The sequence below is a fragment of the Sturnus vulgaris genome, chromosome 8, assembly GCF_052056855.1.
Source record: "Sturnus vulgaris isolate bStuVul1 chromosome 8, bStuVul1.hap1, whole genome shotgun sequence".
NCBI lineage: Eukaryota > Metazoa > Chordata > Aves > Passeriformes > Sturnidae > Sturnus > Sturnus vulgaris.
Genome location: NC_142250.1, coordinates 33,759,493 through 33,897,319, shown reverse-complemented (window position 1 = coordinate 33,897,319; position 137,827 = coordinate 33,759,493). Strand labels below are relative to the sequence as shown.

General features: G+C 39.7%; 2 protein-coding genes and 2 long non-coding RNA genes across 8 annotated transcripts; 3 read left to right on the top strand and 1 right to left on the bottom strand.

Moving 5' to 3' along the window:
• Positions 1 to 20,192: 20,192 nt before the first annotated feature.
• LOC148223056 (uncharacterized) lies at positions 20,193 to 34,160 on the bottom strand. The gene is made up of 3 exons (XR_015805208.1): positions 34,046 to 34,160; positions 31,338 to 31,415; positions 20,193 to 20,313 (listed from the first exon to the last, which is right to left on the bottom strand). It is a non-coding gene; the product is annotated as an uncharacterized LOC148223056 (long non-coding RNA).
• A 2,767-nt stretch (positions 34,161 to 36,927) lies between these two features.
• LOC148223055 (uncharacterized) lies at positions 36,928 to 49,117 on the top strand. Its single transcript, XR_015805034.1, has 3 exons — positions 36,928 to 37,402; positions 43,955 to 44,079; positions 48,763 to 49,117. It is a non-coding gene; the product is annotated as an uncharacterized LOC148223055 (long non-coding RNA).
• An 880-nt stretch (positions 49,118 to 49,997) lies between these two features.
• On the top strand, positions 49,998 to 58,839 carry NSMCE4A (NSE4A component of SMC5/6 complex). Its single transcript, XM_014886822.2, has 11 exons — positions 49,998 to 50,628; positions 51,800 to 51,880; positions 52,459 to 52,589; positions 53,594 to 53,742; positions 54,062 to 54,161; positions 55,415 to 55,505; positions 55,958 to 56,052; positions 56,815 to 56,863; positions 57,526 to 57,614; positions 58,163 to 58,254; positions 58,745 to 58,839. The coding sequence occupies exons 1-10, from the start codon at positions 50,433 to 50,435 to the stop codon at positions 58,244 to 58,246; spliced, it is 1,065 nt and encodes a 354-aa protein (XP_014742308.2). The 5' UTR covers positions 49,998 to 50,432; the 3' UTR covers positions 58,247 to 58,254; positions 58,745 to 58,839.
• An 830-nt stretch (positions 58,840 to 59,669) lies between these two features.
• ATE1 (arginyltransferase 1) lies at positions 59,670 to 128,856 on the top strand. 5 transcript variants are annotated; one of them, XM_088169405.1, is made up of 13 exons: positions 59,930 to 60,088; positions 60,946 to 61,009; positions 61,339 to 61,401; positions 61,891 to 61,994; positions 62,538 to 62,810; positions 65,323 to 65,552; positions 67,141 to 67,269; positions 68,191 to 68,319; positions 77,549 to 77,581; positions 82,824 to 83,005; positions 85,845 to 85,944; positions 109,990 to 110,110; positions 125,449 to 128,583. In XM_088169405.1, the coding sequence occupies exons 1-13, from the start codon at positions 59,986 to 59,988 to the stop codon at positions 125,625 to 125,627; spliced, it is 1,710 nt and encodes a 569-aa protein (XP_088025531.1). In that variant the 5' UTR covers positions 59,930 to 59,985; the 3' UTR covers positions 125,628 to 128,583. The 5 variants fall into 5 exon arrangements, with proteins under 5 accessions (XP_014742280.2, XP_014742279.2, XP_088025531.1 ...); XM_014886794.2 differs by lacking the exons at positions 59,930 to 60,088; positions 67,141 to 67,269 and adding an exon at positions 59,670 to 59,781 and having other exon boundaries at positions 125,449 to 128,856; XM_014886793.2 differs by lacking the exons at positions 59,930 to 60,088; positions 68,191 to 68,319 and adding an exon at positions 59,678 to 59,781 and having other exon boundaries at positions 125,449 to 128,856.
• The last annotated feature ends 8,971 nt before the right edge of the window (positions 128,857 to 137,827 follow it).

The window sequence follows — 137,827 nt, the reverse complement described above, 5'->3', positions numbered from 1 at the left end:
TCTACAACAAATCCACATAAACGTACCTCAGTTGGTTTAGAATGAAAGAGGAGTTTCTTGTTTGCATTTCCTAACCAGAGGCTCACAAAATTCACTCTGCAAAACCACAGACCCAATTAACTGCAGAGCAGCCTGGCTGGGATACCAAGCCACGTCTGTAACAAACACCTGAACTTTGTATTTCCACTACTTTCCACACACAAATTGCCCACAACCATCATTTGTGGTGGCTGAAAATTAGGTTGTGCATTTCCCAGCAATTTTATTGGAGAGGCTTTAGGATGGCTGCCTCTTTAAATTCCCAGACTTTCACTTTAATCTAAAGGGAAATTTAGTGTCAACACCTTACTTCTTGGAGGATGAAAGTGATGGGAAACTGACATTTTGCAAATTTCCAATTAAGTAAGACTGGTTTTTAGAAAACCCTAGGTTAGACTCAAAGCCTCCCAACTTCTAATGATAACTTCTTTAGCAAACCAAGTTTATTTGGAGTTTCTACCTTTCTACCTGAAGAATAAGATTTGGAGAATGGTAGATGTAAGTTTCATGTACCATCACAACATTAAAAAAAAAAAAAAAAAGAAAAAAAAAGAGAAGATGTGGAAAGTCTTGGAGACTTAAATACTCAACAAAACTAACTCTATACTTTGAGTCATTTAATGATATTGTTAGGAAGGGGAAATGGAATTTTTAAGTGTCTATTTATTTTTTTCCTTAGTTGTTAGTAACTGAGCAATGTATTCATGCTTTTTGCTTCCATTCCAGGAAACAAATCCAATCTTCTCTGTCTGCTGCAGAGTTATTCTTAGCTGGCTTTGATATTTCTATCAGCTAGGAGAGCATAACAATGTTATCATGGTTACAAATTCCAAAGATTTTACATAAGCTCTTGAGTGCCCTTGAAAAAAAAAAAGGGCTTTATTGATTACACTGTTTGTGTTTCATTAGCCAAAGCAGCTAGGAAGAACAGTCTGGAGAAGAATTTTTAAAGAGCAGTTTGATGAGTTTTATGGAGCACATGCTCCATGTTTTTCAGAGCACCATGGACAAAGAGAACCCAAGACTGACAAGTTGGAGGCTGGGAAACACCAGGCCAATGAATCACTTAAATCCTACTTGTCTACATACAGCTTGTCTTCCTAATTTGATTTTTTTTATCTGTTGAAACAACTAGACACCCCTCTTATTTAAGCAGAGCAGGACAGCTGTGGGTACGGTGCTTGTAGGATGGTCTGGGTGGAAAAGGATGACAGGACAGGGCAGAATTCTCCCTGGCTGACCTGCCAGAGGCTCAGGGCCAAGTCCTTTGCTGGGATCTCTCCAGTGGAGCAGAGATTTTGGGCCAGCATTCACCCACTCTAAGGGCAGGCTGCAGCCTCTCACAGCTGTCTGGAAAGGAATGTACCAAGAGGGAAAGCCAGTCAATTAGTGAAATTAAATTGGAAACAACCTTGTGGAGTCCTGGGGCATTTTTGGACAGCTGGTTATTTTGCTGAGGATGGTAGATACCAAACAGGGACAGTGGGGAAGAGGAAGGACTGAGCCTGGCTGGACAAAGAGGAGGTGGAGAACCAGATTACCATGATATTCTAGGGCTGGTCCTTCCCCACAGCACAGAATGGTGGCAATCAGCATTTCACAGAGACCTTAGAATGCACAACAATTACACCTTTGATTGCAACAATTAAAATTTCTGCATTTACTACTGCAATTTGAGAGGGAGAACTGATTTTTGGCCAAAGAGACTCCACTGTAAGAATTAACCTGTGAGTGTAGATGAACAAGCCCAAACAGACCCATATAACATTTTTTTATTTTTCCACAGTACCCAGGTGCTAAGGAATTGCAATAACTAAGAAATCCCCTCTTGTTTTTAGCAATGCATCTGTGGATTTCCATACACCTGGAGCAGTATAGATAAGATAGGCTCCAAAGAATGAACATAAAAGATAGGAGGAAAGATAGAAAGAAAAATGTAATGCAAGAACTATGGAGTTCTAACTCTTCAGACACATCCCTGAATCTGTAATTGCTGTTTTCAGAGATGCCCTGCATGGGGTTCAAAGCTGGGGCTAATCCTACTTTGGATATTCTATTAGACACAGGGACCATGGAAGCAGCTCCATGGTATATCCAGTTTTCCAAGAAGCCAGAAGATACTGTGTTAAAACAGAGAAAACAGGGGATCTGTAAGATGCAGAAATTATTTTGAGAAAACAGGCAGATTACTTGGAAGAAGCAAGTTTGAAAAATGCATCTGGGGAAATCTAATCTTAAAAAAGAAAAGCAATCTGAAAGTATTATTTTATATAATGAGGAAAGAAGACAAAAAATGATGTTAAACTTCCTGTCCAGACATTGGACAAAGTATGACAGTGTCCATGCTGGATTTCCTCAGCAAATGCCTGTATTTGATTAAATAAATTTAATGTCTTGAGAAAGACATGGATGTGTGAGAACAGCAGCTTGTGTATCACCCATCCATGCCAATACCTATCTTATGAATGTGTGGCATGGTCTCACATACCTGGTTTTTCACTGGAATGTGTTTTGAATACAACTGGGCATACTATTCAATCAGCATTTTATAAATACTTTACACATTTCATAAATACTTAGGTGCTGCCTAAACCAGAGGTCAGCTGGGTCAATGGAATTCATGAGAGTAGTTGACAAAACTCCCTTTCACTTCCTAGCAAGCAATGGGAGATGTCTGTTGGGTAAGAGCAAAGTTACCTTAATTTTTACTCTTCTGTGAATAGAAAAATACCAAATTTAAATATCTCAGACTTCACACAGATGAAATTCCCACAGAACTGCCCATCCTGTTAATTTAGTTCAGGACTGCAGGCATCTCCAAAGGCACAACTGTACTGACAGCTGCACCTGCTAAGGATAACAGTGACAACAAGAAGGGAGGAAAATAAAGAGAAAGAATTCAGATACAAAGGAAGAAGGGTAGGAGAGATAAAAAACCTGATTCATTTTGTGCATTTCATTTATGTGTAAGTCACCTCCAGCTACTTTTCCCTTTGCTTTGTGAGCCTGAGATGCTACACGCTTGGATCGATTTTGAAGTTAAAAAACAGGGAAATAAAGAGCTGCATAATCAGTGTTTTGACAAGTTTCCTTTTAACTGCAAACTCTTGTTTTCAGATGCTAACAAAACAAAGTCTTAATGCTCAAAACTCACTTGCCTGATCTGAAAAGCAGTTCTACATTCCCCACCTCATCCAGCAAGACTGTTAAAGTATTTAATACTGTATTTTTCATGCAGACAAGAAAAAAGACCAAGTCATATTTATTAAGAAGTGAACATTCTTTTTGGAGTTACTGAACTTGCCAATTTTTGATGGCAAGAACAAAGAATGAAGCAAATCCAAAAGTATGTCTGGACCAACTTTAGACATCTTGTCTGACCTATGCAGAGGACATAAGGAATGTTTCTCAAGTAGTTTTGCTGACTCCAACTGCTGCCATATAAAAAATATTGTTTTGATGGGTAAGTGATGGGAGTCAGTGCAGCAGAACTCTGCCTTCTCTAAGAGCACGGGTGTCACTGCTTGCAGTGTGTTCACAGCTCCCTGTGCCCTCCCCTTACTGCACTCCCAGCCCAGCTGAGCCCCTGAGCATCTCTGTGAGCCTGGAACACCCAGAGCCTTGTGAGCAAAGCCAGCCTTCTGCCAAACCAACAGATCAGCCACCACCTGCCATGTGCTCTCTGTACCTGCACATCTGGGAATGACTTCACAAAAACTCCCTCAGCACTTTTTCCAGGAGACAGTGGCAGCTTGTATGTGCCAGCCAGTTGAATTACAGCAGCTTATCAAAAAATCCACCCCACCTCTAAACATCCCTAAAATTTTGCCATCATTTCCAATTTTATTCCATGCTCTGCTCAACATCTGCCATAGCCCATGGTGCAAACAGAAGCATTTCAGGGACTTAAGGACTCCCTGTGTATACAGGAACCTCCATTCTCCCTCCATAAAAAAAAATATTACAGATTGTAATGTGGGTTACATTACACATATGTGGGTATCCATTGCAAAAGGAGAAAAAAACCAAAAACCACCAACTCAAGTGCTTATCTTCCTCTGAGTAAACCTCAGACAGAAAAGTGAAGCAAATGGATGCCCAATAATAGTGGGAATAATGACATTTTGACTCCCAAATGTAGCCATTATGAATACAGGTTTTCTGTTATTGACTTGGTAAAGAGAGTTAAAAACATCAAAACAAGTTGAGTTGTTTGGTGGTTTCTTTGTTTTTTTTTCTTTTTAGTCTTTTTCAGTGCTGACAGACAGGTTTGCTAAAATCCAACTCTTCCCTGCTTCTGCTGTGAGCACAGCTGTAGTTCCACAAGGAAGTGTGGCTTCAGCCCCAGTCTCCTTTCCAAAAATGAATGTTCTTTTAACTGAAGATTTGAAGGGGAGTGATTGGTGCTGTTCTGTTACCTGCAGACATAAAGGGCTCTCCTCATCATCTGACCAGAGCTGCCTCCCTAAAGGAGCTGGGGGCAGGAATCACTGCAGGCAGTGCCTGGAATCACTGCTCATCTCAAGACCAGCCTCCTCCCAGGGCATAGCCACAGAGGGAAGAAATTCCTCTATTTCCTCTCCAGGAGGAAATCCCAACAAGAATTTAGGAGTCAGATCACACAACTTTATCCCCTCATGCACAATTCAGTGGGGCTTGAATATAAGGGATCTTGTAAGAAAGGGAGTTATACAGAAGAGGTGGAAGGGGAAGAAAACAAAGCTGAAATAATTCAGAACCTTCTCCTTCTCAGTAAGATTCTGAATGGTGCTCAGGACCATTTCCTTCTCCTAAACATAATTTACTTCTTATTGATATTTACTTTGAGAACTGGGGAGGAATCTTTCTCCCTGGAGTTCTTTATATCAGGTCCTGATATTTATATCCTCAGAGTCAGCTCTTAGAAATATGCACCTCATTTTGCATGGCTGTAGTATTTTATCCTCTGTAAGGATGACAGGGCAAGAAACCACTGCAAAGCACTCAAAGCTTTGTGGCTGACATACACGGCATATGGAATACACCTTGAAATTTAATGGTACAAACAAATCCCGTTTTAATCTCAGAGGAAAACTGGATTAGTCAGTGTATTGGACCTGATGAAGACAGACCAGCCAGCTCAGCTAATGCTCTCTGCTCTTTTTTTTTTTGTGATATAAATGCATATTGCTCTAAAAACGAGCCTGACCAGAGCAGGGCTCCTCTGGACCTCTGAGAGTGCCCAGTGTTCCAGCCTTTTGGACAGCCACAGACCAAAATGAGCAGCTGCCTGTTGGTGCAAACCCTCACGCTGGAAAAACAGGTGATAATGAATTCTTGAAGCATATGCAAGCATGAAGCAACTACTCCATGAATTGTCAGCAGCTGTTTCAAGAGCCCTGCCCTGCTTGCCACAGGTATTTATTTAAAGTATGATACCCGCCCTGATATGAAACACATGCACAGACTTAGCACTGCCCAGAGTCCCTTATGGCTCCTGAGCCAGCCCATGCCAGCAATTTGTTTGGGAATTTCAAACCTGTGAAGCTTCCCACCATATAAAGGGAAGCAAACAAAAAGAAAGTACCTCAAGAGAAATAACAGGATCTAATTTCCTTGTCATTTATAGACAGATCCTTCGAGAGAAAGTCTTGAAACTCTCCTGGTTTCCAACACTTATATTTTTCTAATATACATTCTGCTCACACAATTAGGTGACATTCAGCCTCCATCCCAGCCTCACATACAGCAGGCAGAACTCCCCCTCATGCTCACCACAGCTGAACCACTTCAGGTATTTTCACTTACAGTGTGGTTTTATCACCTCAGCCTTGAAGGAATGTGGCACTGGAACATTTTCCCTCTTTGGCCAGTTAGTGCCATCTATGTTTTTGGGATTACTTAGAAAGATTCCACTTCAGCAGACTATTAATTGGCATTGTCTGATATAATTTAGCTTTTCCCTGTAGCTCTGTGCTCTGCTGTTGTCTCAGCCATTGCTGCCTCCTCTGATACAGAAAAGAGAGGGACAGTGAGCAAGGAAGTTCTGAGGTTACAGAGGCAGCAGTGACATGACTAGATAAAGGGAAAACACCTGTTCAAAGATCATAATTATCCTGAATTAACTGCACATCAAACTAGGAATTCAAACAGCAAAGTAGAAGCTCATTAAAAAAGTAAAAAAAAAAAAAAGTCTTAACTTTATTAAAGCAGTTACTGCTAGGTTTGGAAAATAAAAATAAATAAAACCAAGAAAGCAATTCTGAGGCTCCACAAGTCCCAGCTCAGAAGAATTCACATCTGAAACAACTCCATGTCATTAGAAACACTGAATAACAGGGTGATCAAAGGCACTGTCAGTTCAATTATATTGTATGGGAGGATAAGAGGGAGGCCCAGACAACTAACTGTGAGTAATTGGGTTACTCTGTAGGCTTGTTTTTAAACACTGCACTACACTATGTGAATGCTGCAGGTCTCATTTAACTGGGTCACCAAAACTGAGGCAAAAGTCTCCTAACTTAAGGCTAGGAAGTGCAATTTGTATGCCTAACTTCAGGCTACGAGGTGAGAACACTGGGAAGCAAATCCACACAGGTAAGGGCAGGAATCTGGCCCAGCTGATGGAACAGCTCAGAACTCTGCTCCTTGGCTTTCAGGGCCTCTCTGTCCTTACAAATATTATTTTTTTCTCACGTAATCCACATTTAGAAGCAACACATAGTTAAGATAAAGTTAAGAACAGAGTGAGTGCCATGCCCTCCCAAACCACCCAGACAACGGGCACCTGCCTGGAAAATTGCAGCCCTCTCCAGCCCTGGGCTCCTGGCAACCATTTCACATAGTAATTCAAAGTAAATACCTTTCAGTGGGTAATCCTGCCACAGCCATGTCCTGAAGTTCACTGAGGTCAAGGTTCTTAGGCTCAGTTAATGCAAGTGGTGATAGCTTTCCTTTGGCATCCTGGAGGGAGATTTCGTGCTCTGAATTCATCTTGCTTGGCTGATTTTCAGCAACGGCGAGACCTGCACGTGCAGAATGCTCACCCTGCTCCATCACAGGGAGGGCTGGAGAGTGATTTTTGTACAGGTCTGCCTCCTGCTCTTCAGTGCTCGTGTTTATAGCTAAGTCTCCCTCAGCAGTGACTAACATCCTTGCAGTACCAGTTTCAGGGATGTCTCCACTTTTTTCATTACCTGTCCTTGCCGTGCCTAACACTGTGTCACTGCTCTCTTTCACGTCTCCCTCAGTCAGACTGCCAGATTCTAGTTTACAGTCACTTTGCAAGCAATCATCCTGGCTTACTTCATTTTTTAAGTAATCTATTAACCCATGCATGGTCACTTTCTTTTCTTGCTGTGCATCTTGAGAATTTCCCGTTGCTTCCAAACATTCCCTATTTACTGCTTCATCCTGTATCATCTGCATGCCACTCTGAGACCTAATGTCTTGCACGAAATCACTGTGAATCTTTGCCTCCTGATTTTCCTCAGGTGACACACTGAAATTATCTGGCAATTTTTCATGACTGTAAGATCCTCCTGGGATGAGCGTTGAAGATGCCATGTCAGAGACGCTCTTGGCGACATCTGCATCACTGTACTCGCTTTTCTCCTGTTCATTTGGCTTTGGATCCTGGCACTGTGCAGTAGGAAGACTTACATCCTCTTCAGAGGAAACTAGTTCTGCATTGCACTCTGTAATTAAGTTATTTCCCTCTGTGGCAGCAGCATCTTCTACGTCCCTGCCCTGTACACCGCCTGCAGAGATAACAGCTCTGCTGGGTTGCTGCTGGCTGTCGGAATACACAGGGAAGTTCTCAGCTGCTGCCCCATCAAATGAAGCTGGTCCTTGCCTCTTTATCTCTAAGCCTATTAGCGATTCAGGATCCACGCCACCAGCACACACGCCTTCCTCTCTTTCCATCTCACCGCTCTCAGTGGGCTTGCCTGGCTTTTGCAGATTTTCCGGAGCTTGTTCAGCAGATGGAGCGCCATCCAAGCTGGGGACCAGTTCTAAACAGCCAGCAGGCTGCCTGCTTTCCTCAGTGTCCAGGAGACTTGCTGGTGGCAGCTCTGCCACTGTGTTTTCTTGTTGCAGAGATTTGCCTTCGGCAGCTTTGCAGGAAATCTCAGTAGCTAAAGGCAACTCTGTCCCCTCTGCTTCTGAGGTGCCCTCGGGAGCTCCTTTGCCCGCCTTGTTTGGTTCTGAAAAGTTCTCAGCACCACAGAGTTCTGCCATGTCCTTGGCCACTGGACTCTGCTTGAAGCCTGCATGGTTTTCAGTCAAAACTTGGGGTAATTCAGCACTCAGTGTGCTGTGAACAGTTTTTTTAAAAATCTGGCTGATGTGCTCCCTGAAGTCTGGGATGCTGGAGCCAATGTCCAGAGAGCTGCAAGTCAGAGCCTCATGCTCCCTTCCAGAGTTCTCTGCAGACTGCTCAGAAACACTGATGTCTGCCCTGGTTATGTTATTATTCTGTTTTGAAAGCTCTTCCATTTTTTCTGAATTCCCAGGTTTCTCTAAGATCTTACCGTACTTGTCATCTACACAGATATTGGTTGCAATTTCCTCATTACAGCCTTCTTGTGATGATGAAAGGCTCAGCAGCTTCCCTTCTGGAGTAGGGAGTGCTAACAGAGACTCTGCTGAACTGTCACTTTGCTGTTCTTTGAAGTTTAGTTCACTTTTTGTTTTTTTGGATTTAATTGCAGAGATTTCTTTCTTCAGCTTCTCAGAATTGAAGTGTGATAAGTTTCCAGTTCTCTGCCCTACATTCAAAGTCTCTGACAGGGCAAAAATTCTTTCTCCATCGTCCTGAAAACTTTGGTCTGGACAGTCTTTTTCACTCACACATATATTCCCTGCAGAGCTGTTTTCTGAATTTGCAGCTTTACCTGTGCATACCCTGGGTGAGGGACCTAAGGGTGCTGACACCTGAGGACCTGGTGGACCCTGCAAATTAGAGTCACCTTTCAAGGTGTTTTGGGATGCTACAACTTCCAGCCCATTATTTAGTGATTCCCCCTCAGTACCCTTGTCCATGTTGTTTCCAAGTTGCTGGCTGGGATGGCTGAGTGCAGAAATTGTAAAATCTGCTTGACAATAGCCAGGCTGCTCTGGTGCATTTTGAATGCAGCTGGATTCATGTGAGTTATCAGTGGGAATTACTTCCCTGTGTGCCTGTAGTGGTGAAGGAGATCCTTGTGCCCCTGGACTTGTATCAGGCTTTATATTGCTTGTTTCTGGGACAGAAGCACTGTCCTCCCAACTCATCTCTATGTTTCCATCTTTCAGGATGATTCCCCCATCAGCAGTCAGAATATTTTCTGAGTTTTTTGCCATTAATGGCATTTTCTTTTGCATTTCTGGACGAGATATTTGGGGATCATTTTTCTCAGAATTATCAGAAGTATGTGCTATTTCTGTATGGCTTGGCAAAGCCTGTGATATGTTAGTGGCACTTGCTGAATCCTGTGTCCCTGGAAGAGTGTTTATAGCAGCAGCAGAGCTTTCACCAGTATTATCCCCTCTCCTGCACACGCTGCCTGCCTGCTCATTCTTTTCAAGTTCTTTACAAAACGTGTCTCTCTGACATGCTGCTTCATGCTGCCTCACTGAGATCAAAGAATTATCACCCTGCTCGGGCTTGCTTGAGTTTTGCTTACTGCAGCACTTCCCTTCTGCCTTGAGATGGGTTTTGTTTTGCTCGTTGCAATCTCGCAAATTAAGCTCAGTCGCACCAGATGTGTTTTGCTCATGTTTGTTCACATCCTCAGCACTGCTGCCATCCTTGTCCTGCTCTTCTGGCCCGTCAGAGCCACATTTGGGCACAGAAGATTGTTTGCCAGGGTTGTTTGAAATGTCCAGAGGTATTTGTGGTAAGTTGCTGTGATTGTCTGGGTCCAAGCTCTCAGGTTGTGGTGCCTTTCCTTTGGGCTGCTGACCATCTGCTCTCCTGACAGCTGCCAGGCTGCTCTGCTGCTCCTGCTGGTCAAGTTCTGTGTTTGAGCTCCAGCCACTGTCACCAGCAGCAGACACAGACTGCTCTGCTTGCTGTGCTTGGGGAGGAGCTGTTGGAACATTTGGAGCACCTTCATTTTCCTGCCCCTCTCGGACACTGCACCCCAGGAGCTCTGAAGAGCTGCATGTGTCCCTCTCCCAGGGGAAGCTGTTTGCAGTGATGTGGCTGTCACCCCTTTCCTCCATGTGACCTTGGTGATCAGTGAGTCCTGAAGTGCTGGCTGCAGTTTTTGGAGGTTCTGAAGGAGCCATCTGTGTATTTCTGTGACTTTCTGCAGCCACTTGCTCCAGCTGAGCTTGTACATCCGATTTACATTTACTTTTCTGAGCCAAATCTTCATCCTCCACAGAACTTCTCACTGCAGTTTGGTGCTTCTCTTGTTGAACACCCTCATTTTGGTTTCCATCCCCAGCACTGCTGTGTGCAGCTGCAGGTTCCTGCTCTGGATCTCTCGGAGGTGCTTTGGTGATGTGACTGTTCTGTTCTTTGGTGTCCAGAGCCTGTGAAACCTCCTTGGTTTGTTCCATAGTCCCTGCCAACTCATTTAATGCCTGGACATCGAGTTTTAATTCGGGCATTTTTGCACTTTCTCCTGACTTGCTGGAGCTCTCAGGCTTGTCTTGACTCTCAGCTTTGCCTTCAGATTCCCACACAGCTTCTCTAGCAGAAGCCTTTTCCCAGGACTCATCCTGCTTACTCTGCTTGATATGATTGTTCCCAGGGTGGAGGAGCAGTGAACTGTGTGCACCATCTAAACAAACCTTTTCAGTGCTCTTACAGCCTGACTGGTCCCAAGTTTTGCCTTCTGCCTCAGCGTTAAAACAATCAAAACTCCGTGGGCATTCCTCCCCTGCCAACAGTGGTGAAGCCATGAGATTGTTCTCCAGCCCATCTGGGGCAGCTGCTTTCTCTTTGCTCATTTGTTGTTCAGGTTCACAACCACGAGTCTGGGAATTACCTTCAGGCAATTGAAAGTTACTGTCTAAATTCGGAGCCTTTCCCCCACCTTCTTGCCCCAGGTCACCTGTTGAAGTGTTTTCACAAGGAGTGAATTTTTCAGGATCGTGTTCCAAGTGGGTATTTTCCTGGTGGTGGCTACTAACAGAGCTCAAAATTTTTCTTCCTGCCCCACTCAAGCCCTCAGGTAATTCACTGGTTTCTGACACTTGTGCATCCTCTGTTCTGTTTTTTCTTCCTGTTACATCCGCCCCCATTTCTTTTTGATACAGCTCTGTGGATGTGCTCAAAGAAGTACTTAATGCATATTCTTCCAGTAATAATCTTTTATCTATCAGTGACTTTTCCTTAGTGGGACTAATAATGCTTTCTGTTTCAGAAAGTGTGGTGCTTTCTCTAGACACATCATCAGCTTTTATAATTTCATTGCTATTGGCTTCTTTTGGGCTTTCAGTTGTGACAGCTGATTTTTCTTCTGCCTCTCTCTCAGATGATAAAGGCACACTGAAATGCTCGGCACTAACAAGCTCATCCTGCTTTTGAAGCTCTCTTTGAAAAAGGGGTTTGTTTTTTTCAGAGGCTGTTTTCACTGCTTCGCTCCTTGCTGGATCTTGAGAGTCATTTCCAGGCACATATTCCCTCGAAGGCTCTTCAGGCTTTGGTACCAGGAAGAGATTTGGAGGGCTAGAAGGCAACTCTGACATTAAAGTACAGGGTTCTGATTGCTTCCTTTTGCCTCCAGATCGAGCTGGATTTGCCTCACTCCCTTTAGCTGTCGTTTCAGCCCCCATCTGTAGATTACAGATCTCAGCGCAGCCCTGAGCATTCACAATTGCTCCAAATTTTTCACTGTCTGAGCCTCCTGTTGCTGGATAATTTGGGATTAAGGTTTCCTTTTTCATTAGCAGACCCTCTCCACCATCTGTGTTCTGTCTACCTTGCTGCATTACTGCCTGCAGCTGACCTACTTCCAAAACTCCTCTCTCCTGCTCGGCATCCTGAGCAGTAAAATAATCTCCTGCTGCTTCACCCTGGGGAACCGAGCTGACATGTGGCTCCCTGATGCCACCCAGCTGCTCATCCTGCTGGAGAGATCCTAATTCACCCAAACCCATTTGTGTGGCTCCTTGCGTTTCTGTGAGTGCTGCTGCAGGGCTGGGCTGCAGGGCTGGGATTCTGGGCTCATTCTCAGTGGTTCTGGTAGAGGAGGCAGCAGTGCTGTCCATAGATCCGGCATGTGCTGATCCCTCCTCTTTGTCATTCCCTGGTGGTGGCTGTGCTCTGTCGCAGTCTGGGGTGTGGAATTTGTCACTGCTGCCTGTGGCAGGTTCTTTGGCACAGTCTGTGACAGGCAGCCTTCTCTCCCTTGCTTCAGCTGAGCGCTTTAAGAAATCAGAGTCTGTTTGTCCCCCTTGCTCTTGCAAGGCAATGTTCTGTCCCGTCCCCTCTGGAGACACCGTGCTGGAATTTGGGTTGGAATTTGGGCTGGGTAGCTCTTCAGCACTGTGGCTACTGATGCCTTCCTTACCGATGCTGCCAACAATGGAAACGTTTATTTGTTTCATGTCAACAAAGAAGCAAAGAATAAGAAGCAAAGAATAAAACCGTTTTGTGCCCCTGATGTTTCAAAGCCATGCAGTGCATGCACTGAGAAGCTGATAATCTGCTTTCAGGAGTTAAACCATCAGACACAGTGATTTAAATGCTTATTACTCTGTGAGGTATATTCCCAGCCTTACCTGAGAGCCACTGTGCTTATGGGCATGCATTTTAACCACTCCAAAATCCAAGACAAGTGTGGGGAGAGGGGACACGCATCTGACAGGCTAAAGGAGCAACAGGGGAAAAACGGGGAAAAAAGAATAATACTGGGAAAACCCACAGCACCTCAAAGAAAGGCTTTTTGTTTCTGCTTCTAAGACTTTGCCAAAGCTTCACAGTAAGTGCTGTTATCTGGCTGTACTCGAGTGTGTAGCAGAAGATTAAGAAGGGCCCATCTGCTGAATGTTTTCTCCAACTAATCAGCACAGTTGATTCTCACCAAAAGGTCAAAGGGCTCACCCTGCCCAGTGTGGGATGCTGCTGTGCCACGATCCACACCCGATGAGCTCATTTAATTGCAGTGTTTGATTTCAGTGCATCTAACCCATAAACCTTGGTGTGATCTCTTTTCCCACCCAATAAAGATAAGATAGAAAAAGTTGAATCAGAGATGACGAACTGCGAGAAGGAGAAGTTACTTTAAGTATTTTTCGCTGTGTGAAAAATTCCACACTGAGGTTTGTAGGTGATGAAATGGGTTAACCTTGTTCTCTCACTCACCTTCCATGCCTGGGCATGGCAATATGGAGAGAAACATCTCTCATATATTTCAAACTGGATGTAGAACTGTACAGAGGAGCACGGAGCAGTGTGTACTTGACATGAAATAACGAATCCCAAGCAAAGCAGGACACAGAAAACACTGCCAGGTGCTGGGTGGTCAGTGCAGGGCTGCACAAGGAGAGATGGCTCAGAGCTTTGCCACAGCTTAGCAGTGACAGGTTACATTTCAGAAATTCCAAGGCCCCTTAACATTGGAGCTAGAAAAGGTGCTTAAAACACCTCCCGTATGGCCAAGCATAGATTGGATTTTAAGTAATCTGCAGAGATCTGGGAAGCCTCTCTCTGCTTCTCTGCCCAAGTTTTACACACAAAATACTTGATGGAGAAGTGAGTCAGTGACAGCACTGGGGTTCCTGCAGATTAGGTTTGTGTTTATGCAAACACAGCATCATGGGCTGTGCTACATGCACAAAATGCACTTCCAGATGGGGCCAAGCCCCTCCTTATTCTGAGAACTGCCCATAAAACCATTTCTTTAGGGACAGCTGCACCTAAAGCTGAATAGGAGTCTGTCTTAGGTCCTAAAACCTTCTTCAGAGTCATTGCTGTGAGAAACAAACTAGTCCTTGAAGAGCCACTGAAATTTGTCTATAGTAAGGCTAAGCCTCAAATCTAGGGTAAAATATAACTTACAATTCATACAGAGTTTATACAAGTTTCAGCAATGTTTGGCATGGGTTTGAACATTTAATTCATAACACCAATACATTTTATTTAAACGTTCAGAAAATGGTTTTGCCCAGAGGAAGCTTTCTTTCCCTAGCACACTGAAAACACTTATCCCTATGAAACTTCCTGACCCAGGGAATAGCAGAGATGGCAATGCAGTATTTGGTGTCTGCTGGATCACTGACAGCCTGGGGCATGACAGGACATGAGCAAACAGCAGGGAGACGCCAGGAGGTTTTTCCCTAAGCAAGGAATACATTTTGTTATTGACGTTAATTTTGCACTCAGGGAAGCTTAATTAGAACAGGAGGGACAGAAACCACAACACGGAACCGGGGAGGGGGTGGAGAAGTGGGAGTCAATTGTTATTCCAGCTTTTCGCTGTGTTGCAGGTCTGTCTTCTGCTGGCTGGATTGCTCATTAGCAGTTTTGTGCCCAGGGTGCTTCACCCTGGAATTGAGCTCGTGTCAGAGATAAGGTGATCAGGAGGAGAACAAAACTGGGTAGAGGGTGAGGGGGAAAAGTCTCTCTAACCTCCATGAAACTGAGCACTGGAAGAAGTAGAAAACACCTACCCTTATAATTGCTCCTTATAATTTACTTTTAATCGTTGATTGTTTACTTATCATTAATCCCATCTGTCAACAGAGCTGGTAAATGCACAGTAATAAATCTGAGATGGAAATGTTGGTAATGTTCACTAGATAGAACATTCATCATCATGTATTTGCATTTTTCAGATATCATATGACTGAATTATCTCTAAGACTTTTGCACACGACTTCTTTGTTACATTAGACTTCTGTTTGCAGCTACTAAATATGAAACAGTTCCAGACATGTCTGAAGTGGTTAAATATTCTCAATATCCAAACTCATGAACTATATACTGCCATGCTGGTAGCAACTTTGTCAAGAGCCATAGTAATAAACTTGTGACTTAGCAGGTTCAAGAGAGATGACAATCCTGTGGACTAAGTTCAGCATTATGAATCAATCAAACCAATTTTCTGCTATTCAATAAGGCTGAAAAGTTGTTCATTTTACTGAGGAGCAGATGAAGCAATTGGGACAAGTTTGTAATTAATGTATACTGAACAGAATTAAAATGACAGTGCTGGCACAGGCTGTGACAGTGAGTTAAATATCACTGTTGAAGTGGAGTAGCACAGATTCATTATTTGTGCTGCTGCAGCTCACTCAATGTTTTATTTATAACACAACTGAAAGGTTTGAGTTCTCATTCGGTAGGATGGACCCAGACTGACCTGTCTGGATATCTCTATTTATGTTTCTCCCTCTGATGGAGCTAACAAGGAAAACCATTCAGGGAACATATCCTACATCTTCCTTTTCATTATTTGCAATCTTGCTTTTCTGTCTGCAAGACATGCTGGGGTTAGACAAACATCTGTTGGGAATGCCTTAAGCACAGCTGATCCTGCTTTAGGGCAGAAGGATGGACTGGATGACCCCTTAAGGTCACACCTAGTCCCATTATCTTCCACTCTTTTTAAAGGGAATAACACTACTGGGAAATTACACCACATGCTGAGGATAATTCCCCTGAGTAAAACCCAATCTACATTAAATCAATAATTACTTTCAGGGAACTTGGATTTTTAGACAACCCATTTAATACAATCAACATGAAGCTATGGCTCTGAAAGTTGCTATTTTTAAACGCAGGAAAATAAAGTATGTTCTCTTTTGTGGGTAATCTGACCTATCTCAATATTATTGAGGGGAAAATTCATTCCTATTTAAAACAAAACATGCAAATGACAAAGCATGGAAGAACATTCGAGTTCTTCATAGTTCATGTAGAGTTTAGGGCAGGAAAAGTCATTTTGCTGTGAATAATTGCTGCATGTGACTGATGATTTAAAAACAAGAAAATACAGTCGTGCCAAAGATATAGGTGCATCTGTAGCTTGAAATATTTGTGTGTGTCCCACTGGATTCAAGAGTTACCAAAAGGAACTTTTCCCTCATCTTAGAAGTTAAGCACACAGGTAAGAATTTGCAATTTCAAGGCCCTAACATACTGAGCATAACTTACTATTTTACTTCCAGTTACAACATTAAATAGCAACGAGTTAAATCTTTACATGCCTAAAATGTTTGTTTTGCATAAACAATTACTGACAATTTTCATGTTTGGAAGTGCATTGCCAAGTTAGCAATTAATTTTTAATACCTGCAGTTAACCTCTTCCACCATCAGAAGATATTGTGGCAAGTCTGAATTTTTCTGGAAAAATTTAGGAGTCCTGCTCAGTTACTAAGCTGTTTATTAGGAGAGCACTGCCTGCTCTGTGTTTAGGGTGTGAAGCTAGAAAGGATGTTAAGAAATCGATGACTTTTGCTGCACATGATCCCATAAATACTTCCAGATTAAGAGCCATACCCAATCTATCAGCCATTAACACTTGAAGTCACAACTCCCATTCGTCTGTTTTGGCATCCACAGCAAAGACAAAGGGCCAGGAGATAAAACCAGCAGCAGCCAGACAAAATCTCTGACATTTAGCATTTACTATTTGAGTGGGAGTGTGTGTAGAGAGGGGGAGTTATAGATGCCCAAATAGGATAAATGTACTGGATAATCAACAAGAAATGAAGGTACCACAGCAGAAAATTGTAGATAATTTAAAATTTCCATTTCTAATTCCTTTTCTCCTATTCTAAATCATGCAGTAGCTGTTGGAAGGACAGGCAGCCCTCCCAACCCAGTCCCACTTGTGAGAGAAAATCATCAAGTGCCAAAGCCTCTGGATCCCAGAGGTCACATACGGTTGCCATCCACTGATGTAACTCTGAGCCTGAGTGATTATATTCCCAGGAGCAGGAGCCTGAAATCTGAGCATGAATTTAGAAAGCACCAAGGGGAACAAATGCACAGCCAGCTCTGCAACCACAGCACATGTAGAGCTGCCTCTCAAATGTTTCTGTTCTCTTTCCACTGACACATGAGAGATCAGTGCCCACATTTTGAGTTTACCATTTGGACACAGTGTGCTGGAGGACTTGAGTTAAGGAATCCTGCATTTTAATCTGTCAGTGAGGAAAATGGAATTCATTTCCATGTTCCCTTTCAAAAACAAAACAAAACCAAACCAAACAAGTGACAGTTTTAGAGACAGAACAATTCACTTTTTGAACTTTTCAGTGTAAACAAACACATGAGAAATCCATCATGGCTAAAGGGCTGCTAACAGCAGCCAGACTCCCCCACCCTCCCTGTGCATCTAAGCTTTCAGGAAAGAGTGAAGCAGGAATAATGATCTATACCAGCCTCTGGGGAGCCTTCCTCCCCTTCTCCCCCACCCCCGGTCATTTTTCACCTCCTTGTTCCACACGCAGAATAAAACACAAGCTCTGCACTATTTGAAGCATGACCAAATGAAATTATTCTAACATTAAAGGGGTAAACTGTACTAGTGCTGCAGCAAGCAGGCACAGCCAGGTCTCCTGTCCCAGTTCCAGCTGTGGCTCCTGCTGGTCTCCAGCTGAGATTTTGGAGTGCCAGCAGGAAGCAGGGCACTGACACCCTGCCCCACAGGATGTGTGACAGCTTTGTCACCCCACAGTGGCTCTGTGGGTCCCACAGGATCTGGGTGGGACAGCAGCCAGGGTCATCCACAAAGAGTGCTTCATCCCCTGAACTGTTTCTGGGTGTGTAATCTTTTAAATTGATGCTTCTTCCCAAACCTGCTGGAAGAAGTGCCCCTGTCCAGCTGAGATTCCCCGGGCTGTGCACCAGGGGAAGGGCACGGTTACACCTCACATGGACACAAAGCCCAAAACTTCCTAACTCTCCTGGCTCTTCTGCATTTCTATTCCACGTGAAAAGTTCACAATTAACTACTGATAATCTTATTTTCAGTACACAGGACCAGCGAGTAACAGGTAAGAAAAAATTGGGCTGAAACAGACAATAATAAACTTAGAGCCACAGACATTCTGAGTTCCAAAAGACAAGAATTTAAAAGCGACTTGTGAGGATTTGTGGAGGATAGAAGAAAGCCACCCAGAGGAAAAGCAAACGTGGTAATTTTCCACCCAGAGATCCTCCATCCAAGGGTCACACGCTCTCAAGGCTCTCAGAGTTCACCTCGGGGTGGAAAAGATGCGTTCAAAGCAGCACAGGGGAGCGAGTTAAAAATAAACAGCTGGAATGTGGAGCTTCAAAGACTTTCCGTTTATTGTCTATGTTTCTATTTTGGCAGGATGTAACTTAAAAGACACCCAAACCAGGCATGTGCCAGCAGCTCAGGAGTAAGGCTGAATAACAAGTAATTGCCTGAGCTCCCGCCCATCAGTAAGTTTCCTGAAACAAGAATCCTATGAATCCTTTCAAGCTGACTCATCCATGTAACATTCATCTCCCACGAGTCAGAATTTTGCATGCTGCAGTGCAAAGCTGTTTTAGCCAGCTTGAATACAAATCTAAGTGTTCTAGGTACTCACATTTTAAAAAGGATCTCCTATAGAACTGCTCTTTATGTCATTTTTGAACAGTACGTTTTTAAAAATTAAAATTAGTTACAGAATAGGATAAAGTTACTATGCTAATGTTAAAAAAAAAAAAAAAAAAAAAGGCAAGTCTGCACTTGCTGCAGGCAAGCCACAAATATTCCAAGCCCAAGGTAAGAGTCTCCACTGTACCAGGTGGATGCTGGTACAAATTCTGTCTGTTATTGTGAAATTCCACAAACAACTCCAGTTTGCAGGAATGTTACTCATGATAGGTCTGCTGCACTTAGCTGATATTATTAGCTCATTATTTCCTCTCTTTTTCCCCCTTTTCATAACCTGCATACTGATTAGAATAGCAGAAAATTACTGTTTTGCTGTCACAAATCAGAATGCATAATTTTTTTAAGTAGCTTCCTAATTTATAAAAAAATTATGTTTCCTTCAGTAGGACAGCATGGTTACACAGAAACAATACAATGATTGTGGACAATACCATCAAGAGAAACTAAAACTAGAGGATACATGTGGTGTTTGTTAATTGAAATAACAAACAAACAAAATGCACATTAAAAATCTCACCCCATCCAATTTTACATCATTGCTCCAAAATCTGATTTTTTTTCTAGCTACTGAGAATGACATCTATGGCTTCCCTCCTTAGAGGCACTCAAAGACAGGAGAAATCCATCCAGGAAAAAGATGTTTCATGTATAGGCCTGGTGCTCAACAGTAGAGTGATGCTGGATTACACAAGCCATGCATCTCTAGGGAAGAACTGCAACCCTTCATCACTTTAAACTTCATGCCTAAATACCTTTATCAATCTAAATTGACTTAGCAGTCTTAGTCCTGCTCAGACTCTATTATTTTCAGTAGATAATTAAGATGTGCTAGTACTAATCAGAAGAAATAGAATTAATAGCAAATATCCTCCTTGTAAGAGCTCCACAGCACAGCCAAACTGTCCCTTCCAGAAAACAAGCTGCTCTTTTTTCATAAATCCTTTTAGATTATGTCATGTGTCTGAATTTCCCTGCAATGTCCCCAGTGTGGTCAGTGATGATCTTATTTAATACCTAAATTAGGACTTCAACTGCCACATATCAATAATTTTAAAACAGACTGGGCTACACTGGAATAGAATAGAATAGAATAGAATAGAATAGAATAGAATAGAATAGAATAGAATAGAATAGAATAGAATAGAATAGAATAGAATAGAAAGGATTTTGGAAGGGACCCACTGTGATCCAACTGCCTGAGCACTCCAGGGCTGACCAAAGGTTAGAACAAAGACTCTTCAATGTTGCTCTGTCTCAGATGAGAGTTTATTAGTGCAAGCAAAAAGCACAGAAAGGTTGGGTCAGGGGTTACTACCACAGCTGGAGCCTGGTTTACAGTTATGCAGTGAAGTCAGAAAGTCAGTTTGGTGATCAGTGAGTAGTCTGGCAGTGTGAGGTTATTTTGAGGAATGCATCATCATCATCATCATCATCATCATCATCATCATCCATCAGGATGACAGATCTTGGCCCCACTACCAACAGCATCATGGCTTCAATTCTTTAATTCTTTTCACAAGAAGAAACTTCATGTCTTACCTTGTAGTTGTGGGTCCTGGAATGGAGGGGGATGAGCTCTCAGCAAGTGGCACAGCAGCAGCAAGAGGATCTGAGATGTCCTGACCTCCAGACTTTTCTGTGCTCTTTTGTTGAGGGCTCCTTTTTAAATTGTGGCCATTACCAGGGGGTTGGCCTAATTCTGAGTCTTGTGGAGTGTTCTAGAATGAAAAAAGAGAACAATTTAAATAGCTGCTGCTATTTTGGAGAATGCATAAGCTTAAGGAGTTTTGTTCTGCCCACAGACAGACAACCTCTGTGGTGGATTTCACTGCTTTGATGGAACTTGCAGGTTCTAAAGCCAAGCCATTTTTTTCTCAACAGTAGAAAAAACAGAAGGAAGTGGTTGGGCCAAAAATAAATACTAGGAAAAGAAGAGGGAGAGAAGAATGCAACAATTGTTCTAAAGCAGCCAGGCCCAAGGAAGTTATCTTCTTCTCTTCTTCCAAGCCTGGCAAAAGCTTCCTTGCTAAGCAAGTTTAAAATGAGAAAGGATGGAAACAGGCTCTAAATTTGGACACTCATAATATTAGCAGCATATTTGGAGTTAAGTTAGAGATAAAGCAAATGTCATTCAAGACCCAGGACTTGAATTCAAGTCCAGATTCCTTCCCTCCCACTTCAACAAAGCTCAGAATGCCTCTGAATTTAAACAGAGGGCTTGATTCTTCACCAGGCTGCCCATCTCTGATAACAGCTACAGCAAATGCTGTAGTCTCTGCAGTGACTGCTAGAAATGCTATTCCACAACTGTGGCCATGCTGCATCACCTCTTCTCAAAGGGAAATAATTACCCACGATCTTCATCCATGCAGATATGCCTTGTTTGGTTTTTTGGTTTGTTGTTGTTGTGTGTGGGGTTTTTTGTTTGTTTGTTTTATTGTTTTGTTTTGTTTTTGTTTTTTTTTTTTTTTGCAAATTATTGCTGCAGGGAGGAAGGGAGTCCTGTGCAAGCACCAGGGTTACATCAGGTAGTGAGTGGCACCTTCCTACTGAATATTTTTGGAGGCAGTATCTTCAGAACATGAAGAAGAGCTGGAAAAGGCTGTCCTGAACAGTAGCTGAGGATGTTCTTTGAGAATAGCAAAAGAACTGGAGTAATAGGGAGAAACAATCAAGGGAAAAGCAAGAAAGTCTGAATGAAGGCCTTTTTCAAATCCTCTGGCACATCAAGCAATAGTTAAAAAGAAGGAAAGCTGCTTCATCAAATCACCCTTAACATAAAGTCACTGTTGTTTCAGTTCTTAATTGTAGTTGTGAAAAACCTAAGGCACACTTAACCTAAAGACATATAAATGTATTTACTGATGGCAGAACCACTGCAGGGTGACACCAGAGATTAAAAGCACAGTAACAATTCCAACTCATCTCTTGGGGGTTTTTGCACTCATTTCAATGTTTATTTTGTTCTAGCAGTAGTCAGTAAATTGCAGAGGGCTGTTCAGAGAATTACACTGCTCTGTGTGAACATGGTGTGCTCCCACACAGCCAAAATCTCCTGGAGCTCAGAGCCAGAATGAGACACCCAGTGGACAAGCAAAGCCCGTGTAATGAGCAACTGGAAAGGTCAGGGCATACTCAAAATACAAAAATACTTCCTTTGTACTTAAGACAAATTTGATTAACTCTCATATCCTGTGCCTTTCCCTGGAGGAGCCCCTTCACTACAGCTTTGTTTGCAGGAGTTTCCTTTATCTCACCACTTTCCACTGGGAGACACCAAGGGCTCTTGGTTCCATGACTGTAAAGCACTTACCCAGCATGTGCTGACATCTGGCATTTAGAATATTTATCTAAGTATATATGTTGGCTGCAAACCCAGAGTATATGGCAAAAAAAATATACTAGAACATCAAGAATTATATAAGGAAATTTGTTTCTTTCAGTCAGGGGAAAAAAAATTGAGCTGAGTGAGCTTACAGGGCTCTGTTTTGATTTTTCTGCAGTTTTGGTCAGCCTTGCTTTTGTCTGCATGAGAAATCTGCATGGAGAGTTTATTTCAGTATGCAGAGAGAAAGAACTATAAAAAATGAGTTATTAAATGAATTACCAGGAAAAAGCCCTAATCAGTGAGTAGGTAAATGCCAACTAAGTTAGGTGAGGCAGTGCCATGTTCTTATTTAGTCCCTGTATCATGTCTTATCTTCAGAGGTACAGGTGGGTCAGAGGTAGAGCTGGGCCACAAACAAATGCCTCACAGTAGCAGCCAAATTAAAAAACTATTTTCAGGCCCCTTGCAGACAGAAATGACCTCCTTTCCTTTCCCAGCAGGGCAGGCAGGGTCAGGAGAACCACAGAGAGAACTCCAAGAAATTAATTTAATTTATAAAATTGTCCAGATGCCTCCAGCAGCTTGCAAGAGCACTGAGAACTATTATTCATTTTTCCCTCCTTTCTACTACAACCACATCCAATTTTCTTTAGTTGCTTTGGGTGCCAGGCAGGAAGAACACCTCCCATCTCTCCTGAGATGAAAAGCTGAATATTTTGTCTTCTTCTCCTAAAGCCTCTGTCAATGTTCCAAAGCAGAAAATGCACAGCAATCAAGTCATTAACTAATTTACACAGTGCAGTCTCAGTAGCCACACACTGCTTCTCATTAGCCTCTCCTTCACAGGACCAGCCACTGAGCCCCAAAGGCTCCTTTAGGTTGCAACGCTCTGTCCTGCAGCCACAGCCTGATGGGGATGCCCACAAATCTCTAAAGCAAAACTCCCTGAGAACCAGGATCCTTTGGATTGTCATCCAGAGTGACAAATCCCACGACAGGAGCTAATCAGCCACATGGGCTCCTTGGTGGCACAGGAGGAAACTCCTCAGCAGCCTCACAGCACAAACCCAGGAGCTCATTGCTACCAGGCTGAAAGAGCCCCACAAATATGAGAAGATCTCCAGCAGCAGTGCAGGTATTTGGGGAAACTTTGGAATGTTAGCATGGATAATTTGTCATTGACTCCCTGAGTCACAGAACACTCTGGGGCAGGATAATTTGATAGAAGTTTGCTGTTGCCATTCATCTCCAGAATTCACAAGTGAGCTGCAGAATATGGACATTCATGTGTCTGCAATTCCTGAACAACCCAACTCATCAAAATTAGGATGTTTCCATACTAGACACAGAGAAGGGCCCATGTCCAGTGATTTTATCAGCTGTTACACCAAAATTTGGATTTAATATCCAAACAAAAACACTGGGAGGGGCAGAATCAGCAGAAGAGAGAAAGATCACAACAAACTAGATCAGATATGTACATGCATTTGAAGATTAAATTTAACATTTTTCATAGATTTTTTTGGGGACTGGTGGTTTTTTTTGTTGGGTTGATTGGTTTTCACCTTTTGTTTTGGTTTTAAAGTTTTGTTTTTTCAGGGAAATAATGCTTAAGAAGTTATAGTTCATGTGAAACCATCCCCTAAGTGACTGACTTTGGGCAGAAAAATCCGACTCTTGTTCTTCCAGTCCATTACCAAATTTAACATGTTTTAAAACAATCTTAGCAGCACTCCTGTTGGAGCAGAGAGGAGTTTGAACTGTGGACTGTCTTTATTTCTTTCTTTCCAGGCTGCCAGATGTTTGAGTGATCAAAAAGTTGCTCTAACACCTATTAAGGCAAAAGCACACACGTATGTTCAAAAGAAGCTTAAAAGAGTATTTTGGCAATAATCTAAAATAAATCTTAATGTAGATATTTACATGTAAAATGAACTCCTAATATACCAACATATAGAAAATCTTTGTGTACTGGTTTTCCTCATTTAATGTATTCATGTAATCATCACAAAAGAACATGCTTTGTGAATCTAAGCCAGACAGCAGAAAAACATAATTCAATTTTTCGATTAATTTTTTTCAGTTTAGGCTAGTTATGCAAATCAGGTGCTGAACTAGCTTTGCAAAGCATGCTTTTTAAATTTTTAATTAACATGTGTGAACACAATTATAAAGACTATGTTTTGTTCACAAGTACCATCAGAAAGCTGCAGTTAAATAAATTGCTTTTGAGTTTCAATACATACAGCCTCTGAAGTGATTGACTACAGAAGCTTGCAGCTAAATTTGTTCTATATTTGTTTCAAGTGTAGTGAACTCCTATTTGAAAAGGATTCTCATTATAAAGAGTTTGTTAACAGGAAGACTTAAATAATTATAATAAAAACCAGAACACAGAGGTTCTCAGCATTTTTAAGTCTAGGATAATTAAAAAAACTCAACAACAAACCAACCAGCTTTGTCACAGAGAGCATACAAACAACAGGAGGAAAACTAAACAGTTCATACTTTTTTCCCCACAATATTTAAATGAATACAATTGATTCTCCTGCAATATGCAATGTAATTTGCATTAAACCCTTCCAGAAGCACTGGAGTCTGCAAGAACACAAAGTAAATCTACAGGATCCCTTTATTTTCCCAATGACTTTGAACAGGATGCTTAAAAAAAAAAAAAAAAGAAAGAGAACTCCATTAACACTGCAGCCAAAAGGATTATGTGCACTGCTGCACTGGAGTTATCACAGCAGAAAGAAATGCCTTTAATGCTGCCTGGGAGCCTGTGGAGATCCCAGCTCCCAAAACCCCAGTTCAGGCACAGCCACAAAATTCCCAGCCCAAAGCTGGAGTTTGAGCACAGCACCAGCTCACAGAGCTCAGCACAGCTCTGCTTCCAGCACCTGGCATTCCCACCCAGCTCCCCCAGAAAGGTGAACTTGGCTTCACTCCCCTTCCTATTTATCCCACTAAAAGTTTCTTCCTCTCCCATCTGCCCTCTGCCACATTTCCCCACTGAACACATCCTTTTACAGCAGTTTCTGGAACATGTCACAGCTCTGGGTAGCTCAGGGTAATCTTTGAGGGGTTACATTAAGTTTCCATTCCCACTAACTCCCTCTGGTTTAGTGGAGAGGAAGCTGCAGCAAGCCTTTACAAATCTCAATCAAAAAACCAGAAATTGCTTTTCTTTTTTCTCCATCTCTTCCATTACAAGTTAAGGAAGAGAGGGGTTTGAATAGGTTTTTTTAAAACAAACTCCTCCTGCTAGAGGTTGTTCACATGGTTGGGAATTCAGGGTTTTTAAATTACTCTTAAAATTTTTAAAGACAGAATAGGGTTTTTTTGAAGCCATCTTTTCTCTCTGCTGGCTTTTGTTGTTCTGCAGGAACAGTAGCCAAGTAGTAAGTTAGAGTTTTAAAACTTCCTATCTTTGGAGAGTCGTTGTCTCTCCCTTGTTTGGAGAAGTGGTACCAAAATAAATAAGTAGATAGTGAGTGGATATTGCTTTAACAACTGGAACTTTGCATTAAAATCAATGAAAACTGGTCAGTAAAACCACGGAGCCATCACACAAAAGTAACAAATTACTACTGAGTATATTGAATCAAGCTTGGACCCCATGTGACACTCTAGAGCTGAAGGATTACACTAAAACTCAGTTTTATCACCTTGCAAGGGGCTTAAATGTGATTTTAGCAGGCAACTTTGTGCATTGCTACCCCTTTTTGAGAGTGGCTGGGGTAGAGCAGTTTGGAGGGGATGCCTGTCATGACCATTTCTTGTTTTTCTTCCCAAACATCGTGACTACTTAATCAGTTGGGTGTAATTATGACATGATCAGATAGGAAGAGCAGATTCTATCCTTAAGGGAGTGTCTGTGTAGAATTTTGCAATTACAGTAGATTTTTTTCTTTAATCAGTAATGGTGTAATTTGCTGTTGCTTCTGGCGTGGTTTATTTGTCTCTCAGGGGAGAAAAATTTTAAGTTCATACCTATTCTAATTAAAACCTTAAAGAGGCAGGGATGCAAAAATTGGCATTCACTTCTCATTTAATTTAATTTGCTTCTAAGAAATACGAGAAGCAAAGTAAATTGTGATATGGAAACAATGGTATTTGAAAAATTCTTACAGCTTTTGATTGCAAGTACCTATGACCTTCTCTTAGAGATTAAGGGCTGCTTTTGCTCCTGAGAAACGCCTACTGAAATGACTCTGGCTGTGAACACAAAAATAAACACTGCTGTGTGGAGGGGTGTGTGTGTGTATTTATATCTTTATAGTCACCACCTTGTCCTTGATTTAGCTTTTTTCCCAGAATACACAGTCTCAGCCACAGCAGGAACAATTCAAACCTTCAGGCTTCACTGTTTGTGTTTATGACACTTCCAGTCCACTGAGGGCACCAAATTGTTTCTCCTTAGATTCTTGTAATGTCAGCATGGGTGTCTTCTCAGCAACCTGGGAAGCCTTGCTATGTTTGAGGAGTATGCACTGAGTTAATGAAGCATGGCTTCATTAACTCCTTCATGGCTCTCATTAACTTCACCTTTCCACCTGTTTAATGTGATGTGTGGTCAGCAAGCCCAGGAAAATTCAGAGTTATCTTTGTATCTTCACTAGTCTGGCTGCAGTTGTGTTCCTCTGTCCCTTTCCTGATGTTTGCTGGTGAGTGCCTGTATTATTTTCTAAAGGATGGCAGGTGTATGACACACAGCAGGAGAGACAGAGGATAAAGTTGATGAACTTGGGAAGAAAATTTTCAGTCAGTATAGTTTTAGCTAAAGCAGCTTTCTGTTGAGTGGTCCTTAGCAGCCTGACAATAAATGACTTGAGAAGATGCTGTCAGATTCAAATAAAGCACCATTAGGAAAATAATCTCCAAGGTGAGTCCCAAACTCTGTTGTGCTTCCCAGCCAATAGTGTTTGCCAGCCTGGCAATTTCATAGCTGTGGAAAATGCAGGTCCAACATTTTCACACTGTTTTTTAAATGGAGAATTGTAGTAAATAATTACAGAGGAACTTTATAAATATGATATATTTTTCCTTTCATCTCTACCCATAAATTCACATGTCCCATGAGAAATGAGGATGGCTTTACAGTTGTGAAGGAAGCTTTAACCATTAATTCAGAAGACAAGGACCAGTCTCCCAACTTCCTTTTCACTATACTTTCAAATTAAGAACTCTGCCAGAACTTTGAATCTTCTTCTTTCATCCCCTCTCCTTCACTCACAGGAAAGATGTAGATAATAATGTGAATAATAATTATTCATTGCAGTGAGAAGTATCCCAGAATTTGCTACTTTTGCATAAAAGGACATATAATTCTCTGAAAACCTACAATGTTCTTTTTGAGTAAATTCAAAGAACTGCTGGACATTATTTACCATAGAATATTGGACCAACAATAATTACCACTGGAAGTAAGAATTAATTAATGTGGTGGCTGAAGGTGTGTTAGGACTATGTAAGGATCAGGAACAGCCTGTAGCCAACTGACTGCAACATCCTGATATACATTGGATGGAGTGGAAGGAAGATTGAAAGAGAATCATAATTCAGAGAGTAAGAGCTGTGAATCCCAGTGGACACAACAAACCCAGAGCAGTGTAGGGTAACAGCAAATCACATTAAAATGCTACAGGCAAAATTACTGCACAGAAAATTGGGAATGCGTTTTTGTTCCCAGTTGACCATGAACAATGGAATGTATACAGATGTTACTGCACTATTCAAAAAGTATGTAAACACTGAGTGAGAGCCCCAGAGCTCAGAGGGATCTGCCCAGTTCCCATCTGTGGGAATGGAGCTGAATGCTGGGACAGGATTTGAGAGGAGAATCACAGCAATTAACAGCAGCCATCAGTTCAGAGAGACTGAAATCAGCTGAAAGATGGGAAAAGTGATTGTGCAGAATATTAGCTGCAGGATGCTCAGCAGTCAGATTTTTTCATAGGAAATAAGTGGAGAAGTCTGAGCAGGACCACAGCACGACACTTCAGACAACCACCAGACTCCTGAGAAGTTTGGCCCCTCTGGCAAGTGTTGCCTGTCTTACACATTTCACTGCAGAAAACAGGAACAAAAAGATAACCACACATAAAGATGTTTGAAGAGAAGTGAACAATAGCAGAGATGTGGAATAACCAGCTTTGTTTTGCTTTTTGCTTGCTCATAAAACCAAGAGGAAGAAAGGATAAAGCAAAATATGTAGAAATAATTTGTGTAACTGACTTTGAAATTCCCTCTTCAATTCTGGAGCAAAAGATGCATTAGTAGAACTTCAATTCAGCAGCAGTTTTAATCTTCAAAGAGCTTTACAATTACTTTGTGACTTTTACTTTTTCTGTATGTGGAATATGACCGTGCTCCTCTTCAGAACTCTGAGTGGCAAGAGTGAAAATCCTGAGTTAAAAGTTTTCCATATTAGAAAGTCCAGCCTATAAATATAAAGAACCCATTCTGTTTTTAACATGCTCCACTCACCCCTTTAAAGTGAGAGCAAAGATGCCCTGGTAATGGCATCATTCAAGTTAAAATAAAGATAAAACACAGTCAGGGAAGTCAATAATAATCCTGTAACGTGCAGTCACTTTGGGAGCTGTCCCTGAGCTCTCTGCACAACACCTGGAGCAGCATGGATGAGGCTGAGATACATCTGGGATCACTCTGCATCCCACAGACCATGTGCCTCACTCTGTCTGACATTTTTAGGGAGCAGATTTGTTGGTCCAGCTCAGCTTGGTCTCATTTCTAAGTGTGGCTTTGTGAGCTGGCACCTGAGTTCAGACTGCCCAGAGGTGCAGGGCTGAGGAAGTGCAGTCACATCAGCCTCTGTCAAAGTCAGTGTTTGCCTTTTATTAAGGCCATGTAGATGATTTTGGATATTTGGCCATCCAGAAAAGTCAAGGAAAAGAAGACAAGGTCATTGCTCCATGATACCCAGATCTTGTGGGTGGATTAAGAAAGATCTGTTTAATGGGCAGCACAACAGCTGAGTCCTTCTACAGTTCCACAAACTGCAGTACTTTCCACAGCTTCCCATTAAAGAACACCTCCATTACTTCACCTGTATCTTGCCTGCTAAAGGCTGGATCTCAAGCATCAAAATATCTGTTCTTCCAAAAAGTTTCTTTTTCAATGTAAAGACCTTTCTCTTCAGGTGGAAATTTCTCTTCGAGGAAATTGCATCATAAAAATAGCTTATATTTAATTCAGCATAAGCCCAACAAGCTGTGCCACTGTAATAGGGCAGGGCACAATCCTAAAATCTCTCAGCAGTTTGGACTTTGTGTGCTTTACAGCAAAACAGAACATGGTTCTGTTATATGGTATATGTGAAATCACTTTGTTCAATATACTGCTGGCCTCAGCCTTGTTTTATCCAAGCATTATCTTTGTTCATTGCCACTAAATTTAGATGATATTCTCCTCAGAGGCTGGTCTTTACAAGACAGATTGGGTATTTACTTTTTCTCCAAGTGTCTACTACATTCTTCCTAGTAGCACATTTATTCCACAGATCTTCCCACTCATTAAATGAGTTCTAAACTTAGCACAGGCTCTCCCAGCTTTAATGCAAACCATGTGTGAGGCTTCCAAATGACTCACTGAGAGCATGAGCCGTGCAATGGTGCTCTCTGATAAACAAACAAACAAAAACAACTCAGACCAACTGGTTCTGAGCACGAGAACAACACCAACTGAGCTATTTCAATGGAGATGGGGTTAGGAGGAAAGGCAGCCAGCAAAGGGGGTCGAGCAAAGGCTGCTTCTCTAAAGCATAGATTGCTAGTAAAGAAAAAAAGTTAAAAGAAACCAGATTTTTTTTTTTTTTTTTTTTTTTTTTTTTACAACGTGCTGAAAACTTAAATGGATCTGCCTTGCAAATGTGCAGTCAGTGTCACAAAACCCAAAAGCCAGAAGCAGATGCAGAGGAAAAAGAGCAGCCAAGCCTGGTGCTAACATTTTGAATGCAAACCATGCAAAGCAGTTTCATCATCCACTACCTGCTGTGCTCCTTGGCTTGGTGGTGTAAGGATGGCTTTATTGACACTGGGGAATTTCTGACTGAAAATCAAAATATTTCAGTTTTGTTGCTACTGCTTGTTATCTCTCTGTTTTTTAAAATAATTTGGATTTTTAGCGTATTCTGTTTTGCTTTGGGTTTGGAGGGGGTTGAGTTGTGTTTTGTTTTGGATTTTACAGTCTGAAAAGGAGACCAGAAGCTTCCTGCCCTTTTAGAAGAGTTTTTTTACTACATTTCTTGATAAATTCAGTCATTTTCAAGTAAACTCTTCTCAGGGTCAGGATGATTCCTGAACAAATATGTTTGACTTCCAAAAACTTCCTGAGTGGAAGCTGTACACTACGGAGAAGAAATTATCATTTATTAGTTATAGAAATTAACACATTCCCATCTTCCCAAACCTTGAGAAAAGTTGGGACCAAATCTTGGGCTAACAGTAAAATTTGGTAAGAATAACCAAGAACTATGGAAGATTTTTCTTCTAAAAATTATTTGTGAAAAAATCTGTAAGAGTTGTAATACTGATTGCCTTGAGAGGGTCCACTTTGCAATGCAGAAGGTGCAGCAGATCTGCTGAGACCTGAAGTGGAAGCAAAATGAATCCTAATGCATTTTAGCAGCTATCACAACATATAGAAGAGGAGAGAAGAAAATATATACTGGCGTTTTAATGGTTGAAATTAATGAATTACAGCTTTTATTCAAACTTGTATCAGCATAGTAACTTCTAATGCAATTGTACACCAGCAGCCAGAGCATTTCACTGCCTTCCTTACAAAAATCTAAAAATAAACCACCAGGCACCACGGTGCATTAACAGCACACCCTGGGAACGTGGCTGTGAAGTCCTGGATGGGGACACAGACAGTGCAAGGTCATTTCTGAGCAAGGAGGAGCTGCTGTGTGCTGGGGCTCTGGGGCCACCACAGGCACTGCCCATGGCCCAGGGCTCCATTCCAGCTGCCCAGGGATGTCATTCCCTGTGATGCCATAGGGTTCTGGTCCTGCCCTGCCAGGCTGACCCTGACTGCCACCCTGTGCCCTTCCCTGTCCCCAGGGATGCTCCTGATGCCTGGAACTGCCCCAGCTGCCCGTGGCTGCCCTGCTCCCAGGCTGGGGTGCTGGGATGAGCTCATCCCATGGGGATCCCCCATGGATTCTGTTCCCCAGGGAACAATCGTGCCCCGGTGCTTTGGAGGGCTGTCACTGCCAAGGGAAAAAAACACACCAAATTGCTTTCAATTACCATTAATGACACTTAAATATGAGTGTAACGGGGAGCAGAAGATAAATATGGGGTGAGTGGCAATAGTGGAAGCAGTTTCTGGAAGGTTTGCTCTAGGCTAGGAGGGGAGGAAAAACAATTGTCCTGTCACACTCACCTCATTCTCTGCACTGCTGCTCTCATTGCCCATCTCGACTCTGATGTCCAGGATCACACAGCAATTAAAGAAAGATCACTGGAAGAAAAAAAAAAGCTCTTAATGTGCTGTAAAAAATAAACCAAGCCAAAATAAAACAGCAAAAACCCCTGGAAATTTTGGAGGGCTCTCCTCTGAGCCACCCAGTCAGCTGCCCCTCCTGACATCCAGTCTTACATAAGTCATAAATTGGGGGAAAAGAACTCTTAATGCTTTTATTCCCTAATGTCTCTCTGCTGTCTTCCTGAAAGACAGGCCTTGAAACACTCAGCTTTGTTACTCTGTTTCTGGATTTTCCCATTACACTTGAACAGAAAGACATTTTCCTTGCCAAAGTCACTTTAGACGGACAGCCCATAGGAAAACCTCGCAGTTTTAACTGTATTTAAACCACTTTTATTTCTGGAAATTCCTGGACCAAGCTGCCTGCTCACATTGTCAGAACCATGGTGTTAAACCCAACTATCACTGTAACAACCGATTTTCGATTAATGCACTCAGAGAAAGAGTAAATAGATTTTTTATCCTGATCGCTGGCATTGCTCTCTGATTTTCTTAGGCATTATTCTGTTACAATGTTGTGTTCTAAACATCTTTAGGCTTAAGAGGATCTGTCTACCATAATTACTACTGGTTTTGTACTAGTTCAGCTCTAATTATTTAATTTCAGAAAAATCTCTGAGCATTTCTAGAGTTAATTGTCTCCCCAGGCATTCTGTATTTTTTTAAAAGGATACTCAATAATAAAAGTCCACACCAGAGATTTACTTCTAAACATTCTTGTTCTAGACATTTTTTGGGGGGGGCTCATGCGTTGAAATTCACTGGATTTATTGTAGTACTGAATAGGTGAAAATTACACAGTCTCTTCAGTTTTGTTTTTTTTTCCAAAGAATTTGGGATTGGTCTGCTTCATGTGTCAAGAAAAACTCCATTAAAGTTAGGCTGGAAAAAGGAGATTGCACTTTGAACGCCAAGGAAACCATACAAACTTTTAAGGAATGTTGTTACTTATTACTACAGTACATTTTTTTTTTAAACTTGAAATATTATTTTTCTTCACAGGAGGCTTGGGGAGAGAGAAGTTTGGTGCTGTGCTCTTAATCTGTGCTCTGTTTAAACTTGATTGTCTTCAGGGGATACAGCAGTGCTTGAACTTGCTCCTGTGGAAAGCACTGGGGCCAGGATTGCACTCTCAGTGATTAATTAGCATCGTGAGGTTTTATCTGCTGAGATTGCTGCCAAATCCTCTCCTGTTTTAAACAGTTTTAAAACTGTTTTAAAACAGGTCTAAGCTACGCTGAAGACTGGATATAACATTTTCAAAATCACTGTTCCCCAAGTATGAAGTACTCCATCATGGAGTAATGTACACACACAAATCTTCCCAGGCTCAGCCCAGTGAAATGTTCCAAGACAACACATTAAGATTATAATATTTTAAGTATATATTGATGTAATAAAACATTCTCACACTGATAGAGCTTCTGACTGAGGTTTAAATGCTCAGGAGGGACAGAGTAACTCCACCATAGCAATGTGCTTCCCTCAACAGCCAGCAAAATTCTTTAAGATTGAATATTGTGGCATTTCTGTTCCCCTGACCTGCCGAGCTTTTCTCTTCCCATATCTTCTTCAGTCCCTACAGACATCATGTGAAAACACCTGAGAATTCAGAGCTCTCTAAATTGTCCCCTCAGAAGCACTTGCAGTAATAACATAAACTAGGGAATGAATGAATGAAACTCTCCCAAATCCCCATGGAGTTGTTTAATTGGGGTGGGATCTTGTATATCAATTGTGTAAAATACAGATTCTGCTCATCCAGTTCTTCAATAGATTAGCCAATGTATCCCATAATGTTGTTGCATTTATTTTAGAGTAAATTAACTCCAGTGTGTAACGTACTGTCAATGTTTCTGCACCAGCTCAGCCACACTGACTGTTAAGGACAGCAACTCCTAATAGAGGCCAAAGTTCTAATATTGAGTTGAGAAGTAACAATACTTTATTTACAGTTTTTAAATTAAAATGCATAGGAATCAAAGTAGAAAATGACAAGAGCACAGCAGAAGTGCCAGCTGTCAAAATCTCCACTGACACATCATATGATATTGTCTACCCACTCTTTTCTTTCCCTAGAGCATGACATTTCATAATTTTCACACAATTCTCACATTACCATCTGCTTAATAATGAAGACAAATGTCATAAATAGGAAATAAAGACATTACAGATTCTCCAAAAATGAAACAAACGACAATAATATTAAAGTGTGAATTACACTGCAGAGTGCTAAGATGATGTTTTAGATTACAGTGTTATTATAGTCCTTTTTACATACATTATTTCTAAATCATTCAATGCACAAGCATTATTTAGGCTGCAAACTACAAGCCCTTTATCATGTATATAGACTTTCAAATAAACATTACAAACATGCTAAAAATCCATCCATTAAATAAACATAGGTTAAACAAAAGATAATATTCATCATCTTTCTATAGTATCTTTCACAATTTACATGTCATTATTGAAATTATTTGAACACTGCATATCTCAAAAACAGCTGACTGGTACCAAATTGGTCTGTTCAGCCTGCAGAGACTTTTGAGCTGAACAACTTCTGTCCTGGAAGCAAACAAGAGGATGTTCAAGGTTGCACTTACATTCCAAGATCTATCTGGCACCTTTGGCTTCACTGACTCTTTTAGAGCGTGTCTTCAAACCTTTCCTTCCATCTTCACCTCAGCATTTTCACCTGATTTTCCTCCTACTTCTGCTTAGACTCATGAAATGTAAGCTTTGTCTGTGGGACCCACCTTTATAACCTGCTCAACAACCAACTTGCCTCCACCCCAGGCGAGAAAGAAAACAAGTCACACCTCCCCAGCCCAGCCTCCCCCTGCTCCTGCCAGGCTGCCAAGGCTCTCTCTGCGTGCCATAAATCCAGTACTAATGTTTTTCACAAAAGCAACCCCAGAGAACATCAATTTGGGGTCAAGCATATTTCACTTCTACCGTTTCTTGGCTTGTGGTCTGAGCAGTGCTTCTCGCAAAAATTGTGCAGTGAAATTGTGTCAATAACACACTGGAGTTATGCATGTGTTGTTTCCAAGGGAAAATTAATATTGGGGGGAATATCTATTCTTCATTTTGTGTCCAGGTTTGTTCATGTGTTTAAGCTCATCTTTCATTTTCTCGTATTGTCCTTGAAAGCTGTCAGAAATACCTGCTAGAAATGTTGATGTGCCTGTTCAGGTTATGGTGAAATCATTTCCCATTTAATCATCCTGAAGGGTGGAGACGTGACAAAAACCCTTTGAAATGCGATGTTGCAAGAAGTACTGGTTTATGGGCGAGCTAATTGTTATTATTAACTCTGATTGTCCATTCCAGCAATGCTTCCACAAAGGGAAGAAAACTCAGAAAAGCAGCTGGTAACCAAAGACAGAGTATTTATCATTAGTGGCAACTCCAAGGGATTAATGAGTTTCTGTAAACACCAGTGGTGCTTTTTGGGGCCACAAACCAAAGGAATGGTCCCGTGTGGGTTTATTGCACCTTGAAGAGTGTGAGGCAGCATTGCTGAATCCAGCATGGAAAAGTCATATCTGACATGGCTGAAAGACAGGATTTCACAGGGCAGCAATACGTTGTCTGCTGAGTTTTGTTTCACAAAATCTTGGTCTATAAACTCCTGACTTGGAAATTTAAAGCCTGTGATGAGCTGGAATGCACAGTTACAAGATCAAGAGCTACATGAATAGCCCTGCCTTTTAAATCTTGTTTTTTTTAAAAAATGAAGTCGGTGATCCAGCATTCTCTGGTCTGCCCAGCCCAGTTCAGAATCCAGTACATCTGAAGTTCATCAATTCAAAATTTTAGTGTCTTCTTCCTTAAAACCAAAATGAGGGCATTGCACAATTGATTGTCTTACAGACAACAAATTAGGCAAGGTTTTGTGTTTAGGCTCTCTGCCATGAATTTAAGAGCTGGGATCCTGTGGGAGCTCAGGAAAACACAAGCCTGGTAATACATCCTCACTTCTGCTAGCTGCATCATTTCCTCATCAAAACAAACTGAACTCACATTTGGGGCTATTCCATTTCTAAGCTAAGGCCAGAAAATGCCACAAAGTGAAAGTGAAGAAGCTGCCTTGCAAAACAATTGTCTGGCAGAATCTTTGGGGGAAACGACCTTCAGTTAATCAGTGGATGATGATTTCTGATCGTGCATTTTTATCAATGTGCATGCAAAGCAGAATCCCTCTGTTTGGCTGAGTTGTGTAAGGTTTGCAAAGCCACACAGGCAGCTCCTGCACTGGTGCCAGAACCATGAGCCCTGTGAAATGAGGGCAGTGACACCAACACAGCCACCCTGTGCTCTGATCTCTGGGCATGGAACAACCCTGACTGACAGCACTGCCACTGCACTTTTGGGTCATTTTTCTGGCTCACTCTTGTGTCTAAATTAGGATTCACTAATTCACTTCTATCCCAGCTAGCCCAAGCAGCCCTTCTTCACTGCAAGCTGTTCCCCTGATCTTCTGCTCTGCTCCTGTATGAAGTGTAAACCACCAGCTCTGAGAGAATTCCACATGCTCTCATGTGTCTATTTATTCTCTTTGATTCTCTATGATAGAACTGGTAGGGGAAGAAGTACTTACATCAGGTTGCTTTACTCTTGTTTGCTGGAATTTCCCCTGTGGCTCCTTATCCACACTTCATGCTCATCCAGAGAGAGATTGTCTTTTCTTGATCAAAAGAAGATTTAACCCAGGAGGACTGGAAGCCTCAAACTAGGGGAAAATACAGCTCAGACTTAAAGGTAAGTTATGTAGTGGGTTAAATAGTTAGGTATTTCAGTAAGATCCAAATAATTTGTCATGAATGATCAAATTTAATCCCAGTATATACAGTATTGGGTAGACTTACCAACCACACACTACACAGATATATTAGTTTGTTGTATATTGAAGACATGCTACCTTAGGTATTTGTAGAAGACAATTTAGTTTGACGTTATTTTATTTTATGGCACAAATAATGACAATTTAAGACAAAATGTTTTATATTCCTTACTTTCACATGATTGATATTGCACATAAAGCATTGCAAACCTCTGCTGAAGCACTGAGCATACTATCACACACCAGCTATTCCCATAGGAAAGAGAAGAAAGGGGAATTGTTCAGAATTTTACTTTTCGCTGATCTTGATGTAACAGTGCAAACCATTCCCAATTTCTGCATATTCCAACAATATCACAGAGATCTGCAAGAATGACTAACCTATGACAGTCCTTTGGCTTTTGCTTTCTCACGAATTCCAGAAGAGCAAATGCCAAGATCTGGGGGCCAAACCATAACCCATGATGAGAATTAATAAACAAGTAATGATTTTCAAGTGCCCAACTTGATGGGAAGGACGTTGCTTGGTAACATCAGCAGCTGGATCTGCTGTAACTCCGTGATGTCGCTTGGCAACGGAAAGCTGAGCTGGATTTTTGTGAGAGTTGTGAAATAGTATTTTCGTGCCCTTCCCCCAAGAAAACCAGAAACTGCCTGTGGAGATCACATCACTGAGCCCATGTAGGACTGAGATTCAGAGGGCAGCAGAGGATGCAGCCCAGCCTTGGCTGGTGTGCCCCACTTCATGTACGAGTGTGAAAGAAAAGAAAGGAGACGCTGAGTACCTGTCACTGAGACATGAAAGCATGTTTTAAAAAACAAGTTATGAAAGTTAAAAATTATTCTTCCCATTTTTGGCTAATTTTCAGTAAGGATGACAACCTGGCCTGGAAAAATCCAGTTGATTTCCATTTACTTCCATTGATTCTAATCAGCCCCGTGTGGAACTTCAAGGCACTCCTGCATCCTTCAGATGTTTAAGTTTTGTTTTGTGGCACAAAAGTGCAGAAGAAGGCACATATTGCTTTGGAGATTAATGGATTCACCCAGGACTAAAAAACTCACCAAGTGGCAGAACTAGGATGTCAGCACTGGCTTCCTCAGCATGCTCCAGGTACCAGACTCTGCTGGGATTTGAGTTAATGTTATTGGAACCTGCATCAGGAGGTGCCCTTCCCAAGGAAAGGATCCAAAGGATGGGGGTGCTACATAATTCTGGTTTACTTTCTATCTACTAATATTTTACCAGCTGAAAAAAGAAAGTTTAAAATTTCAGCTCTTAACAGAACTTTCCTAATACTATATTATTTCAAGCAATAATAAGTAAAAGTGATTATGGGGATCTTAAGTTTGATTCTGTTGTATTCTACTTATCCCTTAACTGCCTCTCTGGAAGACATGGGTGTCAGTTTTGTGTTTCATCTGCTGGTCCCAAGAGGATGTCATGGCCATCTCAGGGTGCCTAAAATGGTGCTCAATGCCTACATCTGTGGATCTCAATAATCTTTCCCTTGTGCATTGAGCATTAAATGTTTTCAGGTCACGTACATTCTCTTCTGCTGCACTGGTTGCAGATGTCAAAGTACTGCATTGGACTTAGTCCTTAAAAGTGATGCCAAAAGTATTTCATAAAATATATATGATCCAAATAAGAATATCCAAGTATTGGAATGTTTCTCTTTCCAAACCACATTTATACCAGCAGCTTTTCACCAGATTCCATATGCAGCACTTCAGCCAGTGGGGAGGCTGTGGATTCAGACAAAACACAGAGCTCTGTGCACTGGCTCTCTCTCCACCTCCACATGCACATTCCAGCTATGGAAAGCTGGACACTGATTCCTATTTCAGTTCTAAACACCACCACCAGCTAACAGGGCTCAGGAACTATAGGGGAGGCTGACCTACATAGCACCTGGTCAATGTGTGCCTATCATTGTGCAGGACTGCAAAATATTTCCTTATTATTACTGCTGGCCTTTTATAAACAGCTAATTATGATTTATGAACAATATCTCCCCAACACTTTTATTATGAGACATATATGACTGTACAAGTCAGGCCCATAGCCAACCTGACAAAGTTTACATGTGTTTTCACACTCTGAATGCAAACAGTCATTCAGTCAAAGTGGGGAATTTCTGTTCCTAAATCTCACAGCTGAGGCAGGAAGAACATGCCCTCTGACTTGAGGCAATATTCTGGAAGTAGCAGTGGGAGGTCTGATGTGAGGGGAGGATTTTTAGAACCTCTGCTTTCTGCTGGTCTGCCTGCTCTGGTGTCCAGTCTCAGCACTGGGAATGGTGGGACATGGCTCAGAGAGACAAAAATCAAGGTTATGTGAGGCACAGGAGGAAACAAAGTGGGGATCTGTTGGCTTGACATGTCTAGAGGCACATGTAGGGGCTGGGAAGAATGCATCACAGCATGAATTATTTCTTGCCTCTTTTCAGGTCCTTCCTCCTTCAAATTCTTTTTCTTGCTTTCCCTTCTGAGTTTACCTGTTTCTCTGTTCATGCATTCCCTTTTTTTCTCCAAGAGACTCAGTGGAAATACAAGGGAGAGCAGAGCTGCCACAGGGATGGTTTTCTGAGAGCTGTTGGGAGGGCAGGGAAGAGGCAGATCTAAAGCTGCTCAGGGGGAAGGGGTCCCTTCCTGCTTGTTCTGCTTTAGCTGTAGGGTCTGAAGCAGCTGTCAGCAGCAGTCTCTCCCTCTCTGTGGATGGCAGCAGTATTTAATCTCCCACTTTCCTGGCTGGAGGTGTGTGTTGACATGGCAGGGTTGGCAGGTTGCAGCTGCTTTCTGGGCTTTGTGCTCACACACCCTCCCTGCCCACACAAACATCCCAGGAGAGGAGGACTCGTTCTCAGGCTCCTGGAAAGCGTCCAGCACTCAGAGATTCTCCTTGGGCTGAGGGGAGGATGTTTATTGGTTTTCTTTCTGCTGACACAACACAGGTACATAACCATGTATGTACCACACAGTCACACATATATACACATGCATATATTACATATTACATATATTTAAATGCAGAGATCTTATGCAGGTTATATCCTTCATCAGAGGCCATTTAGCCTGAGGCTGTTTTTAATAATTTCATGATAGCTGTTAGACCACTAAGTGAGAATAAATGAGATAAAAACTCAGCTATTAAATATTTCGCAGTTGTCAATACTCTTACTCCAGAAATGCTGCCTTTTATCAGTAAGGAGAGCAGACTATGAAAATAAATATCTCAGGAGAGCTGCACATCAAGACAACTAGTTAATAGCCAGACAGGGGTTAGATTTCATATTCTAGTCCAAGCAACTGTATTAGGTTTTTGCAGGATTAACTCTGGGAACTGAGTCACTGACCTCTGAAACTGTAGTCAAGATAGTGCTCAGAAGTTGTTTACAAGGATTCCCGAGTTTGTATAAAAAAATATTTACTTTGAAACTAAATTTGTTGAGTTTCTTCAGTCTTCTGCACCTTGAAAATAGTTAGACTAAGTAAGCACAACACTTAGATGTACTGTAAGCATTTAGCTGCATTACTTGTGCAAGTTCCTCACCGATTCACAAAGCAGGAGAATGCTGCTGACATTTTAGAAAAGCAGAAATTGAAGCACAGGAGAGTTGAGTGATCAGGCCATTAATATGTTGTGTAATCCTGGACTTTGCAGGAAAGTACAGCTGGTGTTCAGCCCTCAGAATAATAATACAGAATGAAGATAATTACTGTTTTGATTTGGCATTACTGTTCTAAAAGAAGAGATTATAGTTTACATGGAATATTCCCTGGATAATGGACTTTTCTAAGTATGATCTAACCCTGCACAAAAAGACTCCATCACATTTCAAGGCTAATCAGGACCAAAATGCTTCCTCAGGCTTATTTGTACAGTCAGCCAAGACCAGTTTTGTGGAGAGTAACATCATCCTCAGAGATATTATAAATTTAAAAAAAAACGAAAAAAACCCAACTCTACAGTAAGACTAAAATAATTTTATGTGCTTTTTTCTAAAGGATAATAATTGCATACTAATAAGAGTGCTTCCTTACAGACATTACCATAGCTTCATATCTGTTACCATGTTAAAACTAATGTAATGAATTCATGTTTAAGTTGAATGTAAATTATAAACCTATTTTCCCCCTGATTCCTTTGATTCAACTGAGTAGAACTGCACAACAAGATTGAGAGAAGTCAATTACAGCCAGTCTTCCATGTATTTATGATGACCTGGTAACAACAAATGGTGCCTGAACTGCATTATCCCCTCTAGACTGTTTGATGTTTGCCTTTGTGGCAGTGGCTTTTTTAGAAGATGATCTAATGCTGTGCTGGTGGGAAGTGGTCCTGGTGATCCCTGGTGGTTGGTGGAGATCAGGTTACCTAAGCTGCTCACTGTTGTTACAGATGGCACAACTCTTCATCCTTCTGACAGACCTAAACCTAATCAGCTTCACCTAATGACAGATTTAAACTCTTAGAACTTACTGCCTTCTCCAGCTGGGTCTCCATTATTTATATTCATGTTCTCATTTTCCACTCTTATGAACTATATCCAGTTTCAGAAGTTCACTTTTAATTTACAGGTGTATTTTTTCATTGGCATTTCATCATCAATAAGGCATATGCTGGTTGCAGGTTTTACAGTACCTTAACTCAATCTCAGTTTTGGTTTGGGGAGGGTTTCCTGGAGACCAGGCTCACAAAATAGTTGTTATACATAATTATGCATTGGCCCTTTGAGGCAGGGATTGTAACATTGAATATATAAAATTTCTATTTTAAATAGGAAATCACGACAGCATGCAGGCAGCTAATACCAGTCACTAGGACCAAAATGTGGATATTAAATATTTCAATTCGGTGGAATGAGCACAAAATAATGCTTACAATTGTTTGTCCAGTTTAAAGTTCATGTGAATAAAGATTTAGGTTTTTCCTTGTATCCAAATGTGAGCCTTTTCCTCTTGTTTGAGTAAACCCTTAAAGATTACTTGGTGAACTCCTGTGCATCTAGAAAGGAGTAATATTCTCCTCTGAAAAGTATGATAGCCCATGGATTGACTCAAACCTCTTTAAACTTCATATGTATGAACAGAACTTGACACAAAATGATGAGACTGTACAATATATTAATGCAGAAGGCTCATGCATAACTTCTGAAACTCTTGAAATCTTTTTACCAGTAGAAATGGTTTAATAGTGCCATGACTTAAATACTTGTTTTGGGCTGATGAATCCTCATGCAGGAACTAAATATTGCATGTAGGACAATTAAGAAATATTAAGGCTCATTTATTAGAACATAAGAATATTTCCATGGTCAGTGCTCCTGACACATTTCACACCTTGGTGTGAGCACTGTGTGATTTAAGAGTCTACCAAAGAAACTGAAAAAAACCCCCACTTTATACAGACCACGAATTTAAACCTCCTGCCCCTTGTATCATGCAGAGATTTTCATATGGGTTCAATAAAACTGTGCAATGCTCCAAAAGTGTGGCTAAAATCAGGTCTTTCTCATCAAGAAAGTGGTTAAGTATAATTTTCAGTTTATAGTTGCAAGTGGCATGGAAACTGTGAGTAACAGGCAATGTAAAAAGTAGGCATGCAACTTATCACCACAGATACTAATAATTACAGTAATTTCAATAGTATCAATATACTGCAGATATAAAACACAGACACAGCAATAAAGGTGACAGATCACACTGCTGTTAGAACTGGCAGCTTTGCATAATGGAGCACACACATCCCCCTGAAGTGCTGGAGAATTCATGCTAAAAGCACACACTAAAATCTAGGCAGATAAGGTCAAAACCTGCGGATTTCTGAAGCTGTGCTGTAAAAACTGGGATTTTGATACTCAGGAACAGCTTCTTTGTACTTTCCCCACTCTCCCCTTCCCTTACTGCAGCAATTGTGTTTCTGGCTTCAACCAGGAGTTGCTCACAATGTCAGTTTGTCAACATCAAAAATTGTTTGTGCTTCAGAAGATCTAGAAGGATCCTCTCTGCCTTTTTTGGAGGGTTTGTGAGAATCTGACAGTGAACCTTCAGTGCACAGAAATGGTGCTGTTTGGCTGACACTTCACAGAATCACAGAAAACAGAGCTGAGGAACAAATCCTTCCCTATTTTAGTATCTCCCCAAAAGAGGTATTTTTTAACAGGTCTGCTGGAAGAAACACATTTTGGGAATGGGACAAAATGTTCTGAAATAATATTTACCAAATAATTCCTTTATCTCAGTTGGTCAATTCCTCACATCTACTCTACAGAAATGTCTATAGTGTTGGTTCACTGATAAAGTTTTCTGGTTTATTTCATTGTTTCTAGGGAGATTATCTCATCATTCTGCTGTCTTACAATTCTACTGGTCCCGTTCCCTTCTAAAATATTCCTCTAGAAAATATGGCAGCTGTTCATATCAAAACAAAAATACTAGCACTATATTAATCACATTATGTTTTGGTAGCAAGAAAAAACTGTTTTCACACAGTCAGGTTTCCATGAACCAGCAAATCTTTTCTGATTACTTATACTCAGAAAAGCAGATTTCATCTAGGTAATAAAATAAATCATTCTTACCTTTTATTTATGCACAGACCCATTAAAGTCCTACAAAACTCCCCGCAGCACACTACTGTTTACACATGAAGCAAATAAATATAAATATCTGAATCCATTTGCAAGAACTCAGAGCTGGCTGAAGCTTGGGTTTGACCAAGAATAAAGAGTGCTGCTTGGAGCTTATGCTTGCTGGGAAACCAGGGAAGTAAATGAGTCTGTCAAGTCCTAACTAGCATTTAATGACAAATTTAATTTGGCAAGAATATATAGTTCAGTATTTTGTCAAGCTTGCTGAGGCTTGTATATTCTGTATATGGATCTTGACCAACTGCTGTATTTTCATAGGATCCTGCATTAAAGAGCTTCTAAAGAAAACATACACAACTTAAATCAAACTTTGTTTCACCATGTGATTTTGAGAACACAGCACTTAAAAAGGATTATGTCTTGAAAAATAAAAACTATAATCTCTGATGGCTCAACTCTTATCCTGGCTGTCAGCAGTGCAGCTCTTCAAACCATTAGTTTCTGCAATTAAATGTGGAATCAATTAAATATACTTAAGCCTTTCACTTAGCATTAAGCCTAGATCATAGAAATAGGGTAAAATGTTCCTCTTTCCAGACTTGTTATGGACTTTACTGATAAAACCCCAACTGTAATGTAACTTAGATCAGCTTAGATTGGCTTTTGCCCAGACTAGGTTGCTTCCCACAGATAGTTAAAATGCTTGATGAAAACACTGACTAGGTAATTCCTGCATGTGCAAAGTGATCTCCTCAGGCCACGATGCCCAAGCCTGTCATTGTCACAGGACTCTGCCTTAGAGATGGAAAAATGACTGGATGTGATGCAGATGCAGATGGAGATGCAGATGTCAGGTTATTTAAAACTAAGCCAGTGAGGATTAGATCATCCACCCATAGGCACACTTGACTTTTCTGGTCAACTACCAGCACGTTTTCCTGTCCAAAATCCTTATAAAATAAGATTTATAGATTTTATGTATTAGCATGGAATTAAACTTTGAATCTGTAATGAAAACATTTTGACATGAAGGGACGGTATTTTTTTTAACTCCTGTATGTATATTGTAGGTTTCTAATCCATCTTTTGGGCTGTGTAAAGGGAAGAAAAATCTACTCCTAGGTAGTTAAGAGTTTGATCCTGAATAGTTGAATCACAAGGACAAAATTCAAGCTATAAACACCCCGTTTTCAAGGTAAGATCAGATTTTGTGGGAAAGATCTGCTTTACAATACAGATAGATGCATGCCTGCCATTGTCATCCTGTGCCTGTCAATAAGATCATTAGTTTTGCCTGAAGATAAAACCATTTTTTTAAACTTGCAGTTTCCAAAACATTATGATAATAGAAACCCTGTTCAATAATAAATTCCAGAAATAACTGAAGTGGCCATGGACTTACATGTTGACAATGGATTTCAATATCATGTCATCAATGTTAAAAACAATCAAATTTTTGTTAACCTTATTTTGATTTAATTGGTTCTTCTAGTGTGTAAGACTGGAAGTGAGTTCAACTACCTGAAGATCTGTAAGTTTTGGGTCACCAGAGGCAATATTGTACCTACAGCTGCTCAGTGTTGTGTTTTACAGCCTGAAACAAACTTAACTCTGCATGAAAGACAAAACATAGTAGACAGTTCCCACTCAGGAACATCATCAAACATCTGCATAATCTGTCTAGTGAGCAGCCAGCTCATTTCATCCCTGCAATTCTGCATGAGAAACACACATTCTTGTTGTTACATGGCAACTTCAAAACAAAAAGCATTCCTTTCTGACACAAACCCTTAGAACTGTTTCTGCAAAAAAAAAGAAAAGAACAAGTGGAAGACAGCCACATTTAACAACTCCAGCATTTGCAAATAGTTATGACAGTCTGTAATGTTGTAACTTGTTTTTGAAACAGCTATTTTAGGACATGCACATTTAATGATCAGTCTCTTGGTCTTAGAGAGATACTGACTAAACAAGACATCATCCTGTAGACACACTATATAGGGTATGGGATTGTAAAACAAGTTATACAGGAGATCATGAAACTACAGAACCTCAAAGGAGACACTCTTTTTCTGGTACAGAGAAAAAAAAATCTTTTATTTGTCAGACACTCCCTTCACCTTTTTGTAATGTCTAAAGCATAATTAGTAAACTGTTTGGAGTCTAGACATTTTTAAATTTAAAGAACTAATAAAAAATTACTTACCCAATTTTCCTCTAGACCAAAAATGAAAATGCACCACTCTGTCCCTGAGTTTTATAACCTTCTGCACTCCTTCCCTCCTAGCTGGTGTGTGGATCCCCTTTCTCCCTGGATCACATGAAAGTGTTCTATTAATGTGAATTGGCTGATGTTTGAGAACACTATGCTGGAGAGCTATGAAGTGTAAGGAATCTGACCCAGGGAGTTGTGGGGCTATGACACATCAGTTCTTCACAGGAATTCTCAGTTGCTGGATGGGAATGACACAGGACAGGTCCTGTACATTGGGGGCAGCACGTTGGCACTGTATTTGTTGTTGTTGGGATATGGATTCCCTAAGGCAGGGAGACAAGTTCCACGTTAAACCAATGGAACTGGAATTTTACCCTCTGGCTTTTTACTCCAGGACTGTAACTCCCATGTATCAGGCTGTCCCTTTCACCTGACCTCACAAGCAAAGGTTGGGAAAATGGATCCATTTCACACGTGACAAATGTAAATAACAACAGCACTGCTGAAAGTGACAGCTGCCTTAAGAAAAGCCCTGCAAGTCAGCACTGCTCTGCATATTTCCTAAGGAACGCCTTGCTGGAGCTCAGGATAAACATTCAAAGCCTAGGAATGCTAACAGATTACCTGGCAGGATGGAGGGAAGGAAAAAGAAATCTTCTGCCTCTGTTGCATTCTTCATCCCTTTGCCCGTGCTCAGTTTTCTCTTGCCCACGTGGGCAGAAAAGAGGGAATGCAGCTTTGTCCCTTCCCACATGGGATGAGCTGGAGCTTTCAGCCACTGCTTTGGATGGAGTGGCTGGAGTTGGAGTGTCACATGTGTGAGTCTTTCAGGGAACCGAGCTGTGCCACTTGAGCAGAGCTGTGTCAGCCATCAACCCCCAAAGCACATGGCACTGCAACAGGAAACCCGCACCAGTCACAGAAATGTCTTCTAAGTAGAGCATGTTTTCACTTCTTTGGTACTTTTGGAAAATCCTCCCTTGGAATACACTGTTCCAGAAAGAGAAAAAACATTGCTTTCCTAATTGGTTGTTGTTACAGGCCTGTAAACACATAAATATAAGTATAAAGTGTAAGTATAAATATAAGTATATCCACATCAGCAGAAGACATGAAGAAATGATTGCTGGGATAGGATTAAACCTATCACAGAAGTGCTTAGGCTTAAGTCAGTTGTTTGCATGGTATTGGCAAAGTTTTAGAGGTGATAATTTCTGGAGACTGCTATAAGATATAATTTATGAATTTTCTGTGCATACAGAAATTATTAGCATATTAAAATTTTTATGTCCAAAAGATTGCTATGCAGTTATGCAAAATATGTGCACAAATCTTTAGAACACTAATTGCCTTTCTGATTCTGCAAAAATCTGACATTGTTCTGCATTTGCTTTTAATTTGTTTGTTCCTCCATTCAAAACATGCTGGATGGACCACCAAGGCTGCAGCTGTTCTGGCTATTCTCTACTCTGAGGCACCATTGATATATGAATATATATTTCTTACCCCTTCTTGCAAAGATTTTATTTTATTTTATATTATTTTATTTTATTTTATTTTATTTTATTTTATTTTATTTTATTTTATTTTATTTTATTTTTTAAAATTTTTATTTTATTTTTCTACACTGCTCTTTGATTGTAGGGAAAAAGTGGAAGGTTTTCAGCATTTTGGCCTCCAGCAACATGACTTCCATATGTTGTTGTTGTAGCAGCCTGGTGTCAGTCTTTCACTTAATGAAACCTTCCAAGTCTTTAAAAAGAAAGTTTCTGGTGCCAGTGAGGGTTTGATTCTACCAGGATTCCTTCCTTGACATCCCACCAAAATGGGCCCTGGTTTTTTTCATAGTTCTAATAATAATTGTTCTTTCATATTTCTCTGAAATACCTTCTTAGACTGGCACAATGTACATGGTGATGTGATGGGCTGTAACCTAATCCACACTGCTGAGGGAATATCTGGTGCCAGATTTTCATCTCCCACAGGATTATTTGTAAATACAGAAATAAAAGCTGCTGCAAGAACCAAGTATACTAATTCACACTTCTGCATTACTAAAACAATTTTTTTAATTAGCTGCACTCATTAAAAGAGTTTCCTCTCATCTGTGTTTGCATGCAGAGCTGGCAGCTGAATGCCAAATATCTCAGATATTTTATTTCTGATGTTTTCAATTAGTCCAGGCTCCATTTCAGATACCAGGATTAACTTTATATCAGGAACAGCCATCACTGGGCAACAGATCCTTTGTTGCCATGTTTTTAGACAACTAATTTCTAGCTTTATCTCTTCATCATGGACAAGAGCATTTATTTTGGTGTAATCAAGGGAAATGCAAAAAGATTTATGCTTTAAAATCATAAGCAACACTCTTGGGCAGTGACTAAAAGGTCTAATTTAAACACAAATCTTTTTCCATTAATGCCTGGGAACATCTGCTAGCAAATCAGGGACATTCACATCAGGAGGCCAATTTCCAGAACTGGACAAGTGATTAGATTTGATGGTAAATGAAACAGAGGTAAATCAACATTTGAAGGGCTCTAGATAAGAGCACTGGCATGCTGGGCAATTCCCAAGCTGAGATGCACTGAATCCCTCTTGTACTCTCTGCTCAACACCATTAAAAAACCACATTATTGCTCTGTACTTGGTGGCAATGGAAACTGACTTTTGCTTGCTGAAATACAGTACCTGTATGATCATGGTATATATAAATTGTACAACATTAGGAGTTAGAATTCAGTTGGAGATCTGGTGCTAAATGCCAGAAACTCTACATTAATTTCTGCACCCTGGGAGGAGCAAAAGAGGGAATGGTGAAATCTGCACACACTGAAACTCTCCTATTAGATCTGAAATGTTTATTTTAGGATTCCTCTATGTGAGTCTTCTCACTTCAATGAGAACAAGGTTTTATGTATATGCATAGATGAGAACTGAATGAACATGATAAATGGAAAATCACAGTCAACTGCATGTAGGAGATTTTCTTCATTTACCACTGTCACTGTTGACAGTAACAACTGACATAGACACACAATAATAGCTAGGAAAACAGAGATCTGATCATCTGGACAAACAGAATCAAAACAAAAATGCAGGGCAATATCTTGTAGTATTGTGGAATGCTGAGTTTCTATTAAGCATAGTGAGATGACAGTAAAAAATTGTAACTCACATTTGCTAAGTCTATATTTGCATCCTGAATATTTTTTGCCATGTGTTTGTGTACTGCAGTGTACAATGGCCCCAATCTCGTTTGGATCCTCTCTTGAGCCTTTCTGTGTCACCATCTGAAGGTGAATTACTCATATTGCATTTGCAACGCAAATTTGACAGCACTCCTCAAGTCCCACAAAGAATAGAAAATTGTTCAAGAGTTCAAATATAATTTATTAATGTTCAACTGAAGTATTACATATTTTAAACATATATTTTGAAAGATAATCTGTGCATAGTTTCAGGATGTAGTCCAGCTGAAGTACTGGTTTGGGGAAACTGAAGTAGATCCATGTCTATATAATGAGTCAAGCTGATCTATGAAGATGTTTAAGACAATACTCCCAAAAATACCTTAAAACCCCCACCACGATAATTAGGAACAATATAATAGTATTAATCAACAATGAAGGGCTAAGTGCTATGATTTTTATTTTGCAGGGACCAGCAGGACCAGGAAAGTTATCATCCTCCTGTTCTCAGCATCGGTGAGGCCACACCTCAAGTGGTACATTCAGTGTTGGGCCCTTCACTATCAAAAGGACATTGAGGTGCTGGAGAATTTCCAGAGAGCTCTTTTGAGGGAGCTGGGGGTTTTTAGTCCCAAGGAAAGGATGCTCAGGGGGTCTCCATCACTGTCCACATCACTGACTGGGGAGGGTGCAGTGAGGTGGGACCGGTCCCTGCTGTGCCTGCAGTGAGACCATCACAGGAAATGGCCTTAAGATGAGACAGGCGACATTCAGATTAGATATCAGAATATTTTATTTTTTCACTGTTTAGATACTTAGGCAATAGGAATAGGCTCCCAGGGAGGTGATGGAGTCGCCATCCCTGGATGCAGGAGCTGGGTGATGTGGTTTAGGGGTTACAGTGACAGTGACGGGCAGACAGTTGGACTGGATGATCTTTGAAGGTCGCTTCCAACCTTGATAATTCCACGATTCTGAGAGGAATGTCGGATTTGTCTTTACAGGCTGTGGATCTACTGGTAGATAAGACTAGCACCGAGAGATAAAAGACAGAATGGGATGGATCCCACTGATTGATGAATGGAAAAAGGTATTTGCCTTTACAAACAAACTGTGGGCTGGTGATAAATGAAATTGGATATTGAAAGATGAAAGAAGCAACGGGGAAAAACTATGAATTCTATAAGAATTAAAAATTAAAAGGGAGAGTTATACATTAGAGGGGAATCTTAGGTGCTCTGGGAAGTCTGGACCTCTCAAGGACTTCAGCCCATGGGGAAAGAGAGAGGGAAATGCAGATGGGAAATTAGGATAGAAAGGAGGTGCGTCCTCCAAGAATCTGAGAGATCCCAGGGGAATGCCCTATGGCCTCTCTCTTTATTCAAATAAAGCAAAAAGGACTCCTCTGTCTCCTTTTTGGACATAAACCTCTGGTGTTTGTGGATTAATTCTCCTGATAATTCTAACTAGACGGTCTTTAAAGTCCCTTCCGACCCAAACCATTCTATGGCCCTATAATTTACTTCATTCACGAGAGCACAGCTCGATCAGTAACTAAGGAACGCACGCATTAGAGGCGCAGGGACAAGAGCATCGCCGCTTTCTCTCCCATTTTCCCCCGCTCCCCTCAGATGCCGGCGCTCCCCGTTCCCCCCTCACGGCCCGCGGCTCTCCGCGCCCGCAGCGCCCTCCGGAGGCGGCGCCGGAGCCGCGCCCACAGCGGAGCGGCCTGGGCGGCTCCTCCTCTGCCGGGCTCCCCGCACCGCCCGCCGCCGCCAACGGCGCTCGGCCCGCGGCTCGGCTGCCAACGAGGAAGGAAATAAAAGCGAAAGGAACGCTGAGAGATCGGTAAGCACCTCTGCGGCGGCTCAGCAAGGCCCAGCCCTGCTCGCTGCGGAACACACGGCGCAGCCGGCAGAACCGCGGCGAAAGCAGCGCTAATATGGAGGATCACGGTCAGAGCGCAGCGGCTCCACGACCACCGGCGGTGCCCGCAGAGCCCTCGGCGATCTTCTGAGGCGGAGAGCGTAGGCTCGGCTCGGTGCGTGCATCCCGGGAAGGCAGCACGGAGGTGAGGCGGGGTCATCCCGGCCGCGTCCAGCGGGTCTGGGTGACAACGGCCGCGGCCGCGCGCCCGCCATGTCACACACCGGCAGCAGCGGCGAATCCTCGCCGGGCTCGCGGGGCCGCCGTTCGCGCCCGCCACACGCCCAGGAGGAGACGGCGGAGGCGGCGGGCGAGAGGCTCCGGCAGCTGAACATCGACGAGGGCGACGACAGGGAGCATAACAGGATGATCCGCAGCCAGTATCGGGAGCTGATCTCCACCGTGCAGCGTAAGGAGGCAGCGGGGGGCAGCGCCGGGGCTGCGGGTGGAGGGTTGGGGCTGGCGGCCGGGGGGGACTCCGGGGCTGGCGGTCGGTCCTGGGCGTGTGGACTGTGAGCGCCCAGGAACTGTGGAACTCGGGATGCCGATGCTTTAGGTTTGTACTTCGATCGGAATTCGACTCGCAGGAAGCATGGGATTGCAAAGTCATGGACGGGTTGGGAGGGACCTGACCGGTATTGCTATTCCAACCGTGGCAGGGACACCTTCCCTTGTCCCAGGTTGCTCCTAGTTCTGTCCAACCTGGCCTTGGACACTTCCAAGGATGGCGCAGCCACAGCTTCTCTGGGCAACCTGTGCCTCACCACCTTTACAGGGAAGGATTTCTTCCTGATATCTAAACGTATTCTCCTTCAGTGTGAGGCCATTCCTCTTGTCCTGTGGGAAGTCCTTTTCCTGCATCCTCTGGGATAGTGAGGTTAAGAGGGATTTAGCTGCACTAACACACATGTAGTACCTGCATTGGTGCAGGGGAACAATTGGCTTTAGACCTGGAGATGCAGCGAAATTTTTAAATTTTGCTTTCATGATGTCTGAGCTTTAGTTTGAAACTGCAGGTATCATGTGCCTGGACCACAAAGTAATTCTTTGGCCTTCCAAAAAATGCTATGTAATTTTTAGCATCTCTCCAGACAGGTGTGTGAGGCCTTCTCCTATGTGCATTTGAGTGAGTTGTGCTGTTTTCCTCACAAAAATGTGGCTGTGATTGTGTGAGTAGCAGTGCCAAGTTCAGCAACAGGTGGGATTAGTTATTTTGTCAATACTTGATAAATTTGTGCAGTTGTTTTACAAGAAGCTACAGTGCAGTTTATGGGTAATCCAGCCTGTTTATAGAAGTGCCCAAGCATACAGTGTTAGGGGTTGGTTTATTTCTTTCATGGAAATTCTACTAATTTCCCCAAGTCGAGCTTGTTTTACCTGTGAGGTAACTGGTGAATGATCTCTCCCTTATCTAGACCCATGAGCTTTTTGTTCTATTTTCTCTCCTTGGCCCAGTTGAGGAGAGGAGTGATGGAGCTTTGGTGGGCACCTGGCCTCCAGTCAGCATCAAACGAGCACAGTGTTTCTCAGTGCTTCTATGTTTTAGTAATGCAGGATTTCCTTTGTGTCTTTTCCCACAGAAAATCGAGAGGCTATGCTGAATTCAAGAAGCAACAAACTGACAGAAGCTTTGGAAGAAGCCAATAGACTTTTTGATGGAGGTAAAACAAATTCTGTGGTCTTTAACTGATGTTTGGCCAAGTGTGAGGTGATGATGCCTTACAAACAAAAGAGGGCAAGAATAAAGTTGAGGTCCAAGTACTTAATCAGAATTTTTATATAACTTAAAATAGATATATTAAGTTGAAGGTATATAACTTAAAATAGATATGTTAAGTTGAAGGTTGGTTGAGTAAGTTGCTGTGAGAAAATAAATGTCATTACAGTTTATTTGCCCTTAGAAATAACTCCTTGCTTTATTTTGATTCACTGGAACAATATATCTCAGTAATACACATAAAATGTATCACTGTAGAAGGGTTCATTTCACTTGGAAGGGTGGAAAACGTCAATAATAAATGCATTTGTTGTTCAAGATCATGTGTTGCTTTTCCATGGTTTGTCACTCTTTCCTTTTTTAAAATGCAACTATTATTATAAAGATTATGTAAGTGTGTTAGAGGTCATTGCAATAAAAGCATTTCCAAAGCACTATAGCCAGGATAGTCCCTATACTGAATCTGATAATTACATTTGTGACAATTTCATATTAATCACCATAAAATCTTTTCTGTAACAGTTTGCCGTGCACGTGAGGCCGCACTGGATGCCCAGTTTCTTGTTATAGCATCCAATATAGGAAAGGAGAAGGCCAATGAGTTACACTCAGAAATGTCAGCATTTGACTCAACAGCATTTGCAGAAGACTTGGTAAGTTCCAGGCTCTGAATTTGCCAACATTTCTGCTGGAGGTTTGCCCTGTTTGTTACAGAACCATAAAGCCTCAGATTGTCAGGCAGTACATGGCAGTTCTGGTGGAATTTAATGTTATTCCTATTAATTTATCTGATAAACTTTCTGGTTACTGTTGTTAATTGCCTTAAGCTACATACTAAGCACTTGCAATAGGGGAAAATCTGATTTAAAATGCAGACACCTCTCCCATTATTGCGCTGCTGCTGCTTTATCATGGTTCAGTCAGTTTGTGCTCTTAAGGTCTTCTGCTCTTTTTTCAGTCACTCTTCTGTGGTTTCTCCGTAGCTAAGTAGTTTCTTTATCCTGTCTATTGGTTTCTATGCTCTTGGATGGAATTCTCGAGGCCCCATGTCACTGACATGAAATGGGACTTTGGGACACTTGAATGCTTTCAGACTGGATGGTTTGTCTCTTTGTACTGAGACTGGGGGGAAGAGTCAGGTCAGAACAACTTCTAAGCAGGCTGTTGGCTTTTTTGTTCCTTGAAAATGATCCCTTATGTTACAGCAGATCAGCAAGGAATCTTGAGTGTTTGCTCAAGTCTATAAGAACCAAAAAGTTAAATTGAAAATTTTTCCTGGGTTGGTGTGGACTGGTGGATGCAGGGATAGGCCAGATAAGTGATATTTGAGGGGCTGGGCTTCCTGAGAGTGTGTGATGCTCAAAAAATGTGAGACATCTGAGCTCTGAAGTGCAATATAAGTAATGTTTTGCTACTTCATACATCACTGAAAATGTGTTGGAATCTAAGCAGTTTTGTTTACCTATGGCTTTCATTGGTTGCTGAACACAAGGGTGAATTTCAGTGTATCTGTTTTCATGGTATCCTCAGGAAAGTCAAAGCTCTTAGGCAGTGATATTAAATACTAATTTATCAGGCAAACACCACAATACAGTGTTTTGCCATGAATGTATCTACCTCTGAGTGGTTTTTTATTGCAGCTTTTTTTCTTTTGTAGCTGACCTTTATGGGTATAAATCGCACAGAAATAGAAGAAAATGATGACTCTGAGGATGCCTCAGGTGTTTTTTTACCTAGTGATGCCTGGAAGACAATGGGAGAAGAAGCACCCAAGTACTTCAGAAGAGCACCTACTTTTCACTACATGTAAGTTTCTTCAAGGAAATAGTATGTACTGCAGCTCAAGGTAATGACCTTAACTGATTCTAGTCTTTGATGCCCTGGCTTGAATTGAGTTTAATCTGAAGTCACAGCAGAATGTTGACAAGGTGTGAGGCTGTCAACATACTGGAGCAACTTTTGGGGCTGGTTCTTTTCAGAAATGTCTAAATGTGACGAAGGTTTATCATTAGGTATCAGTCATCACTTTGCACTTTCTTGAGGAGATCCACTGCTCAGAATAAAGATTCCTAAGCATACAGTATAAACCACATTTGCATGTATGTGCTCTTTGTGTTTTGGTTAGGATGGGATCTTTCAAGTCTGAGCCTCCTGTACCAAAGCAGCGGATTGAGAGGCAGAAGAAAGCTAACAGAGGAAAAGCAGAACGGGCAATGCCTGCTCAGGTTTGTAAAGTGTTACCTTTATTAAACATTTGTTCTGGCATAGTTATTACAAATGACTTCTAAATGTTTTAGTTAGTTTTGGGTTTTGTAATTATAAACTGTGTAGCATTTGTGACATCCCACCCTTAAGGGGATGGAGCATCCAAGATCCACAGATGCTTGTGCTGTGCTTATCTCCAGGAGCCAGAACAAGGACGTTTGTCCCAGAAAGTGTTGCCCTACCTTCATATGGCTCTTTCTGCAAGAATATCCTGTTGTTTCTCACAGTGTGTGATTACCAGCACTCCTTGCTTGTTATTGTCTGCAATCCTTGGTTGTCTCCACAGCCATCCAACTGGAGTTGGAGACACACACAGCAGCCCCTTTCCTTCTGAGTTTCTACTAAAGGATTCAGACTCCATTATTTGCCTTCTTGATTTGTTTTGTGTGCACTGCAGTATTTCACTGAGTGGAAGGAAATAGGATTTACAGACCAATCTCATGTTCAGAAATAGGGTTTACAAGCTGAGTTTTCAAGTTATGAGCTTACTTGTTCTGTTGCCTGTTGCTTTGAAAGGAAACAAAAAAGAAACTTCTTTACATTAGCATGGTTTCCTTTTTTTTTTTAAAGTGTCTAATATGGTGTGGCATTTACACTGAAATGTGGTTAATGGCCCCCAGCTAATTAGCTCACATAACCTCTGTTTTTTGTGCTTTCTGTTTCCTTATTCTTTGTGTCATTTACTGGCAGAAAAGCAAAAGGCTGGGAATACTGCAAGAGGCTTACATCTGAAACTGCAAATATAACCCCTGTTGTTACAGGGAAGCTGAGGCTGTGATAATGCCAGGATATAGAGGCAAATGGTTGATTATTGCCTTTTTAAAGGCAGACTACTCAATCCAAATAGTGATAGAAAGGATTTGTTATAGTTTGTACCGGGAATAAGAGGAACTCAGGGTTTGTGGGTTGCTTATAAATGATCATCTTTATTAAACTCACAGATTGTAGCAATGTGTAGCCCAGCTCCTCAGAGCTATTGAAAAGTAAGTGTACACCTGTACATACAAGCCATGGCCTTTCAGATTGATATTGTAAGATGGGAATTAAAACCTAAAGCTCTTCAAAGTTGTCTCATGTTTGCATAAGTATGTTTGTTATGTTGCATGTAGGGAGAAAAATTCAACTTTTATTTACACATTCAAAAGAGGCCCTTTGCATATTCTGGTAATTCAACAACAGTTATTTGAGGTGAATCTCTGTTTGTTTCTCCCAGTTAAAAAAAATGGAGGAGTCTCATCAAGAAGCTACAGAAAAAGAAGTAGAGAGGATCTTGGGAATACTGCAGACTCATTTTGAAAATGATCGTAAGTATGATTAAATTAAGCATTAACTGGAGAAAATGTGTATTCTCTGTCTTCTACAGTTGGGAGTGCTAAAACTACAGAGACAAAATGAGGTGAAGTCTGCAAGTAGAAATCTTGGTGAAGCACATATCCCAACTATGTATTTTTTATGAACACTAATCAGCTGCTGTTTGACTGCAAAGTAAATGTAAATCCTCTCTCCTGATAAAAGCCTGCCATTTTTAGATGGCAGTCAAACAGTGGATCTGTGTGGGAGAAAAGATGGAAGAAAATAATATACTTCATAGAACATTTGTTTTTGCAGGCAACTGGGAATTCAGCACTGTAACTCAATTGACAAATATCCCTTTAGCTTTGGAAAGGTGTACTGGCTCTCTTAAGTTTGTGTTTCTGTTGGCTCTGTGTATACCACCTGTTTGTTTGTTTTAACAAAGCCATTTTTGTATCCCCAGCTAATACACCCATTTCCTTCTTTGATTTTGTGATTGATCCGAACTCGTTTGCACGCACTGTGGAAAACATGTTTCATGTGTCCTTCCTTATCAGGGTAAGGCATGACATCTTGAAATATCACTTGAGATACTAGAATTACCTAGAAATACTGACCTGTTGTTTTTCCAGTTTCAATATTGAAGAATTAGGATTTAAATATGAGGAATACTAATTTATTTTCTGCAAACATTGTGATATTTTGGTAATTGAATAAAAAACGAAAAGAGTTGACTGACTTAATTTTTTTTGAACTGCAGTCAATTTACCAATGAAACAGTAGTGATATTTTTGCAGTCAATATGTTTTTCAAAATAGATTCTGGCTCACATTGTAGATGTAGAAAAGTTCTCAGAAAGTATAGAAGAGTTACTGAGGCTGTAGAAAATTACGTTCGTGAAAGGTTTTCTTTTTGAATCCCTGGATTTGCACGTCAAAACTATACTTAGTTCATTTAATAAGTAAAATTAATTCTGGATAAGACAAAAACTGACAAGGATATTTTGACTAATTCAGGTTTCACATTGAAGAGAAATGTTATTATGAACGGTTAGCTCAAATGTATTTAGAGAATAATAATGATTTTAATAAAGAAAACTTTTATAATCCAAGAGTTAGACATTGTGCTATATGGGCTGGCTTTTTTATGCATAAGTGCTGTATTAAATTAGTTTTTTCTTATGTAGTATTCCAATGAAGATTCTTTATCAGTATATGTACCTGTTCATGATTATGTAATAAGTAAAAATATGAAATTTCAGCACATTCTCCTAACTGGAAAGCTCTGAGTAATGAAACTTTAAATCCCACTGTTTTTTAGGATGGTCTTGCAAAAATAAAGATGGATGAAGATGAATTGCCAATAATAGGTAAAATATAGCTTTAAAATACTCTTAATTGGTTTTTGTAGCAACATTACATATTATGTATTCATAAAGATCTAGGTATATTTTTAACTGGGGATATGCAGTGAATGTAACTGAAGGCATGAAGAGATTTATGAGCAGCTGAAAGGATTGAGTCTTTTCAAATATCAGTGTATGGAAAAAGACGATTTTGCTGATTTATACAAATTAATTCTATTAATAGAAATCAAAGGTTATTACTTCTCAAGTTATATTGTTACTAATAAGTACATGAACATTGTTACACTTGGCTGAAAAAGGTATTTTTGGGTGTAAGAGCTTTCTTGTCTCAGAGTTGGGAACTGCTGCAGCTTCAAAACAGTTAGAAGGGAAATGCCATTCTTCCTATGAGGTTGGCTTTCATTCCCATAGGATCTGAGTGGAGTTAGGATTTTGGTGGGATTTTGTAAGGAATGAAGCACTTAGGTCCTTCTGAAAAAAGTTAGTTCCTCAATTTCTAAGATGTGAGACTAAGGAAGTATCTCAAGCAGTACATGGTACAGGCTGCTGATAGAGACTAGCTGGGTGGAATGTGTAAGATGGAGCTGATTTTTGTGGAGCTTTTGTGTTCTCTGGTGGAAACTGATTTACAAGTGTAAATCCTGAAAATGCTGTGTTTTGATCAGAGCCTCTAAAACCCAGTGGAGGAGAGGAGGACAGCAGAGCTGGAGCACGGAACCAGGTGGTCTTAAGTCTGGACCAGAAAGAATGGCAGGTACCACGGAGAGCACTTCATACTTTGGATTAATTCTTTTTTATTTAAACCTCTGAGAGCTGTGCTGTTGCCTGCTCTGGGGAAGGGCACATGTTCTGTGCACAGTAACTGCATTGACATTGTGGATGCCAGAACAATCACACATCTAAGGGATGTTTGTAGCTGCAAGAAAGCTGAGAACTGGGATGGCAATTCCATCTCTGATTCCTGAAGCCGGGTCAGTTTAAGTGCTTTTAAGCTGTGCACTGACTTCACTGTTTTATACAAGGCCTAGGTAAATATGGAATCTGTTTCTTGCCTTATGTATAATATTTGTCTCTGGAGAAGTTGTCCATGCAATTTCCTCACTCTTTATAATAAATCTTAAGACAAAAAGTAGTTTTGAGCACACATAAGGCTCTTCTTCGTCCCTCACTCAGAATGTGCAGGAGAAATGTAGTAATTTAAAATAGTGCTTTAGTGTCAGAAACTTTATTACTTGCTTGGTGGTAATTAAATAGAAATAGTTCAGCTCTTTTGACTGACATGCTGCTGTCATCTCTAACCAGGAGATCATAGAAACGTTTCAGATAAGAGAAGCCATGATTACCCCTCTCTCTCAGGGCACTGAAGAGGACATGGAAACAGAGTAACTACTCAAGTAAGTTCTTTTAACAACTCAAACTCAGTAAGCTCCTTATGCAAGTGGAAGAACTTCAGGGAAACTATGTATGACTTAAAAATAGAGAAGAACTGTAAACAGGGTGACTAACATCTCGAATTGCTGTGTTCTTGCCCTCTTCATGAAACAAAATGTAATCTAGTCTTGTATACAATGATTAACTGGGGGAAAAAAACCCTTTATTTTTGAGTTTGATGGTCAGTAAAGTGATGAGTTATTTTTTGAGACTTTTTATACTTGGAATGCAGTGTTGGAAAGAATCATAGCTTAGTTTATCTGTTTGGTTTCTTGACTTCCTGACAGCTGATGTTGTTAATAAAGTAGTCTGAAGAAGGACTTAGAGGGAACCAGGCTGTCTTCCCTTCTGCTTCCATAAAATTCTTCCAGTGATAGGATTGGTGTCCTTACTGTCACAGTTGTTTGGTCAGTTCCAGATCTTACTGTCTTTTTTCTTTTTCTTTCCCCTTAGGTGCCTTAAAGAAAATACTTCAAAACATTTGTTTCAACAATTGTTATATATGTATATATTGTAAAATTAAATTTATTTTTTCTTGAACATCACAACACTTTTTGTGAGATGCTTTGTTTAGAGCCATGGAATGGGTGGGATCAGAAGGAACCTTAAATCCCATCCAGATCCACCCCCTGCCATGGGCAGGGACACTTTCCACTATCTCAGGCTGCTCTAAGCCCTGTCCAGCCTGGCCTTGGACACTTCCAGGGACCCAGGGGCAGCCACAACTTTTCTGGACAACATAAGGAAGTTCAGACTTGTCACAGAGTTATTTATATATTATGGCTCAGTTTGCTACTTCATGTAAAGTTTACTGGCACTCATGAAAAAGGTAAAAAGGAAACCCTGTGTCCCTTCTTTCCTCCCTTGTCTCTCCCCAGCAGCAGCAAGTGGAATTCATGTGGTTAAACATCCCTGCTGGGATAACCTTGCTATCCTACATTATTTTGGGTACTGCAGAAGAATTGATATTGCCCTGCTGTTTTTACTGTTCTGGAAATAAAGGTTTGCGTTTGGAAATTCTCTCTCAATTACAGATAGCAGTTCCCCCTTCCTTTAATCCAGCCTCCTCCTGTATTTGTTTGGTAACTTGGGCACAACATTATTTTTATTAAAAGTACATGAAGTCTTGTTCCATTGCCAGAAGACGCTCTGTGGAAGAGCTCAGGCTTTCTTCCATTTTTATCCTGCTGTAGCAGCCGGGGGGGTACACAGGGATCCGTCCCCCCGAAAGGTCTGTTCCAGCCTGTTAGTGGGGTGAGCAGCTGCTCGGGGTGTGCGGGGACGCGGAGCGAGGAGCGGCCGAACCGGCAGCGCTGTTTCATCGCCGATCCGCCCGCGGGGGAGGCTGGGCCGGGCCGGGCCGGGCCAGGCCGGGCGGGGGCGCTGCGGGGCTGCCGGCGCCATGCCCGCCGCCGTGGTGGAGTACAAGGGATGGAAGGAAGGTTACAGATGTGGCTACTGCGGGGCGGCGCGGGGCAAGGTGTCCGCAGGTGAGCGGGGCCGGGGGCTGGCGGGCACACCGGGCCGGGCCGGGCCGGGTTAGGGTGAGGGGGCTCCTCCGGCCCGACCGCGCTGCCCGCGCGAAACATGGCGGCACCGCCGCTTCCTGTGCGCGCCGCCCGCGCGCCGCCCGCAGCCAAGATGGCTTCCGGGCGGCCCGGGGCGCTGACCTGAGGCGGGCGGGCACCGCGGGGATGGCGGCGGGCGGCGGCTCCCCGAGCATCGTCGAGTTCTTCGGCGGGGAGGATGGCTACCGCTGCGGCTACTGCAGGAGCGACACCGGCAACCTGTCGCACGGTGCGGGCGGGGCGGGCTGCGAACGGGGCCGGCCGAGGAGCGGCGGCTGCGGGAGCGGGGCCGGGGAGGGCGGCGGGGACAGGCTCGGATCGGCACCGCCGGGAGCTCGGAACGGCTCCTATGGCCCCATGCTCCCCAATGAGTGTGACAGAACTCAGCAGCAGTTTTGCGTTGTTTTCCTTGTATATTTCTGGGGAGGTGGGAGGTGCAGAGGGGAACTTAGCGCTGGTATGGTCGGAGAAATAATGTTGGTTGCGTCCTAAGATTTGTGTTGGGCTTAGGGTTTTTACATTTAATGTGGTTATTGAAATTAGTAATTACGATATTTAAGAACATATCAAATCCTTGAGAAACATTTATGCATAAGTGGCCGTTAGCTACTCAGATTTGCAGTAACCACAGAATCCCAGGGTGGTTTGGGTTGGGAGGGACCTTAAATCCCATCCAGTTCCACCCTGCCATGGCAGGGACACCTCCCACTGTCCCAGGAGCTCCAACCCCAATGTCCAACCTGGCCTTGGGCACTGCCAGGGATCCAGGGGCAGCCACAGCTGCTCTGGGCACCCTGTGCCAGGTCTGCCCACCCTCCAGGGAACAATTCCTGCCCAATATCCCATCCAGCCCTGCCCTCTGGCAGCGGAAGCCATTCCCTGTGTCCTGTCCCCAGTCCCTTGTCCCCAGTCCCTCTCCAGCTCTCCTGGAGCCCCTTTAGGCTCTGAGCTCTCCCTGGAGCCTTGTCCAGGTGAGCACCCCCAGCTCTCCCAGCCTGTCCCAGAGCATAGGAGCTCCTGGCAGTTCTTGTTATATTTTAAAGCCAAACCATGGTCAGTCAAGTGTTGCTGTGTTCTTTATTTCAGGTATGTGGGCACATTCGATGACAGTTCAAGATTACCAAGATCTCATAGACAGAGGATGGCGAAGGTACATTGAAAAAGAAAATACAAAGCCACGTTGTCAGTTGAGATAAAAGTTATACTCCACATTTAAAATTTAGATCTGTAGAAGCACTTATATATCCATGAGTAGTTGAACTATTTGTCCAGTGCTCTGTGACCTTTTGTAACATGACACTGTCAAACAGGAAAATACTCAGTGATTTTTGAAGGATAATATGGTCAGCAAAGAACTGAAGAACTTGCTCTTTTGTTACTCATCCTGAAATGCTTTGATGTGATTTTAATAAAAAAGCTTCTTTTTTTTATTTTGGAGTGTAAACAAGAAAAAATCAATGCATATTTATTACTTTTCAGAAGTGGAAAATACGTCTACAAACCTATCATGAATCAAACATGTTGTCCTCAATACACAATAAGGTAAGAAACTCAAAATACATTTTTTAAGGGATTTTACCACTTCAAATATGTTCCACCATTTGTGTTTACTGCTTGAAATGCATCATGCTTGAGAAGTTTATCTACTCTTAATGACACTTGAACAGTAAATATATGCTGTTGGGTTTGTGCAAAGGGAAATCAGCAGCTCTGAGATATTTCCTGTAAGGAACCTTGTCTGTAACCCACAAACATTGCTTTGGCAGCCCAAATAAGAGAGGCTTATACTTGTATTTTAGTAATTCTAGAGATAGACGTAAAAAAACATGCCATAAGAACAGATATTATTCAGTAGAAGAGGACATAATTGCATTATCTCAAAAGCAGTGATAAAAAGTTTGACCACTCAATACAGGGAAACTTAAGAAATAAATAGAAATTACAGTGTAATTTTTATAAGTGGTTCCTTAACTTTTTTTTCCTGAAAAAATCTTTCACAAAATAAATGTTCTTTTTTTTCGTCTTTTTTAGATGCCGAGCTTTGTGTTTTCAGGCCTCCAAGTCCCACAAGAAGGTTCTGAAGAAAATGCTGAAATTTCTTTCCAAGGGAGATGTTTCAAAAGTAGCAAGTGAAGGTAAAAAACTCTGAGTATTTGAAAACCAGTACTGGTGTCTGGAAGGAGTGTTTAAATATCTGCTTGAGTGGTTAAATGGCAAAAGGGCTTTGAATTCTGTGTGTAGACTCCTGGCTGGGCTGTGTCTTGAGCACTTCAGTTGCCCAGAGGCCAAATTGTTCAGGTGGCTTGGGTTATTGAAGAAAATATTTCCTTTTTCCATAGACCAGCTTATTTTCCTGGGTATGTCCTCACTTTCTAGCTGGGTGCTGTAGAGAATTAGGTGCTGTTTTTACTTCTATCATGAAACTGATAATCTGGAGAAGACTAACTAGAGCAGCTGGTGGCAGAGAAAAGGAAGAGCAAACAAAGAGAGTTTTTCCAGGTGATTGAACATTCACCTTCCATTTATCCAGCACCAAACACAGAAATTCTTCATGATGGTGAAACTTGCATTGGTTCTGAATCATTATAATTTGTCTCTTTTTTGTATGTGGTATGCTAGGTTTGTTTACTGTTACTTGTTTGAAGAGAGACACTCATGCAGTTTGTAATTATTGACAGAGGAGCCGATGGATTCCCATATAGAGGATGTGGGCACGTGTGATTTTCCATACAAAAGTGAGTCTCAGGTTAGTCAGTCTGAACTGACTCCCTTGGCAGTGGATCAAGCTGAGAGGGTGGAGAATGAAGATAAGGAGTCAGGAGAGACAAAAGAAGAGGGGAACGTGCAGAAGGTGGAAGCGGATTCTGTTCAGATCTGTACAGACAAAGACACCCCAGTCCCTGCAGAACCATCACATTCAGCTAAAGCTGCTCATGCACCACCTAAGCCAGGTAATTTCTGGTAATAATTGGAATATGCTGTCATCATTTTACATCTTCTTGAAATCCCTTCTTTTTATCTTGCTTCATAAATTAATTATTGTTTTGTTTTATTCCCTATGTTCCTCCCAATTTATGGAATTACAGTGGAAAAATTAAGAGGTGCTGGGTGTTACTTGTAATATTGTAGTTTATATTTTAATATATTAAAAAGTAATATTAATCTTCTTATCCTTACCTTAAGTAAGACTGAATCTCTAGCATCTGACTCTAAAGAGGGGAGATTCAGATTAGAAATTTTTTATGATGAGGGTGGGGAGGCCCTGGCACAGAGTGTCCAGAGAAGCTGGGGCTGTCCAATCCCTGAAGTGTCCAAGGGCCACATTGGATGGGGCTTGGAGCAGTCTGGGACAGGGAAAGGTGTGCTTTTAAAGGTCTCTCCCAGCCCAAACCATTCTGTGATTCAATGGCTGCCTTCTCTTGGGATGTGGGTGATTTCTGGAAGGAAGATGGTAAGGGGTGGGTGAATTATTGCCAGAATAATTTATTTAAGGTAGAATTGGTGACAGACACTTGGTGGCTCAGAGGTTACAGGTAAGGCAGCCTTATCTTACAGATCATGTTTCCCATTTTGTGTAGCCTGTTCTGGCAAATAAAGGGAATTTCCTTAATTGTGGTTTACTGGTACATGGTAGGGAAAGTCCTAGTGGAAACTCGTGGCTTTAGAGTTTCTGTCTATGTTGGGACATCCTACTAATTCCTGATTTCACTCACCTGTTGCATGCTGGGCCAGTACTTAGGAGAGTAAAGTACTTCTGTCTCTTTCTATAGCATGGCTGATTTCAAATGAAATAATGTTTTTTCCTTAATGACCACTCATCCCTATTGGATCTGATTTTCACCAGCTTAATAAGCAATTTTTGCATCTATATGAAAGGAAAATTTTCATGAATGCTTGATCAGAGAATTAGAAATATTACATAGAAATATTATAGAATTTTAAAGACTGTATTTTATATTTTGATCTTATACAAACCTTTACAGCCCTTATATACTTATATACTGTTTATGTGACTTTCATTGTGCAAATTTTCAAAGCTCTCTTGTTTTAAATAAGACATTAAACCTTCGTCCTATGTAAACTTAGTATTAGAAAGAAATGAAGTGGCTGTTGACAGCAGATGGCAGACTTGGGTAAAGAATAGGAGTGTAAAAACCTGCCAGTGCTTTGGAAAAGGTGAGGTAAGGTCTTCAGTTAGGTTAAGAATAGCTTTGGGTCAGACTTAAAGCACTGGAAATGCAGATAAGTAACATTGTAATGCAGTTCAGAAAAAAAGAGGTTTAATTTTACAGAGCAGAAATATTCATTAATGTGCTTCTTTCTGGTATTTTTAAAGATAGAAGTGAATAAAAAATGCATCAGAAAGCTAATTTAATTTTTTTTTAATGCTAGCTGGTGTCACAGGTCAAATTTAGTTTAAAATTTTCCAGATAGAAAGATGTTTAGTTTTCATTTTGGAAAATGTAGACTTAGTCAGTAATAAGATTGTTTAATTGCATTTTTATTCCTTTATAAACAAAACAGGTCATTGTCCTCTAGGAATAATGGTTTGTTTCTGCACAGTTTCAGATAGAAAAGAAGGTTTGCTTATATCTGTGTAGGCACAGTCACTGCTTTAAGAAGTTTTTCTTGCTAATTTACAGCTTACAGAAGATAGGAGACATGAAACAGATCCCCATACAGATGAAATACTCATTCTTCAAATATATCATGAGACTTTTAAATAAACTCTTCCTCTGACTTGTTTGTCTGAGGACAGGTCACATAATGTCTGTAATTCTCTCATGTCTTTGGATTTGTGTTGGTTTACAACTTGCAGTTCTTGTATTAGTAAGAAACGAATGGATCAAGATGGGGAATAGTGCATAGGCTTGACTTCTCTTTTTAGCAAATGCCATTTCACAAATAGAATTCTATAAATGGCTGATCTATTAAAGATAGAATAAACTGCAAAAATTGATTTATTAGTTAAAACAGACAAGATCATTTTAAGCAAAGATGCAAACTTCTGTGGCCTTTTACTTTTCTATTACATGAACATAGTAGCATTGGCAGCATTTCTACATCTTGTCTGTGGATTCCAGGTGAGAAAAGACAAATGCTTTATTTTGGGGTGTGTCTCTTTACAGGAGCCTGTGGTGTAGCCACGTGGGCTTTGAATGCAGAAGAACAATTCTCTGTGATTTTGTGGTGGTATTTTGTCCTTCAGTATTTGAGGTTTTTAAATACACCCTTGGCTTTGGGGTGAGAAGGTCAAGGAGATTGCAGATTAGAGTGCTGCAGGAAATAGCTGTGCAAGAATCCCTGCATTAGCTGCCATCAGGTGAAAGGCCATGCTGAGTTCAGACCAGTCTGCAGCAAATGGTGATCTCAGCCATTTCTTTGCAGTGCTGAGGTGAGAGCTGCTGGTTTGTTTGTTTGTTGTCAGATGTGGTGTTTAACTCTCTGCCTGTGCCCTTGTAGGGAAAGGGGCTGATCTGAGCAAGCCCCTGTGTCGGAAAGCAAAGGACATAAGGAAAGAGAGAAAACTACAGAAGCTCCTGCAGAACCAGATGGGCACAGTAGAAGGCTCCCAGCTTCAAGGAGATCAAGCTTTCCTCTTGCAAAACTCAAAACCTAAAACAAACCAGCCTAAAAACATTGAAGACTTTGTTTTTGTCCCTCTGCCTGATGATGCACGACACAAATTAGAGGTAACGTTTTGTTCACTGTTGGAGGCAGATGAAGGAAAGGTCTAGTTAAGGAGTTTTTCCAAAAGCTTAGGTCTGTATTTATGGCTTTATGGAGTAGGTGTGGCTTAAATCTTGAAATATATGTGGTACTGAATGATGTATATTTATATATACATATAGATATGCATCACAGGGGTGTGTATATATAGATATATATATATAATATTTATATAAATTACACACCTGTGTGCAGCTGTGCTCTTTTTAACCACAGGAGGGTACTCTTGCACTGCAATCAGTCCTAGCAGAGGCCAGTTCAGTTACTAAAATAACCTGCAAATTAATTTCACACCGTGTGACTTGAAAATGAAAAACTTTGAATTAACCGAGTGTTAAATAAAGAGAGAAATTCATATTTAGGTCTGCAGTATATAAATACTTAAACCATCTAAGCTAATGAAACTTGACAAGGAAGCAGTAATTTCATGAAATTAATTAGATTACAGGATAGTTGCTCTTTACACACATCATTGGTGAGTGTTGATGTCTTTGAAAGCTGTAAAAATGAGAGTAAAAAAGTTTGCTTAATACACTGGTTGCCACTACATCTACAGTAATCTGGAAGACTTTTGGACTTTATAACATTTGTTAATCATAAAACCATTTTTCTTGTTATTTTTTCCATAAGCTGGAAAACTAACTGAATGTTTTCCTGATCATTTTCAGTGATGGTACTGGAAATGAAAATATTTACTGAGTAGAAGCCATGAAATGGATCCATCTCCCTAACTCCTTCACATTTCCTGAGGAGCTGTGTCACAGAAGCATCATCATGGCTTTGTCTGAGCATCTTCATTTAGAAGATGCAGGGAGAGTTGGAAGGATTAAAAAAATTTTTGCTCTTTATGAAAATAGAACCATTCTGAAAATTACATAGTTTTTTAAATTAATATGATCTTAAATATTTTTGAAAACACATGCACTGCTGCCTATGTGGTAGCATCCTTTTGCTTAGGGAGCAATCCTTTTTACTAAGAGGAATGTTTAATTTATAGGTTTTTTTTAAAAATTATTTTTGTGTGTTTAATGGTGATGGTGTGAAGACTGGTAACTCCTTATTATGGTTAACTCATAATTGCTTCATCTTCCTTTTTCAATTTCAAAAATATCTGGAAATCCCCTTGAGATTATTGCCATAAAAACATGTTTTTTTGGATGAAGAGCAGAGATTTGAGTCTTCCAAGCCTTTCAAGCTATTTTTCAGTGTAGTGTGAGACTATGAGAGAATATTTTAAGTAGCACAGAAAATCTCTTTAAAATGATGATATGATGGTATTATTTCCGGAAAATTGTGTAATTCTTCTCTATTAGTTAATTTTAGTTAATTTGCAGTTTGTAAAACTTCTGTGTTATTCAGTGTAAATATAAAAGCCTTCAGTAGAATAAATTGAGCTGGAGAATTAGAAGACTATTGGCTAATAGTAATTAATTTGTCATAGCCGTTGTGCAGGAGGGTAAAATTTCTCTCTATTGTGATATTTGTGTTATGTATAAATGTATAGTTATTGCATGATATTTTAATAATAAATGTGTTTAACTTCTTCTGAAGGTGAGGGTGGTGAGATCATCTCCACCAAGTTCACAGTTCAAAGCCACATTTCAGGAGTCTTACCAGGTCTATAAACGTTACCAGATGGTTATTCACAAGGACCCACCTGATAAACCAACCATAAATCAGGTCAGAAGGCCAAATTTAATTTTATGCAAAGCTTCCCCTCCATTTCACATATCCTGTTTCTGGGAGAAACAAATGTGGATTTTATATCCATTGTATATTCAGGAGCTTGTAAAATACTGTATCTAATAAAATCAACATCCTGAAAGTGCAAACTCTTGATACCTGTTTGTGGGTGCCACAAATATTTGGTTTTAGGTGCAGGCAGAAAAGTTATGGATGCTACAAGGGGATGCTGTTGGGTAAGAAATGGAGAGACTGAGGCTCTTGGAGATAGAGATGGACCTTAAAAATACAAATCTCATAAAAACTAAACCCAGCTGGACACTCAGCCTGATAACTGTTCTCCTTGGCTTTGGCTTAAATGTTTCCAAAAGAAGTATACAATGATCAGGGGCAACATGTGAGCAAAAGTTTCACACAAATTGTTGGTTTAAGGTTCACCAGAGTGAAAGAATTCGCTTCAGTTTCAATTTATGCCTTTAAAAAGTAACCTCTGCACTCCATCTAATTTTGCACATTGTTGCTTCTTCTTGCAATGAATGGGTGGAGTGTAAAAGTGAACTGTCAGATGTGTTACATCTTTATTCTAAAGGAAAAAAAGATATCTTGAGTTTGGAGAAACAGTGTATGTAGCAAGAAGAAGTAATTGTTGAGCCAGGGCAATCAATGAGTGATGTGCCATTAAAAAGAAAACATTTTAAGAAGTCCTTGAGACTGTGCAATAAAACTAAAATTTGTAGTTGGTTTGTTAGGTATCAGTAAAAATAGGAAATTGTCTTATTATTATGTATAAGGTAGAAAACTGACTTCAGAGGCTTTGAAGTGGATAGGAGGAGATCTTTCACTAGCCTGACCTTCAGAAGCAGATTATCTGGTGATATGCACTCAAAACAGAATGCTTGTATTTCCCTTGCTCTGAAGGTGAGGTTAGTACCTGTCTCCTTTGAGGACCCCCAGTTCAAATCATCCTTCAACCAATCTGCCACTTTATTTGCCAAGTATCAGATGTCTGTGCACAAGGACACACCTTCTGACTGTGGGGAGAATGAGGTACAGTTCACTGCATGCACCTTTCTGAAAACAACTTTTACAAATGCACAGCTAAGTGGTGGGAAATGCTGTCTCTTAGAGCTGATCTAAATATTAAATTACTGAAATTGCCGTTTCTGAGGTTTTTTGATGGCAAAATCATCTTCTGCCTTAAAGTTCTTTGGTACCTTTTTTATGGTTTTTTGTATTCTTGCTTAATGTAGCAGGTGAAGGTTTTAAAAATCTCAGTTTTATTCCTGTTCCATTGCTAAGCACACTGCTCAACTGGAACTCACCTTTAAGTAGGAATAATGCAAGAATATCTCAGCTGATCCTCTGAGGCTTGATGAGAATATGTTGCATATGGATAAACCCTGCTCTTAAAAGGGTGTTTACAGAGGATAATCCTAATCTAATAAATTAAAAGTAATTAAAAATACTCATGGGGTTCTGAACAAGCAGCAGTTCTCCATTTCTCTGGCAGGTGGCACAACCTCCTCATTGTCAGAATTCATGAAAATGCCACCTCAGCTCTCTCATTTCTATTTACTGCAGATGTGCAGCTTTATTATTGGTCAGCTAGTCAGGATTTTCTGTTCCTGAGAGTGACCTACCTGCAGAAGGGAAACCTTGTAAACAGGGGCTGTTTTCCAGGTAGAATTGTAAAACCACATCATAATTTTTGGCTTTAGTTCAAAAGAGTGTAAGGAGAGCTTTCTCTTTTTTTTTTTTTTTTATTGTGAGATGTCTGTAATGCTACTCTGGAAAGCCATAAAATCCATTTCACTTTGTTTAGTAAAATAATAGGTCTCATAACAGTAAGTAGTAGTCTTTGCCCTTTTTATAATTGCTGGCATAAGTGGGTTTAATTAAAGTAATGTAAAAATTGGAGGCATGCCAAGAGACACTGAGCTATTGATTAGATTTGTACCAAGCATTACCTGGTCAGATTAGAGACTTGATTTTTCTGCTATGATGGAAATATTTCAGCCTAGAAAGATGTGTTAGGGACAGTCAGGTTTCCACCAGCTGAAGGTGTAAAGGCTGTCCTGGGAATTGCTGTTGAATGGGAAGGAGATGGATTTCTGTTCACTGCTAATAATGTAACAGATTTTTATCCTCTTTTTCCTTATTACTTGCCATAGGGGTTTCCCTACTTTGCCTTTATCTCCCCTCTTTGGCCTCATGTTTGTGCAGGCTTAGATAATTCCAGGGGAAACCTAAAACCTTTTCTGAAGCATCTCCTGAATGTCTGATGCTGATGGGTTTGAATTTAGGTTCTTTTTAATCCTTGGTAAATCATATTTTGTGTCCATGAGACTGCCTGTCCAAGAAGGTTTTTTTTATTCACAGTTAGGAACTAATGCTCTCACTTCAATCAACATTTTGTATTTGATCTCTGCAGGGAGTAAACTGAAGAATGTTTTACACAAAAATGTATTTTCATGTAGTTTAGAAGCCTTTATTTTAATACTGAATTTGTGTGGGAAGAGAGTTTTCTGAGTCACTTTAGGGTACCAAGTAGGGTAAAACTGATCCAAGTTATTGAGAGGAAGGGTGGAAAATGCTACTTGTAAGACCTCAAAACTTTTTCTGCTGCTTCTTTTTCAGACTTTTTAATATATCATACAGACATTATGGAACCAAGGAGATTTTTAAGCAAAGGGAATAAAATTCTGTCCTATACACTTTTTATCAGGGTAGTAAGAAGTCTGCTTTGCACTTTAAACTGGTAAATATCCAGGATTTTTTTGCTACTAATTTGTGCAAACTACTCTGTGGGGTTGTTGAAGTTTTTTTTCAGGGAGAGTCCTGCACATTTTTGTGTTCAGAAAGTTTCTAGTTTAGGAAGAGTAGGTAGTTTTATATTTGGCTGAACACTTCATATTTAGAAACCTGCCTATATTTAAACTTAGAATCCAACAAAGATTGTTATGGGACATATTAACAACTTCTTTGGGGAATATATTCTTAAATTGTTGGCATTAAAACATACTATCTGTTGCTAGGCTAGTTTAATATTAACCTTATTATATTAAAAGGCAATTCTAAGAATCAGTGTAGAATTTTGGTGGTTATTTGAGAAAAACACTGATGGGAAAAACTATAAAAATGTTCATAATAGTTACAAAAAAAGATGTGAACAATGAAGTTGATTATTGCTCAGTGGGTGTGGAGAAGGCCTTTTTGCACCTCAGTGATGTAAATACAGCTTTCCATCAGGACTTTATGTGAGAAGGGAGAGTAGAGGATTTTCAGGGCAGAGAGTTGTGGAATTGAAATTCTGGGCACTCTCTGGTTAATGCCAGTTTGAGACCAGTGATAATTGGTGTTTTGGTGCCCTTCATGATGCCGAGTCTTTTTAAATTTTGTCTTTTCCTCCTTTCCTTCTTCTGCTTCCCTGCTGAAGTTTGCACACCACTGATTAGAGTGTGTTCATTAAAATAATTGGAGATTTTGCTGGAGAGAATCCTGCAGAACATTTTGGTGATGCAGTACTGATTCCTGAGTGAGGCAATGAATTCTGTTTGTTCTAATAAAAAGCAAGGTGGAAACTTCATGGTGAAATCAACTTTTCCCAAGTTCCAGACTTGTGATGAAACTTTCCTTTCTATGGAAGCATCACCACAATCTGCTGTTCCTCTTTCCCTGGCAAAGAGAGGATTGGGTAAGGTAGAAATATATTGTCTCTCTGCCAAATATGTTACTATTCTAGGAACAGTTTGAAGTATTTCCTTGCTCTTGGAATTAAAACCAGTTTAGCTTGCAAGAGAAAAAAATTCAAATTGGTTTTTATCTTGGCATAAAAGCCAGAACTATTTTCTTCTTCGTCTTTTAAAATATTCATTATGCCATTTTTTTCTTAGTTTGTCTGGTATAAGTTGAATTTACCCTGGAAATCCTCTCACCCCTCTCAAGAATTTTTGATCACTTACTGCAGGAATTCAGCTTCAAAACTGACCTGGTTGTCTCTGTGCTTTGGATTGGAGTAAATTCCTGATATTACACAAACTTGTTGGTACTTAAGAATGTTTATGTCAGCATATTTGTATTGTATGGAATTGATGTCCTGAGGAAAAACATAGCAGACAATTTTCTCATTGAAGATTTCTTTATAATTCTTGCTCTTTAATAGTGCTGAGGAAGAATTGATTTTTCAGCTTTCCTCTGTGAGAGCACAAAAAATTTTATTAAGCTACTGTTTAAATGCATGGGCATCCACTGTTTGAGGAATATATGTATTCTCATTATAGTTGTTGGAGAAAATGAGATTAATTAGGGGGAACCCGAACAGATTGTGAAGTTAAAGTATAAATAGCTAGGAAAGAGTTAAGACAAAATAATGGAAAATAGGAAGATAAGTGTACCCCTGCCTATTGGAGAAGTTTATCCAAGGCTGCTCTTGAATTAGCCAAGTTCCTGAGCTGCTCATTTTTGGAAGGTGTTGAAACAATCTGCATTAGTGTTTGTCCCATTCTTCGCACTTCTTCTGACCCTTTATGAAAATGCTTTACATGGATCTTTATCTCTGGTCCAAAATGATGGCCACCGTATCCCATTCTCAGTATGACTGAGCTGTAATTCAGAGGCTTTTTTGGTTTTGTTGTTTTCTTGTTTGTTGGGTTGTTTTTAATGTAGTGGAAGATATAACCATGCTTAGCATGAGGAGCTGTGCCTGGAACATACAAAACCCTCACAAATATAATCAATTGCAAGGATTTATTTGTTTGGGCTATTATTTCCTGCCTTAGTGGTGGTTATATTTATTTTGTGAAATGAGCCAAGCTATAAGAAAAAGAAATTGAAATCATGAAAGCTTAGAAGAACTGAGAAATGGAGACCTCTAGTGAACAGAGAGATGAGAGTAGGCTGAGCATCCTTATATTGAAAAAAACCTTGGTTCCCTGTTGCATCAAAGAAAGATTAGTTGAAGCATAAATTATAGATCTGATCAGCATATCAAAAGTAAAATAATTATGCAAACAAATCATGTGGATGAGGGTTTGTCCACCTTTTTTTTCATTTTTCATAAGAAAAATAATAAATGCTAATACAGCTTTGTTGTAATAATTGATGCACAGAGAAATAGGTAAATGTGGATTTGGGGTCTGTTTTTAAAATTGAGTAACTTTTAATAGCCTTTGGTTATATTTCTGGGAGAAAATGTGTAGATTAATATGTGGAAGGATGATCTGAGAACAGGAAGAATGAACTTGTGTCTTGTATAATCCCAAGATCTGGCTCTTTGGATGATCCAATTCCACTGGATTTATGGAAGCAGTGTAATGGCTTTTCTGTGCTTTGCTAAGAGCAGTCCTTATCTGCAAATGTTTTAAGTCTTGCACAGCAGCAGAAATCTCTGTTCCTGGGTAAGAAATACAGGCAGAGCCTTGCAGGATACAAATCACCTGGAAAATGCTGTGATCCAACTCTACTCCAGCTTCAGGATGATTTATAAAATACCTGGAGATAGATATTTCAGAACATTTTGCCACCTGAATCTCTTGTGTTTCAGATGAAATGATGTGGTAGATGAAATGAGAAGTACAGGTGTGTAACTGTGGCGGTCTGGATCAAAGATTTTAGGTGACACAAATACAGTCAAAACATTTTTTCATGCCAAGAAGGAAATTTTTTGATCCCAATGAAATAATCAATGGCTAATTTGGATAGAATAGAGGGTGTCTTTAGTAGTTCTTAATGAAGTATAATCTCATTAGAAAAGTCACATTTCTGACCCAGTGTTAGAATCCTCAAGTCTTTTTACAGCAGTTTTTGTTTTTAGGAAACACAGCTGAAGTGTAACTGAAACAAGCTATGTGGCAGCTACACAAAGCTAAAAACATTTCCATAAAAGATCATAAAAATTCGACAGTAGTTTCCAGAGAGAGCAAGAGTGAACAGTTTATTGATGTTTAGACCTCCTGAAGCAAACGTTTTATTTAACTTTTCACAAGAGTTTCATAATGACAAATTTGTAGAAAAACAGTATCTGTCTGTTCCCCCTGTGAAAGTAGCTGGACTCTCTCTTTGCTTTGTGCTTAGCTAAATATTTGTCTTGGAAGAAAAGAATTTCAGGACACACAAAAGATATGCTGTTTGAAAAGGTGCAAAAAATTACTGAAATACGTGGAATGGGGTTTTTCTTTCACCTCCTCCTTTTTTTTTTTTTTTTTTTTTTTTTTTCCTAATTGCTTCCCAGGAATCCACTTGAACTAATAGAGAAAACTGAGTGAGTAGCCTGAGAAATGCCAAGGAGCACGTTCTGATCTGGTATCAGCAGCCAGTTGCAAACTTTGAGGTTTCTCTAACCTAGTTTCCTGTTTTATACTCCAATGAGAGAATGCTTAAAAATCAATAGCCTTTGTGGATATTTTTAGCCTTCTGTACATTTTTATACAGCTCCTGGAAGCCATGGCAGAACATTTCACTGCAGTGAACTTGGATTTCACATCCTGCTAGCTCTGACTTCAAGACTTTGAATGATTATTTCTATATCAGCTTAATGCCTTTTGTGTGGCCCTCAGGACTGCAGTGCTGTGGATTCATGGATTTTATCATGAAATGCCTCTAAAAGCAAGAGAATTTAGGCATCCAGACAATTAAGTGACTTGTCCTCAGTTACATCATTTTAGCTCAGATTCTTTTTGCATCTCAGTTTATCTCATTCTTCCTGATTTTGCCACTGCATTTTCTATGTAAATCCGTATAAAATTAAATAATCTTTACTGTAAGACTGATAAACCTCCAGTATACTGAGAGGAGGTTTCTTCTGAGCAAGAAAGCTACAGTGACTTTTGTCACTCCTCAAAGGAATTGAAATTGTAACTGCAATGTATCAACAATTATTTCATTGAAAACGACATTTGAGACTTGCATTTAAACCTTAAATCCCTCTTTCCTTTGTAAACTTTAAATCCTTCTTCCTCTGTTTTGAAGGCTTTCTTCACCTTAAGGTCTGTGGATATCTCTGAAACTCTATTGTTATAGCAAGTCTGTATTTTTGTAAGCAATTGTTGAAAATGTTAAATAGAGCCAGCCTGGGATAAGTCTTTGATTCCTCTGCTGAATTTATTGCCCAGTTGAAGGATGGTTTGGACCATCTTTTCCTGTAAATATACTACATTTTGTCCCATTTTCATGATTTCTACAGAAAGTTAAAGGATGTAGTTAATTTTTCAGCTCAATTTCAATTTATTTTCCTAGATAGTTTGTTTTTATTGTTTGGTTTGTTGTTTTCTTTTCCATGGGAGGGGGTTATTAGCAGCTTCTCCTCGCCTTACTGAGGCACTGACTTATTTTTTCTTTTTCACTGCACAACTTTATGGTTAAGAGTGATTCTAATCTGTTTTGGGTAAGGAAGATTATTTCAATTAAAATGTGGCAGCATGGAAGTGATGCACTAGATTTGTAGGCTTTATGACTTGGCACCATTATTTTTTAGTTTATTATGAGTCTGGCACCTCTGTGAAAAAGAAAAAACCTCATGAGCGAAATCCTTGTGTTTTTTTTAATCCCATTCAGAGATTGGAGTTTAAAAAACTAAAAAAGGAGGGCCTAAATCCTATATCCATTGCTTATCCTTCATCCTGTATCCCAAGAAAAAGGGCAAGTATTCAACTTTCCTTGAGAGTGAATTGCAAATATGAACAAACTATTAATACTGTCAAAGGGGAAATGATAAATGAATGTTTTTTGTGGAATTCCTCAGGTAATTGTGCACTTCCTGCTGGTGACACCTGAAGGTTTTCTGAGGACTGGTGTCCTCCTGTGACATCAGGAACCTTCCCTTTCACAAATCCCTGAGCTGCCAGGTGAAACCCATTCCAGTTTAGCCCCTGAATCTCTTCCCCCCTGTGCAAGAGGGAGCAGGAGTTAACTCTGCTTTATTTCTTCTTTTTAGAGCTGTGCACGTGCTCTTATTCCAACAAGAAGCTTTGGGTTCAACCCAAGCTGCCTTTTCTTTTTCTGCCTTTTTTTCTGCCTTTCATTTCATTTCAGTGATGAGTTTCTTCTCTTAGGTTTATTAATTATGTTTAAACTTACTCCCTGTTGTTGAGATGATTCTTTCTGGCAGCTGTAATTAGTTTGCACCAAAGTAAAAATGTTGTGGATTTCGTATTTATTATATAGCTTTAAAACGTTTATGTAAATCAGCTGGAAATTAAAATTACAAAAGCTTGGCTTTGTGAAAGGAATTTGAATTGTGCTTGTGTGACATATTGAGTTATTTTACATGCAACATCAGATTCTGGCTGTATTCCTTTCATAGTTTATGGAATAATTTTTAATTGTCTTCATAATAATCTTGCAGTGTTAGATGAATTTGTTAATTTAGAAGCTGAATCTAATGTTTTTGTTTTTACATAAATGTATAGACTAATTTAAGAAAATTATATAACCTCTGAACTTCACCAGCTATCATCAGGTGAAATAATTTATAACAAGACTTGCATTGGTTTGGTTTTTTTCCCTTAAGATTTTGGTAGAAATTCAGGTGCAGTTAAGAATTTTTTCCTACCAGCTGTAAGAGCAGGAGTTATGCTTAGGTACACTTAAAAATTTCTCCTTCACCCTCAGAGCCAAGGGATTGGGCAGCAGGGCCTGGAGAATTGATGAAATTATTTGAGAATTGTCCTGGGCTCAGTTTTCTCACCATAGGGTTTAGTTTGCACTGTAAAGCTAGAAATTACAGATAAGGAACTATTGGGGGTCTTCTGACATGAAAATTAATAACACATTATTTATTTTTTCTGTAATCTGCACTTTCTAAAACCACTGGCTGTAGGGATGGATGCACTCATAGCGTATGAATTTGTAACTCAGTATTTTTATTTCAGGAGAATAACTCAATAATTCCAAATTTTAATTACCTTTTTCTTTCTTTAAATATTATTGGTGTTTTTTTCTTTATCCACCAAATAAAAATAATTCTACAATTTAATTAAGATACCATAGTCATTTGTTCTTCCAAACTCTGAGTAATTTAGAGCCATAGTGACTAGATCTGAAATGGTAAATTATAGGAAATGCAGAATCCCCTGCCTTCACCTTCACAATATAGAAATTCAGTGTTCTTCCATAAAGTCTGAGTCCAAAGGTTTCTCATCCATGCACAGATCAGCAGGACAAGATGAGGCAGCAGCTGATACTGTTGGCATTTTTTATTGTTGCTTTCCTTCCTCTCCTCCCCTTCCCTGGGGAAAATGGAATAGCTGACCAGCAATGTCCCCATTTTTTTTTATTCCCCTTTAATTAATCTCAGAACTTAATGGAATGCTTGACAACAAAATCTTGACAACAGTCAGGTTTTTGTAGGTATCTATATGTATTCTTTTTCTCTAATTTTTTATTAAAAATTGCTGTTTACTGTTACTTTGCAGTGTGGGAACTGCTGCCTTATTAAATCACCCAGCCATTACAAGAGGGGGAATTAAACTGTGTATTAAAGTAGTTATTTAAAAAGGGAATGTTTGGGGTTAAATGCATACCAGAACTCTGCAACGTGTTTAATGTAGACTCCACCAATAAGGAAGTATTTGTATCAAATAAGTAAATGACAGTGAGTAAATAAGTATTGTAATTTATTACTCTAAGAATTTTGGACAAGCTCCAGATCATTAAAACGTTGCCTTTTTGGGTGATTATTGGCAGCACATCATTTTGTATTGAGTCAAAAATCCAGGTTTGAAATGCTTGCACTTTCAGGAGGTTGATTTTCTTTCTTTTTTTTTTTCCTTCCTCTTCTTTAAACTTAAAATGAGCTTGCTTTTAATTTTGAATGTAAATTAATTAATTTCTGTTAAGAGGTATGAGGGCCCCAGCCCCCTTCTTTGGTGGTAGGGGAGGTATCAATGGAGCAGTGGGAAAAGATTCCCTGTTGCAAGGAGTCACAGAGGAGGGAAATGTGTAATTTAAAATGAAGGACCCAGAAACAGAGCTGTATTACAGGGTGATAATTCTCTCACAAATCACATTTTAAAAAACTTGTTTTAGAGAAAAAAAGTATTTTGCATAGTTAATTATTACATCTATTTGTACTTCTAAACAGAATGTGAGAGTTTAAAGATTGAAATGAAATTTCCATAAATAAAGTCTGATGATGCTTTTCAAAGATACGGACTTGAAAGAGTGTATTTGGCTATTAATGTTTCCTAATGCATTGCTGATGGTTTTCTTTCTTTTTCTGCTTTACATCTTTGGGCTGTTTTCTTGGGCACGTGTTACTGCTGAATGCACCTTGATGCAGTTCACACGATTCCTCTGTGATTCCCCTCTGGAGGTATGTATTCATTCAGGGTGGGAGTTTTGAAATAAATGTATTTAATTCCTTTTGTTTAATGAATGTAAGAGTGTCCTCTATGCTCTCTGTAGACAGCCAGCCATTGTTAGAGGTGGTGGAGGTAAGGAAGATTCTGCTGTGCTTCCAAAGGAGCCTAAGGACTCCTTTGCTGGATAATGAGCTGAATTTCATAGCACTGCATTAAAAAATAGAAGCACAAAAGGCTGTGTCTTTCGTGAGTTTTGATTTATTTCTATGAAAAGAAAAGAATGTATTACTGAATAACTTTCTAAACTTGTATTTGACTACAATCTGAGGTAAAAGCTGAGGAGAGATGCTGTTCCTTCATTTCAAGAGAGCAAACTGCCATGGATTCCTTGCAGTGTCTTTCTCGTTACAGGGTTCAGGACGGCGTGACTGTAATGAAATTGTCAGGTTATAGTAATTGCACTGGTAATTTGATATGTCACAGCTTGAGTGAATCCATGTGTGCAGAGTTTGTTGCTTTTCTCTGCTGAGTCCACTGGCCTTTGCATTCCTGAAAGCTGAAGAGTAATAGAGCTCATTAGACTTTATAGGAAAAGGGCTTTTATCACCTCGTCAACTCGTGCAGCAGACTGCCATTATATTCTGAATTTTGTATGGCTAGGTAGATGTTGATGCACACTACCCTGCCAGGTTTATACCCATATTGTTTCTTACAGACACTTTTTATTGACATTTCGAAGCTTGAATTAAATTTTGTGTGGCACCACTACAGATGTCTTCAATTAGATGAAGTTAAATAAAAGGGGTTATATATCAGAGGCCAAGGGATTCTTGAAATTCTTTATTCTGAAACAGTTGCCACAAGCAAATCTAGCAGTGTGTAGTCTGTTTACTCTTTTGAACAAAAATAATTTAAAATAAAATTTAAACCTTACATGTTTTCAATTTGTAATTTTTGGTGTTTCTAATGTTATCATTAGCTGCAAATAGTATGAACACCCAAACTCTTCCTGTCTTTTATTTCCTCATTTTATTATTCAGATTAGTTTCTGTTTTGGCTATGGGCTCTGGCAAAAAAAAATGTATGCTTTAAAGAAAAGATAGAGTATGAAGCAGCAGAAAACTAGGCAGTTTTCTAGCAGTAAACAGCATAATGTACAGTGAATTGTCTGAGGTGGTTTTTTTTTATTCATCCTTTCATTTTAGGGGCTGCATTTAACCATTTGCCATTTGACCAGTTCACACAGGCAGATGTGGAATGGTGCTCATGGTTCAGCACAGGGACTCAGCCAGGGCACTGTGGGCTGGCACCCTGCCCTTGCCAGGGTGGGAAGAAAGTTCCAAGGGAAAGCCAGACTGCTCAGGGTGATTCCTTCTTTTTGGTGCTCAGTGAGTGAGGGGATGTCGTGGGCCAGTTGTGACAGCATCACTGAGGTTCATCTCAGTGTTTGTCCTGCCCAGGTTGCTCCATCTTGTCCTGAAACAGCTGGAAGGAGCCTCAGCACTCAGATGGGCCATGGTGTTATGCAGTCGAGGGATAATTTTGTTTTGTTCTCAAATTATTCTCTAATTGCTGCTTAGACTTCTCTTTTTCATCTTGACTGATGTTGAGCATTAAACTGACAATTTTATGAAACTGTTGTCAAAATCATCTCTTTGAAAGAGCTGGTGATTTATGCCCACTGTTTTGGGTGTGCCTACAGCACTATGATTTCCAGCATACATTTATGCTCCATGAGCTTATGAACATTTGGTATCTCTTCTGCCTTTTTGATCACTCAGTATTATGGGATCTTTCTGGATCTGTGTACATTCAGTTCATTTTTAACCATCCTGAATACTTTAAAATCATCATCTTGGTTTGCTGCAGCATCATTCAATCTTCACTGATTCACCTACCAGTGTGGAGAATGTAATGGATCCAGCAGGATGGAATCTGTTTCTGGATCTGTTTCTGTTATGCAAATGATCATTTGTTCTCCTGTTGACCATGCTGAGATGCTTTTGGATTCTAAAAACCTGAAAAGATATTTGTGAATCTCGATCTTTGCTCTTCAAAAAGCACATCAGCCTCTGCTTTGCATTGTTTTGTTTATTGATGCATTTTAATTTTTAGGAGATCCAATAAGTGAGACCATTACAAGCCTGTAATTCCCAGGATCACCTTCTTAGGAGGTGATATTTGACTCACATTTAATGCAGTATAGCTCAAATTCTGGACTTTTCCAGTCAGGTACAGAACATGGCTCTGTAAAGAATGTCCTACTAAACCCTAATGAAAGTAGGACAGAGTTCTGGAAAAGAACTTGGTTGCTAACCAAGACCTAGAAATTTACCATATGGCAGGTTTGTGTGTGTGCCATTGGGAAAAGAACTGCTGGAATTAATCACTTTGCTTATTTGGTAAATAATTTCCATTGGAGTGCAGGAGTCGAGGGTTTCCTAGCTTTTTCTTTTTTTTTTTTTTTTCTTTGATAGCATAAATTTAATATATTCTTCTTCCCTCCATGCACAGCAGAGGGTAAAATGGAAAAGTGGAAAATAAGAAATTTCATTAAACCTTCCAAAGAAAAATAATCATGCATTGTACAGGCAGGACCCATTTTTGGTAATTATAATTTTAAAAATACCTGTTAAGATTAAAGTAAAAGACCGACCAATGTGCTTTGAAGAAATTCGAGTGCTCTCACCATCATTGGAGTTCAATTATAAGCAGTTAGTACACTGAGGTACTAATTGGGCAATATATAATGCCAATTCTGTTAAATATTTAAATTTTAATAATGGGTTATGAAATGTGAGCAATCAAATGTGTTCATGGAATCACTAGCTAGCCAGATATGAAGACAGGTTTAATTAACTTGTAATGGAATATATTTAATTTTTCTCTGCATGACAGTATAAACATTGGAGAGAAAATGATGATTTCCATTTTGTCCTAGATGTTTTCAATACCATCAGATTATAAAAATTCATGCTATTGAAACAGGACTGTAAAGTGTTAATTTTAAATACTTTGGTCCTTCTGGATTGGTTGCAGGGGTAGTGTATAATTTTGGGTGGATAAGATAAGCCCTTTCTGGTGGGGCTTGCTCCCCTGATGTCACTGGTGTATTTTCCATCACCTTTGACAAACACGGTCCCAGTGGAGATGTCAGTGGTGTGAGATGGTGTAGCCTGCTTCAGGAAAATGTTTCATATTCTAGACCTGTTTCAGGTCAAATTGCCTGGATAGTGCACAGGAAATCGAGTTAAAGGAGCCAAGTATTCATTGAGAAATGGGAGAAAATGTCATACTGACAAGCATTACAAAGGATTACATTGTAGGAGAATTTTTGAAGGTGAAGGGAAATCTTAATTTTAAAAATGTTATTTGCTTAATGTAACAGAGATCCCTGACTGTTTTGCCTGAAATCAGTGCTGTGCTCACTGTGTTTGTTCAGAACATAGACTCTCTTATGTTCCTGACATTTCACTGTAATTGCATTAGTGAAATAACTGCAGATTGTACTTTACCAAAAGTTTAAACTGATGTTAACGCTTCAGTTTGCAGAGGTCCAGTGACCAAATCCATGCACTGCTCTTGGGAGGTTTGGGGTCATACACAGGCACAGCATTTGTTTAACTTCAGAAGACTTTGCTTTGAGTGAAAATCTTTTCCATGATGGCTTAGGCTATCTCCTTTAACGTTCATTAAATCCTATATGATGAATTTTTGACAAAGAAAGAAAATCTGTTTTAACTGAAACTTTTTTAAGCAAGTCTGTGTTCTATTACCAACCACATTTCCCTTTGAGATGTTTCATTTTTCTGTCACTGACTGCACTCTGAGAAGGGAACTTAACCTGTGCTGAGAAATCCTTAGAGAACATCTTTTACTTGACTGTGTCCCTATTAAAAATGTTACCACTGACCATGTGATTTCATTTGGTTCTGTTGAAAAGTTGATGATACTGAATGAAGCCACACTTGACCTGAACAAGAGAAACCCAGTTTAACGAGCTATATCTGAGTTTAATGTTCTCACATACTGCAGATGGAGCTCTCAAACGTTTCATCATTTCACTTTTATTCATAGCTCTGCATTTAGATTTATTGTATATAACTATATAAAAATTCAAACATGTTGTTATGTGGCCTTTATTTTGGGCCTTGCTGGTTGGGTAAGCCAGTTGAAATTATTTTTGTTCACGTGGTTGATTCCTTTTGACACATGTGGTACCAATTAGAGTAACTTCTCCTGCCTATCATCTCTTCAGTCTGGGCTACTGTATCAAAATACTTGATTAAACCCACCTTCTGCTGTTGTAATGCAAAACAGTTGGTAATAGCAGGCAATATTGTCAGATTTATTGAGTGAGAAGCAGCTTTCTGAAGACCTGGCAATGCAGTGAAAAACATGACTAGATGGATAATTAAGTTGAGCACAGTGGAATTCAGGATTAAAGTAAACTTGACGTGGGAGAAAATGGCATGCCAGAGTTGGTTGTGTAATACAGTTTAAATTAGGGAGATCATTTTCTTCTTAACTTCAAGCATCAGTTTCTGGCTGGAGGTGCTTTACCCCATACAGAGTCAAACTTCAGTGCACATCCAAAACCACAGCACACAACAATAGCCAGTCCCTTGGTGTTCTTGCAGGATTTGCTCTGATGTGGGCTGACAAAAAAGAGGTTCTGCAGATTTTGTTGCCACACAGTTTCAGGTTCTTGAATATAAGGTATTTTGTTAGTTATAAAGAGTAAACATCACATAAAGAATAAGCTGCTCAGGTTTTTCTTTGTAAATGCTACTCTGAAGTAAATTTAATGGCCACTTTGAGGAACTCAGTTTCTGTGGCTAAAGTGCTTCCAGTGCTTGGGGACGTGGAGGACAGAGCCTGGAGGGTCTTTGCTGTGACAGAGAGTGTTGGAGGCAGCAGGCTGGCATGCAGTAATTCATTAATAACTTGATGAATCACATTGGTTTGTCCTGTCAGTACCATAAGTGCTGGATGGCAGAGGCTATTTTCAGATTCATGGTTGGGATGTGTGACATGTGGGTTATACCTGTTGTGAGTACAGCCAAGGGCACAAAAGATCCAGTAACTAACATTGTTTTCCCTGCCTTTCAAATGCCTTTTTTCCTTTTTCTAAATACAGACGGCCAGCAAAAATTTTTTTACAGTATTTACTTACATATTGAAATGATCTTTAAAATTCTTGTCATCCTGAAAGTCTGTCAGGGAGTTAATCCCTCTCTTGTTCTTGCTTAGGCAGAGCATGCCCCAAACGGACCAGAGTGTGGCTATGGCTCCTTCCACCAGCAGTACTGGCTGGATGGGAAGATAATTGCTGTTGGTGTAATTGATATCCTGCCCTACTGTGTGTCCTCAGTCTATCTGTACTACGACCCAGACTTCTCTTTCTTATCTTTGGGAGTCTACTCTGCCTTACGGTAAGGGGACGTTTTCATATCTGGTTGGATGGAATAGTAGGAATTGATATTTGTTTCTAAACTTAGGGTTTTATTTTTTAGTCTAAATATGTACTGATAGTAACACTACCTTTAGCAAAGGAGTTGTGGGGTTGGTTGCCTTCCAAGTAAATTTTTAATTGTCATCCTTGACTAGGGATGTATCTTTCTAGTAAGCTAAATGCTTTTACAGGTTAAAAAAACACATAGAAACAAAATGCCTCGTTTTTATTGCCCCTGAAAATAATTTAATATTGCTTGGTTTCAGCAGGAAAAGCCCCTTTTTTTTGTCTGAATAGAAATAATTTTTCCCTTGACCTTTTTCTTAGCCCAGTCACCAAACGAAATGAATCACTTTTATAGTTTTATGCACATTGAGATCATAAATAAAAGAGTACCTAAAAAAACGTTGTCTTCTGAATTAGTGCTCTCCTGCTGTACTAGCAGTAAGTCTATTTTCCAGGTATGTTAATCTCATTATCTTTGTCTTTAGAAAGCCTGATGGAGAAAGTAATCCTAAGAATTTTAAAGCCTTAAATTAACTATCCAACATGGCCTTGCAAAACAGTAGGAATTGTGGGTATTGCTTTTCACTGTGAATAAAACTTGTATGTGAAATTGCAAGTTACTGCTTTTCTTCCATAGGCAAGATTTATGATTCCATTGTTATTATTAAGTGAAAAGAAAACAAACCCTAAATGAGTGGAAATACTTGTGTAACTCTGTTTTTCCCTTTTACTTTTTTTGCTTCTCTGCTTATATATGAAAGAAGTTGGCCACAGACAAATGTGGGGTTCCCAGGGAGGTGCTCACGAAGCAGCTGGGTTTGAGCCTCATGCCAGACATGTCTGTTTACAAGTGTGAGAAGCTGCAGCACGAATCTTTTCACCTGTTGAGATTTGCACTGCACTCTGTCAGGTGTAAAAGGAGCCCTGGAATTGTGAGATTCTCCTTTCTCCAAGGGCTCCTGTTGAGAGGCACCTTCTCTGCAGGTGCAGCTTCCCAGCTCTTGGTCAGTGTCACCCTCCAGGGTGGGTAAATGGCACAGCTTGAACTATGTGAAACACAAACACCACTTTTAGGAAAGTTCTTACCACAATTAGTTAATAAACCTTTGCTATAACTAATAAACCATGTGCAATTTATTATCTCAAAGGTCTAATCTGAATTTGGTTGGATTTTGATTAGGATCTGACAATTTTGTAGAATTAATCAGAATTAACGAATTTGGAAAAATGTTGGAACTCCTGTAACTTATAAGTGATCTTTTTCTCTTAATGGTCTAGATTTTTAGAACTATTCCATTACAAATGTTAGATACTTGAAATTAGACTAATTTTTCCCTTGCAAGATGAACATATAAAATACTAAGTCCTCCTAAGAATTATTTTTTAGTAGTTGTACATATCACATTACTTTATGTAATAATAGACTGACATAATCCATGCTTACGAATTCTTTAAATTATTTTAAATTTTCTACATAATAAATTTAAAGCTTTGTCGCTGCACCATGCGTGCATGGCTCAACTTGTGAAACAGCAGCTTGTAAATTCTGCAGCATTTAAGGCAATAAAAACGAGTTCCCAACAGTCCTGGAGAGAGCCAACCTCGTTCTTCTTTCAAAAAGGGGAAAAAAAATTGGAGTTAGGGAGGACTTAGGAAGTTGCAAAGGAATCTGATACCTTCAAAGCTGTTGCCAATTTTACTCCATGGAGGTTGGACTGCACTGCTGTCACTTCCACTTCATTCCACTCTGAGAATTGTTGCTGCTGAGTTGTAGAAAGGATGGGATTTGAGGATCATTTGAAATATGTAGGCATGTAAGTAGAGAACAAGGGGAAGAGAAGCTGGAAATGCCAAGGGAAAAAAAAATCAAGAAATATTGAGTAATACTAATTTAATTTTAAGAGGTGAATTACCTCCAGTGTTTGTAGATGCTTCCTAAATGAATGCACACATATCTTGGATCAGTTTGTGTTGGAAGGGACCTTTTAAAGATCGTCTATTCCAACTCCCCTGCAGTGAGCAGGGACATCTTCTTATCCCTTTGAAACAGAAAGTAAGAACCAGCATCCATTTTTTATCAAGTTTGTTACAGAAGTGATCTGCACAGATAGAAATGCTGCAAAAATGATCATTGTATAGGAAGCACTGGCTGAGTCTTTGTAGTAACAATGTTTTCCTTGAGCCAGTCAAATGAAAAGCAAGCTTTTTTTGGAATACACTGACATTTTTCTTTCAGAATAAATGAGAAAATCATACTAACAAACATGGGATGGGTAAAAATACCTTTTGTTGCATAAAGATGGATGTTTTCACATGCAAATTGCTGGAGCATAAATGATACAACAAACAAGAGGCTTATCTTTGAAGCTTATTTTTGAAAACACTGTGATGTTTTCCTGAGCTGTGTTAACCAGTGGAATTCCAGAATACCAGTAGGTTTCTATAGAATTCCAATGTACACGAATATTGACAAGAAATTTATTAACAGAGGGTCTTAGTCATTTTTATTTAAATTTCAAGTCAGGCAGTTAGCAGACTAAAACACAAAAATGAAAGTATTTTTAAGCCTGACACCGTGTTGTGCATTTTGATGATTTGTTTGTTATATATCCAAGTAATAATTTTCAGTTTATTATGTTTGGGATTTTTAAAAACATTAGTTTGGAGTTTATGATCCTAATTTTTATTTTATAGAAGTCTAGTCCTTTATATAGATTAAGAGCCAGGTAGCTGTAAAATATTTCAATATGAAGAGGTAAAATGGCTTTGAGAATTGTATTCAAATGTAATTAGTCTTTTCTTTCCCCTCACAGGGAAATTGCTTTTACTAGACAGCTTTATGTACAAGCTCCTGATCTCTGTTTTTATTATATGGGTTTCTACATTCATTCCTGCCCCAAAATGAGATACAAGGTAAAGTGTGTTTTCACTTATTTCCTTTGTGTGCTGTTATTCAAAGCTTTTGACAGTGTTCATAGTAATATAATATTTTGTAATTGTCATTTTGGATTTTAATGTAGACTTTATATGGTTAAATTTGAATGCTGGTTACTATTTAACTTGGCTTAGGATTTTTTTTTTCCAATTTAGCTGCATGTGCCATTTATTACATCTTGGCTTAAGAGAGGTTTCAAGGCTGTCAGATAATAGTTTGCCATTTGGTTACCTGGCTATCTCATGTTTACAGTGTCTCTTCCAATACACTGAAATTCTCCCCTTTTGAGGCTGGCATATTTTAAGTGTTGCTTAGTGACTCCAGGCAGTGATGTCTTCATGGGCTAGGCTGGGTTTTACTCTTTATTTTTTTGTTAGAGGCTGGGGACTTGCTCTGCCCATGAAACCAGTGAGAAGTTTGGTGAGCAGAGGTTTTGAGGCAGAGCAGATTTTGAGGAGAGGCTCAGGAGAATCCACAGAATATTTAAAATAATCACTCTGGGTGTTTTGTAAATCCTGTTGGCTTCTCCTTTGTTCAGACTCAGTGCCCAAGAGTGTCTCTTGTGGTTTTAGTTCTTGTGAATGTGGGCACCTTTTCTCCTTAAATGCATCATTGCTTTTGGATATTATTATGATACAATTTCAGTGTACTGAACATTGATAGCAATTTGCTGAACACTTCCACATAACCATTTTTATCTGTTAATAATGTGGAAAGATAAAAAGTTCACAAAATCTAGAGAAAGAGGCAAAGTGTTTTCATTTCCTTTTTTCCCTCTCAAAAAAAATCTGCAGTGTTTTCAGCTGCTTTTCAAATAGCCAGAAAATGTGAGGCTCATTAAAGTGGAGGTTGTGAAGGAATTTCATCTTGATTATGGCCTACACTACAGGTGACCATGATGATTCAGTCTTCTTAAATTAACAAACCCTCTTATTTTGTTAGATGATGTGTTTGTGTGTGTGTGTGTGTGTGTGTGTGTGTGTGTGTGTGTCCCCTTTGCCAACTTGAATTTTCATGTCCATCTGCTGGCCAAATAAAGAGAATATTAAGTTTGATGGAAGAAGATGGGTGAGTTGGAAAAAACTGCCCTTTGTTATCTGAGTCATCTTAAAGGCTGTCACATCACCAGCTTGAAACACATGTTTTGATAACTTCCTCTACTCTTTGGAGATATTTAAAAGTTTGGGGTGATTTGTTTATGTTGAGACACTGCAATTTAGCATCCCTTTTCTCATGCACAACCTGCATGGTTCTAGACTTGTAAAAGGAATGGATGTAGTTTACCAGGGCACTTAAATCTGGTGATAATGGCAAAAAAAAAATCCAATTTCTGAAAGATATCATGGCTAAGAAACTTTGGGTTCAGCTGCTTGTAGTGCTTTACTTAAAAATTGAACTTTGTGTACATGGATTAAATAAAGTTCTTACATGAAGCATTGCATTAAAGGAGCCACTCTATATTTGTATTACTTATTATAATGTTTTGTTGAGCCTGTGCTGCAATTTGAAAATGATTGCATCAAGAAACAAAATTCCCACTATGCTTCTAGATTTCATTCCTACATAATAGAAATTAATTAAATTGTAGTGGGAGTATTTTACTTTTTGTTTCCTTCACAAAAGCTCTTTTTCTTCCCTTGTTTAGAATTAATGACTATTTGATATGACTGTGATTTCGTGGAATATACATTTTAGTCTTCCAGAAACCTACAGATGTCAATGTGTTAGGTAATTAAAGCTGGAGCAGGGACTGGGGAGGATTAGAAGAAAAGCTTGTACATGTGTGATTAGAACACACATAATGCTCTCTGCTAGGACAGCAATAATCTAATAAATTAATTGCAAGGGCCTTTGTTCTATTTTATATTTCTTTTCCTGAATGCATTTGTTTCAGAAATAGATAGAAGTAATGGAATTGAAAATCAGATTGGCATTAATTCTGTAGTTCCACTTTTCCCTCCCTGAAACAGAACACCAGAACCAAATTATCAACCTAAGCTCTGAAATGCATCTGGATAATGCTGCTGCTCTTGTGAAGGGGTTGGGAGTGGTGAGGTAGGGAGGGGAAGCCCTGACTTTGCAGATTAAGTCATTTCAGTAATGCCCGGTTGACTTAGAGGCATTTCATGTCCAAGACTTTGCTTTATTGCAGTTTAATATTGCAGTTTAATAAAGATGTTATTGCAGTTTAATAGAGGTGTTAGAGGCTCCCTTCCTTAATGATATTGCTGTGGAAGAGTGACAGGCCATGGGTGACTGATGTTAAACTGGTGTCAGGTAAGGAAATGAAATGAAGGAAAGAAAGAGAAGGAGCTGGAAAGGTCTCCACTGGGTTTCTAGCCTTTTCCTTGTAATTTTCCTTGCAAATTATTTGTCCTGAGATGTTCAGAAATGGAGAGTGAGGACAGGAGCACTTCTCTGTATGAGGAAGTGTCTTGTGAGAACACAAGCACTTATTTACAGTGAAGGCACAGGATTTGGGGAATAGTTATTGGGGGTCAGTGTGTGGCCATTTCATCTGAAGGATTCTCTTTCCACAACTGGTACAATTTGATGTGTGAATGGGGTGTAATCCAGTGGGAGATTGGAGGCCTGAAAGTCCTGGAAGCAGATCCTGGAGCTGGGATTCCTCTGGCACAGTAACAGAGTTGGAGAATTCTGGGTTCTCAGGCAGGAAGATGAATGGTTAGAGTATCAACTAACCCATGGATCAGACATAATTACAGAGGCTTTTAAAATAAAGCTCCTTTTTGACTCACTGTTCCCATTCCTTTTGTTCCCCAGCAGCCAACATTGATTGCAGTGTGATTTTAGAGCAGTGGAGTCCCAGTGAAATTACTTTAAGGTAGGGAAAGGGACTCCATTGCAATATTAGGATATCTTTTAGTTCCCAGCCTCTGTCAGATTTGTTCCCATGTATGGGTTAATATTTACAAACTACTAAAATAAAATCTACATTACATTGAGACAAAAGGATTCCTGTAGTCCAATTATGTTAATATGGAAAAATCCAGTGAAAAACTTTAAGCAATGGCTTTGTTCCATTTTTTTCTGGGTAGGTTAGGGTAATACAAGATTTAAATGGCTCTCTGAAGAAATTCACGACCTTGTGGGAAACCTTCTCAGGCTCTGTTAGATGTGGTAGTTCTCACATTGGAAAACAGTCTCCTGGAAAATTTTCCAGGAGTTATATGATGCAAAGTCTTTTTCCTAATGCATTTTGGATAAAGTTTTAAGCAGAAGAAAGTATTTTACTTGAAAATGAAGTTGGTCTCAGGGTTGCTTCTCATGTGTCTGTGTACCTGTTAATGTTCAGTTAAATGCAGTAATTTACAAGCATATTTATGGAATTACAGAAATAAAAGGCACCTTTAGCAAGCAGCCATACCAGAGAACTGCTTGAGAGGACCATGGATTTTCTTCCTAAATTGATATTGTCTGTTTTATCTTTCATTCTTCAAGTAAAAAATTTCACTCCATGGCTCTATGTTACTAAATTAATATTTTATGTTCACTTCTGAACTCTTTAAGGTCTTTTCTGTTCTTTCCATTGCAGTCCTTTGATACTGATTTTGAGTCTCGTGGTGGGTGACATTAAATAGATTTTGAAGTTGTTATTTCTGGTATAGATAAAAAAAGTGTTTGCTGCCTTGCATTAGACATTTGGCCTCTGTTGACCTGAAATCCTTTTCTCCTCTAAGTTCTTGTGCTGGGAAGGATTTGTTGGTGACGTTTTCTACATGAGTTTCCTTAATTCTGGGTTTTGTGAGGCTTTTTCAGGGTCAGTATTTGCATGCAAACACTGCAGTTGGAGCACGGATCATTCCTTGTTTTGGTCAAGGATGTGTTTCCCCTGGAGGCCACCCCACTGATGCTGGTAAATAACTCTCAGAGCACTTGGAAGTGCACAGCAGATTTAATATCTTCGTGCTGTGTTATCTCTGTGTGCCATTTTAAGACCATTCTATGATGTGAAGAGGTGTTTTGACTGAAACCTTTATCCAGACTTGCAGGCAGGCCAAAGTAAATGGAATTATTTCAAACAGTCTCCTTTGGTATCAAGTCATGGCCAGACTTCAGATAGATGGAATACTAGAAAGGGCTCTGAAATGTCAGAAAAGAAACAAAAGGCTGATTCAACTGTGATTAATCATTCTTAAACTAAATACCTCGGACTGACTGTGGTTGTAAGCTGTGCCCCTGGAATTTTATGGCACTTGAGAGCCAATTTCTTTGGCTGCTTTCAGGAATTCCAGCATCACTCCTCGTGCAGCAGTGAAATGCATCCAGTGGTAGCCTGCATGTCCACGTCCACAGGATCCACAGGAGTCTGGCTCATCTTCCCCTGCCCAGACTCTTTCACCATGTCTCACTATGGAATTTATTGAATGTTTTCAGTAAGCTCAGATTTGCTATGTAAAGTGAAATTTGTGAGGGAGAGGGAGATTTAATGTGACGTGCTTTCATGTGATTTTGGGATTGTAAGCACATGCTTGTTATGGTTCTGCCACTGAACATCAAAAAGCTTTGCTAAATGTGTCACCAGCTCCACACAAAAAGAGCTGGTGCTTTTATACCTCCATGTGCCATCTTTTTATTCAGCCTCCTTTTCTCACTGCTCTTACTATTTACCTTAAAATGGGAAAATAAGATTAGCTAGGAGTAGTTTAGAGGACTGGAGTTGCCCTGAAACTAGTGGCTTTCCCAGGATTAATTTTCTAAGTTTGTAGGAATAAATCTGTATTGTAATTAGTACAAAACAACTTTTTTATGTAAACAGGTCATAAAGAATCAACTACATAGCCTGAAAAGTCAGTACTTGTTATAGAGTGCCAAGTTGTTGCTTGCAGCACCATTTGATAATAAAGAAATAAGTATCTGCATTGTAAAACCATTATTTGCTCTAAGAAAGCAATAAAAGTTTTGGCAACACATTGGTTTTGCTTTTTTTTGGCAAGACCATTAAAAACAAACAGCAAATAATGAAGACAAAAACATATAGCAGTAAAGTCCTGAAAATGGGAAGTTGCACAAGTGGGGAGGTAATCCCTGCTTTTGTGTGTGCCTTATTAACATCATTTTTATCCTCCTCCTGCCTTCCTTCTTTCCTTGTGTTTCCTCCCTGGACTTCCTGGGATCCTCCCCATGAGCGTGAGCAGCTAAAATTGAACATTGATTTCTCCAGAGCTCTGACCTTACCCCAGCTGCTCCTTCCAATGGGTTGGGTTAGTGCTTGAGGAAAAAAACTACTCAGAATTCTATTGGAGTTTGGGCATTAAAACCCAAAGGGATTTGGAGTTTTTTTGAGTGACCAAGACTTCCAAAAGGATTTTGCATGATTGACTTGATGTACATGTGTTAAATACTTCTGAAAATCAAACTGCTTTAATGTTCCTTCAAGGTGTGTCTGGTGCAAAAATCCTTATCTCTCTACATGTGCTTTATCAAATGTGTTTTGACTAGGAGGGATGTCTGGGTTTTGGATGTGAGAAAACAGGTGCTCTATTTAGGATTGCAGAGTCCCTTACAGCTTTTTTTTTTCATCTTTTTTCCTTTTTGTTTCTTTCTTCCATAAAAGCTTTTTCGTTTCACCTTTCCTTATCTGAAAGCCTGTGCCAAATAAATGGAACTTTACATGTTGGAGTAAACAATTATGAGAATGTGGGGCAGAATAAAAACACCATGGGTGAAAAATTATTAAATTATTAGTTCTTTAGTTCTTCATGTCAGGCTAGTGATGAATATTTAAAAGTTTTTCTCCTTAACTTTTAACAGCTTCTTACAAAGTGTTTGAGGCCACTTTCTAGCTGTTTTTTTTTTCCTTCAAGACACTTGTAGAGAGTTTTGAAAAACACGTTATTATGAGCATCTGCAAGCAGGAATAAAGAGATTCTCCATTCTGGGTAGCAACAGCCATAATTGAATGCTGACAAGGGATTTCCACAGAACATGTAATTATTTAAAACAGAATATCAGTTTCCATGTATATTTCCATGTTTTCATAGCAGGTAAAGATAATGAATGCAATTACTCAATTGCTTCTTTATTTTTTTTTCCTAAGCTGTTGTTTTTTACTGTGTATAGTTGATAAATTATGACAGGTTTTCCTCAGTACAGGTGTTGAATTTTACACAGAATTTTTCTGCAATCCCATTTTTCTTCTAGAAACAGACACAGACCCCAGCCACGTCTTTTTGCTTAAATTTATTTCTCCTGGTGAAATATTTTCAATGGGGACTTACTTTTTTCTGTCAGTTAGAACTCCCTTGGGAGAGAAGTGAATAAATCCCTGGGGATTTATTTTTCTAATGTTAGAAATGTTTATGTTCCTCATGTTAGAAATCTGTGTTTCTTTTTATTTGTTTATGGAGTTGAAGATGACTGGAATTCATAGCAGAAATGAAGTGAAAGTAATATGTATATTTATGTTTGATGGTATTAGTTCTAGGCTTTTATCAGGGCAGATGTTTGTTCTGTAGGTCTCAGCTGACCTCTGAAGTCAACAAGTCCCTTTCTCATTATTGCACCTTGAGAAAATAAACTTGGTTTGGATCAAGATATTTTCATTTGGTCCCTAAAAAACCCAACCATATTCTGTGTATTCAAGATTCCCAGTTCAAATATTGTGAAGAACAGACAAAGAAATGTGATTAATGTAGCATTAACTACCTACATTAGCACATCAGCAGGGATGTGTTCTGCACCTTTTCCTGTTACAGGAATCTTGTTAATTTGTCACAACTTCACTATAATTTTTTTTTAAATAAATGTGATTTTGCTAATTTGTGTAAGATTTAAGTGAGCTAAAATCCAACCTTAAAAACCCCAGAGGCACAGTTTATTGACTTGTGGTCAGTTCTGTGCTGGTAGATGTTTTCAGAGTTACTAGAGGTAACTTTCCTGTCTCTGTAAAAAGGAGCTGCTAAAAGGATTTATTCAGGATCACGTTGATAAACCTGAGGCAAACCATCTTTTGAATGATGGTAGCTGGTGGAAATTTATCTTGTCTAATTCATGACTCAGCATAGTCATAAATCCCTGCTTATTTCTGACTTGCACTAAATCTTAGTTGAAGGCTCATTTGGGGGCTCCATAGCAACCACTGGCAGTTAAAGTGAGAACTGTAAATTGTGAAATACAGAGAAAAAGAACTGTAGATTTTGTTTGGATGGCTTTCTTGGTTTTTGGGGGTTTTGTTTTGTTTTGTTTTGTTTAAGGGAGAATAATATATTTCACAATTCACATGTCTTTAATTTTTTCCTTCATGTGAGAAATGAGGTCAAAATTCCCATTCCAGAATTTTCCAATTATAGTTCTGCAAACCCATTAGTCCTTGTTAATAAGTGTAAAAATACATGGAATTAATAGTATTTTTAAGGTTTCTATCAGGGAAATGAATTGATGTAGTGCTGCTTCATCAGCTTCACTTCAGTTTTGTTGATTTAATCATTTTGGATGATCCTCAAACAGTAATTAACACCCTGTACTTCTGAATTTTGTCTTTGTTTCTCTGTGAGAATTCCCAAAAGTGAGTTAATTTGAATATTCAGAGATGGACACTGTGCAGTTGTGATGGAAAAGGTAAAAGCATATTTATGAAGATAGTTCTCTTCACTTTTCCTGACACACTCCCTTTGTAAAGATGTTCACAGCCAGGCCAGTTCAGATGTGGAACAAAATATTAAAGTTCTTGTGCCCTGCAGAGAAGTCAAATCTGTCACCAAAGTGTGAGTCACTGAAACTGGTTCATTTTATCTGTGCACCACATTTATTGAAGATGGCAACACTTGGAGTGTTGGATCTCTCATTTACCTCCAAATCCAGCTACTTTTATTTTTGCTGTTGTGTTGATTATATTAGCTCTAATTAGGCAATATTGTCAAGTGGAATTTATTTGGTCTGAAAGCCTGGAGCTCCTGCTTTTCCTGGCTCTGCCATATTTCACTTGTAGCCTTTACAGTAGGAGCTGGCTGACAAGCCAGTTAATCTACACAAGAGATGTTTTCTCTCCAATTTTCCAGGAAAGGTTTAATGGGAGATACTTTAATGAGGCCTGGTTTAACTAAGACCTCATTAATTTTACAGAGGTATCACAGTTCACTCCTCTGAAGTGTTACATGTAATCTAGATGACAATTCATTATTATGAATGATTATTTTCTTTGCCTGAGTTTGTTTAGCTGCTGACTGTACCGAGTTTCCAAGTAAAAGTATAATTAATGAACAGAATATACTAATGAGGTTCTATTATTTATCCTCAACCCCGATGTTAAACACAGTCTGGTTTGCAAAAATTTCAACATCAGTACTTGGATGGGAATGTAAGTCCCAGAATGCTATAGAGGAGGGTGATTTGGAGGCAGGAGGGAAAAGTGGAATCCTGGGTTGTGTAGTCCATCCCTTTACTGCAATACAGGTTCAGTTTTATTTGTGTTAACTTTTCAAACCTGTAGGACGTGAGCCCTTGATACACTCATGCACATCTCTGCTTGGTGAGAGTATATAAGAATATATATTTTTATATATTCTTGTTCTTTAGTGGTCATCCCACTGAAATTATTTTTCTTAATGTCCCACCTAAGCATTTCTTCCTAAAGAATAAGGTTGTTACTTCTTTTTTGTTGTTGTGTTTAATTTTATAGGGTTTTTTGCAGCACCCTTCTTCTTAAACCTGATGACTACAAGCCTGTCTCTTCATGGACTTCTCTATAAACTCCAATCAACCATCCATCAAAAATACCCCTCAATACCTTCTTTTTTCCAAATCTCATTTTTTAAGCTTTTTGTAATTCTTTTTATGCAGCCTAGAAGATTTTCATCAACCAATATATTTTTGTCCTTAGAGAATGGTGGCTAAAATTAGCCCCTCAGATGCTGAGGTCAGCATTTGTTTGGATAACATGAGTTACTGCCTTCCTTGTGCTAAAGCAGATAGTAACCTCTGGAGGCAAGGAGAAAGGGTGGAAAGGAGGAGAAGAAAAGGGAATTGTGCAACTACAAAGTTTTCAGAATGGGCTAAATTGGGATGTGGGCTGAGTTATTTTTAGTGTCAAGGTTCGTGACTATGTGACTATGAAAGAAAATGTGTGTATGCTATTGAATTTCTCTGCTGTCCATTCTGTTTTAGCTGTGTTAAAACTTGCATTTTTCTTCCTTTCAGGAGAGAATATTGCATTATATGAGTTGACAGGGCATAAAAGGTTTTATGGTTTTTCCTTCCAGTACTTACAGAGATATGCTGGATGAATTTTATCTTCCTTATTGTAGAAAATTATTATTTATAGCATCATAATAAATACCTGGAGAGACAGCTCAAAGTGAAAAAAGAAGAATTAAAACCTAGAGCAAGGCTATGATAGTACTAGGTTACAGATAATGGTAATTAATTGTGTTTTCACACCACCAGCTTATTTTCCTTTTAGGGGAGCAGATTATTTCAAGTTATCCTGTTGTAGCCACAACTGTTGTTTAGATGCAAGTAATTAAAAAAAAAAATTATTCTCTTTAATTGGTATTAGGACAGTAGTTGAAGTTTGTGGAGCTTAGCAGGCTCTTGGGTGGTGCTGAGTTTTCCCCAGAGATCCTTGAGGGCTCTGAGAGCTGCACAGAGCAGGGCCCCGAGCAGGAGGGTCAGTGGAGAAGTGAAATATTTTTATTACAGCTTCTTTAAAGTTTTTTCTTAATCCAATAAAATCAATTCCCAAAGGATTTCAAAAGTTGCCTTATTGTAGAGACCTGGGAGTTTGATGAGTTTTGTCTTTTTGAGTGCAAATTTTAAAAATGCCAACAAAAATCAACAACCCCAAAGCCCCCCCTTGGTGTTTTCAGACACTGCCCCAGGTTTCTGCTTGTCCTGTGACAATTAACCACTGCCAAAACTTTATTTTCTTTAGTTCTTCTCAGCTAAAGAACTGAACTTTTCTAAAAGGAATGACTGAAACTGTTCAGAGTAGTTATTTGTTGTGTTAGATGTGTTGGATAATTTGGGGATTCTTACTCAAATGTTTCAAGGGAGGAGATGATATTTTTTAATAGCATAGGATAATGTTTGCTTCCTCCCCTTTTTTGTTCAGAATAAAAGTATTTTCACAAATAGCATTGAGATGGGATGACAAAAAAAGGGTGTGAAAATGACTCTATTGTTAATTAATTAAAGAAGAATGGGTCTGTGGAGCAAAAGTACATAGGACTCAAAATCTCTCTTTGTCCCAACACAAATGCACTGTTGTTGTTCTGTGAATGAACAGAAGACAAGATGAGCTTTTTGTTCCACTGATCTATTGATTTTATTTAATTATTTAAGCTATTAGGGCTAGTGTTCTCAAGGGGTGCTTAGTGATAGTATGGGCAGCATATCCATGATTTATTTAATGTTTTTTTTAGTGCTCTTTCCATTTTAATCTTTACCAGTTGGCATTGTGTGACTTGTTAATTGCTTTTAACTGTCTTCCATTCAGGGGAAAAGAAAAGGAGGAAGGTGAAGAGATGTTACAGTATCTTTTTAGAGGCAGAAATGTTTAGGAACATTTTTGGCTACAGTGCTTTAGATGTGCAATCTCAATTAAACTTGCATGACTTAAACTGATTAAAGTTTTAGTCATTTAAGTTTATATTATGCCAATAAATATTGACCTAATGTATGCTAAGCATACAAGTGTTTATAACACTTTGCTGTCTATTTTAGAAGTGTGTTGAAAGTGCAGGGAAATGCATGAAGCTGCTTTCTTGTTACAAGATATGCCTGCACCTGAGTACAGGGTGCAGCTTGATTGATTTTAAAATAAAGCAGGGTGATTGCCTGGGCAATTTTTCATGATTTTTATCTCTGAAAAATGGGGACTGTAAACTGTAAAAATGGCAACAAAATGCTTGATTTCTATAAGTGTAGTTCTGATTTAATACTCCCCTAATCCTATATTTGGGTTGTATTACCAGGTTTTGGAATGATCAAGACTTACGCAGCCTATAGTATAGTTATTAATTCCAGTCCATTTGCTTCCAAACTTGTTTTTTCAATGTGAAGGTGTTTATAACACAAAGTTTCCAAACATCTGGTATTAAGAGAAAACTGAAGTGTTGATGTTTCAGCTCAAAGACTTTGGGGATACATAATGTTAAACAGTCTGTTTTTCTAAACATGCAAGTAGACATTTGTGTACCTTAAATGGCATTAATTCAGATGGAAGCATAATGGGGAACGTGTTCTGCCCAGCTAAGAGAAGTGTTGGGCACTTTTACAGGGCTGTGAGCTTAATGGAAGCCAAGCTGCACGAGGAATGACTGCTACAAAACCTCCCACTGTAATTTCATCTTGTTCAGCTTTGTGTGATAAAAATGAGCTTACTTGACAAGAATTCTAGGATTAGAAGTTTAATGTTTTTGTTTATAATTATGGAGACAGAGTTTAATAACATAAGGAGGAGTTTGCAAACAAGTCAATGTCAGAAAGAACATGTTGAAAGGATGCAATTATTTTTACTGTATTATGTCCTCAGGCAGTTATTATTTCCTGCAAAACAGCTTTACAAAAATTCAGTACATTTCTATCTAGCCATGTTTTCAGTGTCTTATTCCTACGTTTGTTTAGTGTCCCTATTCTTAGATTATTTCAGCACGGTCTCAGAGGGAATGCATCAAAGCCCTGAGGCTCTCTCAGTTTAGTATTTTTTCTGACAACTAATGGAGCTACAGTCTGGAGAGAAGAGAAGAGAAGAGAAGAGAAGAGAAGAGAAGAGAAGAGAAGAGAAGAGAAGAGAAGAGAAGAGAAGAGAAGAGAAGAGAAGAGAAGAGAAGAGAAGAGAAGAGAAGAGAAGAGAAGAGAAGAGAAGAGAAGAGAAGAGCTAAATATGTCCTGGGCTCTGGGGAGAGCTCAGAGCCCCTTCCAGTGCCTAAAGAGGCTCCAGGAGAGCTGGAGTGGGACTTGGGACAAAGGATGGAGTGACAGGACAAGGGGGAATGGCTTCCCACTGCCGGAGGGCAGGGATAGATGGGGTATTGGGAAGGAATTTTTCCCTCTGAGATTGCCCAGAGAAGCTGTCCCTGGATCTCTGGGAGTTCCTGGCCAGGTTGGATAAGGCTTGGACCAACCTGGGACAGTGGAGGATGTCCCTGTCTGTGGCAGGGGGGTGGAATGAGCTGAGCGTTGTGGTCCCTTCCAACCCAAACCATTCCATGGCTCTGTGATTCCAGGATGATGGGAAGCTGCTGGGGGCTATGGTGGCAGTTCAAATTCTGGAGCTGTTGCCTCTCACAGATGTTTTTGGGCTGGAGGTGGATGTGGTCCCACTTCAGTCCCCACTTTTCCAGTCTGGGACACCAGGAGCCATCTGTTCTGGGGTGACAAAACTGTCACGTTGTTGCACCCCAGGCTTTTGTCTGTTCTGAGCCTGGTGCAGGGATGGCTTCAGCCCAGCCCTGGGGCTGGAGCTCCACGTGCCAGGATGGTCCCAAGGTGGTCGGATGCTCTCCTGCTGGGAAGGGACTCCTGGGAGAACACAGAGGCTTTGTTTATGAATTCCCCTCTCCCAGCAAACAAAGCAGGCTTGTTTAACAAACGCTCCACAAACAAAAAAGGACCTAAAATTAGAATGCTTGTTTCATGAATGAAAACTTACTATGAAAATAAACATTTTTAGGGACAATAGGAGAAACTTCTTTTAAAGCGCACGTGTTTTCTTGGAATTTTTGTACAGATATTCGTTGATCCTTTGTGCAGATAGCTGTTGCTTTGGTTGCTGTTAAGGTTTAAGTTCTAACACATGCTTGGAACACTGGTAAAGCAAGCCTTTGTATTTATTTATTCAGTTTTTAATCTGCAGATGTAAGGGAGACAAGGAGATTTAGATTTTTTGGCAGAGGTGCATTACTCTATCCTTGTAATACAAATTGTAGACACTGAAAGACAGATTGCCTTTTTTCCTCCTTCAGATTTTTAGTCTGAGTAACATATTTGTGTGTGCATTGAGGATCCATCACCATGAATTTCACAGTATTATTTAGGATCCTGCAAAAATGAAGGTTTTACTAATGAACTTTCCTGTGCTGTTGCCTTCCTTTGTCCTACAATTTTAGTCTTTTTCTTCTACCCTAAAATTACTATGAATATCTATCTAATATATGTGCCACTGTTGTTGAGGTTGTTTCTTCAGTGCTGAGCTGTGTGCATTTCAATGTTGAATGACTAAAGATAAATTACTTGGCTTTTACTTAATTTTTCATTGCTGGGCTTCAAAAAGGCTTTCACTGCTTGTCTAGTGTACCATGTATTGGTAGAAAGCCTTGAAATTAAAAATCTTGTACTGTTATGAATTACTGACTTCAGAATATTATTTCTTGTTCTTAGATTTATAAAAGCATCTAGAAATGAAAAAAGCTGGACTGACAAATTTTAAAGTGACCTTGTTTTTCAACATGATCTGATTGTGTAAAGTTTGAAAAACCCACATAGCATATCTTAATCTAAAGCCAACATCATGCATCTGAATTCTTAATTAGGAGTATATTTCAACTTGGGAATATCAGTGTTTCACAATTTGCAAAGCTGTCAATTAGTCTGTTATTTATTATGTCTTGAAATATTCCACAGGCTAAGTCAGTAGCTGGGCATGAGAAACATGAAATTATTTATTCAGTATAAGGCTACCTTCACCCAGACTTCCATGGGAAGGTCTTATTTTCTTGCCCTCAGAGTCTGGATGGGTTTTTGACAAGTTCTGTGTGGTTTTGGCTGGGTTTTGAAGCCCTGTTGGAGGCTGAAGCTGGAGTTTGGGGGAGTCCAGGACAGGAGTGGTGTTCCCAGTGGTGTGTGATGGTCTGGGCAGTCACACAGGGAGAGCTGATCCATAAGGCAGAGCTGGAAAAGGGGCTCTGAGTGGGATCAAAAGTTGAATTCTGGAGCTGGGAGAAGGGAAATTTTAGGGCTCCAGGCAAAACTTTCTGAAAAGTCATTGGAGAGACACTGGGAAAGATGGGGAAGGTTTGGACACCGATGGACACTGGGGAAAAAGAGCTTGGAAGTAAGCACAGAACACAACACCTCTGGAGATAGACATGCAGGCAAAGAAGAGTCAAAAATGTCAGAAATGCAGAGAAACTGGGCAGAAAGAAAAGCAGGTTTCCATGCACAGTCCTGGACAATTTTATCCAGGAGCTGGGAATGTGCAGTTGGATGGAATTGCAAGAGCAGTGTGTGTGTTGTGCATGGATAAAATGAGTAAATGGAGATTTCACAAATACCTGAAAAGTGGAAATATAGAATATACCTGCTTTCCTCCTGTGTCATCCTTTAGAATTGTTACTTAAAAGGGTGAGAAAAGTCAGGTTGGATTTGAAGTGTCAATTTGAAGTGTTTTTATGTCACAAAATAATTTCTTGTCATTATCACAGAAGATTAAGAAACGAATTTACATTGGTTCACTGTTGGACGCATCGTAACCACAGCCAGTGTTTTTATAAAATGAAAATAAAAGATTGTGCACCCTGCCCTCACACCCATTTCTATCATGCTGGTGCTTTAATTCTATTGAATTTTAATTTTCTGCTTCCCGCTGCACAGTTGTACAGAAAAAAATTAAAACATGCTCACTTTCATTTAAATTCTCGAAATTGAATTTTGTTTATCTATTTTTTCTATTAAGTAAACATGGTGTGTAGTGTTTGTACTTTGATAACTACATAGCAGAAGCCCCTTTGACAGGGAATTAATTTAGTTTTCCTGTAGCATATGTCCATAAGCTACAGATGAAAGCTGTTCTTTTAGATGTGACTCCAGCTAGTGAGGTATTAATGAATGTTTAAAGCTATTTGAGATCAGTGTGACAATTTTGTGCCTCTAAGGGTAAAGCATGAGTATGATCTATTAGGTTGTGCATATTTTTCCTGAGATTATTTCACCTTCCATTAAATATAAGAAAACAAACTTTAACACTTAATTTCATACATTTAATTTAATGAACTCAAAAAAATACTCAGTTTATGGCAGTCCTTCCAGAGAAAGATATGGAATCCACATGATTGAAACACTAATTTCTTTTTCTTGTTATTTTTTGGGGGTTTTTTTCCCTCTTCTTTTGCTTCTCCCAGCTGCCAAAATAAACTCCTTTTGAGATAGACCTAAGTCAACAGAGTTATGTCTCTAATGAAGCATTCTTCTTGAGCCCCCACTTGGGTTTTGTCTTTTTGTCGTGGTTCTTTTTAATCTCCCTTTCCAAGTTTAATGCTAGGGTCTCCTTAAGAATTTGTGCTGCAGATTCAAAGTAAACAAGGTCTATTTCAGTAATCATATGATTTTTTATTCCCCCAAACGTTTGATATTTTTTTCAGTAAAAAGGCAATTCATATTACACTTTTTTCTGTAATATACTTGACAAATATCAAGTTGTTGAAAAAGTTGGCTAAAATTCAAGGAAGCTAATAGCCTTCAAATGTACAAGCTTAACTCTCCTTTATTATTATTTTCCACTTAAGTGTCTCAGATTGTGCTGCTTTTTTTAGCATTCTTGAGTAGCCTCTCTACAGATAAGAAAGATTCTGGCTTCCAGCTCCAGAACGATCTGTGTGGTGCTGTCTTTAATTAGCTTGTTCCCAACTGAATTTTAGATGCCAATTTCCTATAAATGTTAGCTGGTTTTATATATTTTATTTGCAGTCACAAAATCTTTTTTCCTGTAGAATGTTTGGAACACACAGCACTTTGAGTTCATAGGGAGTCTCAGTCTCTAACTGTGCACAAATACACCTTGAATTAGAAATATTCCTTAGACTCTCAGTCTTGTGTGGCAGTCACTGTTCTGCCAGCTTAGTGTCACTGATAATAAATATTAGTGCATGAGAGAGATAAAATTGCAATATTTGAAGCTATGGAAAGTCTTCATATTCTTAATAATATTCTTAATATTCTAATGTTTTTAATATTTTGGTGGCAGTCTCTGGAATTCCATCCAGTAGAGCTTTCCTGTAAGTATCATATCAGTCTATTTTTTTTTTTGTATACATCAAACACAAAGTTTATGTGACAACATTGAAAGCCAGACTTTGTTTCAATAGTCTGTTTTAATAAAAGGCCATTGTGTACAGCACAGATTAGGAGATATAAACAAGAAAAAAAGAGAAAGGAACCTTGGGAAATGTAAAGAAGGCAAAATACACACATCATAGTTTGGTGATGTAAAATTACTTAGAAAATATGCTTTAAAAGTGGCCCTAACTTTATGTTAGCTCCATACTTGTAGTATTTCTCTTTGTGTCTCATTTTCAAGAGTTGTCTTCAAACTTGTCTGTGATTGGATATTATTATTTCAGCTTTGGATAAACAGTCACCCTAGGGCAGTCCAGAATCCATAAATTTGCTGTTGCTGTCATCAAAGGTCTGGAAGCAGGGTACAATAGCAGTGTCAGGGTAAATAATGTGCTTTATTGGTCTTGAAGGGACCATTTTGTAATGTTTGTACTCTTGGCTCTGCAGTGTGAAACATCATCTCCAGGGCAAATTCAGCCTGGTAGGTTTAATCTGAACTCTGACTGCTACTGAAATCATAAGAATCACAACTCCAGAATTTGTGTGTATGTATCTATCCATCTTTCTTACTGAGAGTAAGAAGAATAGAGTGGGAATAGGCACAGATATTTAATGTCCTGTGTCTGAGGTAATAAAATTTATTGTACACTGGACACACATTGGCTTGAGTAAATCCCTAAGTGCAAAGAACAGGAGTATAAAAGATTGACAACTGCTCTCTCATGCACTAATATTTAGTATCAGTGACACTAAACTGCAAATCTTTAAATTCAATTCTCATAAGTATTCATGTAAATATATGTGTGTCTATCTAGTCATCACATTTTTGTGATGTAATTCCAGAACATACAGATCTTTTTCCTCTTTTGTGCAAGCCTACTCACTAGATTTATTCCAGACATAGTGGATTTGATACTGTGACTTCTAAGAGAGTGGCTCCAGTTGCTTAGAAAAGGAAAACTCTTACTTTACTGCTCTTTATAAATAAGAAAAGACAAACTCTTAGCAAGAAGTCTTGGAGGGGAGAGCAGAGCTTCCAAGTGGCTGTGAGAGGATGCCCAGGGCTGGGTCTTATCTTCAGCTCTGGGCAGTTGCATCCCGAGCTGATAAGGGAGAGATGGTGCAGGAGCCCTTGCTGAGGCTCTCAACCATGCTAATTACTGCTCACTTCTCAACTTGAAACCAGAATTATCTCGTTGATTAATATGGTGGTGTTAGAGAGGAGAGCTGTTGGAGTGTGGGCATGGATGTGCTTTATCTCAAGCAGCACTTTGTTGGCTTCTTGGATGCTGTGGATGGCGTGTTGGAATATTAATGTGCCTCAGGTCGTAGCTTGGAGCTCAACATAAACACCCAGAGCTTCCCTTGGCATGTTCCACTCAGTGAGTGGAGGGAAAGATAATACTGCCATAAAAAAAGGAGGAAGAAGAAACTGCACAGACTTGGAGACTAAAAGGGAAAGGAAAAAAAAAATCAAAACGTGTCCCAAATGTTCCTTTTTTGCCTCAGTGCGAAGCAATTTTTTCTCTCGCAGCCCATGAGCCTTTTCAGACACCTGTTGGCTGTTTCCCAGTATCAAAAAGAAACTTGAAAGTGTTCAATATTTCAGATAATTTCTAGGAAAGAAGACAAGGGGAAAGAAGCTCTTTGGAGCTATTGATAGCAAAATCCAAACAATTCAGGGAATTGCAAGGAATAGCACATGTTGGGAAAACAAAAAAAACAGTAAAAGTTTCTGAAGGTATTTGGAGGGGAAGAGGGAATATTTCTTTGAAAGAACGTATTTGCAGAGCACCTTAGGCAAATAAAGTGCTGAGATTTACCTTCAATTTCAGTGAAATTTAAAATAAACTTAATTTAATTCCACTTTTGTGGTGGGTTAAGAGCATGTAGGCAGTTAATGGCCAAATAATTACATGATAATTGTAGGATACTGAACGTGAAACTTGGCTGCATTTCTTTTTGATTTTTACTCATTATCTTAATCTGTTTTACCTGAAATATTTTATTTACCTGAGGGACACTATGAAAACCTTCTGAAATGCTATTTTTTAAAAAATATTTAGTGAAGTACAGCCAAGTATGAATCTATAGTGAGTAACTGTAGGAAATTTTGTTTGACATGTAGAAACAAATGTCAGAAATATTTTTACTTCGGGTTTATCATCAGTTATTTCTCTTAATATATTACATGGACTAGGGAAATAAATAAAAAGAAGGTGCAAGTTGGCAAATTTGCTTTAGACAGTCAGTGTAAACATCATTGAGGAACATTTAGAAAGACAATCAAAATTAATAGAGACATAATTAACTGATCTAGATAAATGTTGGAACTAGATGACTTTAAAGGTCTTTTCCAGCCCAAACCATTCTATGATTCCATATTTCTGTTGGAAATACAACATCAAATTATATTTACATTTCACTTATGGGAAAGCAAAGAATATGGGAGAAGGTGAGTGTTTGAGGTGCCTTGGGAAGCACCTTACAGCTCCCTGTCTGCCTGTAAAATTCCCATTACACAGATTTTGGGGTGATGTAACTAAATGAGAATGAACACATCTTTCTGAGAGCAAGGATTGGCACTTCATGTACTCGAGTTCTGTGAGCTGCAAAATAAATTTTGGCTGTTATTCGTAACATCTTTTTAGGATTACAGCACATTATTCTTTAATGGAACAGAAAGGTGGCTAAGCTCTCAAGAATGCAGCTCTGGGATCCTAAAAATGTGGAGTCCATAATTACTTCAAAGTTTGCAGCTTGGACAAAATTGGCTCGTTTGATGCTGGCACTGGAGTTTCAGGCAGCCTGCTGAAATCCAACTTGTTAATTGAGTTACCCAGTGATGTAACTGCTCTTTGATATCTATTTTCTGGTAAGCTCAGTAGTTTTTGATGATAAAGGTGAAGTCTCCAGCCATCTCTCCTGGATAAACAGAGCTGCTTGCTTCATTCTGTGCCTATTGCTTGTTTGTGTTTGTTTAAAAAGAGGTTTCAAACAGCGGCCGTGAGGTGGGAGTGAATTTGTGGATGTCGTTTTGGGATAAGGGGGGGATTTATTTTGTTTTTCTGAAGTCTCTTAGGCCTTGCACAGCTGGATGCCATGTGAGAGGCTGGAGGCACAGAGGGGTTGGGATGTGCAGCTCTTTGTCCAGGGCTGGCACAGCCGACCTGGGAGAGCACAGCAGGTCGAGTTACCGGCCAAGGGCTCTCCTGGGGATCCATAAACTCTCATTTCTGTTCCTGGAATGAAATCAGGGAGCAGGGCTGTGCTGCAGCACTCTGCTGGGGGATTGCAGGGGCTGTCTGTCAGGGGAAAGGCTCAATTCCACAAAGCCATGCTCGGCCAGGCAGCGCTGCCCAGCTCTCATGGGTTGTTGTTGATAATTTGGGGTGGCTTTGTTTGTGTAGCCAGAGCACTTCTTTCCAGGCAGCTGGCTGGAAATGGAGGTGAAGGCAGTCTTAATTCACTTTTAATAAAAGATCAATGGCTTTATTGTGAAAAAATAGAATACAGATGTAAACTCTACTTGATAAAAGAATTTAATGTGAGTTTAACCTTCCTATTTTGTTTTTCCAGTGCTACTGGTGCTTGACCTTCATTTTTGAGACTATTGTCTTTCTTGGTAGTTTTACATTTTAAGTTTTGCTTAGACTACAAAAACAAACTCTGCTGGTGTTTTTCATCTCAAGTGCTTACCAAATCCCTGAGATTTTGCAAAATATTTAAAAAGTAATCTCCAGACTAAAGTCTCATTAAAACCTTTGCCCTTCCTGTGGAACAAAAGTTCAGAGAAGTTCTGTTTGATTGTAATTTGAAAACTGTAAAACAAAAACCATCATGGTGTGAAGTATTAATTTAAGCTTGGCAGTCTCGCTGTAAAATTTGTTTCCAGAAGCTTCCAATTAAAATGCAGTGTGTCAAATTGTATAAAGGAAAGCACCTTGAAGGCTCTCTCTTTTATATTATATTATATAGGAGGAAAAATGCCACAAACATTAGTGACCATAAAACATCTTGTGGATATTTTTATTAAAAACCTGTCACATTTATGTTTATAGAAGGAACCATGTGCTCAGGAGTTTCTTAGCCATGCTAATTTTCAGTATTGCATTTTAGTCAAGCCATTTGATAGATGAGTCTGATATTTATCTTTTTTGTATGTTTCTCTAATAATTTTATAGCTTTAATTTAATTTGTACCTTTAACCTAATTTGTACCTTTGTTACACATTGGGTTGTTATGCTCCTTGAACAGTGCAATTTAAATGGTTTCCCCCTGTGGCTTTCCCCTGTTTCAAAGAAGAAAAAGCAAAATTGGGAAAAGGACAGGTTAAGCAGGATGGTTAAAGAGATTAAATACCTTATCTTGTAGTGCTGTAAAGAATTTAATTCCCTTCATTCTGATGGAGATATCACAGAATTGTTTGGATTAGAAAGGACCTTGGACATTATCCAGTGTCATCCCCTGCCATGGGCAGGGACACCTTCCGGTAGACCAGGTTTTTTTTTTTTTTATTTCCAAAAGCATTTCAAAAAACCAAATTTTGTGTCTTGGATATTTCTTGGCAAAATGTAGCTGCAGAGAGAGAAATATGTGCAGTTGTTTTATATTGACAGAGTTCATTTCATCAGCAGGTGGTATTGGGTTTGAGAAGCTGAAACCTGAGACAAGTGCTTAGGGATGGTCTGTAAGAGGATACTTTTTGTTGAAAGTCTGGTGGTTAAATATTCCCAAGATGGTCTGGATAACTGAAACAGTTCTACTGTGCAAGAGCTTGTATATAATGAGATAAAAGAAAGCAAAATGTTTTCAGTTGTGAACTCTTACCGTAGACAGAATCACTTCTGAAATGAATGCTGATCTAATCTGAAGCCAAAGAGAAATGATTTTCAAAAGCAGTTTTGCAAATCTGATTAAGTTCTACTGTGATAAATCCCTCTGCAGCACTTCTTTTAGGAGATCCCCTTTCTGTTTTGGATTTATGTTGGGTGTATGCTGCAAATCAATATTAAGAATAAGAAGGAATATAAATAGTATGCTCAGAGGCAATTTATTTAGATGATGTAATCATTTTAGAATGAGTAATGAAATTTGAACATTTTTCTTGAAGTACAGACACTCATGTACATGAGGCAGAATCTGTGTGGGTTCTCAGGTTTAGGTGTTTTTACAGTCCTGGAATAAAGGGAGAGAGGAAAAAGGTAGGAGGTGGATTTGTAGTGGTTTATTTTGAAATAAATAAATACATTGGTTTTAAATATGAGTAAATATGAGGTTTTAAGTATTCTGAGGAAAATACTTAAATTGGGAGTAAGTGCTTATGGAAAGGGTGGAGGGAGTCAAAAGCCCTTAGAAATAATTTCATCTGATTTAATAAAGTCCTGTGGGTTCCCTTTTGAATTCTCTCAATATGGACACAGTGCAAACCCTGTTCACTGGCAACTCACCTGGGTGCATCCTGAGTTCCCCTTTCCTCTGTGGAATGACTCATGGGATGTGGGTTTGACCAGCAGTGTCAATTAAACTTCCTTACAGGAGAACCATCTTCCTTCTGGTGTGTTTGGAAACACTTCTGGGAAGGGAGGATATCAAAGAGAATCAAGGGATTCTTTCATTTTTGCCTCTGATTGCACTGAGTGTCCTGGGTCAGGGATGTGTCACCCCCACAGCCTCTTGTGCTTTCAGGGAACTTTATTAACAAGCTCCTAAATTTTGGGGTAAGAAAGCATTTAAAGGAGGTCACCTCAGAACTATTTTTTCCCTTTCCAAATTATGGTATTTTTGATGCCCAGTATAAATATTGAATCTACAGTGATGGGTTGGATAATCATTTTTTGCTGTTACTATGCTGCTCAGTGCTAAAGATGTTTTTTTTTAAATTATAACCAAACCAGTAATGCTGCAATGCAGTTAATTTTATACATCTCATTTTATGACAGCCTGTAATGTTACAGAAGTAAGTGGGAAATTTAGAATAAGGCTGCATAGTGATTTTCATGTGTGGGATTCACAAATGTGATAAATTTCAAGATGTGGGAGCAGGATCTTCTCGGGAAATTTGAGTGCCTGGGCTGTCTTTTCTTAGAGCCATGAGTTAAACTCGTGCTACTGGGAAAGATTAATTTGCCACTTGTATTTTCTGTGTTCAGGCAACAGCTCTGAAAGACAGTTCCTTGGCTATTTCTGCCTTCTTGGCCTGTTGAGAAAATGTCTTTAAATCAACAAGTAATTATGTTCTAATTTTTTTTAAATATGACTGAAAAGGCATATTTTTTCCCCAAGTTCTTAAACTGTTTCATCTGAGTAACAATGATTAAAAGTTCTTTAAGCACTACCTTCACATAGCTTTCAACTATTTCTGTTTAGAGAGCATAACATTTCAAAGTGGTTTATTTAAAAATGTCACTTCCATTTTCTGGCTTTAGAGGATTTTCTAGGGCCTTGAGGTTTGGGTTTCTGAATGGAATTGGAGGAATATTGTGTTAATTTAATATTAAAAAATTGCCTTTTGTTAAAAAAAAAAAAATCCAACAAAACCAATAGTAGTAGTTACAAGTCAATCCTGGATGTTTTTCAAATGAGATAATCAGTCATACAGACCTTTTCAGAAATCTACCTCAGGTATTTGACAAGGCTTGACATGAAGCTTGGTTATTTTTATGTTTTTTTTGCACAGACACTGATGACTTTTTATCAGAGATAATTCTTGTATTTCCTACTCAACAATTTACTGCTGTGGGAAATATTTTTTTAAAGTCAGTTTTTCTTTAAATGTCATGAAGAGTTGAACAGTAAGAATATAAAAAGAATTGGGAATTTCTGGTGGTTCTGATTCTCCAGAACTGGCTGTTGCTGCCTAAGGGTGTCCCTAAGGAATTTCTTCACCTCCAGGCTGCAGCCACAGTAAATTTTGTGTTGCCCCTTCCCAAACCTTGCTCAGCTTCATGGAAAGATTCTTTGCCTTTTTTACTGGGCAGTAAATCAACTTCATCTCAAGATGATAATCTTAATTATCCATTTAATATAATTGATGTGAAGAACTCTTAATGGCATCAACTGCAGGGTGACTTCTGATAATGCCCAGTCTTTTAATTTGTAATTTGTATCCTTAAACTTTTTCATTCTCTTCACTGTATGGTTTTTCAAGCTGAGATGTGTAATGAATTTGTAAGTTAAAAATTAATTTGCTATTGCCACCATATGGCTCTGAATGTTGAGAGTGTGTGGATTGCATGAGTAATGGCTCAAAGATAGAATTTTGAACTTAAGTTATAGGCTGCTGAATAATCTTATTTTAAATCAAATGAAGATCTGATTAGGGGAGGTTATTATTGCTGAGGTGGTGATTTTCTGTGTAGCTGGAGGGAAAATAATTAAGGCTGTTTAGTTTCTGGGAATGTCTGCAAAGAATATCTTCTTAATAAATCAGCCAAAAAATTGTAGAATTTCACTAATCATTACCTGTAAGCTAATCCAGGAAAAGCTCCATGAATTAAAGTGTTACTATTTAAATAGCAATGAACAAAATGCTCCATCACTAATGTAATAAAAATAGTGTCCTGCTTACTGTTCAGTGGGGTTTTTCTATTAGATTTTTTTTCTTTTTGGTCTCCATTCTTTACTAGAATTACCAACACTTGAGATGAGCTGCTTTTGGAGGTGCTGAGTTTTTTAGTGTTGGCCCCAGCTCAGCAGAGCTCCAGAGGGTAACTTCAATACAGAATTCCAGTAAGCAAAGCCAAAACTTTCCTAGTTCATCTTGGATGTCGTGGAAGTGTGTTTTGTTAATTTTACATTTTCATCACGTGCCAAGGTTGAGTTTGTGCTCCTGAGATGGTGCTGAAAGGACTAAAGCCTGTGATTTCACTGAACACTCACTTGGTGTAGATTAGATTAAAAACTATTCCTTTCTCTTTGGAAAATCAAGTTGCAGCCAGAGTTCTTGTGCAACTGATATGACTGCTCTCTTTTTTGTTGTTTTTTTTCCCATTTTTTCCCCTTGCCAGGGTCAGTACAGACCCTCTGACCTGCTGTGTCCAGAGACCTACATGTGGAGACCCATTGAGCAATGCCTGCCCCTGCTCGAGCACTCCAAGTATTCCCGCTTGATCCAGGATGGAAAAGCAGGTGAGGCCACGAAGAATGAATTATCTGTCCTTTGTCTGTCTGTTTTTAATGTAGCAGAATCATCTGCTGCTGAAGCAGCTTGGAAATCTTACCTGTAAAGGGTGAAAAATGTACAATTCACAACTCCTGCAACAAGCATTAGTAAATAGAGAATTTTATCTTTTAGGCAATGCACATTTTAAGTACATTCTGTTCTGTAGACTACAAGTAGTTCAAAATTAACACATATTGCTGCCTTTCAGATTATTTTCAAATTATGTTTGCTATTCTGGGCATGAACAACACCAATTAAATAATTGTTCCTCACATTCCTGTTGGGTGAATGCATACAAGAATTAAAGTGGAATCAATACAGGAAAGTCGAAAGACTGGAGAAGCTTAAAGGCATCATCAGGTGCTTTTGTTAAGAAACAGTGGCAGATTTAGTTTAACAATCAATTAAACATTTAGTTTAACAGTCAGTGGATGTGAAGAGCACAATAAACAGCAGAAGCATCTTGGTGTAATGTGACACAGTTTTACACATTGTGTAAAATAGGTACTTAGTGATTTACCAGCATTGACTGGTTGAAATTGTTACTGACCAGAGCCCAGTACAATGATGCTACTGTAAAACAAGGCAATCAAATGGAAACAAATACACGAATTTGTTTTAGTTGCTGACTCTGGGCCAGTGGCAGGCCCCAAGGGAGCTGTGTTAGACCATGCTCCGTGTGCTGCTTGGGGGGAAAGGGAAGAGCTTCACTTTTGCTAATTGCAGCTTGTTGAATATCCTCTTTCTCCTGTGAGTAACAATTGAGTGTGGCTGTGATATTATTCAGAGATGTGTGGCATTATTCAGCTCAAGAGCATGTAACACTGTGGTCTGTTTCTAGACACCAAAACACACATTTACCTGAGTCTCAGCAGTCTTCAGCAGCTACTTCTTACTTTTTGCTTTTTTTCTTTTTACTCTTTTTACTTTTTTCTTTTTCTTTTTTACTGTGGGTTAGTAGGATTCCCTAGGCAGTTAACTGTTCAAAGGGCAGGATGTAGATAAATTAAAGGAATTTGAAGACTGCTTTGTAGGACTGTGAATTCTGGAAATGCTGTTGAGTTCCATGCTTTTCCTCACCCTCTGCCTGTTACTTGGTTGCTCAAAAGGAACTCTAATAATAATAATTATAAGAATTACAATAGCAGGGTTCAAATAAATCCATTCCTGATAGACTGGTGAGGGGAAATTGGAAAAAAATTCAAAAGTAGGAGGAAGAAGGGAATGATTTTGGAGGCCAGGGGTGTTGGGGATACTTTTGCTATTCAGAAAAGAGAGAGTGCTAAACTGGTGCCTGTGAAGGTGTTAATAACCCCGTGCAAGCAGAGGGGCAGCATCTTGTGGAAATGGTGTGAAATCCCTGTGGCATAGCAGGCGTTTGGAAACCACGGGAAACAAAGCTTTGCATCATTATCAGCACAGAATATCTCACTCCAGACACTGCTGGAGCTGGGACTTGTGTCCTGTGGTTTAAGGAAATTAAAACATAGCTGCACATTGGGATGCTCTGGCTCTGGGAGTTTGGGTTGCTGCTCAGAGGAAACAATTTCTCACCAGAGAAATCAGTTCCCTTCCTCATCCTTTACTCTCTCCAACAGTCACTAATATGAGTTTAATGAAGTTACAGTGGATTTTAAAAAGAGCAATACAAATGGTCGTGTGCTTTATTCCTCTTGAATCAGCTTTCTGTAGCACTGTCTGTAATTATGTTGGTTAAGTAGGGCATGATTTATCAGGAGTGGGACTTCCAGCATTGAACCAAGGGCAATAAATAACCAGATCCAGTAAACAACTGGGAGGAATGGTGTGGCTTTCATTTCTGCCTGGGGCAGTGGAGCAGTCACTGGCAATGGTCATCTTCTATTGCTGTCTGTAATGTCAGAAAGTTTGGAAAATATTGTCTCATACTAATTTGTTCATAATTAGAATGAGACATAATTCACGTGGTCATCATTTTCCTGAATTTTTTGAATATGTTTTCCCTTCTTTAAAAAAAAACAAACCAACAACACAAAAATTTACATAAGAAATAAACAATTGCAGGTTCAGGAGAGTGTGTTATGGGCTTTGATCTTTCAAGCCTCTGTAATATGAAAAGTATTTTTGAGTATTCATACACATTACATTGCAGAGCTCCTTTCTAAATAAGATTTACTTTTAATTTTATGGAATATAACTAAAAAGATACTCACAAAAAGTGGTGCTTTTTTTAACCATAAGAAAATATTAATTTATATAACTCATGGCTTGGAACAGATTCTTCATTTTTGTTGTCTGTTCACTTTGAAAAATTTAGAAGACCTGGCATCATCTTATAAATGAGAGAGCATTTTAAAGATTCTGATATTAATAACCAATGCCAGGCATTTATTTAGAACTAAGTGGTTTGTGAGGTGGAGCACTATTAGAGGGTTTGGATACTGATGCAGTCTGGAAATTGAGATAGTGCTGGACTTCGTGGAACAGCCATTAGCTGTAAGTACAGATGGAGATGTGCTAAAGAAAGAAGAAGTTAATGAAAAGGTTGCTCTGCAGTCAGTGACTTTGATAACACATCCAAGTGATGAGCAGGAGTCAGTCACATGATGGCATTTCTGAAATATTCCTGGGCATGGGCTGCCTGCCTACACACCCTTTGATTTCCTCCCAAAACTGCTCCTCAGGGTTTTACTTCATTGGGGCCTTCCCTAACAGCTTTACCCATGAAGCAAGAGCAGTTTGGAAAGAACTATAAATCATTTATTTGGTATCCTGGCAATATTTTTATCCTTCCACTTTCCATTTTCTAGACTAACTCAGTGTCATGTTTTCTCTCTTTCGAATATCTACTGAGGTTTTCAGTTTGTTGCTCCTGGGAGAAGTCTGTGAAAAATATCTTCCTAAAGTAAAAAAATCTGCTTTTAGGATGGTAATTAAATTAGTGGGGAACTTCAAATCTTTCTTCCCATAAGTGCTGGACTGTCAAAATTTTTAAAAAACACCTTCAGATGAGGATACAATCCCAATCTGAGAGTGGTGGCTTCAAAGCCTTCATAGTTACACGTGGGGTGTACTTGGTGCCAGCCTGGGTGAACATGGGGCTGTTAAAAAAGTTTTATCCAAATTTTTAGGCATGGCCCACAGCAATCCCAGTGATGGAAGCTGCTTCCCACCTTCCTGTGTCTGCAGAAACTGTGTGAGCAGAGCTTTGAGAGCTGCACTTCAAAAGGACTTCAGTGCTTTTTCTGTCTTAACCATTTTGTTTGCTGAAGTTGATAAATTGGCTAAGCTAATACACATCTGTTCAACTTCCTGCAGATCTAATAATAGAGTGAAATCAAAATGGCATCGAATGGAATACATTAATTAAAATGAAAGTATTTTCTTCAGCACATTAAAACACATAACAAAGGCATAACACAGGCTCCTCTGCCTTTGTGTGTTCTTGGAGAGAAGACACTCTGTTCTAGAGGGTATGGTTAACAGAAATCATGATGGATGCAAAAGGGTGGAATAAAGGGAGAGAGAGGCACTTCTGGGTTTCCTGGTCAATTATAGTAGTAGACTAAATTATAGTCTATTAATAGACTAAATAGTATTAGACTAAACTGACCTTTTTGTAAACATCACAGTGAAGGAGAGTTTCAAAGAGAGGAATCTAAGGAAGTTTCTTAGTTGTCTTTCAGGCTTTATGGAGAAATCTCTTGCAGCCTGAGAGTTGTAGAAGAAATTAAGGATATGGAGACACAAAGCAGTTTTCAAAACATAATTTTGTCTGGGATAGGATCCTATAGTCAGAGGTGGAACTTAAATTGCTGCCTGCAGGTGCTAGGAATGGAGTGAAGCAGAGTGAGGGAAGCTTTAGGAGTGAGGATCTCTGATGTGATCAGGATGTGGGTAGCTGGCAGAGACATGGATAGAAGACAGGAAGAATTTTGCAGTAGCTCATTGAGGTAGAACAACGACAAGAAGGGCTTGACAAGGGCAAGAAATAAGTGATGGTAGGATCCAAACTTAAACACGTTGATAGATAATTGTAGAGGTGAGTAAGGGAGGCTGTAATTTGGATACACCATCTAAAGAGATTACAAAGCCAAATGATTCATCAACCACCTTCCAGTCAGTCCTTGCTCTTGCTGCAGACCAGACTTTGCCACCTCTGCACAGCAGTGAAACCTTTCTTCTTCCAGCAGAGTGGAAGTTCTTAGAAGAACTCAGGCTTTAGGCTGTTTGCAGCTGGTGTGAGCCAAAGTGATGATAGGCAGTGGAATCCAGAGGAGAGGATTTGTCTGGTCTGTGCTTTCCAGTGCTAAGGCTGTGGCTGCACAAAGGACAGATGCTGAAATCCAGAAAGCCTTTGAAATTGCCTTGTGTTCACATGCAAGCCTTAACCATCAGAGTAAAACAAAACTTAAACTCAAACCAACATTAAAATCAGTGCCTGAGCTCCCCTTCTCAGAAGAAAGTCCTGAACACCACACAAAGCTATGGAGAGGTCAGAAAATCCTCACTTCACACTCACAAGAATCACTCTATAAAAACCCATTCCATGTAAAACCTCCTGAGTTCATAGCAGATCACTCATTTTTGAGTTATTGAACTCAAGAAAATTACTTCAGGTTTCCAGTCTTTCTCTGTACTAATCTTATAATTTTCTTTTCATGTTTATTACCAGATTTTTAAAGCTTTTAACTGAAAACCCTTTTATTTAGAAATACATCTTTCTATATATTTATATCTTTTCTGCTGCTCATAGTAAACTGGAGTAGTAAAATGCAAATAAAAATCCCAGTATTTAACAAACAACTTCTGAATCCTCTTAGTAGTGATTTCATTATGTATCTTAATGCTTCTTGCAAGCAACTGAGTGTTATTAGTTCTAGTAAATAAAACTTAAATAAAACCAGAAATCTACAGGCGTGTGCAGTTATACAAAACTGATTAAGTATGTTTTTGTGCGTATTACTTCCACTAGAAAAATAATTTGTCACAACTATTTCAATAACTGCAATTTCTAGTGTTATGTTTTTAAAACATTTTATGTACAATTTTAGTGCACTTTGTTATCAAAGAGTATTTCAAACATGTTTTGTATTTATTGTGTATGTGAACACAAATATTTTGTTGACTTTTTTTCCCCCATGCAGCACAAGAGACTGTTTAATTTTACAAGATATTTTAAATTTTTAGTGTATTAACGTGATACTGCTCTTTTTCCTTCTCTCAAGAGAAAAGCCACGATGACATTTTTGTGTCCTGAGAGTGAACTGTGGTTGCCATTTGGTCACGTCTCAGGGTTCAGGTCCCTGGCAAAGGGCTGGATCCCTGTGGGATGGATGTAGGCAGAGGGATTTGGGTGTAGGCAGAGGGATTAATGCAAAGGCCAGGATATGTTAATGTTTATAAGGGTGGTGTGATGCAGATTAATGTTTACAAGGAAAAATTCACTGAACTTCTCGAGATGATGAAAATGTGGTCACAGAACTATCACAGATGGAAAACATTGAACCAATTGTTTAGAACTCTGCAATCATCTGATTTGGGAGAAATTGCTGCTTTGCTCTAAAACAACTGCTGCTTATAATTTATTTTTTTTAAGATAGTGTTTTGTACTTCAGAGAGCTGGGGAACAGTTTAAATGAACTCTGATAGATCACGAACTGAAGTCTAAAGAAATAACTTTCCACTCTTATCACAGCTATAGGTAATTAGTTTGAATTCTGTAACCAAGAAAAAGACAGATGTCCCAGTTCTTTCTAGCAGCTTCTCTAGAATAGACACCTCTTAGGAGTTCCTATCTGTTTCTAATTAAGTTAATGAACACTTAGAGCCATCAGAATGCATCTTTCTAAATCCAGTGTGATCCTTGAGTGTACGAGATGTTTAAAAAATGAAGATAATGCCAATGAGGTGTAGCCAGGCACATTTTCCCCTCACTTCTTACTGTTTGGATTAAATTGAAATGACTGACATGGGGTTTTAGCCTCATATGCAGTGCTTCTGGAATACAAAGGAAATGTTATTCTCCTAATTTGTGGATCCTAAGCATCTGCCCATAAATTGGTGTGTGGGTTAGAAAATGCAAACTTTAACAAGTATTTGTTATTTAAAAGTTTGGGTCTATTGATATTCTAAATATATCTGCTTTTAACATATGTGTAGCAGAATAAACTAATGTCCCTTGAGCAACATAATTGTCTTCTGGTGTGGCTCATGAAACCTTTGGCTTGGACTGCAAAATTCTTAAAAATGTGTTGAGATGACCATCACAGAGATTGTGAAACAAATGGATGTATTTTGAAATAACTTTTTTTTTTTTTTTGGAGGACTTGCCTTGAAAAATAAAGATATCTTGATGTACTTCACTTCTCTTTGCATTGAAGAGATGATTCTTAGATGGGTTTATGCTCAAGATACTCTTGCACCTTTTGAACGTTGTGATATTTGATTTTCCAGCAGAATAATTCTGAGGTTTTTTTTGGGGGGGAGGAAGATTCAGGGGAATGTGGGGAAGGGCAAGGACTGCCAAATGCTGTAGGAATCATTTTCCATACTCAGAAGGTGTTAGGAGCACAAGAGCAGGAATTCAAAGTTCAGTAATGTGGGACAAGTAGAGCGATGGTGCAGATTTATTTCGTGCTGAAGACAATGAGCATGTGGGACTGGTTTCCAAATGTGATAAAAGTTAACAGCTGTAATTAGGCCCAGGCACAGAGCAGCCATGGAAGGGACACCACAGGCATGTGCTGAGCCACACTCCAACATCCACCAGGGAAACCTGTGCCAGGGTCAGACCTTCTGGAATGATCCTCCTTCACTCCCTGCTCTGGTGACATCATCCCAGCTCCTCACGTGGAACATAATTGATTCCATGTTTTAATTAATTTAGCCAGCAAATTGATTGCTGTAATCTGATTTATTTAGCTGATAAGCTACTGCCAATTGCTTCAGTTTTTCCTATTTCATGGAAATGTTTGCATTTGTAATTGTCAGCTTGACTCTCGTCTCTGGTTTTTTCCTCCTCACATATCAGTCTTAATGAGGACTTTGCCCTTCTTTTTGAAAGATCCTCTTGCTGCTTTCTGCCACATTCACTTCTGTCACTTCACTCAGTTCAGATATTTTAGTAAATAGTATTTAACTCTTTTGCTCCTTCAGATTTTTCCCCTGTTCTCTTCCCACTGTTTTTGGAGCTGTAACTCCTTAAAGCATAATCTCTAACTTTTATCTTTTGTACTGGCTTTTCATAGGAGAATGGTATCATGGAATGGTTTGGGTTAGAAGAGACCTTAAATCCCATCCAGTGCCACCCCTCCCATGGCAGGGACACCTCCCACTGTCCCAGGAGCTCCAACCCCAATGTCCAACCTGGCCTTGGGCACTGCCAGGGATCCAGGGACAGCCACAGCAAATCTGGGCACCCTGTGCCAGGTCTGCCCACCCTCACAGGGAACAATTCCTGCCCAAAATCCCATCTACATCCAACCCTCCTGCAGCTTTAAGCCATTCCCTCGTGCTATTATCTCCACCATCATTACCATCCCTAATCCTTCCCATTTAAGATGCATTACTATTCTCAACCATTAATTCACAGATCTAATAATGTGTTTGATGTGTCTCTCCCACCAGTAACAGAGTCACATTTGATTATATTATTGAAATGACAGGTCCCTTGCTGAAGTCTCTGTAAAGATATCTGTACAGTTTTCATTCCCTGTTAGCCAGTGACTTAGAGTTGCTTTCATGTGCTGTTTCCAAGTGCTTGTTGGATTTTAACTGTGATTTCCCCTTCTGTCTCTGAAGAAAAATTCATAACTCAAAATGGCAGAACATTCTTGTGTTCTTCTAAATATCTTGGATAGTTCAAGGAACAGAAAAGCTCAGATAACAGCTGGGGAGTGTGGAGGACACGCATCTGATGCAGCAGAAATCTTGGTCAGGTTCCCCAGTGCTCAGTCAGAGCAAATAAAACTCCCCAGAATCAGAGTTAGATACGCCTGTGGGGTCCATCAAAAACACTGCATGCATTCAGTGCATGAATGAGCCTGTAAAGCTTTGACTTTGCTCGTTCTGATCTGCAAAAGTGCCTTGTGCAGGCTGCTGAGGGGCTGGAGCTGCAGTCAGGAAACCTGGGCTAGGGAGAGCATGCACAGGAATGAGAGAATCACAGGAGTGTGAGAGCATCTCCCAGTGCCCCTGCCTTCAAAACAGAGCTGTGCCTGCTGTGGTCCTGCTTGGGGCCCTTGTCTGCACAGTGCACTTAAACTGAAGGCTGGAACTTGATAGATAACCAAAAAATGTAGTTAAAATTAAAAAAAACCTCAAACCCAAAGTACTCTGGGTGTGCAGTTAATATTCTTCATTGGCAGTTCATTCTCATTTCTCAGATTTGAAGTCATCAAGAACAGTGAAAGATTCTTTTAACTTCTTTTGAAGTGACTACTTCATTTTATCCTCTGGAAGATCATCTAAAAGTTAGAAAGTTATCTTTGTCAGTTTGCCATTGACTAGATTATATTCCTTTTTTGTTGTTGTCATAGTATCTTGGCTTTGGAGGCACTGGATGCTGTTTTCAGATGGGAAGTGGTCATTCCCATTCAACTAACATTTTCTCAGGTACCACTAGGTTTTTTTGCACTGGATTCCTAAAAAGCAGATCCTTGGAGAAATATCAGTAATCAGTCCTTGGCATGACAAGAGGAAACAGCACCAAGTTGTACCAGGGGAGGTTTAGGCTGGATATTAGAAGAAATTTCTTCATGGACAGGATTATCCAGCCCTGAACAGCTGCCCAGGGCAGTGTTGGAGTCACTGTCCCTGGAGGATTTTAAAAGCTGTGTCCATGGGGACATGGATTATTGGGTTTGGCAGTGCTGGGTTAATGGATGCACTTGATGGTCTTCGAGGACTTTTCCAACCTGAATGATTCTGTGATTCTACGATTTAAATCTTGCCCTTCAGTACACATTTTCCAGCCACCTTTTTTCAGGATAATATATTGAGGTAGGCTGGAATAATTGTATTACATGAGAGCTCCTCAAATAAACCAGGAATTTCACACATATTGTTTTATGTGCATCTCCTCCAAGCGAATCCCGTTGGATTTTCCTGGCAGGGGCAGGGATTGTTTCCAGGTAAGGCAGAAGCTGAATTTCAGCAGAACCCCCGAGCTGCTGGGAGTTGCTGCACTGACAGGAAATGTTTTGCACTGGTCCCTGCTGGTGTTTACTCCAGGAATGAGGGGAGTCCCAGCACAAGGAGTTCTCGTTTCTGCAGGGCAAGGGGCTCCAAATCACAAACCAGCTGGAGGAGCTCAGGCACAAAGCCCAAAATTTGGCTTAGAAGATGCCGTCAGGATTTCCCCTCACTGCAGCTTCTTGTCTTTGCCCATTTTAAGGATCCCTATAGGTACCAATAAAACTGTAATTCCCCTCTTTAAGGATCATCAGTAATGTTTTGATAAAGGTGCATTTTTCCACTTATAAACATGTTCTTTTTGAGCAGTGGTTTCAGAGGTTCCTATTTTTCCTTAGAGTAACTGCAAAGATTTGGCTGATTGAGAATATCCTGAGCATTTTACTGTACTTCCTTTGTGACTTGTGCTTTCTGGTTTTAATTAAGAATTCTTTTCATTGAGTTTTTGTGTGTTGTTGTTTATGCTTCATTTTAACTGTACTCTTATTTTGGTTTGAGTTAGTATTTCTGTACCCCAAGGCATAGGGGTCTTTAATATTCCTTAATGTATGAGTCTACTTTGAAAGAAGCAATATGAGAAAAAGCACATTTCAGCTCACTGTTTTTATATAAATATGACTACTAATGGGTATTGCTGATTGGCCTTTTTGTTTTTGAGGATGACATCCTATACTTTGCTGGTGAACAAAAGGAATTATGCTTTAAATTGGGTAAGAAATGAGCTAAAATTCAAAGGTCAGAAAGATTTGGGTTCTGACGGCGGTGGAATAATTTTCAATTTCCAGTAATTAATATCTCCTATGTTTCAGTCATAAAATTTGAAAAGTTAATGTGTTTCTTACTTTTTCAGTTTCTTTGTTTTAAAATCATTGATCATTAACTGTGACAAGGTCATGTAAACCAGATGTAGCTTTTCTTTAAAAAAAAAAAAAATTCAACAAGGCTGCAGTGTTTCTCATATAAATTAACATCACCACAGTGTAACCAGCAAGGGATGATGCTTCTTTTCATCATTTTTACACCTAGGTTTGAAAGCTTGAGTATCGTGAAACTTTTAATCTCCCTGTAAATTGAATTTTAATTTTTTTTTTCTTTGATGATTGTAAAAATGGGAACATTCTGTTCATCTTTAAAGACTATGCAAATCCTTAGTGCTTCAGAATTGAAGATTAAAAACCACAAACAACATGAAACATAATCAAAACTCCAGCACATCCATGGGCTGGAAATGCAGCAGTTGTCAAGTGTTTATCTTCATATTTTTTGTTCAGTGGATTTAATGCTTAGAGGTAAAAAAAATTCTTTTGAGATTGCATTTTTAAGCAAAATGGAAATTTAATGTGTAGTGTGAGTTTCCTTCAATGTCTGCTTTCAAAGTGAATCACTGGTTGCAGTTAATGACTCAGGTTTAAATATTTTAATTTTTGAATTAGGGTTGGTACTTTGCCTTTTCCTTTCTGTCTGTCACTGTTTTATCCTGCTATGGGTGAGGGGGAAAAATCCAGGTTCTTTATGTAGTGTGGATGCAGAATTACAAAGTGATGATGGCCAAATACTTTCATTATTCCAGGGAGTTGAAGGAGCATTTAAAGAAGTTAAACATATGATCAACACCAGAATCATTTCAGAGTTTAGAAGGAGTACCACGTTTCTTTTTGTGAGTTAGAAATGCCAGTCCTTAGTTAGGCTTCTTACTAATTCTGAGTCCATTCTGTACAGAAGATGTTAAAAATATTTTCCTGTGACTAATGTGGATTGTTTTGGAAATTGGCAATTGTCCTTTCTCCTATTTAGAAAATAGGAAAGTCAATAAATTTGTCAATTTACTTTTAATTATTTCTTCACTCGTTTTCCTGTAAGTGGAAAAAAGCACTTTAAAGGAAAATTCAATTGCTTCCATCTCTAGATGATAGCCCTTGGAAATTAAAAAATGTCATTTTTGTGAGGGGCAGGAGGGAAGAGGTGCCACGGCTCTGAAGAGGAGCAGCACAGGATGCTGCAGCTCACGCTGCCCTTCCACATCACTCTTGATCCAAACCAGCTTGGCCCAACTCAGCCACTACCAAAAAGCTGATTTAATAAGAGTTTTCTCCAGAAGCTTTGAGGCATCACCTTTTTTCAGCGTGGTGTTTTTTCTCAGGCTCTTGCAGAGCTCACTCTCCACTCCAGGTCTCACTTGTCCAGCTTTGCACGTGCTTACCCAGCTTTCTGACCAGATGGAGCTGGTTTTCACTTCAGCTTCTATTAGGGAGTAATAATGAAGGTTAATGCATGTGAAGAATAAAAAATTTTGGACGTGGGCTCCCCCAAATAACGTTAGAAAAATGCTAATCTACCCTTGAGCTGTAAGGAAAAGATCCTGACCATGAAATTCTGAATTTCTTTAAAAAGCGAACTGCTGTCTAGCTTTCTATTGCTGGGAATAAAAAAGGTGAAATCACTCCTCCTTATTTCATGCTGGTATTTCAGCAGGAATGCTTATCAGCATTTGAAAATGATGTTTTGGCTTGGGAAGGAGCTTGTAGTTTTAGGGGGGAATTGATTTGGGCCGTGCAAAGAAATCAGGACTGGATTGTACAGGAGTTTGTTTGGCTTCCTGCTCCTCACATTCCTCCTCGTCCCTGAAATGTGGGAGCCTTGTTTTGGGTGAGTGCAGGCTGAGGCTGCCCTGGAGCACTTTTGGGAAGGTGGATGTGAGCTGGGTCAGGAGTCAGCAGAGCCTGCCAGGACACCCCACTGCAAAAGTCTTTGGGTCCTGCCTGCTTTGTTTTCTGCTGGTACTGAGCAACGGATCTGATGCTCTCTGTGTTTTCAGAAAGGAAATCCTCCATATGAGATTCCATTTAACAGTGCCATGGGGCTGGGAACAGAACATTTTAACACCTCTGTGCAGTCTTTATGGGGTCACAGAGGCAAGGTTGAATTAGAAGTGAAATCTCTCCTATATTCAGATTTCAATAGACAACTGCAGCATTAATAATTCACTCCTTTAGGAGTACAGGGGAGAAAAGAAAGAAGTGACAGGTAATTTATTCAGCAAGAATTTACCTGTATTTTTAGCTCTGAGACTTAAAGGATAATATTTCTGTTTTCACTTGGCAGCTGCAGTTGCCCAGTTTCCTAAAATTACAGGAACTTTCAGTCTGCATAATTGATTGCTCTGTATCTTGTGTATCTACCATGCAGACTATATTGATAGATATAACTGAATTAAGGGATGAAACCTTGTATATCTTTATGTCAAATGACAGTGTCTCTTCTGTAGACTACAATAAATCAACAGCTCAGGAGGTGAAAAATGAGGAAATGTGAGGAGGAAAAAATAAACACTTTTAAAAAACTTTTTAGTGGCAACAGTACTGTATTCAGTAATTACAGTAATGACTAAAATTGCCCTAGTATACAGTTCCACTGTCTGATCAGTCAGGGTCTTTCCAGCAATGGAAGTCACTAAATAAAATTTCTTCACTAAAGCTTGGAAATAAAATGATGGTTTTTTTCTTATTTTCAACAAGGAACTTTTTTTTAATAAAGCATTTGGTTTTGTTTTGAATTGTGGTTGCTGCTGTATCCCAGCATCAGGCACACAGGGAAGGCCTGTTAGAATTCAATTGGCATCATCTTGAATAGAAAGTAAATTTTACCATGTGCCATTCAACAGGAGCAGATATTTAATTTGTCTTATTGGGAGAGTAACTTCTTTGTTAAATTGTGCCAGAGCCTAATCTGCTTTCATTTTCCATTAAATGATCTTAAATTTATTCTGCTTATATTTAAATCGTGTTTAAAGGGAATAGTTTCCTGGATTCCTATGATGTTGCCTCCAGACCAACAGCAACTGAAAGGTGGCTGAGTTTTGACTTTCAGATTTGTTATGATGGTGACACAAGTTCCTATTTGCCATCTCTAAAAGCTTAACTGTGTACCTGAGATTATTTTACTTTATACTTAACATCTCAGTAAAAGGGTTTTTTTACAGATGGAGTTTAAATTACATACATTTAAGTACTTTTACAGAAGGTTATTTTTGTTATTAAAGCTTTGATTTTGAGGGGAGTCAGTGGAAGAACAGGTAATAATTGTAGAAATTTGGAATGTTATTTTTCATTGCAAGGAGGCAACGAGTAAAAGTGGAGGAAGGGCACAAATGCTGAGCAGCAAGAAGAGAATTCAGCTGAGCCAGAAAGGCTGCAGTGAAACCAAGGGTACAGTAGCTTTAGCCTCTCAAAGAAATCAAATCTGGGGCCAGAAGATGAACTCACCCACGGTATCAGGCTTGGGGAGTATTTGGAATCAATGAGTATCAAACAGTGAGTAGGGAGCAGCTCTGAAGTGCTTTTGGCACGGAGCTGAGAGGGCTAAGCTTGGCCTAAATCCACCTTGGGACACAGGCTGGGAGTCAGTCTAGAGGTGCAGTAAATGGAAACTTTCCAATTTAAGAAGTTAAAATAACTTTACACTTGTGTCACCTCCAGAAGCTAAACTTGCAAATTTTTTTCCTTGGTGAACTCTCAGGAAGGAGGAGGATGTAAGAGAAGAGGCAGAAGGGCTGGTAGTAAAACCAACCTATTGGGATATCAGGGAGGTGTTGGCCACACATCAAAAACCTGATGGATTTCAAAGAGGCAGAGAAAGCCATAAAGTGTTTTTGACTTGGTGTTTATCTAAAGCAATTGCCAACAATAATTAGTGGAGAGCACAATCTAAGCAAGTACTACTCAGATTTTCTTCCTTCAAACCATGTTTTCCCTGTTAAGTCTTAAGAAACACATTGTGCTTTCATGTCAGGAATCAAAACACAGATAAAAGTAATGAAGTCATTCCAAACTTGGTAAAGCAGCCTTCATTAAGTTTCACATACTAAATTCAGGCAATCAGCAGAAAAAAGTTTATGGGCCATTTCTGTGGATGAACAGGGCAGGTTCTTCAGTTCTTCAGAATGTCTTGCACAGAAATGCATTTCATAGTCTCCTTTAAAACTTAAAGAAGCATTAATTAAAAGCAGAAAGAAGGTCCAAAAGGAAGTCTTTGCATAGTTCATGTCTCAAAATAGTGACATTCCAGTAAGCATCTCTCTTATTACTGAAAATTATATGGTTCTATTCTCAAACTTACCTTTCAGATTTTGGGTTGACTCTCGGTGACTTTTTGAACCTAAAGTTCAGAAAAGTCCAAGATTTCTTTTCCTACTATTTTAAACTATTTTTTACTAATTTATCCTGCAGTGGACTCAGAGATGTGGCACGTTCTCTGTGTTTCTTTAAAGAGTTTTCTAGCACTGTAGTGCAAATTTTTCTGGCACACAGCAGCTATATAACATTATTGTTCAGCAGCAGGAGCATCAATGGGATTCATAAAAATAAGGAAGTTTTAACTTGTTCGGTGACACTCTTACATGTATGATTCTGGATAAATTAAGGCACAAGGGATCTGCATGTGAAGGAAATAAGGTTTAACTGTGGTGTGTGTATCTTTGAAGAGGAATTGTGGTGTTCCCACAACTTGCACTGCTCGCCCTCTTGATCTACAGAGCTCAGGGATCAGACTTAAGTAAGGACATGTAACTCCTAGAATGAAACTCAGAAACCAGTATAACTGGGAGGGGAAATATATTTAAAACCAGTATAACTGAGGGAAAAACAGATTGGGGCTGGAGGGCCAGAGAGTTTCACCTGGGAAGGTGGTTTATTGCCTGATGCTTACCTAAGGAATCAGCCTGGAGGCTTCTTGCTGGCTTTAATACATTTCTCCCAGCTGGTGTGGTGGGTTTTGCAAGGGGCTCTGTAATGACAAGTCTCCCCTGGTCAGTTCTGTTTGAGTTTTTCCCAGGTAGAGTTTGACTGCTGGCTCCTTGAGCACTAAATGAATGTGACTTTTTAAATACAGCAGAAGAGTTGTGTTCAGAAATGCCACCCATCACCATCAGAAATGTGTGATGCACGATTTACCTTCCCACACAGTTCTTTTGCAGGCTGGGTTTTCAAGAACCCTCTGCAGCTCAGCTCAGCTTTCATCTGCGGATTTTTTACTTCACGCAGTTTTCATCATGCACATTGAGGCTGGAGGCATGACTGAAGGTGATGTGGGCACTATAAATAATTGGTTTTGTGTTCTCTGATTGCCTCTGCAGTGGATGAAGGTGGCCTGAAGGAGCTGGGCAGGGTGAGAGTGCTGCACAAGAGAACCGTGATGCCTTACAGCGTGTACAAGAAGAGGAGGAAGGGGCCAAGTGACGAGGCCAGCGTTCAGCAATATGCAAGCCTGGTGGGACAGAGCTGCTCAGAGAGGATGCTGCTGTTCAGGAGCTGAGCCCCCACGAGATGGCATTTCAATGGCTCTACATTTCACTGCACTGCCACTGGATGCTCTGTACCATAGCTGTGTGCTGCTGTGCCCACTCAGATAGGCTGGAGCACAGGTATATAGCCAGGCTTGTGTCAATACCTGGTACTGTGTGTAAAGGCCAACTCCAATAAATCTTACAGTGCAGCAAGGCTTTAGCAATATAAGTTTAGAAAAACACGCTTGCAGTAAATTTTAATGAAGTAGTTCTAGCCTTTCTATGCATTATGAATAATTCTAAGTATCTAAGCAAAATGAAAAACAGGTGTCTTTTTTTTTTTTTTTTTGTAGAGACGAAGGTTGACTAAATCTAGATTAAGAATCATTAAATTACAGATGTTTTCAAATAGCACCTTGGATATCTGTCGTTAAAAATTGCTGTGAAATTTGTGCTCGCATTTGTATGCTCCTAAAATCTTGCAAGAAGACCGAAACATGCTATTACTTTCCAGCATGATACAATTTTATTTCAGCAGTACGTTTAAAAAACCAGGAAGGAATTATTTTCACTGCACATTCTTCATTTGTTTAAAGCAGTCAGTTGGTGTCAGAGGTCCTAGTGAGTGTAGGAGTTCGTGGTAGGTTCTCAGTGGCAGGGGATGCAGTGCTTTGGAAAACCTTCCCCTTCAGAGAAGAAGCAGAACAGTTGCACTATAAATATACCAAAGATATGCAGCCAAGTGGCAGAGTGGTTTTTGGTATAAGCCTTATCCTTTGTCTAACAGGAGTGGGTATTTCACTGCACGTGGCTAATGTGAAGTGGAGCTCGGGAGGTTTATCCTGCAGCTCTCAGTGCACATTTCAGAACTATGCTAACAACAAAAATGACATAAGGTACCACTGCTGGGTTTTGTTGCAGGTGCTTTTTTTCTGCACAATTGTACAGGAATACTTAAATACCATATTCCTGCTTTTTTACTGACTATTTTATTTCTGGTGCAGCAGCTCATGGGTTAACATCTTTAATAACATTTTAGTAAATACTTCTGTTGGAAACACAGGAAGTTGTGATCCTTTATGAAAGCACTTTATTATCTCATATATGAACGTTGTCTGTGTCCCTATTAAGTCATATAAGTTGGAGGAATTTGGGGAAATAACACTGTTGTATAATTCAGTAATGTATTACAACATTGTAACATTACCAATGCATTTGTGTTTCTTATCTTCTTGGATAACAGGGACTGGTATTTACCTTGCATCAACTTGGAGTTTCCTGTTAGCCTTTGAACAAAGATTCTTATTCAAGGATATGTGGGTGGTTTTCCCCAGAAAGGAAACAAATTCAGATTTACCCTCTGAGGGTTACATCTCCTGTCATTCATGGATTCATTGATTTAATTTTAAACACTTGGCCAATATTATTAACCGTTAATTTTTATGTGGAGCAGACGTAAGAACTTGGGGAATCAAGTGCAATGCAGATATTAACTTTGTTTTTCATATCTGTTTGATATGAAATTAGTGTAATATTGTAATATTATTGATAGTACAGGTTCAATAGCAACTTTAAAAAGTCATTTTACATTCTATTAATTAGGCTGTATAGTATTGATCTACTCCCAATCTGCAGCAGAAATGGTCATTCACGTCAGCTTCATATCTGGTGTGTGTTTATCTTTGCCTGGTACTGAGAAGTTTCTTTGCACTGTACCTTCAGTTTGTCCATGCCTTACCTCAGCCTCCTGCCATGGGGAGAACCACTAAATAATCCTCATGAAGATTATTATAAAGAATTCCTTTCTGTGGAGAAAATACTTTTACCACTCTGTCAAATAGTGTAACATTTTCTGCCTACACAGTGTGCTGAAAAGTGGTCGTGCCCATATGGCTTGCAACCAAAATAAATGAGAAAACCTTTTTATGTGATATAAAATCAGTTAACAGGCACTGAGGAATTTCACTATGAATTGCAAAATCTCAAGGGTTATCAAAGCCATTTAATGACAGCCTCACTGGGCTCCTGGAGAAGTTAAAGTTTCTGTTAAATTTCAAGGGAGCAGACTTAATGTCCCCACTGAGAGTTCCTGGAGAGCTCCATCTCTTTGTGCCCCTATTTGTTACTGATATGCCTTGGATTAGACTTTTATCTGATGCTCTGTTTCTCTAGGGGAGCTTTTAAGGACTGCAGTTAAAGGAAAGTGAGAGAAGTATAAACCTGAAAGCTGAGCACAGCTTGAAGTTGTCCTTAGTGTGAGCGCTGGAGGTAAATGACCAAAATTTCCTGTGAGTCTGAAATGGTGCTTTCACTTTCTGACCTCCCCTGGGACTGCAGCACCAGGGCAGCCCGGGCCCCTGGCTCATACTCAACTCAAATATGGATTTATATTAAAAAGCAAAACCAGGCGACACTGGGATTAACTCAAAAACTGAGTTCATCCCCTGTGGTTTGCTGAGATCTGACTCACTTTAGTGTTATTTTGGAAGCAAACTGGTGCAGTATTTTTGAGGACTGATACCTCTAGCCCTGCATTTGGAAGAGGGACAGAGGCTGAGGATGAAGTTCTGTAAATTTTGCCTGTGACTTCAGTGGAGCTGAAAATTCACCACTATTACAATATAATTTAATATATTGTCATTGACAATTATTGAATTTAGAGATATTTAACTTAGCACAAACTATTTTATAAAAGTTCTTTTTTCTGTAGCTGGTTTGTGAGAGTCAATCCCCAATGTAAGGTTGCCTTGTTCTGTCATATCTTGATAAATGAGCATAAAATGATGGTAAGAAAATGCAGAGTTGTGACCAGTGCTAAAAAATGCCATTTTTTGTTTTAATTGGAGAGAAGTGAGAAGCTTACACATCCAGCATCGACATATTTCAGTACATTCAAGAATCTGCATGTTGAGTTTGTAATTGCTTTTTAGCAGGCCTGTTTCACTTGCAAGTGTAGTAAATAAAGTTATTTCCAGTCTTTGTGAATTATTATAAGAAATAATAGCTCTGAATGTGATTTCTGCATTAGTTTATAGGAATTTCATTACCCTGGAAAGTAGAAAAATGAAAGAATCAATCCAAGGGTAGCAGTCTTCAGAAAAGTTACCTGCAAGTTTAAAATCATTTTTAAAACACATGACCCATTTTGGAGCTAAGTTTTAGTTCCAGCCAGCCAGATTAACGAAGAGATTGCATGAAATATAATTGATACTTCTTTTCTGAGTAGAATAAAATAAAATAAAGAGACTTTTCACAAGTGGAGACTAGACAGGACTAGCTGTTTATTTGGTTGAACAAAAACCTGTCTCTGAATTAAGGAGCCAAACCAGCAACACAGAAATTTGGGTTGTGTGCATAAAGATAACCAAACATTACATCATTTTCTGAATGAAGGAGGCAGAATTCCAGCTAATTCTGGATTCCTGAAGGAGACTTTTCTCAAAGCCCAGCACCAGCACGGCTTGGGATGCTCGTGGAACATTTTCTGTTCCATTGCTCCTGTGGAGTCTACATCCCTCAAGCTTTCTGAAGTTCTGTGGATTTCTTTGCCAGGTGATCACTCTGAAGCTCCAGCCTGATCAGCCGCGTGTTTCTGAATTCCTTCTCATCCTGGTTATGGTCCCAGATAATCCTCCAGACATGTTTTCAGTGCTGTCCTGATCAAACTCTCCATCTCCACTCAAGTCTTAATGTCTCTTGCTGCCCATCCTGTCCCAGCCCTGCTGCAAGTGGAGCAATTTTCAGGGCAGAAATCATCACTTTTCAGGGAATCATCAGTGTTTCCCAAAGCATTGTAGCCACATCTTGTACCAATATTTATGAAGCTTCACCTTCAGTCACACAGACTGAGTGTAAAATGCTGAATTACTTTTGCACTTGCCAAATGATTTGGGGTTTTTAAAATTAGTCAAAGTGATGGATCATGGGAGCAGATGTGCAATAGTAACTCATCCTAAATGTAGCTAATTGTGGTCAGTGGGTTTCTAAATAAAAATCTTCTAGAAATTAATCTACAAGATGTATTTTATAGTACATTTAAAGCTCATCTCATGAGGGCTTTGTTTTCTAACAGCATTAAAATAAGAATGGAAATTCAATTAACATATAAACCTACTTACAGCACATACTAATGCTCTCTTTATTAATATAGAACAATCTTAACTCTGGAAATGGCCTTACTGCTCATCTCAGATAAGTAGCAGCTCAGAAGCTTTCTGGCTGTATGACTATATTTTCTTTCTGTTTTACTGTTTTGATGTTTATTCATTTCCTTATTATAACTATTCCCATCAGATTTTTGTGCTTCCCATCAGTTATTTCCACTTCAGTTTTGACACACAATACATGTGTCTGCCAAAAGTCCTGCTGAGAGATTGCTATCAGGACAAAAGAAAGTGTTGGAAAGTCTGTTAAGTAGTGAGAAGAGAGCAGAGTCCACAGGGACAGTCAGTCTGCAACCTTTGTGCTGCAGAAAAAGCAGGATTTATTTATAATTTGGTCCGCTGCAGGCTTAAATAAATGTGTCAGATTTCATTCATTTCCCTTTGTCTGTGACATCTGATTGTCATTGTCCAGGAAGAATCAATGGGGCATTGTAGAACAGAAAAATAAATGAAGGGCAGTGCACTGAAAGATTGAGTTAAGGAATGAAAATTCTGTTGGAATTCTCACTCCATGTCTGCACAGGAGCAGGAAAGTGGAGCCTGGATGGGGCTTTCTAAAAATATTTGTTGTTTCTCCCCTGTCCCCTCCAGGCTGGAGCAGAGCAAGGAGACATCCACCCCCCTCACTGTGTGCATTCATCTCTGACAAAGCTCCTTGGACTGACTGTGCAGTAAATACTGAAATATTGGAAGTTTTTAATACCTTCCATGTCATTTTCATCCTTCTGGTTGCACATGACCCTGCTTTTGTTGGTCCTGCCTGTGTTGGCCATCACTGAGGTTCCTCTTTGCAGCAGCACCTTTTTGGGGACTGTTGTCAACTCAACCTGCTGTGTTTTTTCTAAACTTAAAAATCCCAATTACCTTTCCAAAATTTGAGGTTTTAAGATAATTTATTGAGCTTTCTTAAATATCGTCCCACTAATCCACTTTTTTAGTGCTTTCTCCAGTAATCAAAGCAATAATTATTTCAGTTTTACATTGGCAAATAAATACTACTTTTTCAAAATTATAGCCACTATTCTAACTGATTTTTTCTGTTTAACACAGATCTCTCTTTGCTGTTTTTTTACCACACTTCAGTAAAATGTGGTGGAGATCCAACCCTCACTGTCCCAGCAAACAGAATTTTTCTCTCCTTAACAGCTCTGAACCTGCTACCACCAGATGGCATTTCCAGCCTGTGCAGGTCATTGTAGCATTAAAGTTATTTCTTGTCTGAGTACCCAAATTTTCTGAGTCTCTTTTATTAAAATCTCACTCTGAGTTTAATTTTTTACTCTGTTTTTAATTGGGGTCTATCAGAAAAAAAAAATTTAATTGTCAGGTGGGATTGGCAAAGTCCAGTGATATTTTAGTTGAATGAAACAAATTTGTTAAAAAATCAGGATTAAAAGTTGTTTCAAGACAAATAATCTCGATTTTATAACACTGAATTTATTAGATATGTTATATTACCAGTAAATTATTGAAATCAAGATCCATAGGGCAATTGCAGAGGGGTCAGCTGGCAGATTTACCTGTGCCCAAATGCTTTTGGTGCTTCTCCTTTCCATGTTCCAACCAAACCATGTGCAGCTGGGGCATCATGACATCTAATGTGCATTATTTTTCTGCTCTCTCCATATTCCTCTTTCATTCTGAACCTTATTTTGATGCCAGGATTTCTTTCTCACCTCTGCAGGGAATTAAATGATGTCAAAATAAAGTTTCTAATAGTGAAATAAGAGGTCAGGAGACTGCAACACTTCATTGCCAAGGGCACTGCAACCCATTTGTTTTGTGACTCTGTTTGTCTCTGTTGCTCAAGGTGAAAGCAAAGACACATCAGCTGAAAAAGTAAGATTCCCAGTTATAAATTAATTATTATTTTTCATACAAATGCAGTATTGCAGTGCCCAGAAACCTGGAGGAGGCCTGGCTGCAGCAGCTGCTGTGTGTGTCCTCAAACTGAGATTGTCCTCATCCCTGAAACTTTTGCAGTCCATAAAATCCCAGATGTGTTGAACATTCTCCTTCCTAAGCTGGCTGTGGTAAAGGGAGTGAAAAATGCTTTTCCTGGGCAGGGACATCTGCCATGAGACCAGGCTGCTCAAAGTCTCATCCAGCCTTGGATCATTCCTGACATCCCTCACCTCAAACCAACCCAAGTGATCCTCTCAAACCTCAGGAAGTTTTCATCCTGTATTCATCCTCTTTAACAGGATGGAGACAATCTAGGAATCCAGTGCAGGATGATGGAATTGGAGCTTCTGCACCTTCTTTGTGTCAGATTTTAATACACTAAATCTGTTTTTCTTTTATTGCCTTGTACTGTAAAATAAAAATGGTTAGTATTTACACTGTGGGGGAAAGCAAAACAATTAAATGGAAAAAATGAGATTTGCTAAAATTAGAAATGGAAATTCCTGAAAAGACAGAACTCTCCTAAAAAACTCCAAATCAGTCCAAAGGAGTGAAGTTGTCAAATTCACCTCCCATATGCAGAGAGGAATGCATTTTGTTTGCCTGAAGATTCGGATGCTTTTCAACAGCTGCTTCTCCATCCACAGTTCCTTTACATTTCCTTTTTTTTTGTTGTGCCCTCAGTTTTTCTTCTGCTAATATGAGCATCTTGCAGTTCTTTAGACTTTCGAAAGGGAGACATTTATCTGTGACAGGAGTTCAGGAGCAGGTTTAGCCAAGTGCTGTGGGCTGTTCATGGTTGCCTTGCAGAGTGACCTGGCAGAGCAGAACACGTTGACATTTACAGTGGATAATCTATTGATTCGTGGGACAAAACAAAGGCAATCAGCAGGAGGGCTGTAATTGTTTCATTAAGCCCCATGAGCAGCACTCTGTACATTGATCCAAAAATGCCTCGGAGCTGCAGCCTCTCAATGTCATGACTCTCCCCACGGGCACCTTGTTTTTTAATTTGCTGGTTCTTCAAAGTGCTTTGAAGTCTCCCAACATCCCAGCGTCACTGAACTGCTCTCCCCGAGTGTCACCCTGTGCCAGGTAGGAGATTAAAATCCAGGCTGCTGAGTGGGAGTGGTTTCCTCCCCTTCTGTTTTTGTTGAGGCCTTTAGAAGTGACTCCACTTTTCTTAAAAGTGAGGTCAGGGAAGTCAAATACACCCATATCTGGCCTTCACCAAGCTCCTCATGAAGGGGCTCCACTGAGAATGTTCATTTTTTCTTATTCTGCATCAAGCAGAAGTAAAAAGTGGCTTTAAAAGCCAGCAGCCCATCCTCATTAGAAGCCCTGAAGTCAGTGGTGAGGTGTAGAAATAGCTGGGTATTTAATAAAAGGATCAGTTCTGACATTAATAGTTGGATATTTAATAAGAAGTTTGACATAAGAAGAAAGCAGTTCCCCAGTTCCTCTTCCAGCCAACATCTGGGATTCTTCCCAAACCTCTCTGTACCAATGTTCATTATTGTATTTTATAGTAAGTAAAATCAGGTTTACAATCTCCTGAACCTTCTGGTGATACTAAAAATACAGCTAATAATTGTCTATACATCTTGTTTTTACTGGAAATAAAAATCCTCTGGACCGAGACATAGCCACGTACTATAGCCAAACTGTAAACACTTGTCCTCCAAAAAAATGTTGAAGTTAGGGTGGAACATGAATCTATAAGCTCAATTGTTTGTGTTAATTGTCTGACATCACAGTCTCAGTAGAATAACCACATCTCTTGTGATTTCAGCCCTTTCTGAGAGTTTTCAGCCGTGGCCTTGTCCCTGTTCCTGCTGCACACCTGCATGGTCCCTTTGGTGTGTCAGGTCCATCAAGAGCTCATGCTTGGCACACTGCTCAACAATTCTACCTATGGGAATGTGTGTGGAAAGATGGTATCTGGCCAGTAGATGCATTATCTGAGATTTCACAATGTTCTCACCGAGTTAATCCTCCTGTTTTTCAGGGATTGTTGTAGTAAGGAGGGCCATAAATTACCTGCAGTATTGTTTTTGTTGTAAAATTGAACTAAGAAAGGGCTTTTTATGTGCCAACTCTTTACTTGGCTGCCTGCAGTTCTGTGCAAGTCTCCTGTTTTGGATGATGAGGTTTTTCACAGTTTAGTGTGGTTGTGTTTGAAATAGAAAATGGTAAAATCCAGGGACAAACCGTCACCAAGTTTCTGATGATTCTGATGTTTGTAACTTGGAATATTTTACACACATGTTCCAACTTTGCATTCACAACATTTGTAAAACCAACAAGTCTGTAGCAGACACGAGAGCTACCATCAGGAAACTTGTTTGACAGTTTAAACAGGCAGCATCTGTGTTTCCTACATTTCATAGTACACAAAAAAGAACGAGGATTGCCCATAGCTCAATTAATTCAAGATGTTGTCGCATGGTGGGACTCTGTTTTGGAGATGTTTTAAAAAAAAATCTAATTGAAAAAAGGGATTTTGCCCTCATATTTGGCTGAGTTTCATCAATATCACCTCCTCAGTGGAATAATACTGGGAGCAGTTGGTTTGAATTTGGAGAATTAAGATAAATTGGTGGCCACCAGGGCTGTCCTCCTGTGCTTCCAGCTACATCTCTGTTAGAAGTGAATTTGGGATTTTCAAATTTCTAAGCAGTGTAAGAGATTTGAATTGGGGGCCACTTAAGCTTCTTTTAAAAAATCACTGAAATTGTCACCATTATCAACCAAAAGAGCAGTTGCCTTGCAGGGCCTGGGCTCAGCAGAACACATAAACAGATGCTTAAGGCAAAGCCCACGAGGAATGTTTTGATGAGGTGGACTCCACGAGAGCCAGGACACCACAGTGTGGTCCAGCCTTGCAGCAGAGGACGTAAAACATTACAACATTTTGGTTATAATTAAAAGGACGGTGTTCTGGCATCTGCTTCCAGATTTTCATTGCTACAAAGGACTCATATAAAATAAAACTGATATAAAATTTGCTCTTCTGTGACAAAGTGCCTTCAACTAGCCTAAAAATTGGCTGGGTGGGAGAAGTGGGAACACTTTCCCAGAAGCTGTAATCGTGGATCAAGTTGCGATAGCGGTGTTGAATGAAATCTGAGCCCGTGATTTCATCTCTTGGCTGCAGTGGGGCTCTTTGCAGGGTAGATTATTCCATGTGTTGTGTCTGAGCCTCTGGTGACACGAGGTACTTCTGCCTGCAGGAGCAGGTTTCACACGGGCTGAGCTGGGCCATGGCAATGGCTGCTGAATTAGCCCACAAATAAAACCAGCTTTGTGTCAGTGTCTTTACTCAGAAACCCTTCCCCACACATCTTTCTGGCTTTTTGAACATGCAGCGAAAATCATGCACACTTACTCGAAAATTTATGTGCTGACCTGAGTATTATCTCTGGGGAGGACTCTTTGGGTCAGTCAAAGTGAATTAAAACCAAATGTGTCTGTTTTTCGTGTTTACTCTTTCCATAAACACAGCACATATGCAGTGTGCAGCTGCTATTCTGAAAGATTTTCTTCCCCTGCTGTTTGGGGGATCTGTGCTCTAAGAGCATATTCCATTGATAGTGCTGTAGAGGGAAGAAGTGATGCTGGAGCACTTCACAAATCATTTATCAATCTGGAAGAATTTCAAGTAAGGTAAGCTGAAGTCGGGGCTGAGACAGTCAGTACAGAGAGCATTTCAGTAAATAAAAGTAACAGAAGTCAATGCCTTTCCCCTCTGCTTAGATCAACCCCAGACAAAACGAGATTGAAAGGTACAGAACATTTCCTTGGGGGAAGATTAGCATTTGTTTTTATTGATCAGGGCTCTCAGGCTGTGACCTCAGGCACTCCTTACAGTTCCTTCTCCCTGCTCTGGTCCCTGCTCGCTGCTGGTGTTTGCTCTGACGAAGCAGCTTGGATTCCCCTTTGGCAGAGCTGTTTTCAGAGCTGTTGTGATGCTCCATTTTCCTGTGTCCAGACCAAGCCTGACGCCAGGAATGTGCAGAGCCACTTAATCCTTCAGATGCACCATTCCCCCTCCTGAAAAAACAGGGGATGATATTTAATCAACTCTGACATCCTCAGGCAAGGACATTGATGGGCTGGAGCATGTCCAGGGAAGGGAATGGAGCTGGGGAAGGGTCTGGAGCCCAGGAGGGGCTGAGGGAGCTGGGAGGGGGCTCAGCCTGGAGAAAAGGAGGCTCAGAGGGGACCTTGTGGCTCTGCACAACTCCCTGACAGGAGGGGACAGCTGGGGGGGTCGAGCTCTGCTCCAGGGAACAGGGACAGGAGGAGAGGGAACGGCCTCAGGATTAGCCAGAGGAGGTTTAGATTGGATTTAGGAAAAATTTCTTCACAGAAAGGATGGTCAAGCATTAGAACAGGCTGCCCAGGGCAGGGCTGGAGTCCCCATCCCTGCAGGGATTTAAAAGCCCTGTGGATGTGGCACTTGGGGACATGGGACAGTGCTGGCCTTGGCAGTGCTGGTTTGATGGATGGACTTGATGATCTCAGAGGGCTTTTCCAACCTGAGTGATTCTGTGATTCCATGGAGGGATTGTAAGCACAAAGAACCACTGTGGGTGCTGCAGGGTGAGGTAAAGCCCAGCAAGAAAATGACAGATAAGGTGAAGCTCAAGGACAAATTGCAGGAGAATGTTTATGAATTAAAAACACGGTTGAGTGGAAATGTTTGGATAACAGGGAGCTGGACCAGCTGAAAATCCTCCCTCCCCTCAATTATTCTCCAGTTCAATTATTGAGATTCTAAGATGGATTCTTCCTGTCCCATCCCTGGCTGTGGGTGAAGGGGGACACGTCATGGGAGCCACCAACCTGGGGGAAGAGCACGTAGTGAAACCCTTTCCTGGTTGAATAGGCCTGCAGAATGTCAACCAATTTCCCCAGCAGCCAGGACCTTTTGGACTCATTCTACATCCTTTTATTGCCGTTGCCATAGTGAAAGACACTAATTCACCTTTGTGGGAAACTTAATAAAAATCAGTCCATGGATCATTAGGAATGCTTGTGGTGAATTTTAGAGACAGGCTTTTCACAATCTGTTAATCCACTGGCTGAAGAGTTGGTTATCCCATTCTCTTGTGTGGGATCTTTACAGAGCACAGAGTAGCTGTACTGGCTTTGACTACAGTTGTCTGGAAATAAGCAAAAAAGGCTCATAGCTACTGTGTGGTTTAATTTAAATGCCAAAATTACCTTGGGGGAGACTGTTTGCACTTCAGAGAATGAAGCTGCCTGGGAAACCCCTGCAAAGCACTGAGAACACTGAGCTGGACTGGCATTAATCAGAAATTGTCATTTAGGGGCTAAATTAGAGAGGCTGTTCCACACATCCTGAGGATGTGTTTGGGCTGTCAGATGAGTTAACAGGGTGGCAGATTGTGCAGAGCCAGATTTCAAGTGACACCCTGGGCCAGTCTACCTGGGTTACAAAGACAAAATACACTCAGCTACCCCTGCAAGAACTGCTCTTGGTTTGGAGGTGTGTGGACGCTGATTTTAAAGCCTTGTTTTCCAGTGTTCTCTAAAAAGGCAGGAGGGAGGCAATGGGCAGACACAAGCCAGTGTGAGCACTGGGATGTTTACTCAGTAGGGTTTTTCTGGCATTTCAGCTCACAGCAAACATTTTTGCTTACAAATGAATGTTTCTCACATCCAAACTCACGCAGCGGCTCCGCCGTCCACTGCCAGACTTGGATCCCTGCTCAGAGGCTCTTCCTGCCCCCCCAAAACCCCAAATCCAAGCCGTGGCAGGGGATCCCTGCATTGTGCTGGGGATGGATTGTGCTCTCAATGGGATTAGGCTGGGCAAGGGGCGAAAGGCTGTGGGAAAACCTGCGTGTGTCGTATTTCCCCCGTCGCCTGTCGCAGCTGAACGTCGCCACCCGGCCCACAATGGGGTTAAAAAAGTTAAGGGCGACTGTTGTGGTAGCTCGATTTTGAATTATGTATTCATGCATCTGCATAATAGCCTTTCAGATGGGGTATTGTTGTTTGAAGGACAATCTGGGAATTGTGGAAGAGGCGGCTTGTGGGGAGAGAGGGATGGAGAAGCACAGAGGGGGAAAAACGTGCAAAATTTAGGACTTAATCAAAGCAGAGTGACAAATTGTATGAAATGAGATTTT

Bases quoted from the DNA above. Each gene is read 5' to 3' on its own strand.
- NSMCE4A (XM_014886822.2), top strand. From the start codon at position 50,433: ATGTCACACACCGGCAGCAGCGGCGAATCCTCGCCGGGCTCGCGGGGC. The intron at 52,590-53,593 runs GTAAGTTCCAGG...TTTCTTTTGTAG, and splicing joins CAGCATTTGCAGAAGACTTG to CTGACCTTTATGGGTATAAA. The intron at 56,053-56,814 runs GTAAGGCATGAC...ACTGTTTTTTAG, and splicing joins ATGTGTCCTTCCTTATCAGG to GATGGTCTTGCAAAAATAAA.
- ATE1 (XM_088169405.1), top strand. From the start codon at position 59,986: ATGGCGGCGGGCGGCGGCTCCCCGAGCATCGTCGAGTTCTTCGGCGGG. The intron at 61,995-62,537 runs GTAAAAAACTCT...AATTATTGACAG, and splicing joins TTCAAAAGTAGCAAGTGAAG to AGGAGCCGATGGATTCCCAT. The intron at 62,811-65,322 runs GTAATTTCTGGT...GTGCCCTTGTAG, and splicing joins TCATGCACCACCTAAGCCAG to GGAAAGGGGCTGATCTGAGC.